This window comes from Mytilus galloprovincialis, chromosome 5, assembly GCF_965363235.1.
Source record: "Mytilus galloprovincialis chromosome 5, xbMytGall1.hap1.1, whole genome shotgun sequence".
In the NCBI taxonomy this organism is placed as follows: Eukaryota; Metazoa; Mollusca; class Bivalvia; order Mytilida; family Mytilidae; genus Mytilus; species Mytilus galloprovincialis.
The window spans coordinates 91932988-92064368 of NC_134842.1; the positions used below are offsets into that span (position 1 = coordinate 91932988).

General features: G+C 32.4%; 2 protein-coding genes across 2 annotated transcripts; one reads left to right on the forward strand and one right to left on the reverse strand.

The window, feature by feature from the left end:
- Positions 1–10028: 10028 nt before the first annotated feature.
- LOC143074200 (uncharacterized) lies at positions 10029–82724 on the reverse strand. Its single transcript, XM_076249750.1, has 7 exons — positions 82397–82724; positions 81501–81736; positions 79935–80613; positions 77845–77871; positions 75707–75936; positions 58397–58466; positions 10029–10132 (listed from the first exon to the last, which is right to left on the reverse strand). The coding sequence occupies exons 1-7, from the start codon at positions 82596–82598 to the stop codon at positions 10029–10031; spliced, it is 1548 nt and encodes a 515-aa protein (XP_076105865.1). The 5' UTR covers positions 82599–82724.
- A 29886-nt stretch (positions 82725–112610) lies between these two features.
- On the forward strand, positions 112611–122892 carry LOC143074835 (uncharacterized). The gene is made up of 9 exons (XM_076250084.1): positions 112611–112726; positions 113261–113313; positions 117000–117033; positions 118054–118350; positions 118825–118839; positions 119608–119652; positions 120105–120124; positions 121287–121307; positions 122574–122892. Exons 1-8 carry the CDS (start codon positions 112672–112674, stop codon positions 121296–121298), a joined length of 531 nt encoding a protein of 176 aa, XP_076106199.1. The 5' UTR covers positions 112611–112671; the 3' UTR covers positions 121299–121307; positions 122574–122892.
- The last annotated feature ends 8489 nt before the right edge of the window (positions 122893–131381 follow it).

The following is a 131381-nucleotide window of genomic DNA, read 5'->3' on the forward strand; positions in this document are numbered from 1 at the left end:
AGTAATAAGCTTGCATGTATTACGAGATCTATAAATTGGTCTAAATAAATAAAAAAATTGCTGGCAAGAGTCACTGAAACCTGCTTACCTAGTGTACCTTAGAAACATTGTGTAAAGAAAAGCAGATGAGTTACCCTTAGAAATCAAGACTTCGGAACTTTGCCTATATTGGTCTGTTACTTTTTTCAATGCACAAAATTAAATGAGACTCGTGTACTTTTACATCACAAAAACTCAACGAACTGACCTCATCATATCTAAGAAATCAGGAAAAACTCAAAATCAACATTACCAAATCCCTTGTAACAAGTAAATATAAAGAATGTTTAAACATATCACAAAGTTCGATTAAAGTTTCAGGAGTAATCGGATCTTTCTTTTCTGTTTTTTTTTGGTGCTACTCTTTTAGATGCTTCAAGAATCGATGTTACGAAAGTGTTTGATGTAGGATCGTTCAGACCATATTTGATTTATCTCATGTGCCCATTTTATACCATACACTGCGTTCGAAACTGGTTGACAAGTTGAATTATTGTTCAATATATGAGTTAAGTACAGTGCAACATGAACTGGTTGAGCTGGCAAAGATTTGTGTCCTTGTAAAGTAATGAAACGTTCCCATCGTTTATAATAATTAAAATATGATTTAACGGTATTGTCACTTTTAGAGTTTATCAACAGTTCACACATCTTCGGATAAAGCTCGTACATATAATTGCCAACTTCTATACCACTGTCCTGGACAGTCTCCTTCACTGTGTTATCTAATTTAATCCCTGCTAAAATAAATAACGTCATAAGTATATTGAAAACTAAAACTCTATTCTTAAAGCAATCAATCTAAATTTGAAACACTGTTGTCCAAAACTCCGCACTGCCCTCTGCCTCTTTTAGTAAGATTTCGCCCTTGAAAAAACTTTCTTTAAACTATGAAATCCTTAAAATTTCCAAATCGATCCACCAATATAGGCTAAAATGGTGCCGATGTCCATTCCGGGATGACCAAAGTGCCATTGCATTTTTCTATTCTAATCTTATAAATAACCGGTATGGGCTTTGCTCATTGTTGAAGGCCGTACGGTGACTATTATAGTTGTTAATGTTTGTGTCATTTTGGTCTTTTGTGGATAGTTGTCTCATTGGCAATCATACCACATCCTTCTTTTTTATATTTGGAATCAAACTTGGTGATGGAGCTATCCAATTATTATGTCCACCTCATACTACTGTAAACAGGTCTATCCCAGGAGTCCCGGGGCACAAAAACTTTGAATTAAAATGCTTGCACTTGGAATTGTAATCATGCGCGAACCTATCTATGTCATGTGGACCCCAAAAGTGATTCAGATACAGAAAAATCTCACCTTGTTTTTCACAGTCATCACAATCTGTTACCCTACTTAAAGTGTCTGCATACTGGTTTGATTCTCTTGGTAATCAAATCAAGCTCAACTTAATTGCATTCTCTCTGCGAAATTCACCAACGCACAAATCGTTCTTGTGCAAAACCATCTTCCTACTACCAATGTTAAGTAAATGTGTGATATTCTGAACACTCTGATAGTCTTACCAGAAAGGATATTGACACAATTTATCAATAATCTTTCGACTAGCTTTACTTCCAGGCCTGTTCCGCCAAAGACGAACTACCAAACATTTCCAAAGGTTCGTTCTCTGAACCAGTGATAGCAAAACCATTGAAACCTGTACTAGATGCATCACTGAACACATACTAATCTTGTGGTACATTATAAGTCAACTGACTTAACAGAGATCCTGTCTCGTTAAAGATTTCAATTTTATGTTCCCAAAAATTGCATTCCGCGAGTGTGTCCATACTAACTAGTACTTTGGCGTTCCAACTTGCCCTTTGCAATATACATTGATACAAATACCTTGTTCTTAAACGTGCTGATCTCCTAATACAGACTGCATTGATATGTTCTGTCCTACAATAATTGCAATGAATTTCACCCGAAAAAGCCTAATTCCTTTGTAAAATTGTATCCTGAAAACTTCTATTCTTTTTTCTGTAACTCTTATTACCCCTTCTATAATATCAAAATAAAACCCCAACCACCCTAGACCTTGAATAGGAACCCAATTGCACTTCTCTGATGCAAGAACAAAACCAAATTTCCCCAAATCGGAATGGATTTTTTTCGGTCTCTAACATAGCCTCTTTCATGTTTTTGCCTACGCCGAGGCCATCGTCTAGATACATGACAATTTTTAGACCTGTATACTTCTCCAATATTTGATAACTTCCCTGACTACCTTTGTCAAAACATTTCCGCTACCCAAAAGGCAAAACATTATACACAGAATATTCATGCTTCGTTTTAAAACCTAAATATGTAGTATCTGCTTCAAAAATGCTTATATGATGATATGCGCTTTTTAAATCGTAAGAAAAATCAAATTCTTCTTCATCATATAAGTGTTTAGCAGTTTTTGCATCTTCATATTTGTGTTTAAATTTGTATATGTGGATTGATATTTCTTGCATGTAATACTAATATGAGTTTTGAACCTCTATTATGAAGTTAGAGGATTAACTGCATATGGCTTACCAGACACTTGAGTAATTCATCCTTTTTCTAGCAATTTTTTAATCTCGCTCTTAACAATATCGGGATTTTCTCTTGCTGATTTGTTATTTTGTAATTCAACCATGCATGGCATGGCGCTGAAAGGAATTGTATACCCGTTTGTTTTAATATCTAATACAAAACCCTTGGCACCTTTTATCTTCCATTCGCTCAAGCTCTCTTTTAAATGAACTACATCTGTATCGTTATATTTTATTTTAGTAGTAGTATGTGTATTGCTCATTGAATGGACATCACGTGATGTCTGTGTTATTGACTTAACATTAAAAAGAGTTCACCCGATGCTAGATCTGTCTTTGGGTGAGTATACATTTCTACTTTATCAATTTTACATATAGTAGTATCAATACGTATCTTATGTCTTTGCTCAGCAGCAGACTTCCTTATCCAGTGCCCGTACTCATTACAATAAAAACATCTACCGGGTCGTACATCAGACCTGGATCCACCACAGGGATCGAATTTGCTGTTTTCACTGGGGCCTGTGGTGTGTATGACACGCTCTTGCGGTCTGGGCGTCTTTTTAACTTTTCCTTTTTCAGATTGCTTTCTGCTCTACTCTGCGCTTTATATTTCTTCTTCTAGTCCTCAGAATTTTCAGCGAGTGGGTTGGTTACGTATTCATCTACCATGCGCCAACCCGCGTCTGATGAATCGGCAGATTAGATAAGCTTGTGACGAATTTTTATCAAGTCCATACCTTCTGAAAATTTTCTCTTGGCACTATTTATATTGGACTTCGACAAGCTGTCGGTCTCGAATTCTGCATGTGCTTCTCTGATTTTGGCGTACATTTTCTGGTTGTGCTTGTGTTCTTTGTCCCCCCTCTTTCGAAGCTTATAACTGTCGGTCAGTGAGTCGTCCATCCTTGCTATCTGAGTGTCTGACAGCACTTTCTGGTTGTCCTGTATCCTTTTTCGGAACCCTTCTAAACGTGAATCTAATAACGTCGTAATACTGTTCAACATCTGGTCCTGTGTGGATTGAACGGCATTCTGTACTTCTGTCTGGATAACTTGCTGCAATTCGGCGTCCATTGGTTTACACGGCCAATACGACGGCTAGAAGTGAAACTACCACAGAAAAAAACACCTTATATATGACCACAACTCAGTCCTCTGATTGGATAGAGTTTTCTTCGGCCTATCGAAAATTGACGTTTCCCATATCGAGAATACAACATTTCCCCGCTATACTGATCGAAACGCGGGAAAACATTATTATTAAAATTACATACACCGGTATGTAAACGTTACCTCGTGTATTTGTTTATTACTATACACGTTTTGAAAGTATAATTATTATAGGTTAAATGTTTTTCATTGGTCGAGTTTGAACTGACTGTAATATTTGAATAAAGTTAATTTTAAATATTTCGTGCTATACTTTTGGCGGTTGTTCGAATAATTTAAGATATTGTCATTCGAGGCTACTTCGCTTTTGGTGCAGTAAGTTTTCGTACCCTCCCACTTGACTTGATGTATTTGGTATGTGTTATTTTAGTTTATTGTGACTTCAGGGCCGTAACTACATTGAGGCAAATGAGGCAAATGCCTCATGTTAGGAATTAAAAAAAAAAAAAAAAAATGAAACAAAAGATTGTCTTAATATGAAATTGTTTTCACGGAAAGTGTCTAACAAGAAGCAAGTTCTCTTCACTCTCTAATGTCGCCCCTGCATGTTTTTTGTGATCCATTTTTCTTTTTTACTTTTAGTTTTCAGAGTTGATGGTCTATTGTTTGAACAGTTCAACTTCTGTGTCCCGGGTTTGTCTTTTGCTCATTTATTGTCCTACTTTATGACAATAGTCTGAGTGTTGAATTTCATTTGTAAACGTGTGGTTTTGCAATGTTGCATGCCCACCGATGTCAAGATATTGTGCGAGAAAATATTTTAAGAATATACGATACTACAAGATACAGAAAAAATGGTCGTTTCTGCACGGAGAATTGAATTTAATATCAAAGAATTCACAACTGGCTTCTTTTGGTTGATAAAACTAGATAGCTGACATGGTTTAAATTAAAGTAAGGTCACCTATTTTCCGGTATCAAATAATTTGAAAAAAGCAATAATGTATTGCCATATGACCATTTTGATTGATGGGTTAAACTTGCATTATATTAAGTCATGTTCAGAACCTTTTACAGAAAATAAAGGAATATGAAGTAAATGAGAACGAAACCTAATCGCACACAAAGTCAATGCATACAAAAAATACTAATGATCATTCATTTGGTCAAAGTTGCTGGAGGGTCTTCAACAATAAAAGAATCATTAATACCGTAAAACAGGGTCAAGATGGTCCCTGGTGTCGACTTAAGCAGTACTAGTATTTAAAGCATAATACTGCACTGTCACTATATTTCAATCTAGTCATAAAAATATCACCAAAGTCTTAGCACAATGCAAGACTGAAACAGACAGACAGATCCGGTACTAATGATCATGCAAATTACGAATTTTGCTTTGTCCTACATATCGGTCTTTTAATGATGTCCATAAAACCTTAAAGTCTTAAATTACAATGAATCTATGTTTTTGCTTTTAAACCAGAATATTGTCGAAAAAAATCTTAAAAATAATTGCGTTCCAATGTCAGAAAGAGTCCGGGAAACGCTCAGAATGCACGATTTTGCGTTATTTTTCTCAGAGCTTCTGGGGGCCTTGAGCGGCCCTCAGTCCCCTCGCCAAAATTTTTTCGCCTCGCTCCGCTCGGCAATATCTTTTGCCTCACTATTTGAAGAGGCTAGTCACGGCCCTGGACTTATGTGTGTAAAAATAGAATCTTTAAAATTGATTCATAATATGAATACATAATGAAAATTGCTTTGATTTTTGTAGATTGGTTTTTGTGTTCGTTACCTGCAGCGGCCTTAAGGCAGACAGTAAGAAATGAACATTTCGTATTTTGCATTTGTCTTTAATAAAATTAAAGCTTTGCTGCACACTGTCGGGCGGTTTGATTCCATACAAAGGTGTCGAGTTTATTTTTGTAAATAATTTATGTTCGCTTAAAGTTAGAAATTAAAACATAATTACAAGTAATTGTTTACATTCTTTGGTCTTAGATGTATCATTGGCAAATTGCCAATCATACTGCTTCTCTATTTTTGTGGTGTCTTTTTTTTTTGTAGATGTGTTGGGATTTTACTCTCAAATTAGTTTACCTCACATCATTTGGAAATATTTCCAATAGCAAATACAAACAAAAAATACGTAAGACTGAAAACTGTTTTTTTTTTAACTGAAACAGAATTTCTTTGATTAAGATATATTAAAGGGTTTATTACATCCCGAGTTTTATAATGACAACAAACTTCATTCCTTCTCATTTAAACAGAAGAGTTTAATACAAAAATCACCAACTTTGTATGAATAAATATTGTTGTCAGTTTTACAAAAAACTGTCATTACATTTGGTCTAATCATATAAAAAGCATATTCTTTATGATGATAGTCTGATCAGATCTGACCATAATTTATGTCAACATAAATACATAATAAAAATAAATGATAGTTTATTGAAATATTTACATAAACAAAGACAATTTTATATAAAATCATATCATTATATTGATGTAAAAGCAAAGTATTGAATTCTTATCAAGACAAAACATACAATATTCAAATTAAAAAAAAAAATCATACTATACAAGTATACAAAATATTCAGATATTTTTGAGGGGGATACATCTTCTTTTGCAAATTTGAAAATAAAAGCACACTACTGAGACTGTTATAAAATATAACAAACAAATATATAAACCTATAATTTATTTTGTACATAATAAAAAAAAAAAGATAGAAAATAATCACAAATTTGTATTACAAAATTCAAGTTTATGTTGTCAGCTAGACTATTTTATAGTACATACATACTAAATCCTCTAACAATAATTTTATTTATGACATTTTCATTGATGGTGAATATAAACGTAAATGTTTCCTTATCAAACATTTTGTCCAACGATGGGGATTTACTCGCTACTTTCTTTTCTTTACCTACGTTTTTTTCTTTTTATCTTTTTTTTTATCAATTTTTCATTTTAAAGCAAAATAAAATTAACATATTTATTTTATAAGGGAGACATAATGAAAACACACGAAACATATTTTTGTTTTATTTAACAATATTAAAATCTATAAAATAAAAGATAGCAAACTGCCACAGCAGATAACATATTTGTCATAAAAACAAGAAGCAGTTTAATCTCTTGAGTACATACTAGAAAAACAGTGAACATGTGACAAAAAGTCATTATGATAAACAAAATTATTGACTTTTGATATCAGGTCATACAATGATTTTTATCAGCCTCACCAAAGTCAATTGTACGATTTTCAAAATTTTCAATCATATTCAGTTAGAAGGAAAACACGAATATATTTTGAAAATATTTAAAATACGACATATAATGCTTGCAGTATTTCTAACATACACAACTAAGATCAGCATCACTCCAGCATATTGCCAATTACCATGTGAATAGGTTCATAGTGAATATTTCAGAAATGGGAAAGGGTTAGAACAATTTAATGAAGGCAGAATGTACATTTTTTAATTTCCGAAATGTCGGAACTTTAAGCACTTTAAACTATTTTGTGAATCGATAAAGTCAAATTTAAAAACTTTTGAGATTTTAAAAACTATATTTTGTAATTACAATTTATGCCCAATTCCGGAACCCGTCAGATTTTCTATTTCTCTTTTAGTTTTTAAGATGTAAGACAACTAATGCATATTTGCCTGATATGTTCTATTTTTAGTCCTGTCATAATGTTAGTTCACTGACAAAAACACCACGTTTGATTAGCCTCGACCATACCTTACCGGATAGCTCGAACGGACGCCTAACGGATAACTTTTTTTTCAATCCATTCATGTCCGTTAGACGTCCGTTATTATCCGTTGGTAGACGTCCGTCCATATCCGTTGCATGCTCCTTAAGCGTACGTTTTATCCGTCGACGTCCGTTCTGTCCGGATGAAAATTATGAGCATGTTCAAAACTTTGAACGGGCGTCCGTTTTAAGCGGTACTCATCCGTTTCGTTTCCGTTTTGTATCCGTTACGTGTCCGTTATACATCCGTTGGATGTCTGGAAGATGAATTCACAAACGGACTTCTACCGGGCGTTCAAAGGATGAAACGGATGAGAAACGGACTTCTACCGGACGTATAACGGATAAAACGGATGCTGAACGAATCTGAGACGGATAAATGCCAATTGAAAATTTCGCGTAAGAAATGACAATTATTGGTATGTCAGATTTCTTAAGATTCATGAATTCTTATTCATAATCGATCTTAAAGTATAGGCTCGTCTTCACAATCAAGCAGTTCTTATTCAGGCCAGATATTGCTCTTTGGCGGAATTTTAAAGAACAAACCAAAACCAGTTACACAGAAACATTTTGAATGTTTATGCGATTTACATGTATCATTTTTGTCGCCTTTGATTTTTTTTCCATATATCTTGTACGCTTCCGTTAAGTGTCCGTTTTATGCGTAACTCGTCCGTTGGATGAACGTTCGACATCCATTCTGTCCGGTACGTGTCCGTTTCTCGTACGTTGCATATCTGGTGTGTGTCCGTTATGCATTCGTTACATGTCCGTTTTATTCGGTCAGTACATCAACGGACTCCCAACGGATAACAATTTTGTCAACGGAAAACTTTTATTTCCATCTGTTAGGCGTCCGTTCGTGCTATCCGGTAAGGTGTGACCGAGGCTTTAGGAACTGGTTAGATCGATATTGGACAAACATATTAAAATTTCTTAATATGTGTTTGTTCTTCAAATTAGTAAATAAATCTCGATTTACAGACTCCAACTACTTAAATATTATCAAATAATTTTGGTCATATTACATGTTTGTATAGCTTGTATTGCTGACTATTTTTGCTTTAATAGTTTTTACCTTTCTAAAATAATTTGAACATGAAATCACATGAAAATTAGCAAGATAAATGATCATTTTAAGACGACCCCCCTATAAGAGTCATCTCATAACTTTGGTGTGAACAGGCCATGATGAATAAGGATAACAAAAACACACACTGTATACTTGACCCTATTAAGATAATTCACCCAAATTTTGGTTGAAATTAGTCTTGCAGTTTCAGAGAAAATCTTTAAAAAGTAAACGACATCGGACCACGACGCCGGATCTAAAGCTATAATGGAAATATCAAGGCCTCAGAGACTCTTTTCACCAAAAAAAAAAACTGGTGATTGAAATAAACCACTTCTACTTAAATGTCCTTGACAATTACTTGTAAGATTTTATGTGATAAGAACCGCAGGGGAGCTAAATAAAAACCATCAGATTAAATTTATAAAATAAGAGCGGAAATGTGTCAAAGAGACAACAACCCAACCAAAGAGCCAACAAATTCCGTAAACCACCAATGGGTCTTCAACACAGCGAGAAAATCCCGCACGCGAAGACGTGCTTCAGCTGGACCCGTAAATAAAAAAAAAGTGAACAAGTTTAGTAATAATGGAGGCCATACTATACTCTAAAACATATAAATGAACTAGAATTAAAAATCATACAAGACTAATCATATGCTGATTTCTGCTTAAAATACACTAACGTCCATCAACGATTCTAATACTTTTCTTTTTTCGTTGACAACATACTAGAAGGGATTTGGCAAAATGGTTTTAGATGCAGTTGAATCCCTTATTGTTACCTGAAGTTTTGATTCAGGAATATTATATATGTTTCGTATGTGTTTACATATAATCTTCATCTGCGGAATATTTTATTGTAGGACAAAGTGATTTTTTAAGTAGTCTAAGGTGTTGACTAAAACCTGATCTCAACAATATCATTAGACAATATAAGCATATATACTTTCACACTAAAATTTCTAAACAATTGATTATTACTACTATAAAACGAAGATATTTACGGCAGAGACCAAGCTGGTTGTATTTGTAACAGACGTTATGACATAAGACTCTGCGGTGGCTGGTCTGAAAGGCTATCTGCTGGTAGTTGTTTTGTTTTATATTATGTTTTTGAGTGGGAACTGATGTGGTAGAGTATTCAATGCAGTAGCTGTAGCGATTATATTAGCAAGAGGTTTTTCTCCCCCGTTGAGATCTTGATTGCATAATCTGACTCTCGCGGTTCATCACGGTCTGACACTTTTAAAAATGCTTACGATTGCATGTAGTTCTCTGCACGATTCTTTTTTAATATTGCTTACTATTTTTGCAGTGCATTCATTTTATATTTACTTTTGCGCTTTAATTTTGAAATCATATATACTGAAATGTTTTTAATAATATTTTAATTTAAAACTTTTAAAGTTTTAATCGAATTATGGTCGATTGAAATTTGCACCTTAAGGTTAATTTTTTTTTTTTTTTTTTACAATAACTCATTTTATTTATATTGCTATCCGTTTTGTATTTCCTGTGATGATAAGAAGCGTAACAATTCATCCATGTCATTAGATATATCAGTCATGTCTGAATCATCCGACATATCAGACATGTCTTCTGAAAAGTCAATTGTATTTAGTGATACACGGTTCATGTCATCAAAAATATCAGACATGTCTGGTGACGTATCCGTTGTGCTCTTTAATTCATTTTCCATGCGAAAATATTTTGAATCCTGTAAAAAGTGCCGCATAAACGTTACACATTGATATCGCAATTCATTATTACTACATTTAGATGTCTCAAGACATGCAGATTCAATATCCAGTTCTTTATGTTCAATATTTTCTAAAATCCACTGTACCAACTTTACATGTCCGTGTCTACATGCTTCATTCAGAAGATTTTTCATATCAATGTTCCTGCAATATCCTTTTACAAGAAAGTAGAGTTTCACATCATAGCTTTTTGTCTTTTCAAATAGTTCTTCTAAGACTAATGATATATCAGATGGTATTACTTTTTCAAACAGAAAATCTACAACACCGATAGATTTCTGTAAACCTCCTATCCATAAATCAGCATGGTAAAGTCCATAAGATCCCCGTGGATGAAAACAGGCTTTACGAAAAGCTGCTAGTAGGTCAGGATACTCAATATTTACTTCACGAAAAATATACCTAACAAGACTTGAATTATCCTTTTGAGAACACGAAATTAAGATTTTATTGATTGATGTTTTATCATATGGAAGATTGAGAAGAATCCATTTCAAAATATTTGCTATTGGTCCTTTTTTACATACTGTACTCACTATTTTTCTCATGTCTAATGATTCATGGTCAATGTTTGTCCACAACTGATCTAAATAATCAACTCTTTGATAATCTTCAATTCCGGTCTTTGCATTAATCATTAATCGAATCATGGCATGATTCATATTCAAAGAAGAAAAAGACTTATTTAACACCATAATTGTTTCAATGTCAGCATTTTTACAGACTCTGTTCAAAATTTTTTGCTCGTTAAATGAATAAAAGCTCATAGTTTTTAGAATCCAAATTACAAGATCATAAAACCCCCCTTCAAGAGATTTGTTCATGATTTCTTCCATATCTTCTGTGTTTAGAGAATTAAAACATCCTTTTATTAAAGAAACAATCAGATTAAAAAAATCCTCGTATTTTTCAAAAGGAAAAATATCCATTTTACCGCTTAACAATTTAAACACCTCTGCTTTCAGAAAATCTGGTTTTATCTGAAAATTGTTCAGAACCCAATTTATCATGCTAATCGTTTCGGTCTGATATATAAAATCCGACATTCCAGCACATGTTAATAGGAATAACTCCCCTTCATCAATATCCAATGTTTTTTTTTCAAAGTTCTGAAGTACCCACTTCGCTTCATCAATCCTGCCCTTTTTGCAAGCTAACATGAGAAGTTTTCTACCGTCAATAGATATATATGAATTACAGTTTTCATAAATCCACACCAATAACTCGATACAATCATTTTCATACGCCAAGTCTACTATTTCCTGAATATTTATTGTTTCCTTATCATCGGTCCTGTCCCATATGATGCTAACTAGTTGCAATAGTTTAGTAGAACATCCGCTTTTGCAGTGTTTTGTTAAATATTTTAAGTTTTTTTCCAGAATTGCTAATTCAGTCTTATTCGTAAGGTATTCAAGAATATTCGAGTCTTCCTCAACTAAAGCTGAACTCAGTACTTTATAAAACGAATCCAAAAGAGTGACATCAACATTTTGAACAAACCATTCTATAATTTTGAAATTTTTTGAACAGTATGCCTCTTGGCACATTGCTTTCAAATCAAACTGTGTATACCCATATTTTCCAACAATGTATTTTACTATTTCTAATTTTTCATCCTTATGATGTAGTTCAAACCAGTGCCGATAGATTTTCCTTTTGTCCTTGCATGCTGAAATTAAAGCTGACTGAATGCTCACATTACGACTTTTTTCCATTATAAGTTTTGAAATATATAAATGACCCTCTTTGCAGGCAGCATCCAATATTTCTCCATTATCTATACATACTGGAAGTAAGGTTTCACACATATAATCAGGAACGCAAGGTTTTTGTAAAATTGATATAATAATAGATTTCATTTCTGGAGAGGTAATGTCAATTTTCGAAAAGAAAAGTTTAAAAAAGTCTTGGTGAACTACTTTATCAGATTCGTTCAGACATATTTTAAGACACGAAATGGCATTAAATGTATTACCTCTGGATACGAGATACTGAACTGTATCAAACAACTGGTACCTAGAAGCAGTTCTAAAGATGACGTCAGTATCAACTAATTCCTGGTCTTTAAATAGTTCTATCATCCATTTTAGTGATCTAAAGGTTAAAGATGGTGATCTTTCAACCCAATCGCTACTATAAACCAGCTTTAAAAATGAATTTAAATCGAATGAAGTTCCATTGTATAGTGAGAGTAAGTATTTCAACACAGATACATTATATGCTTCATATGCCTTCCAAATGCAAAACTGCAGAAAAATGCAATTTGAACCAATAAAACTATAACCATATCTTTCGAGTAGATCAGAAGTGAATCCTATTTTGATGAGATCAATACTTTGATCCAGTAAGATCGGCATTTTGATATTTTTTACTAAATTTAGTGTCGCTTTGACACATGTTGCGTCTTTAGTGGAACATATTCCATAAACAGATGACATTATTGCAGCTTGAAAGTAATCCGTTGTGACATAGTCGTTGCTGGTTTTGATTAATTTATCGTTTACGTTTTGCAATACGATGTTATACATCTCAAGCTGGTTTTGGTTTTTTGCTACTGACATAAGCAAGTTTGCAAGGAAAAAGTTTCCACCTTTAATGCTAACTTCAAAACTATTAAAATCATCGACTTTGTATTTCATATCTATATCCTCGTTATCTCTGCTTTCAAGAACCTCTAGTAAATAGGTCAGGAGGAGGGAAGTGTGCTGTTTAAATAAATCAGTATAACTTATATTAGATACAAAAACATATGCATTCTTTATATCCTTTCTCATTTCTTCCATATATATATCTACTAATTTCTCAGTCAATAGTTTATAACTGGTGGTTTGAATTCTCAATACAACTTCTCCCTCTTTTTCTATGTAGGTTTCAGGTTTAACCATTTTCTGAATAAATGACCAGCTAAGTAGAGGTATGATATCTTTAAAATGTTCTTCGTCAGTCTGAGCAAAGGATAAGATGACACTCTCATGTAGGGTTGGGTGGTGAAATCTGTATGACCTTTGATTTGGAATTGAAATTAAATAACTTCCTGTAAGTTCATCAACAGTATCTTTTATGTGGCATTTGTTTAACTTAATGGTTTCTCCATATATGGCATCAGTTATTTTTGAAACTCCCATCACTATTGATCTATCTTGAAGGTTAATACAGTTTCCATTCACTGCTGTATAAACCATAACCGCATAATGCATCATGAACTTTCTGTGGTCTCTACCTTTTCGTCTAATTTCATTAAATTCTTCTAGCATGGACTCTGTTGGCCTATCAAAAAATTTACTTCCGAGCTGAAAATATTTAGCATTATGGACAAACTGATAAACTGCTAAAGGAAATCCTTTGACTGGATTTTCCTCTGTTATTTTCCAGACTTCAATTGTATTTAAAATGGTTACACCATTTTTATCGACAAATTCTCCATCATCTGTATAGTCTAATTCATGAACAGATTTCATGTATTTTCTTAAAATATTTCTTTTTTCTTTCAAGCTTAGTCCATACCTGTCTGAACTTAAATCAATAAAGTCAAACTTGAATAACCTGTTACTATCAAACACTTCTTGACATTGACGTTTGACTGAATCTCTAATTGTAATTATGACTTTAATATTACCTTTACATACATATGCATGGATCTTGTCTAAAATTTTGTCTTTCTCTTTATTATATGTACAATTTGTTTCACCAAATATATCGTCCAATAACACCACCATATTATCTTGTTGACTTTTAATATCTTCCCACTCATCCAATGTGTCAAGTTTAATACATTTATATAATGTATCGCCAGTGCAGTACATATGAAGAACATTGCGACTAATCCGACTTTTTCCTGTTCCTGGACAGCCAGTTATCAACAAGACTCCATTCTGTTTAAGCAGTAATAAGCCAACTGTCACTGCCTCAGTGGTCACAAATGTACCCTCTTCGATATCGCCATTAATAAGGGCTTTAGTGTCATCTAAAAAATATGTAACACTTGAAAATATGTACTTGAACATTTTAAATGAGTTTTAAGTGTTATATACTAGTGAAATACTATCAATAAATGAGACCGTGTTCACATTGACCCAAACTCGTTGTTGTGTTAGTGTAACTCACACATAAACTAATCATAATTGCGTTCCCATATATAAAACTCAATTGTTACATGTAGTTGATAGTCGATGTAGGCCTTGTGTAGGTAAGTGTACACAAAACTAGGCATTCAGAACTTTATTTAACTGTTAATTTTCCCATGTATATTTAAAAAAAGAAACACTTTGTATATAAAATTGATACATATATCACTAGTTCCTTACAGAAATATTTGTCTGAACTTAATATATGTATTTGTTAAGAAACACTTTACGTAGCCTTATTAATCCCTTATCAAGATTCATCTATCATCATTGCCGAACACATATGAAAAGGTCTTCCTGAATTGATTAGACGTACACACTGACAGAAATATTTGCCACTGGTCTTTATACTCAAACAACGATTTACTTATAAATGCATTACTGAAAAAAGGAGGATGTTTATTGCTTGTTTGTGTAGTTTCTGATACCCGTTAAAATACAATTACAAATACAAAAAAATTACCCCCTCCCTTTGCCAAATACTCCTTGGAGAAAAAAAATAGCATTTGAAACAAACAGAAGATATAGAAATGTAGTCATCCTTAATATCGTTATTTTTTTTCCGTCTGTAAGCACGCTAGTAGCGATCCTACGTTTTTAATGCGTAATCATCCAAATTGACTTTCTTAAAGGAGCAACCAATTTACTTAAAAAAAGGGGTTCTGAGTCAGAATTTTTTCTCGCGCGAAAGTTTATAATTTTTTTTTTTCGATGGTACCAATTCAATATTTAACACTATACTGTATGGGGAAACTTTGGATTCAGAAAATTTGTTCATTCTATAATCATCTGAATGGCTCGAATTTTTTAAAAATTAAATTGTGGAAAAATCCACCTCCACCTTTTTTTAAAGTCAAATGGTCGTTTCCTAACTGCTAGAAAAGTTGTTGGAAAATTTGAGTTCGGTTCTACGTAATGAACATTTAAATGACATATAGTTTACTTGTGTGAACAAATCTTATGTACAGGTAACGAAACAAGGTGTATAGATGTGAACAAATTTAATGTGAAACTAGTGTACATTACATTTAACCAAATGTAAACATGTTAACTGTACACGGCGTTTGGTGTGAACGCGGCCTAACACTAATATATTTAATATATATCCAATGCATGTCTGTTTTTCTAATAACTTTTAAATATCCATGTTGCGACATGTGTACTATTATGTCTGTATGTTTTTTTTTCTTCATTTTAGCCATTGCGTTTTCAGTTTATTTTCGATTTATGAGTTTGACTGTCCCTTTGGCATCTTTTGTCCCTCTTTTTTTTTTTTTTTAAAATTACGACAATTTAAGAATAATAATAGCTTCTCATTAATTCAAGTTTTGGTTCGACATCGATGTAGAGATCATGATGATAGATACTGAAGAAACATGTCTTACAAACAATCTATTTCTATACATTGCTATAGGAAGCATCTGTTTACTACATTTTAGTATGTATTCATCTTCTTATAAACGTTTTACTTTATTCATATGAAGTTAACTTTACATAGAAATTACTAAGGAACAATGAAAATATCTGGCGTTATGATTTAACTTCACGATTCTCAATAATTTGTTTGGAATGAAAAACATTGAAGATAGATATAGGAAGATGTGGTGTGAGTGCCAATGAGACAACTCTCCATCCAAATAACAATTTAAAAAGTAAACCATTATAGGTTAAAGTACGGCCTTCAACACGGAGCCTTGGCTCACACCGAACAACAAGACTTTGTTAATGTCGACATCCACTTGAAAATTAGACAAGGGATAACAAATATCTTAACAATATACATCTAGAAAAGCAAACAAATATGGCTGAGAAAAAACAAAAACATTACGAAAAAAAGTGGATTTCAGCTTTCCAATAGGGAAGTTCCATTTATATTCAGTTACATTCCTGCAGCGCATCGGCCTGCGTATAAAGCATATTATTATATACAAATTGATGCAATATGAAAGATCCTTATGAAAAAGGAGATTGTCAATGAGACAACTCTTCACAAGAGAGCAAATGACACAGAAATTAACAACTATAGATCACTGTACGGCCTTCAACAATGAGCAAAGCCCATATCGTTTACTCAGCGATAAAAGGTCCGGAAATTACAAATGTTAAACAATTCAAACAAGAAAAATAACGGCCTAATAAATGTACAATATTGAACGAAAAACAGATATGTAAGACATCAATAAACGTCAACCACTGAATTACAGGCTCCTGACTTTGGACAGTCACATACATATAGAATGTGGCGGGGATAAACATGTTCGGGTTGTTTTCGCTTTGACACTTTCTCCATTTTCTTTCCCAATTTTGTTATGCGGGATCAACCACAACCCGTCCCCCCAACCTATGACAGTGGTGTATAGTACAACATACGAACGAACTATGAAAATCAGTTGAAAAAGACTTAACTCATTAGATGGTAACAAATACAAATAATACACAGAATGGGCTTATCTCCCTTATCATTTTTCTTGACAGAGAGTAGATTCCTTGTAAACAGCTATTGTGTCAATTGGAACAGTTGAAATCATTCTACTATATAGTTTACGGGCGCCATCTTGATTTTATTGCATATAACATATATTACTTACTGAAGTGGATTGGCTAACTCTTCCGTAGCGCTGTGTTTACATATCAAACATTATACCAAATGTACACATTATATTTATTTAATCTGTGTGTTTCTGGTCAAAACATTGTTTGTAGTAAATACTTGTTTTCCACTTGAGTGATCAATTATCAAACACAATACGCAAAACTTAAAAATGTTAAAGACATTATTTTGTGTTAAGGATATTAACTTACAAATAACTAATATGTCTTAATCTAAAACAGATAGTTACCCTCAAGTCTTTTTTGTTTACTCCCACCTGAAAAATATTTAAAAGTTTGATGATTCAGGTTATAGGTTTACTGCATTATTGTAAAATTATCTATATTATAGTTGTCACTTCAAGATAAACTACAATTAAAAAAAGACAACGTGTATATTTTAAACAGGACAGAAGGATGTATATGCTTAAAAATTAAAATTAAATTTGCACATTTTTTATTCGTAATGTGTAAGTCATGCATGCTAACAAAATTGACCTGATTATTTTAGTTTAAGCATATTTTATTTGCAAATGTATCAAAATGCATTGGACACAAGTTATAACAACATTATTATTTGATGTCCTTTCATTAATATAGATATCTTATAATTGATCATGATTAAAACGTTTTTTAAATTGACTTGTATTGTTATGCGTTTACCTTTCTGCATTGGCTAGATGTATAGGGGGAGGATTGAGATATAACAACCATGTTTAACCCCGCCGCATTTTTGCGCCTGTCCCAAGTCAGGAAACTCTGGCCTTTGTTAGTCTTGTATTATTTTAACTTTCAGTTTCTTGTGTACAATTTTGAGTTTAGTATGGCGTTTATCATCACTGAACTAGTATATAGTATATAGGGGCCAGCTGAAGGACGCCTCCGGGTGCGGGAATTTCTCGCTACATTGAAGACCTTTTGTTCGGGTTGTTGTCTCTTTAGCACATTCTTTATTTTCTTTCTCAATTTTATTGTATTGCTGATCAATTTCTGTATACAACTTTGCTCTATCTACTATAGTTCCAGTATCTCAAAATTACAGATTTTATTAAAAACAAAAAGCATTTAAGGCACTAGCTAATTGCTGCTATCAAAATTACTTTGTTTAGCTGACGTTTTGTAAGATATTGTCTTGGCAATTTACTCTTTTTCTAATTTATCTCTAGTATGCAGAGCAATAACTCATATTACAACTTGGAACGGTGAGCTATAGTTGATAATTTCTCTGTCTTCAGGTTTCTGGAGAAGTGTCTCATTAGCAGAAAAGTCCACTAGGGATTTCGATGATCAAGATAGATCCATATTATTTGTGAAAAGTTTCATTCGCCTTATCAAAGTTATTTTTTAAGATAAAAGGAAAACAGGATAACATAGGTGAACATTGAAATTTGAAGTCGTGTGACAATTTTTACAATTCACAGTTTGTAGATTTTTTAACTATACTTTACATTTTTGTCCTTGCCATATTTTCTTTATTTGTGATGGTTTTCAAAATATAAAGAACAAGAATATGTCCCTAGTGTACGGATGTTCCACTCACACGATCATTTTCTATGTTTAATAGACCGTGAAATTGGGGTATTGGCATTGAAATTAGAAAAATCATATCATAGGTAACATGTGTACTAAGTTTTAAGTTGATTGGACTTCAACTTCATCAAAAACTACCTTCACCAAAAACTTTAACTTGAAGCGGTACAGACGGACGAACGAACGGACGAGCGGATTAACGAACGAACGATCGCACAGATCATGCAGAAAACATAATGCCACTCTTCTATCTAGGGTGGGGCATTAAAACTAGCATTTTAACTCTCGATCTATTTTTAGCTTTGTTTATCATGTTGGCTTTTAGGCGTGATCAATGTCCAATTTTCTACCAGCAGAATGATTGCTGGTCATTTCTATAAATTTCCTGTTTACAAAACTTTTTGGGATCCTCAAAGCTCTTCAACTTTGTACTTGTTTGGCTTTATAAATATTTTGATATGAACGTCACTGATAAGTCATATATCGAATAAAACACGCGTCTGGCTTACTAAAATATAATCCTGGTACCATTGATAACTATTAAGGATGTTCGCTGCTCAGTTTCTAAATAAATAACTTTTCATTAAACTAGTATATATTGATAGGGAATAAAGTGAGGAATCAAAAAAGCAATAAAAATATAGGGGTCAATGTGCTTGTTTTCCAGATATTAGCCATTGGAAATTTGGCGGGAAAATGTTCTCTCTTGATTTTTCCTAGCTTTGTCATTGACCAGTTAAAGTTCTCAAATACTATTAAAAAATAAATAAATTTTATAAGTCTTTTACAAATGACTTATAATTATACATGTAAAAGATTTATAAAAAGAAAAATGGGGGTTTTTGGGGAATTTTTTTAAGGCATTCAAAAGGATAAAACCAGAGGATTCCGAAAATCTGACAAAAACTCCAAAACATGACAAGCAGACATCCTTAAGTCTTGTTTCAATTGACCAGGTAGTGTATGAGGATGAAAAATGTGTTGTAGTAAACGGACGACGTACGGCAAGTGATGAAAATACTTATTTGTTCTTTTTGGAAAGGCGAGCTAAATTGTTTGATTTATAGAAATTGACTGACCTTGTAAGTTATGAGTGTCATGTTTATTCTTCTTAATATCACCAATCTCTTTCATACAAGTTGCAATATGTGTTGTTAATCCTTCGTTTAAAGTTGTTAATTGTTCATCATGTTTCATTAAATGTTCATTAATTACTTTAAACTGTATGTCATTTTTCGACACCAATTCACGTATCAAATCATAAAACCGTTTCTCTTCATGGATGACTTTTTCTTGTATCCCTTTATTCATAAGTTCCGTTTTCGTTATTTCTGTCTTACATAATTCAACCTCTTCTAAACATTCGTTTATGATTCGTTTGCAATTAGAAAGATTGGCATTTATTTTTTTTGTGTCAGTTTCTCCTTTTTGAACAGAATCATTGAGTCGCTGAATTTTGTTTTCTTGCTCCTTTGTAACAGAACTTTGTTTGTCAATCACCGAGTGAAGGTAACTGATCTTACTGATGTGCTCCTCTTGTGACATCTGATAGTTGTGAAATTCTCTTTCACAGTTGTGTAGACTGTTAAGAATATCACTGAGAGATTTATCTAAGACAATGTGTTGTACAGACTGCGCTTCTTTCCACATTGATGTGCCACCAAGACGTCCAATGGCCTTTTAAAAATGCAATTAAAACTTATATCTACATGTGAGTCTATTCATGAAACTTCAAAATGTTGTACTTGGTATATAATACAAGGCATACATGACTTTATTTGACTTGTATATTTCATAACAGCAAACTATTAAAATGCAAAGGATTAATCATAATAGGACACTTATATGAAAACTATGTGGCTTTATATGTTTTATATGTGAAAAATGGCACACAAAATAACATTTCCTAAAGGTTTGTTTAACGATTTGTCAAAACTCCGAATCGATGTTTTCTAGGGATATCAAGTCGGTGAATATTTACTAATCGAGTACTCGTTGGATTTACCGAGAGATACATTGTACTCGAGTACACGGTTGGTAAAACATTTACAAAATGGCAGCACAAACATTATACCCATTTTATGTATTGTTGGTCGTTGCCTTTTGAACGTAAAAAAACTCAACATTATTACCTACGACTTAATAACGGTCTAAGGAATTTTATATCATAAATAATAGCCCATTTACTCAATGTACTAATTATGTACAATAATCTCATCAAGTAATTCATTAATATTTGTAGAAAAATTATTACTCAAACACGATTATTTGGGAACCGTAAAAAACACATTTGACAATAACTAAAGGGGTGATGATCAGAACGTACTGATGCCTTCAATCAAATTCTGAACGCCGACACAGGATGCAACGAATTTGTTCTTATTTTAAAAAAACATAAGCTTGTCAATATTTTCTAGGACAAGGGAATTTTTCAACTTTTTTAGGGACTAACATTTCTGCTATTTTACAAAATGTAAATATATGCCCTGCGATAGAAAGTTGGTTAATGACTGAGATTGGCAACACGTGTTAGCCTTGAAAAAGTGTTCTTGTTTATGTAGGCTACCTCTTTTAGTGCTATTTCGAATGACAGTTAAAAGCAAACATTCGAATCGTGTTTTAATTTTTATTATATTTGATTAATATATAATTTCACAGGAGACGCTCTCAATATTAATTATGTTTTGTTTAAGCTTTAGAAAGCAACACCATTCTAGCACGAACCCGATTAGTCGAGTATCATTTTGGTAACCGATACTCGATATTACCGAGCGATACTGGAGTTCTCGAGTAATCGTTGATATCCCTAAATTGTTTTCACAAAAATAACTTGTTTTTAAATCCACATGAGAAATTGCTATCGTAAAACACAAAATACACCACGGCGAACCAGCTTAATAGTACACCACTGCAAAAGAACAGCAAAGAAACCCTAAAATAGGTATAAGAGCAAAATATTTATTGATTCTGAACTAGTGAATCATAATTTTGCAGAGTTTGTTTGTATCAATATTCGTCTCTAAATAAAGGCAACAGTAGTATACCGCTGTTCAAAACTCATAAATCCATGGACAAAAAACAAAATCGGGGTAACAAACTAAAACCGAGGGAAACGCATTAAATATAGGGGGAGAACAACGACATACCACCGAAACGTAACACACACAGAAACGGACCAAGCATCAGACATTAGTGTATGCAATGACCCTAGCAAATTATAACAGTATATTGCAATATTGAAGCAAATTTTGTGATATATTAGTATATAATACTTTATCGTAGATATAGGGAAAATAATCATGTCTGAACTTTTTCTGTATTTTTTAAGGGTCTTACTATTTATATTTTATTTTAAGTATATGTCTGATATGTTGTGAACAAACTATATGATACTGTTTGTGTGAGTGAGTGTGGGTATTTTGGCTTAAATCATACAATAAGATTTACATTTGTCAAAATTTCTATGCGGTATATGTTTGCAGATTATTGATGTCCATGTCATAACCTATTGATTTTTACTTTTACGTCATATGCGCTCTGGTAAAAAATTGTCGTTTTCAATCAAACCACACTTTCTTAGTTATACAAATTGTTTGTATTATGCACAGACAAAGATTGAAAGATGGACACACCAACAGACAGAGACGACGGACAGAGAGAGAGGTTTTATGTATCTTATAAACTATTTTTTTTTTGTGGTTATGAGTAATCGTGACGTATATACTTACACATTCTAAATCTCCCCAGTACTGACTGTAATCTGCAAGAGACAATTTCCCATCCCTATCATGAGCCAACTTGTTTCTGTACCATTTAATTCGGGCAAGGTCTGCGCCTGTACTGGTGTCAGCTGGATGTGGTAAAATATCCCAGCCCGTTGTTACAGGGGCAGTTTCACATGGTTTTATGTTCCGTAAAAGGCATACTATAAGTGTTGTATCAAAGTCAGATGATGTTACATTGGATGCTGTAAAAAAGATTAAACATATTTAAAAAAAAACGTGAGGGTTAAAATACTTTAACTATAGTATAATTGGTATATTCATGTTCTACTGTCTTTATGATTAGCAGGGCCTGTATAGTTACACCCATTTGAGTTATGTGACAAAGTAAAGTGTACAACAAAATCTAGTCACCTTTTTTATTTTCTTAAGTGTACCATGAATTTGTATTTTATTTATCATTTAGAACCCTCCTGCTTTTATTAGAATGTTAAGCTTGAGAAACAGTATTGTGCCAACACAACTGTTCATAAATTGCAATACAAGTTAAAACTGAGTAATTGCTCTGTTTGTTGAACATAATGTAGCTTTCATCCTATATCAATAAAATTTTATTACGTTCGTTGCCTTTGTCTTATGCAAAGTCATTTATAGGGACGTCGTTTTGCATTGTCCAGGAAGATAAAAAATAGTTCCTACTTACCAGGACTTGGGAATAAAATCTGCAGTTGTGGTTTTGTTATAAAAGTGCGTCTTTTCAAAGTTCCAGAAATAAAGGCAAGTTCATTGGCAAGTCCAGCTGGTGGATGTACATAATCAAAATAAAGTCTAGCAGCCTTTGAAGCAACCTTCAAATTTAGGTAGTAAAATCTAAGGAAGTTGGACTCTTCTACTGATAGACTCATGATCGTTCATTTACATTTGATATTTGTTCTGTTAAAATTAATCCTTTTCACCGGCTACAGAGCTGCAATCTAACAGCAATGTATCCACACTAATGTCAAGGCTTCATTTAGTTAACCAAATTGAATCTGAAAAAAGAAGATATAAATAAAATTGAGAATGGAAATGGGGAGTGTGTCCAAGAGACAACAACCCAGCTTTAAAAAAAAAACAACAGCAGAATGTCACCAAAAGGTCTTCAATTTAGCGAGAAATTCCAGCACCGGGAGGCATCCTTCAGCTAGCCCCTAAACAAATATATATACTAGTGCAGTGATAATGAACGCCATACTAGTTTTCAAATTGTGCACAAGAAACTAAAATTAAAATAATACAAGATTAACAAAGGCCAGAGGCTCCTGATATGGGACAGGCGCAATAATGCGGCGGGGTGAAACCTGTTTATGAGATATCATCCCTCCCCTTTACCTCTAGCCAATGTAGAAAAGTAAACGCATAACAATACTCAAATTTAAAATTCAGTTAAAGATAAGTCCGAGTCTGATGTCAGAAGATGTAAAGCACATAGATCGCAACCCTCCCCCTATACCGCTAGCAAATATAGAAAAGTAAACGCATACCAATACGCACATTTCAAAATTCAGTTCAAGAGAAATCCGAGTCAGATGTCAAAACATGTAAAGCACATTCCTTTTTTTTTTATTATTGTGAAGAGTAGCAAAATATACCAAAGGTACATTCAGACCAATAGGTCAAGAACTAAATTGTCAGCGCGTCATCCCTACAATGGCATCCATTATTACGATTGTAAAAATGAACTGGCGCAATAGGGAGATAATTTTGACGAAGTAGAATCCTGACTGAAAAAAGTCCTTACATTCTGTCTTTTATTTTTCGTTCACCGTTATCGGATGCTAACAATTCTATACAAAAACTATGACAAATGTGACTTTGAATGGTACATATAGGACATAAAGGCATGATGATCAATTTATTGTGGATAGAGGAGAAGCGACACACAAAATGAGGTCTTCTCGTTTAATAGTATTGATTTTTTTCCACAAGTTATATGTTCTCTCTTATTATTCTCTTCTTGAATGGCTGGTTGCTATAAGCGGAAGTACTTTTACTAAGGAAGCCTGTGTGACTTCCTGCTGCCTTTTTTGCGTCTGTTCTTCACAGATATGAAACTCCGTTATTATCGGTGCACTCTCAATCGTTAAAACCGTTCCAATAGAAATTTATAAAAAATAATGTTTCTATGTGTTTTAAATACTTCCGTCTGTACAGACGTACCTAATATCTAATATCTCTAAGTGTTTAAATACTTGAATTATATATAGCACAAACTATTTCCGTCTACAGATTAGATTGGTTGTCATACATGTCATATATTTTGATAGTAGTACTAGTACTCACTAAATATAAATCATCAAAATATTTGTGGTAGTGAATACTTGAATGATATATAGCTCACAATATGTTCGCTTACAGATTAAATTGTTTGTTTTATAAGATAGAAGGAATCACTTAATATAAATTATTAAAATATTTCATTGTCACGTATCAATGTATCTTCTATGTGCAATGACTGTAATCGTTAACTATTAAAAGAGGGACGAAAGATACCAGAAGGTCGTCAAAGTCATAAATCGAGAATGAACTGACAACGCCATGGCTAAAAATGAAAAAGACAAACAGACAAACAATAGTACACATTACACTACATAGAAAACTAAAGACTAAGCAACACCAACCCCATTAAAAACTAGGGGTGATTGCATGTGCTCCGGAAGGGTAAGCAGATCCTGCATCACCTGTGGCACCCGTCGTGTTGCTAATGTGATAACAAATCTGGGTAAATAGTCTCATTCTGTAGATCATATTCATGAAAGGGAAGGGGATTGTAGTTACGATGTTAGGAACATATAAGATATCATTTCTGAAAAGGTTATTTGTTAACGGTCAACGAACTCGTGATGGCGTCCGTAAAATTTACGAAGGGATGATTTCAACTTAACCATTCGGAACTCTAATAAATAACGAGTTTGTATATGCGTGAGAAGACAATATAGCAATCCCTTCAGAGATGGCTTTAGACCACTGCGAAGATAGTTGGCTAAAGGTATGATACCACTTATTCAGGCCCGGTTGGATAGAACATAGGTCCATACTTTAAACCAAATAGTTCCTACGCATTGCTATATCTTTGTCTATAGCGGGAACATTGGAGTACTTTTGGAATCAAATATTAGCTAGGAAACTTGGAAACACTGTAGAACCCTTCTTGAAAGTTTCTATTGATTTATAAAGAAGTTTATAAAACTATTATAGGAGGGCACATTTACCTTGTTGGTCAGACCAAAAGTACCTGTTTTTTTTTTAACTAAAAACGTCCGGAAACCGATACGCTCTAATCTGCAATCAAAGGCATGTTGGATTTTCAGAACAAGTCAGGATGAGGTATTTATTAGACATGAAATGACTGACATCTTATTGGAACATATTGCAAATATGGTACTGTAGCCTTCTTTTTGTCATTTAAATGTACGCATTTTCTAAGACTTACGGTGGTTTGTTTGTCATCCTCCATCTTGGATTGTAAAAAACAGAGAACCTAAGGTTCAGATTTTCTATCAAGTAAGCAAAATTTGATGCAGGAATGCAGATATTTAATGTGAATTTTTATTTCAATGAACCAATTTATAAGAATATAACTTATAAATATCAATATATTTGCAAATGTTGATTATTTTTGGTTGTTTTTTTTATAAAAAAAAAAAAATGTTAAGGGGAGGTAACTCCAAGAAAGATTCTACATGGAATTTTACTATTTTGTATATTAGCCGGGAAAAAAACGTACAGTGACCCTTTCTTTTTTTTTATATTCTCAAAGCATTGTTTGTCAGCTATATTTTCCTTAAGTATTTAACGATTCTATCATTTTTTTTAGTTTCTAATAAGAAAATGGTGTTTTTTCCTGTATAATTTATACAAAATATGTCATTTTGTCACGTCCTGTAGCTTGAGAAAATGAACGGTGACCTATCATTTTAATTATATTTTTCAACATATGTCAATAGATACTACGTTTTGGCAAAGTATGAACAAATTCTATCATTTTTATTTTAGACTTCCATACCACCTTAAATCAATGAAACATGTATATTATGACGGGTTTATAGTATAAATATAGCTTTTAGTCATATTATCTAGTGAGTGTTAATTTTTTTGGGGTTACTTAGTGTAACATTTATTTCAAAGAAACTGATGAACACTTATATGGAAATTCCACAATTTCAAATGAAATGCATTTTTTAACAAATTTGCCAAGTTGTCTAGCTGGGAGATACATGCATTACTCTTGTGTATCTCTCATCTAGATATCCATGTTTAAACATAAAGGAATGGTTTTAACCAAATCCCTCTCCTTTTTCAACATGTAAAAAATAGGGGGCACAATTATCAACAACACATTTCATGTTTAGACAACTAATTATAGGTTTTCAAGGATGAAGCGCGAAAATATGAGACATATATGTAAGAACATTGATATCTAAGAAGATATCAAGACACTGACAAAACATAGTCTTCTGTATGTTACTAATAGTATCCATTTGTAAATTTCTTTGTTTAACGCATGTGATATGTTACTACAATTCCAATTTCAGCATAAATTCAGTGAAATAGTTTGTGTTTTTCAATGCTAGAAAAAGTTCATAGAAGGCAATTATCTGGGACAACATCCCTAATGCGCCTTGAAATGAGGAACTCAAAAGTCACGTGTAAAGAAAAAATCTTTGTGTAGTGATATTGGACATGTTTCTATTTTTAGCAAATGACTGAACTTACTTATTTGTGGTGATTAGGAAAGTAGAGGAACATAGAATAAATGTGTAAAAACTATGGAGCTATTGAATGTGTTCAAAGTATTAAATTTTCAAAGAACTTATTGTGTTAAAAAGGGGATATTTTACCACAAGGAGCCGCATCACAACAGGATGTTCGGGGTTTGCTAATTTACGGATAAAGTAATCTCACTTCGTACCCCGAAAATTTAACCACATATGTGAAAATGTCACAGCTTCGAAACAAGCTATCATACATATCCAAGTTAACGATATGGACTGAGCTACAGGAAAAAACGTTACCATTACCGACTATGTAAAAACAATTAAAGATTTTGACCCATCTAATGCAGAAGTCAATATAATAAGTTTGATACTGTTATAGGTAGAGAACCACAAATTCAGAGCCAGATGGAAAGAACATTCAAGAAAGTGAAACATATTCTAAACAAAATAGTTCCTACGCATAGCTGTACATCTTTATCACAATGTGAAATATTTAGGCGTTTTGGTATCAAATAAAAGCGTGGGGACTAGAAATTACTGTAGAACCCACAGAAGTACACATGCTTATAAAATTAAAATAGGTAGGCACATTTACCCTGTTGTGCAGACCAAAAGTACCTGGTTTTGTACTATCAAAGTCCTGGAAACCAGTACGCTCTATTATGCAATTAAAGGTATGTTGCATTTTTCAGCACAAGTCAGGTTAAAGTTTATTTGGCACAACTTTTTTGGGAATTTTGGGTCATCAATTTTCTTCAACCTTGTACTTGTTTTAGCATTCTAACTATTTTAATCTGTGCGTCACTGATGAGTCATATGTAGATGAAATGTGCGTCTATCGTAACAAATTATAAGCCTGGTACCTTTGATAACTATTTGACATGAAATGACTGCCACCTTATTTTAATTATAGACAGAGCAGCAGTTATTGCTGGCAATTGCGGATAGAGAAAGCAGTAGGGTTATGTATTAAGCATAAAGAAAATATGAAAGAATAAAAAGGTGGTTGATCATACAGTTTGGATGCATTCACATAATATATTGTAGTAACAGCATAAAGTAAAGCATAAAGCACACAATAAAGTTTAGTAATGACATATCATAATATTTTTTTGACTAAACAAAAAACTGATTTGCCATAACACAAAGTGCAGTGTCAGTATATACAGGCACATGCACAAAATATAAATAAGATATGACAGGACGTAAAGGCAAAGCGAGACAAAACACGTTAAACATTTACACTATAAGACAGTTCCGGCGTTCCATAATATGCATTTGTGGTACTATACCTTAAATCTACGCACTAAATGATTGATGTCAAACTTCCTCATTGGAAGAAATAAAACTGATTCAATAATAGTTAAGTCCGTTGATTTGTTGGGAGAATTTGAAACATAGTAAATATCTTTTAAAGCCAATCAGTGTCGGATTTGAACTCTTCATTTTAGTAATTAAAGTGTGCATGGTTATCAATAACGCATGACTGTACACAGCTTAGTAGATGCAAACACTTACCATATACGGCCAAAAATTCAATATGTGTTTACGTGCAGGAAATTTTTAATCGTGTTATCGAAACATAAGTTCTATACAAACTTTCCGGCACAAGATGCGCACTTGGCAATTAATGTTTCCGTGAATAGATAATGCTCAAGATCTTGTTATTTAAAATTACAGAGTAGGATATAAACCTTGGTGAGCTGATTGAATCAAAAAGGATTTGAAATAAGACAAACCCGAGAAGGGAATTAGAGCTTTGCATGAGTGATATATTCATTGATATAAAAAAAAATTACAAACTACAAAAAAATAAAAGATAAATGCATTATTTGACCGCCGAATTTTTTTAGCTATTATCATTGATATATGGGTATGCTGATACACGTACGCGTATAACATGTATATTTTAGTTTAGATAGTCCAATTGTGGCAGCCTTATGACGTCAAAAACTTGTCTGTATGGACATTATCGTTTCAAACATAGTTTTTGACCAAAATGATTAGTAGGGAACAGTTTTACCCCAAATTTTATTCAACACACATTTACATCGTGGTTTTATATATTTTGTAGGAATATGTAGATATAGGGAGACGTGGTATGAGTGTCAATGAGAAAACTCTCCATCCAAGTTACAATTGATAAAAGTTAACCATCATATATGTTAAGGTACGGCCTTCAACACGGAGCTTTGGCTCACGTCGAACAGAAAGCTATAAAGGGGCCCAAAAATTACTAGTGTAAAACCATCCAAGCATTCATATCTATTTAGATAAAGCTCTTGGGCATATTTACATAAACATATTCATTACTCGATTCGAAAACAGGCGATTTTTTATAGTTTTGCTGTTCTGCGCTTAAGGTACGAATGCCATTATGTAAAACAACGTTTAAAATTATAAACACTGAAACATGACAGAGTCATGTCTTGTGTTATTTCGCTTTATTAAAATACATCTTTTATCTTCGAATTCAATAAGCAAAAATGCCTGACCTTATTACACCAGCTCCATTCAATTACACAGATGATTTACTACTGTGAATAAATACGTTCGAAATTTTGTTTCAATAGTTTATTTGATAATTGCAGACTTTTTTTTCTATAATTGCATACTTCTTAACATGCACAAGCTGTGTACCTTTGCAAATTTAAGATGGGTTTGAGTATGACAAGGTGAGCTGATATCTCGGCTAATCGTAATAATTTGAAAGTGATACATTCATGTAAGCATATAAACGAATTTAAAATGCAAATAACTATCATTATCAAGCTTTGTTGTCCTTAAAATTAGGTTTAAAATTAGATAAAGGTCCGAAGAAATTAGTGATAACCAACAATTCATTAAACTATTTATTGACACAATTATGTTGTATCCTTTTTCACCAATTTCTTTCCTATTCCTGTTATAAGTGACAAGGAATCATTAATCATGTCCTTCTTTCGTATTTACATCTGTTAACTCTTTGGGTAGGAGATTTTTTAAAAATATTTTAATCTCTCTCTCTCTCTCTCTCTCTCTCTCTCTCTCTCTCTCTCTCTCAAATGATATAAATTATATCAAACTGCAGAGAGGGGTTATGATAATGAATTCGACATGTAACTTGTAACTAGCTTCACTATGTACGCGCTTTTAAACAACAATGAACGAAAGGATTTTGTAAATTGAAAATAAAGCTTTAACTTTCTGTGGTCAGTCAGCACCTCTGTGTTGACATGCATATCAGTTATTTGGACTGTTTTTAATAAATGTACTGCTTTCAAAAGTATAAATTATTCTTAATACTAAGCATGTTCTTAGCCCAGGCATAGATAACCTTAGCCGTATTTGGCACAACTTTTGGGGATTTTGTATTATCAATGGTCTTCAAATTTGTACTTGTTTAACTTTCTAATTAGCTTGATCTGAGCGAAGACGAAACGCATGTCTGGCGTATTGAATTATAAGCTTGGTACCTTTGATAATTATGAGAATGTCCAAATGTAATATAGTATTGTTTATTTGTGTATTTCTCAGTCCTGCATGTGTCTTGCATGTGTTTGGACTGTAGTCCTGTCATGTAACGTTGTCCTTTTATTGCTATATTGAACATTGTTAACAACACCATGTCCAACCCACTATCTTTTTTTTTAAATGTCCTTTACCATGTCAAGATAATGGGAGTTGTTATCATATAGTTCGTTTCTGTGTATGTTACGTTGTCGTTTGTTTTTTGTTGCATTTCAGGGTTGATGTTGTTTCATTGTTTTCCTCGTATAGGTGATGTCTTTCCCTCGGTTTAAGTTGTAACCCAAATTTGTTTTCTGTCAATCTATTAATGACTTTCGAACAGCAGTATCCTACTGTTGCCTTTACTTAGTATTTCGAATTCTAAGTAATTTATCTTTTGGCAAACAGCTAATTTATCAAAAATTACCATAAAACATTTATACGATATTGCTTTCTTGGATTCATTCTCCAAGAGGCGACATTTTTCGAAGGTGACAAACGCAAATTATTTTGAAGACGCCATATGCATAAGTCTGTAACAGATTGTTACCCTCTTGGCGCTATAAATCCTAAGAGCGATCTTCATAGGTTTGTAACACTGGTATCTAATTTTGTTTAACATAGTTTCACTGTACGTAAAACAAACTCGATCCGTTAATGATTAAAATTAATTTATCGATATTGAGTTTGTTGGTGGAAAGTTCAACTTTACAAGCCAATAAAATGAAGTTCAATAATTCGTTCTTGATGTCTATAAATTTGGCAAATACACCTTTGTCGATCCTTGTCACCAACACATGGTGTAATACACTATATATAAATGAAAATATATATCGAGTATATATATTTTTGACTTTTGTAGTGTGACACTATTTCAATGATGATTAATACATACAAGTAATAGCTTTTCTAAAAAGCTTGCCGTATTTTAGCTGATTATATTGAGATCAGTGGTTTGTGAGTAGTTTATTTTTATTGGAATATTGCACTTCAAGCAATATGAAAACATAGCGCTTTTTTACTAATATGTCATTTTTGTTGTATTATTGGTGGACCCGTGTTATAATGGAAGGAGACTTTATAAAATTGAGAATGGAAATGGGGAATGATATTATAATAAATGTATTCTGTGTCTATAATCAACTTGATGAAAATAGCATATAAAGTAAATATACTTTTGAGGATTACTACTTGACAAAATGGACAACAACAGAAGGCAGTGGCGGATCCAGAGTGGGACGTAGAGGGCGTACGCCCCATCCCCCCTTTTGCTTGTTTTTTTTTTTAAATGATTAATCATACTAGACTATGTGAACTTCGCCATTTCCTGTGTACATTTTTATGCGACAATTCTTTACTTAAGAAGATATTTTTCGCCATAATTTACTGATTGTCAAAGTCATGTGATTTGCTATGGTGGAGTTGACCAGTGCTTCGAAAAACGTCGCTCAGTCATTTTGAAGTTAAAATTACAGTAACACATTGCTTAAGCTGAAGATGACAATCATGACACCTTCAAAGCGACATAGGATTGAGCAAGACCATATTGACTTCTTTTTCACTATTCCACCAAACAGGAAGTAATACTCTAAAGACTTTAACACTCTAATGAAAAAAGTTCCATGGCAATATTATTTACCTACGAAAACATGTTTAACCCCAAACGCCATTGTCATGATTGATATGGACTATATAAAATTGCTGTTTGGTGTGAACCAAGCTTTGCGTTGAAAACCAAACTACAACCTTTAATAGTTTACTTTTATAAATTGTGACTTGGATAGACAGTTGTCTTTGGTACTTACATGTATATGAGATCCAGTAATATCTATCTACAAGATTGAGAAAACATTTTTTTGTAATAAATTTAAAACATAATATTTAATTCTGTAATATCTGATAATATGTATCAGTTATTTGTGATTTTTCATTTGATGTGTACCGGTACTCTCTGGTAATGTCAGTATCAGCATGATAAGTTGATTGGTTGTGATAAAAAAAAATTGGGCAGTTGTCATGTGCAGGTATATCACATGTAGATCTTCTTTCCCCTCTCATTTATAAAATTGTGCATGATATTTATCACAGAAAGCACCAGTATTTTGGTGAATGAAACACTTGTCATATTAAATTAAAGTCAGAGGTTGAGTTAGAGGGTTTTTCTGGGGGCCTTGGCCACCCCTTTTGTAGGAAAACTTTTGTTGTTTTTATAGGGAATCACTGAAGCATGACTGGAGTTGGCCCCTTCTTAGGCAGTCAGTGGGTTCCGATTATGAAAATTTCTGGATCCACCACTGAAAGTTTGAGTAAAGTTAGATAACAATTTAATTTATGACAAATAATGTTGAAATTTGCACAGATAATGAATGAAAAATCTAGTAAATTAAAAAATAGGCACTATTATTAAAAGCTTTCCTTGCTTATTCACAAGGACATATAATATCCTTCATGCTATTCTGATCTGAGTTTTTATTCATACATACATGTAGTCTGGTGCTGTTCCAAGTAGTCTTCTTTTTTCTGTTTCTTGAGAAGTATTTGTTTTACCTGTTCAGTCACTGTAAAGTGTTACAATTCATATTTAAACGCAACACATAAATAGTGACCAAAAAGGTACGGCTGTCACATGAGAAGCTAGAAAGAAGTAAAATGTATACTTTTTAAACATTTTTGTGGGAGTAGGGACCATAAAAATGTGGTATATAGATAGATATGCATAGATAGACCATAGAACAAATAAGCAAACAAATTCAAAGGAGATGTACATTGTACATGTAAGATGAATTATGAAAAAAAGAGCCATGGCCAGGGGCCCTAAGCTTGACAGCATTTGGTGTTGAACAGGTAAAATGTTTGCATTGACAATAAATATAGCCTTTATTAGAGGTGACCCAGGTGGCCTGTCTCTAAATCAGCTATACATGTATTAACATATTTCTGGGCCGGGTTGAAAAATAAATGAAAATGACTTTGAAAAAATGCTAATAGAAATACACCAAATTTGGGAGACATCTATTAAAATGTTTGAAATAATAAGAAAGTTGACAAGAACTAAGCTTTTTCAGATAATATACAGACTATTGCAGTCAGCCTATAAAAGACTCTTTGCCTTCTGAAATGTTTGCTTATACACTGTGCTTTCCTATAATGATTTAAAATTAGTGTGATAGTTTTCATGAAGAACACTGAGCGTACATGTATCTACCCAAATAAGTAAAAAAAAATCTTGACTTCTAAAACCAGTGATTGATCTCCTGATTTACATTTCATCACTCTATGCAGATGCTGTGTGAAAAAAATAATTGACATACCAGTATGCTTCTATCCATTGAGTTGATTTATTATTAATTATTTTGCTTTGAATACACCTTATTGCTACAATATGTATTTATATGTATATATCCGCAATTACAAACTACATGTACATCACAAATATTCCATGTAAAAATTTGATGTTTTAATACAAAATATATGATGCCACAATGGAAAAGTATTAAAGTGTTGTATGACGTTAATGGTTATAGAGGAACAGATTCTCAGGTCAGCTGGGACAATAAGTGTGGGTGGGGGAGGTGGGCGACTTCTCCAGTCATGCTTCAGTGATTCTCTACATAATCAACCAAATAGTAATGATCATCATGAAAATATACTTAAGTGTAAGATCTGATGATGTGAATAAATTGAAATCAGACATATCAAATGAAATTTTCAGTGCTTTTGATATATCAATGGGCAATCTGATAAGTTAAGTCTTTTTTGACTGATTTTTATTGTTCGTTCTTATGATGTACTGTTATACATGTACCACTGTCCAAGATTAGGGGGAGGATCGGAATCCCGCTTACATGTTTTACCCCGCCACATTATTCATATATGTGTCTGTCCAAAGTCAGGAGCCTATAATTCAGTGAGTGTCGTTTGTTAATGTGTTACATATTTGTTTTTCGTTCAATTATTTATATAAATACAATGTAAGGCTGTTGATTTTCTGGTTTGAATTGTTTTACATGTCATATCAGGGCCTTTTATAGCTGACTATTTTGTATAGGCTTTGATGATTGTTGAAGGCCGTACGGTGACCTATAGTTGTTAATGTCTGTGTCATTTTGGTCTCTTGTAGACAGTTGTTTCCTTGGCAATCATACCACATCTTCTTTTTTATAATGACTGCTGATCACCACTGTGTCCATACTGGGACTATTATGGTCCAACAACCAGTTGCGGATCCAGAAATTTTCATAAGTGCAGGCCCACAAAATTTCCCAGAAAAGGATAGCATGCCCCCTGGCCCCCTTCTAAATCAGCCTCCTGACAACTCCAAAGAATAAATCATCATGTACGAGTACATCAAAGATCATCAAACTGTCTACCCCAACATGCAAACATCTTTTTGGGAATTCGCTGTGTTGCAAGTTTTTTGGGTTCGAAGGATCGTATAAATGATTGCCTTGGGGGTCATTGTCAAATATAGAGCTGTGCATTGTAAAACGCTAAATTATATAATTTGCAACAGCTGACACTATAGTATTCTATAATGCACTTAAACCCTTGCCAGTAACAATACCTTGATGCTTGGTATAGGCTTCTTTGCACATATTGCTCACCTTGTAATTTTTGTATTCTTCTAATCAGTATCGTCGGGTTTGTTTATTTACACCAGAAATGAATGAAGCGATGAAAGTGCTTGAAACGAAATTACATCTTCGGTAAATTCCGTGATATTAAATATTTCCTAATCAATATGTCCAAGCAATGAAAAATAAATGGTTATTTGTTTTATAAATAGAGCATACGTTTCGTGTATTTACTATTTAAAATTTAAGCTTTATACGAAGAAATCTAACACAAAAGTATCTCAATCATTTAACCGTTTTAATACGCAGTGTAAAATGTAAATTATACACATTACTGTTCTATGTTTAGAGAATAGCAATAATACATAAATGTACAGTTTCTTACCAAACTAGCAACAGAATTTCAAGATTAAATACTTACATTGTCACATGATTATATAATCTGCACCAAATTGACAGTTTGTCGTGAGTTATCATCATAACTAATCACTATAGCAAATGAACACTTTATCATAATATGTACCTATAACCTAGTATCATGATTTCAATCCGACCCCACTTACGGACGCGTGGAACATATAATACATGCCACTCATTTATAGCCAATCAGACGTTAAAATGACCTTCATTTCCCCCAGAATCATTCCGGAAACAGCCATGAAGCAGCCATTAGATAGTATTTATAACCAATGAAATAACAGAAATACCGTAAACAGATTTACCCGAACCTGACGTTTAGCCTCTGACTAATCAGACCGTATCACCATGGTGATACGGTAATTAGTTCAAACAAGTATCTTAATGAAAATATTTTTCTATTTTATATGTGCACTTCTGAGATACTGTAGTGTACTTGCTCTTTGCCTGGATATCCAAAGTATTCTAAATGAGTTGGCTATACTTACACAATTTTATTTGTTAGCAAAGATTTGTCTATTTACTAAATTATTATTAATTTTAAGCAAATTTCTAATAAAAAATAACGGTTTTATTTTCATGTTAATATTTCGCCTATACTCATACGCATTTGTTGTCATCGTAAATATTGGTAAGGAATGTAAATTTATCTCAATTTCCAAGATATTCTATTTACATGTAATTGTTGGTCAAAGTTTTGCACTTAACATTTACATCGATATGCGTAGTATTGAGTATTAAATACGGTTGTTTATCTTACCATAGTTTGTTTAAGGATAAAAGAAGATAACCGAATATAACATAAATATTTCTATTGACACAGATATATATATTCTCATTATTTAGTTTTTATAGTATATGTCAAAATCGAGCCTCTGACCAATAGATCAAACTACATTTATGTCAAAGTTTTGCACTTAACATTTACATCGATATGCGCAGTATTGAGTATTTATAAGTACAGTGGTTTATCTTTCAATAGTTTGTTTAAGGATAAAAGAAGATAACTAAATATGACAAGGCAAGGTGACTTTGAAGTGAATTTTAGAAATAAATAATGGGACACACACGCTCAGTTTCAAATTACATTTTCAGTATCATTTTTAAACGTATCTCTTGGTGCGACATGCTGTTGATTTGATCCTCTGTCGAGTCAACCTGTATCGATTGACCAATAGATCAAACTATGTCGACGGATCAATAGATTAAACTACATAGAAAGACCAATATAGCAAAATAGGTCGGTCGATCAAACTCTATCGATGGACCAATAGATCAAACTATGTCGATCGATTAATATATCAATCTCTATCGATGGATCAAGAGATTGAACTATATAGATAGACCAATAGAGCAAACACTGTTGATGGATCAATTTATTAAACTATGTTGATGGACCACTTGACCAAACTGTATCGATGGACCACTAGTTCAAACTATATCGATGGATCAATATATATATAAACTATATCGATAGACCAATAGAGCAAACAATGTCGATCAACCACTAGATCAAAATATATCGATGGATAAATATATCAAACTATATCGATAGACCAATAAAGCAAACAATGTCGATTGACCGCAAGATCAAACTATATCGATGGGTCAGTTTATCAAACTATATCGATAGACATATAAAGCAGACAATGTCGATGGACCTTTAAACTATATGAAGAAATGAAATTTAATAAAATAACACCTTTTTTGTTAAAACAAGAATTTAGGAACTTTCATAACAATCCTAGATAACCTTTTAAAAAGGAAATGTGTTCAAAAGGAACAGTAAAAGACACTTTAACCTAACTAAAATAAATGTCAAATTTAAAGACATGACATGAAAGAAGGACTTTAATATGTAAGACACTATTTCAATGATGATTTATACATATTAGTTCAAACAAGTATCTTAATGAAAATATTTTTCTGTATTATATGTGCACTTCTGCGATACTGTAATGTACTTTTTCTTTGCCTGCGTATCCAAATTATTCTTAATGTGTTGGCTATACTCATATAATTTTATTTGTTAGCAAAGATTTGTCTATTTACTAAATTATTATCAATTTCAAACAAATTTCTAATAAAAAATAACGGTTTTATTTTCATGTTAATATTTCGCCTATACTCATACGCATCTGTTGTCATCGTAAATATTGGTAAGGAATGTAAATTTCTCTCAATTTTCAAGATATTCTATTTACATGTAATTGTTGGTCAAAGTTTTGCACTTAATATTAACATCGATATGCGCAGTATTGAGTATTAAATACGGTTGTTTATCTTACCATAGTTTGTTTAAGGATAAAAGAAGATAACCGAATATAACATAAATATTTCTATAGACACAGATATATATATTCTCATTATTTAATTTTTATAGTATATGTCAAAATCGAGCCTCTGACCAATAGATCAAGCTACGATTTTTCGTTAGAGTAATATTTAACGTTCTTCAAAAGTCCATTTTGCAGATATCAAGGCGATCAGAAAAAAGCACAGAAACAAACGTACAGAAAATGACACTGTACGCAGACAAATACCCCCAAAATCGGTCTAAAATGCAGTTTGATCTTATCAAAATAGAAGTAAGGTGTGTTTACTATTAATGTTCTGAATCACAAATCGGACAAGCTTTCATTTAAACCATAACAACTGAAATTTCCATTAGAAAAAAAAAAATTAGCATGGGTGTACTGAAAATTCGACATTTTTTGAAAATGACCCATATCTGTGTCATTGGAAAAATTTGTAATATTTAGTTATGTTCTTTTATCCTTAAACAACCTATGGAAAGACAAAACATCATGGTCTCTCAATACTGCGCATGTCGATGTAAATGTTAAGTGCAAAACTTTGACCAACAATTACAAGTAAACAGAAGATCTGATAATAGAGATAATTTTACATTCCTTTACCATGTTTACGATGACAACAAATGTGTATGAGTATAGGTTAAACATTTTTCTTAAATAGTCCTGTCGTTTTTTCAATTCATTATTTCGATGAAATTAATAATATTTTAGTAAAAAGACAATATTTGCAAACAAATGAAATTGTGTAAACACATTTAGAACAATTCGGATATCTAGGCAAAGAAAAAGTACACTACAGTATCTCAGAAGTGCACATATAAAACAGACAAATATTTTCACACAGATACTTGAACTGCTATGCATTCATCATTGAAACATTGTGAATATAAGGTAAAAATGACATATACATGCACACATATTTATTTAGTTAGAAAGAAGTAAATATATGTACTAAAACAATTCAAAATCGATGGATAATGTACAGAAAGCTTTTAGTCGTATCGAACATGTAGAAAACAGTTTATTTTCCGGATATTTTAAGAAAAATACTTTGAAATTATTGAATTCCAATTTATTTGGGAGTTTTGTTCATTTCTGTGAAATTAAATTTGATAGATAGGTGACAGAAATGATTAAATTCAGAAAGGCATCTTTAATTATTTTTATTACTTTTTTGAAATCAACTTGAATTTTCATCAAACTATGATGCTATCTTGATAATATATTGATGTTAGTGAATCCCTGGTCAAAATGTAGTTTGATGTATTGCTGTCAAATTTAAGAATTAAATTAATCTAGGTAAAACAAGCTAGGAATTTGCAGTTCAGTTTGTCCACTTTTTTTTCAAATCAACTAGGATTTGCATCAAACTATGCAGCTATCTAAGTAATATATTGATCTTACTGAATCACAAGTCGTTATGTTGTTTGGTGCATTGCTGTCAAATTCAAAGATGTAATTATTGTAAGTCATAAAAACTAGAATTTACAGTTCGGACTTAATTCAGAAATATCTTTAACCCAAAAGGCCACACCTACACTGAGGGTACTTAAATCTTATTGATGTGCCTCTTGTTTAGCAGGTGTATTTTTTAAACTTATTTTCCTAAATTTCTTATAAAAACGGAAAAAACTACATAGGTTTCATGGTAACATACAATAGTTGTAATAATATCTTTTTAATGAGGTAACAACAGCCAACACTATCACTGTGTAATTACCCTTATATAAGAAATATATCGTTTATTATCATTTGGGATTAAGTATATATAATATAGTTTTATAATTTCTTTAATGTTTTATCCCTTTTTGATATATATTATATGAATATATCAAAAAGTGATCAAACATTAAAGAAATTATTCAAAATGTATGAGGCAATAAATCCTACTTGGGACACTCATTAAAATATCACACCTACCAGAGAGTTTAAAATTCTAAATAACATTCATTCAAAATTGCAACATCCTGTTAAACTTAAGTCGCAGGTCTTTTTGAATACACTAGATAAGTAATACACAAGTTTACAATCTTATTAAAATAAGTTCTCCTCACTTGCTCCTCGGCGACATTTATGAAATCGAGGAGCAAGTGATGAGAACTTATTTTAATAGGCTTGACATGTTTAGGAAAAGTAGGGCTTTATATACATGTCAACACACTTGTACTGAGGCAATTAAGCCATATTAGAGTCCTTCGTGTATGCCATGTCTTTAAATTTGACATTTTTTTAAATTAGATTAAAGTATTTGTTTACTGTACCTTTGAACCCATATCATTTTGCATCTATTGATCAATCGACCTAGTTTGTTATATTGGTCTATCTATATAGTTTAATCTAGTGGCTCATCGACATTGTTTGCTCTATTGGTTTATCTATATAGTTCAAACTATGGGTCCATCGACATAGTTTGATCAATTGGTCCATCGACATAGTTTGATATATTGGTCCATCGACATAGTTTGATCTATTGGTCCATCGACATAGTTTGATCTATTGGTCCATCGATAGAGTTTGATATATTGATCGATCGACCTATTTTGCTATATTGGTCTATCTATGTAGTTTAATCTATTGATCCATCGACATAGTTTGATCTATTGGTTAATCGACATAGTTTGATCTATTGGTCCATCGACATAGTTTGATCTATTGGTACATCGACATAGTTTGATCTATTGGTCCATCGACATAGTTTGATCTATTGGTTCATCGATAGTGTTTGATCTATTGGTCCATCGACATAGTTTGATCTATTGGTCCATCGATAGAGTTTGATATATTGATCGATCGACCTATTTTGCTATATTGGTCTATCTATGTAGTTTAATCTATTGATCCATCGACATAGTTTGATCTATTGGTCAATCGATGCAGGTTGACTCGACAGAGGATCAAATCAACAGCATGTCGCACCAAGAGATACGTTTAAAAATAATACTGAAAATGTAATTTGAAACTGAGCGTGTGTGTCCCATTATTTATTTCTAAAATTCACTTCAAAGTCACCTTGCCTTGTCATATTTAGTTATCTTCTTTTAACCTTAAACAAACTATTGAAAGATAGTTCAAGACATTTAGTGAAAATAATATAGTGTACTTTTTTCATGTCTATGCTGTTACCACCAATTGTGATTAATTACACCAACTGTATACTTGTTAAAAGTGAAATAACGTGTTGGAAACCAAATTCACAAAAGAAAAAAATAATCACTTCACCAAAGGGAGTAGTTATTTCACAACAGCAATCAAAAACGAAGAAATTTGTCTACCCTGTTATGTCTATCCTGTTACTGTGGTTGCTATGGTTACAGTAACAGGATAGACAATTTTGTAGACAAAAACGACGTTATTTTTTTTTTATCTTAACATATAGGTGCAAAACGAATGAAATATTTCGTTGTTTAAAGTCATCTTAGGGTTATAACGTCTTAATATTCTCAAATAAACATTCGCAGGTGCGATACTGATATCGGTAACAGGATACACAAAAAGGTAACAGGATAGACAAAAAGGTAACAGGATTGACTTTTATATAGTGATATATCAGAAACTTACGTTCCTCTTACCAAAGAAATATAGAGAAGAGTAAACTAACTTATGAGGGATTTCCTTGATGTTGGGTTTATTTGAAAAAATGCCGAACAATATAAATTGCTAGCTTAGACTTGTATTACTGGTGGTAATTTTAACAATTTTAATCAAACAAACACTGTCGATGGACCAATATATCAAACTATACAGACCAATAGATCAAACTATATCGATTGATCAAAAGATAAAACAAAATCGGTGGACCAATAGATCAAACTATATCGATAGACCAATAGATCAAACTATATCGATAGACCAATAGATTAAACTACATTTATGTCAATATACCAATAGATTACACTATATCTATGGACCAATAGATCAAACTTTATTTATGTCGATGGATTAATCGAATACACTACCAATCGATTAAACTACATGCATATCGATGGACCAATAAATTAAACTTTATCGACGGACCCATGCATACATTACAAAAACAAATACTTTTACTTTTCATCCAGATTGTATGAATCTTCGTCCTGTGGTCTCTAATATACTGTTTTGTTATTGGCAAAATTACCATACATCGATTTTTTTCATATGTAAAGACACTACCATGGTCATCTGTGAATGTTAATAAACGGACTAAGAATCTGATAAGAGTTCAATTTACATTTTCATAATTCAATACATATATGTTGTATTTTCAGGATCATCATATATAAACAAAACGTTCAAGGAATAACTAAACATACTGAAAAAAGCTTGTAAAATACACACTTAAAGTAGCACAATACAAAGATTTTTCACCCAAATCAGACCTCCAAAACCTTGTCTTAGATTGTTCCTATTGTATTTCAGTAATTTATAAACCTCCAATGAAGTTTACGACATCAATTCATAAGAGATCACTAAATTTCATTTGGTATAAAATTTGTTCTATTAATGTTTATGGAAATTTGAGACACTGATTTGGAGGTCAAAATGTGCTGTACAAGTATCATTCTATAAAATATTTTGGGAAGCTATCAATAACAAAGAGATAAATTAATTCATGTGTAGACATCACAATAAAGCAACTACCTGCATAAAAATTAAATATGTAACATATATGCCATAATGACACAATTTGAAAGATTATTTTTTTTCTTTCTTTTAGTACCTCATTTATAGAATTTAAGGAACGATAAAATGAGTTAAATCAGTTTTAAGTTGTCTGATTGGGAGCAAAAACTCTTTGTATTGTGCTACCTTAATTATAAAATCTCAAAAACGATAAATCAACTCAATATTTCTAGAAAAAAAACCCATTTCCTTTCAATTCTAATAACTTCATTTTAAAACAACTTTGGTGTTCTCTATGTGGGGAATATATATGTAGCAAGAGACTTTAAAAATAACCGTAACACTATTATAAGCGGCATTTTTATCTCAAAGGCATGTTTGATAATAAGAATGAATAACATCACATATATACGTCGTAACTAGAACTTGATCCATGTTAATCTCTAAATCGGTTTTTGAGCTTCCCTTTACCTAAAAAAAAAAGACATAAAAAAGGGGGGAGGGCAAATGGGCCCGATTTAAAAATATAAAAAAATGGTTTGGATAAATAACAAATATGTGACGGACGGAAAAGACAGAACGGACAATCCGCAGCGAATAGTTGCATCCAATACATCCAATTGAATGTCTCTTTTAATGTTTCGCATTAGTTGTGGTGTTGGGAACGAATTTTATGAGTAATGCGTTTATGCCTTTGTCAAAAATAAAATAACAAAAATACCGAGCTCTGAGGAAAAGTCCAAACGGAACAAAAGCTTATTGATAAAAGTTATTTCAAATATTCTGATCATACCAATGAACGACATATTCATATTATATAATCCTATATGTACTAATGTGCTCCTGGTTTATTGAAAAAAAAAGATTGTCATCTTTCGTAGCGCGTAAAAGACATGGCCATGCTTGTCAGACGAAAAACAAATTTGTATATAAAAAAAAAATAAAAGGTAGAAAACTTGACACACTATACCTTGTTAACAGGTGGATTATCTTCATACGTTGTTGTCTAGCTGTCATATAACCGTATTGTCAAAGTTCAGCTTGATAAAACTGAAGTTCAGCTTGATAAAACAGTATGCTTTTAATCACGTGGACATCTCATTTAATAATATAAAAAGTTAACTATAACTTCGTTATATGGATTCATTCCTGGTATTTTTGTGCCAGATATGGATCTATTTATTGATTGTGTGTGTTAATCTACTGATCTTGATAATTCAAGGGGAATCTTGTGATAAAAAAAGAAAGAAGTTTTATCCTATCACAGTATCAATAAAAGGAGAAACGATACAAAATATATGTTTTATTGTTAAGTCTCGGGACTGAACGGGAAAATGAAACTCCCTGATTGGGCAATCTATATTCAAAACTTAAGAAAAAAATATCATTATTAGTTTACAAAATAAGGAGATGTAAAAGTTGCCAATGAGATAACTGTGGATGTACGCAATACGAGGCAACCACCGTATGGCCTTCATTTATTGAAATAACTTCGACAATAAAAGGCCCCCAATTGAGAAAACTTACAGCCTAATTTAAATCATAACAATTTATGAAAAACAAATATGACAGACATTAACAATTTGGCCTCGGTGATTATCATATATCTGAGGTTGATAAATCATTGTATCAACCTCATCAAAAGTCAATGATTGTGTTCTATTGTTTCCAAAAATATACATTATAAAAATGAAGCGATATTGTATTATTTCCCATTATACATCTATCCAGCCAGTGGTTGGTCCAAAGGAGGGGGTTGGGATGGAGAGGGGGTGTTACGCATATCGTAGCTCGCCCCAAAAATATAATAGTTCATATCTCACAATTAAAATGAATTATTTTGGCATAAATTCGCAAAGAAAATCATTTTCGTTCCGCTTTCAGCATACGGTTTTGTGCATAAACGCCACTTTTTTTTAAATTCTGGAGATGCCTCTATCATTCAAATTTCAACAATCACTCTTTCCGATGCTGTGTTGTGCCATATGACGGATTTGGTTTTCATATTGAAGAACTACAATACTATCCAAGTGTTGTAACTTTAACAATTGAAATGTGATGGGTTCTCTATCAAAGTGGAAAGCAATTAAAACAAGTTGTTTCCAATTCCACTATAAATAAATATGTTTAAACTAATTTATCAGGATTGGAATATACCAGACCATTGATTATGAAAAAGGAGGGACACATTAACATTTTTTTTAAGGGGAAGGGGGTATTACATACCTTTATTTATTTTTTAAAATATGAGCATAATATCAAATACTAGAAGTTTTATATAAGAATTGAATGCTTCTTTTTGTAAATTTATTGGGGTGTAAAAGCGTTGACTGAAGTACATTTTATATGAAGCGCGGAAGCGCTTCATTCTAAAAATGTACGCACGGTCAACGCTTGAAACCCTATAAAGTTACAAAAAGAAGCATTCAATACTTATAATTACATTTTTAGCTACTAGGATCATTTAAACACGATTTCTATCAAGTTTTTTGTTTAATTCACCTGTGCACTTTATTGCGGAACCTCGTGTCATCATGAATGATAAGTTTTATTGAGTGATGCAATTGCTTACGGAAAAAACATGTGATGTGAAGTTAGCCAATCAGAATAACGTATTATAATGATACATGCATCTAATGTAATTATGTTTTATTAACAAAATAAGAGTCACACCCACAATTAGTTAATATTAACATGGGAAAGTAAAAAAAACCTTCGTACTCCAACGTTAATTCCCAAGCTACATGTATATATCCCATATGACTCGACGCAACGATATCATGTCGTGTGTATTACTATAAATATAAAACGGAAACGTCAAAATATACGTGCACACACCAGAGTGTCATCTCTGTGAGCAGTACATACAAATGTTATATTTATATTGATTGCGCGTAGTACTATCGAGATTATCGGATGTAGGAGGAGAGAGCTGACTATGGGGATATACATGCAGTACAGTACATACACACTATTGTGTGTTATTGTTTTTGTAGCCTTCCTCTTACCGAAAAATAAGCCCTGCGGCAAACATTTGCCGCAAGTTTGCAGCAAACATTGCCGCAAGCTTGCAGCAAACGTTTGCTGCAAACTTGCCGCAACCATTTTACCATGCAAATGAAGTTTGCTGCAAGCTTGCGGCAAACATATTTATGCAAATTAGATTTGCCGCAAGCTTGCGGCAATTGTTTGCTGCAAGCTTGCGGCAATTGTTTGTGGCAAACTTGCGGCAAACTTGCAGGAACTACACATATATACCAATGTCGTGTGTGTAGACACATTCAGTTTATCTCTTTCAAATTACACAGCAACATTTTTAAAAAGTCAATTTCTGTCTTTATACAAACAGTCATTGAAAGAATTCTTGCAAACTCGTGAGATTGAAGGGAATACATACATGTACATGCATATGAGTTTTGAAAAGTGGCAGGAGTCATTCTCAAATGACATTAATATACCTGTATTAAAAAATGAAAAAGGTAAAATCTTAAACGTGTATTGAGTATAAAGCTAGGTAATAATTGCATTAATTTACAGAATTTAACTTAATCTTAATAAACATGATCATGATGGTGCAGTACATCAGTTACAAATTCAAACTTATAATCGCTTAAGTTTTTCAATAACACATACATGTATATATAGTTGCTTACTTAATTATGTATGATGATAACATTAATTATTTTATTAAAACATGCAGTTCTATGAATCATTTGTACTTACACAATTGCATACTGATTATCCCATATATTACTGAACCAAAATGCCTTTTTAATCTCTCATATGTGAAATGCATTTCCAACCCCAACCAACATGACCTAGCCACAATTTCAAATTGTTAGCATCCAGGAAGTGCCAACTAGGCATGCCCAGTCAATATTGTATAATTCCTGCAATGTTCTGGCAAACATATAGCATGGTCAAAGTTTTCTGCAATCTTGCGGCAAACATATTGAATGGTCAAAGTTTTCTGTAATCTTGCGGCAAACATTCTTTATTATTTTAAACTTTCTGGCAATCTTATGGCAAACATTGATGTTTCTGCAATGTTGTCGCAAGCTTGCAGCAATGTTTGCCAGAAGTTTGCAGCTAGCGGCAAACATCAACAAACACTGTGTTATGTGTTCCTGCAAACTTTTTGTTTGCCGCAAGCTTGCAGCAAGTTTGCTGCAAGTTTGCGGCAAACAATTCAGTTTCATAAGGGTCATATATTTCAATTCTTTTTATATTTTATTATTTACTTTTGTTGAGACAAGAACTTTTCATATCGGTAGATTCATTTTTTACCTGAAAATTGGTTAAAATGTAAAAATATCACTTCCATTCATTTGATATGATTGAGCGTATGATTTTGTCATTTGATATAGAACTTACCTTGCAATGGAGTTTGTTATTTGATACAGAACTTACCGTCTAAAATTTTCCTTGTGCAATGAAGTTTGTTATTTTTGTTATTTACATTTTTTAATTAATAAATATATATACAAATAACCAAGTTCACACAATATCCTACAAACAATATGCAATATAACATAAATACCGATTGTAAATAATTGAAAATGATAACGATAACACATGAGGGGAGATAGGCAGTACAAAGAGGGGTAACTCCATTTTGTTTATCATAACTTTTTCTATGTCTTATTTTGAAAATTTTATTTAGATACAGACTAAAAAAATGTTTTTCAATCTAAATTTTAATTTGCCATTAAGATAAAACCTGGGACAGTGGTGTAACATTACAACATAAGAACGAACTATAAAAATCAGTTAATTTTTACTTGCAAGAATACAATAAAGATTCGGTCGAAAACGAAATTAAAAAAATATTATCATTCAAGGCCTAGGGTACCTCATAAAGGGTAAATTACTTTATTTATTGAAAACAAAATACCAATTATTTGAGGTTCTGCGCGCGATATTCTGTACGTAATGGAACTAGATGAAAATTGTTCTGAAATAGTAGGAATATTTGGTGCATAAATATACAGCTAGCCTACATGAGTCAAACTTAATATTTGATGCATTGTTTTATGAGAGCGTTTATCTTTCTGCAAAGCAAATTTTATCACTTGCTAAACAATCCAGCTTCAATTGTTCTTCGTCCCGATCCAATAGTTCAGAGTACTACAAATAGATGACAAATTGAATAACTATCAAACTGAATATGTATATGTGAAATACCTGCCACTGGACATTAAGCAAAAACAAATCAATTAGTCACACATGGCTGCATAGATATAAGTCTATAGATGAATTAGCGTTTCTGTGCATGTTTAAAGCTCCTGACAGTGTGTGAAAGATTTGTTGATTTCATCCACCATCACATGCACGTATTTATCCACATACATGTAATTTAATAAGATTGTAAGTCCATATTTTTAATTAAATGTACGAAATAGTGGCTGTACATTTGTGATTATATATATACAGGTGTGTTTTCTTTTTCTGTAAGTACAAATTATGCAGAGTCGATTATCTTCACCCTGGTAACCCCAATGTCACGTGTGGTCTTTATTCCACTGTCGGTCAAGCCTTTACCACAGTGGGGCGTTTGTTTGGCTGTGTGAGATGTACCGGTTATCAGGTTATCTGCATGTTGATATCGTGAAATATCAGCTGCGAGACATAATATGAAGCTTTTTGTCGAGTGAGTGTAGCGAACGAGATCAAAAAGCCTTCATATAATGTCAAGCAGCTAATATTTTACAATATCAATATGCAGATAATCTGATACTGTAAACCAACTTATTTTCGCGAGAGATTTATTTTCGCGACTTTCGCGAGCATAAAAATTACGCGAATATAAATCGTCGCGAATATGTCAATCTTTGATCTTTCCTTAATAAACTTCATCAAGTAAAATCAGATAATCGCGAAATTAAATAGCCGCGAAGTGGTCAAGAAAGAATAAAAAGCGAAATAAAGTATCCGCGAAAATAAGTTGGTTTACAGTAATCGATTTATCGGGATTTGCGTGTTTCAGAAGTGTTTTCTTTGTTTCACCAGCACACAAAAGATGACTTGATAAGTTCGGGTCAAAGTTATTAACGTCGGTTCAAACATTATGACGTCACTGCTATGTCCGGGTCAAAGTTATTAAGGGCGGTCAACGTATTTGACGTCACAAAGACATGATACGGAATAATATTAAGAGCTGAACAGAGTGATATAGACAGTGGGACGACCGATAACTATAAATATGCAACCACGTCTAGGCAAAATAATGACTTTAAGGATGTTTACTACTCTGTTTCAAAGTCACAAGCTTTTTCAAAGACTGTTATAAATTGATAGTATATAAATAACTCTAACATGACGTCCTTCAAACGCTTTGAGTACACACCCGTGGTAAAATATGAATATATTGCCAGTGCTGTTCCGATTGTACTCCCACGTCATATGCTTTTTTATGAATGAGAGACCCGACGTCATAGAACAATGACGTTAGAATGTAAGCAATTTACGGGAAAATACACGCTTGTGAATCCGAAAATCATCACAAGGAAACATACACAAATGATGCTAAAATGTGGCAAAAGCCCTTTATTGTATATCATATAAGACATATAAATAAATTATCATTCAAATTCATCCAAAACTGTCTAAATACATTATTTTAAATATTTTAAGCATGTCACTAATGCAGTTTGCTCCGTTCTTTTACGCTAGTTTATTAGTGCGTTTATTTATGGGAACGGCAAATATTTGCCTACACCTAGAGCGCTTCGATCCAAAAGAATTGCCGTATGTGTCCTATCAGAATCGAAATAATTCATGGGGGCTTGAATATATCTAGATTTTACCACGGGTTGTCCCTTTATGCCGATATTTTACCCCTCGCTATCGCTCAGGGGTAAAATATTTGTCATAAAGGGCCAACCCGTGGTAAAATCACGATATATTCAAGCCCCCATGAATTATTTCTTAAGTTTAAAACGTATTTTAAAAAGTAGATTTTTTTTGGGTCTGTGTGCTTGTTTTTGAGATAAACAAGGATAAAGACATTGATAATTTGGCGGGAAATGATTCTTTCTACATTTTTCCTACTATTAACATTGGCAGCATTTTTTTTCTTCAAAGACTGTGAAATAATAACAAGGATTTTTTTAGATTTACAAAAATGACGTTTATATCTTTTGTCTATCTAATGAGTCAATCCTTTTTCAGCTGATTTTTTATAGTTCGTTCTTATGTTGTACTGTTTTACCACTGTCCCATGTTAGGGGGATGGTTGGGAACCCGCTAACATGTTTAACCCCGACACATTATTTAAGTATGTGCCTGTCCCAAGTCAGGAGCCTGCAATTCAGTGGTTGTCGTTTGTTTATGTGTTACATATTTGTTTTTCGTTAATTTTTTTTACATAAATAAGGCCGTTAGTTTTCTCGTTTGAATTGTTTTACATTGTCTTATCGGGGCCTTTTATAGCTGACTATGCGGTATGGGCTTTGCTCATTGTTGAAGTCCGTAAGTTTACCTATAGTTGTTAATGTTTGTGTCATTTTGATCTTTTGTGGATAGTTGTCTCATTGGGAATCATACCACATCTTCTTTTTTTATATTTTAAAACTATATGTAATAAAATCATGAAAAGAAAATATGGACACTAGATGGATAAAACTAGAGGATTTCGAATATCTAACTAATATTCAAAAACAAGAAGAGCGAAATATGATCGTGTGGAGAGCAATTCATTGCACGTTAAGAACCTTTACAATAACCTTTTAGATGTCCTGTGGCAGGTGGAAATTTCAGTCTCTATCAAATATATTCACTCTTCCCGATGACTCATCAACTTTTCCTCCTTTATCTAGATCGATATCTATTAAAGAAACTACCTATTGCATCTATTTATAGTTTGTTCTTGTACTGCCCATGCATGAAAAAGAGATGTACACAGTAACAAGCTGTATTTTATCACGTGAAGTTTTATAACTCTTTGATTTTTCTGTAATGTGTAAAGTGATTAAGATCATTCTCGTTACATTTAGGAAAAATAATTAGTACTATTCAAATTATATATCTTATCAATACTATTTTGATAGAAAAAAAAAATACAGCAGCTCTTAAGCTTTGAAACAAAAGAATCACAGTTTTGCTTTTAATCATTGATGCCTGAGATCAAGAAATCTGCAGAGGGTTTCACATGAGACGGTGAGTAGGTTCAGTAAGACCCCTTTTTTTGCCCCAAAATATAGCAGTTTTAGAAAATTGTAATAATGCAATCTTTAAGCAATATTTTGGAAAGTAAAATGCTTCTGCTACATAAATATGAGCTGTTTTTGACATTACAATGCACAAATATTGCGAGATAGCATCATTAAGTCATGCTAATTTACTGAAATCTTTAAATTTTTAACATTTTGGTTAATTTCTAGACGGTTTCCGTCTAAAATGAAAGTGGACACATTCATGTCCAGTCATAATATTGAAATGTAAATTGTATTTGATGATTATACAAAACATATATAAAGGTTGAGGATGAACACGGATGCGGCCACTTTCAGTTTTGACAAAAACCATCTGAAAAGGGACATGTTTTGGCATTTTTGATAGATTTTTCATATTTAAACTTGAATCAGAGCGCTTTTAATTATGATTAAATCAGTTTAAATCTTTCACATAAACTAATCGAATCAATTGAAATAGACACTTAAGTGTTTTTAAAAAAAGTGTCCAAAAACTTTCGTTAGATGAACCTGAATTTTGAGGTCAAAATCGGCCCTTACTGGACCTACTCTTTTTATAGTAATCTCATAACTACACTGTAGTTCCCCTTAAATAATAACAACACTTATAAATTTATGTTTATAAATGTCTGACTTTTAAACTTATCAATTAATACTTTTTCCATTTGATGGCGTTGGAATTTGACTCCTCTTTGGTCTGATTGACACATTCTCCATTTGTATTCTCAATTCTATTGTAATTTTATTTTCAAAAATTTAAGAATAACGACAACATAAAAAATAAATAGTTGATACTTCATAAGTGTGAATAATACAAATATTAAACAATAAAAGTTCGAATATCCCCCGCGTTGCACTTATAAATATATATTTCCAAGGGGCATACATAGTTATCAAAGGTACCAGGATTATAATTTAGTACGCCAGACGCGCGTTTCGTCTACATAAGACTTATCAGTGACGCTCATATCAAAATAGTTATAAACCAAACAAACATAACTCTTTAAAAAAGTCAATCTCCTACTACATGTATATAAGCGCTAAAGAATCAATTTTCCATAAATTTAATATTTCCAAGGGGCATTACTATTTAAAAAATGTCAATCAGTCACCACTTTAAAACCTGTCCAAGATGTTGCTTATATAAACCTTATATTATATTGTCCTTGGAGTCTGATACATTTTTTGTTAGTACATTCACAAAATGTACACATAAATGTATAGGACTTTTCATAATTAAAAGTTTTTTTTTATGTCATCTGCATTTCTCACTTATTTTGATCTAAAGGGTAACCATATTTGGTATATGCATTGGGTTCAATAACTTGCAATGTCTACTTGTCCATCAGTGATCAAGGTTTGATTTACGTAATGAGGGGCGGATAACTGATTGTAAAATGTAGAATAGAATCTGTCGCCAAGCGGAGCAAGTCTGCAAAAGTTTAAGGACCTCGTTTTGGTTTTAATACATAAAACAAGTGTAAAATGCACTAATGTAAACTCCAAAGGACAATTCAAAACACAACGTCTCTTAACAATTGGCAAAATCAAAAGTTGAAATACATCAAACAAATATAAAATTTCCAAATAACAAATTTAATGTTCAAGCCAAATTATAGAAATGTAACTTAGGCGAGGAGCGTAAAGGGGAGGTATCTGCACGGAAGAACGCGAAATAAAATTGCCATTTCACGACGACGAATAATTAAAAATTTCTTGCACTTTTTAACAAAAATGTAAAAATATCCGACTTGTCACAATTAAAAGAAGTTTTGTTTAGATGTCATTTGCATTTCTTTTTACGAAACATGGAGAACAACTAACCTTTTCATGGCAAAACACGTTGCACGAAAATAACCCTTTACCACCCTCTTGGGTTGATAAAATAAAATTACACAATTTCAGTGAAAGTTCCTGAATGTTCACATTTGATTGGGATATAATGGGCATTTCTTCGCGGAGTAGTTTTAAAATTGTTAATTTTTCGGCATCTTGGCGGGAATGTCTAATCCACAATAAGACTTACAACTATTTTCATTGAGAAGATTAGCTATCAAAATGAAAACTATAAAATATCACCCTTAGATCTTTTAAAGTAATTGTAAATGGTTATTCCCCAATACCACTAAAGGCACTACCTTTAAAATCTGGCACGAATTGTACACGTGAGATCGAGCCCCCCCCCCCCCCCCCACAAAAAAAGGACAGGGACAGGACGTTTTTCCATATTAGACATTGAACAAGATATTGATACTATTAATCAGTTTTCTGGCAAAAATTGTACCTGTTAGAGCGTTTACAAGACTTTACAGACGAACGGAGGGACGGACAGAAACCTTGACGGACGCCTGGTAATTTATGTCCCTGCGACGCCATACGCGGGGTAAGATAAAAGTCTTCCTATTTACGAAGGTAATTCATTTAACAATGACATGTTAATCTTATAAGAAACCTCCAAAAACTATTTAACAAATTGAAAGGGAAAACAAACAAAACATACCAACAAACTTATAAAAAAATACAGTATTATAAAGCACATTATTTATTATTCATTCAATAAAAGAAGAAAAAAAATATATTAGATTCAGGTATCTTTATTCTATACAGTTAAAATAGTCTAACCATTTGATCATGTATTGATACATGAAAAGGTCCTGATGTTGTCGCCCTACATTTGTAAGACATAATTATACAGATACAATACCAGCAGTAAAATGTATTAGATAAAAAATCAGGTGCTTGACCACTCATACATTTAAACACTAAGACAGTTTTAAAATATTGTATCGTAAATATGGTCATTCATTCAAGCTTTTTAAAGTTGAGGGAAAAAAGAAACAGATAAAATGTATAAAAGTCTTACATGCTGTGTGCTTAGCAAAGAACCAGCAAAACTAGTTCTCAAGTATTTTCTTTGAGCATACCGGAAATAGAACAAACGACCTCCCGTACATCATGTACAAGTGTAATTTTTTCTAAAAAAAACCAAACAATTACGAATTCGAAAGAAAATTCACTGCATCTAACATTGTGTTTTAATCTTATGCACTATAAACAAAAACAAATATCCCAACAATGAAAAACAAAATGATACATAGTCTAAAAACGAGACCACTAAGGCTAAATTTATTTGCAGCAGGTGAGCAGTGTACATTAATTTCTTTTTTTTAACTATAGTTTAGATATATACCCTGGTGATAATGAAAAAAAAATACCATCAGAAACATGAATCTGAACATAATTTAACAATATCCAAAAATATAAAATCTAAAAAAACCTTAAGTAATTACTGATGTGCTCCTCTTCGCTAGGCAAGGATGACGATCCAGTCCCCATGGAGATAAAATGAGTGGGTCGTTACCCTTGGCAAGTGAAGAGTAAAATTACAAAAATACTGAACTCAGAGGAAAATCTAATCGAAAAGTCCACAATCACATGGCAAAATCTAATGACAAAACACATCAAAAACTAATGGACAAGAACTGTCATATTCCTGACTTGGTACAGGCATTATCAAGGGTAGAAAATGGTGGATTAAACCTTGTTTTATAGCGCTAAACCTCTCATTTAAAGATGTGATTTACTTTACAACATACACTCGTTATAATAGACAAATGTCTGAAAATTAAATAATATACATTATTTTTATTCATCAACAGGTGTTCATATAAATTAAGTATTACAAGGTATCAACACCAAAACGTAACCACTAAGGCATGTAAGTCTTTCGTCATCATTTAACATTATATTAAAATAAAAATGACCTCAAACATATCGAAATTGAAAAGGAATGTAAGTAAAGACAATAAGGTTTTTTCTTTATATTATGTTCATGTCTGGATACAGTTACTTTGAAAGAGACATAAAGTGTTACATATGTCTGTCTGACTGCCGTTCAGTGAATACTTCAAAAAATAAAAAAAAACATTTGTACAAAGACTTAAAAGTTTAACCTGATGATTTGTGGTTGTTGATATATAAATGGATAGTGATGACTGCAAGTAAAAGTTTTCGATCTGTTCTGCCGGTTGACTTTTTTTAAATATACTTCTCTGCCAAGTTGTGCAATCCTTTTAAGTCGGAAGCGGTATTTCAGTGCACTACAAATGCTGATTTTCAGATTATTTAGATTTCGTACATGTTAACGACACTTCACCATAAGGCTGTAGGGAAGGTATTTATGTTGTATAACCGAAATTTCTTATTCAATTAAAAAACAGCTGAAATATGTTTCCTCCTGTTTTTCTAAACGTTATGTTCGCAATTATGCTGAAAACTATATTACTGTATATTCCAGTCACAATGATAAATTTTTACCATGACCTCTTCCTTAAAATTTACAACTTCACTTCAGAATCAGGCATCATTCTCTGATGGATATTCTTAATGTATAGTAACCACTTCCTCAGGTCATCCTGCACATCTATATCCAACATGTATTGTGGTGGCCCAGTCATGGATTTTAATACAGTGTCTACGTCGAACATGTTTATATCCTGTATATAGTGCCACATTAAAGCTACACACTTCAATTGCAGTTTAGTTACCATATCCGTAGGAATACACGCCTCAAGAAATGCCGATTTAATGTCAAGTTCTTTATGGTCAACATTATCGAATATCCACTGTAATAGTTTCACGTGTCCATTTTTGCATACTTCAATTAAAAGATTGCGCATGTCAACGTTCCTGCAATATCCTTGCTCAAGAAAGTATAGTATTACATCATATCTTTTTTTGTCCAATAATCCATTTAGAACGTCGGATGAACTATATGATTTTTCTTGTAACTTTTGAAACAGAAAATCTATAACGCAGAGGCTTTGTTCAGAATTCTGTATATATTCGTGTGGATGTAAACATGCATCAACGAAAGCTGTCAATATGTCCAGCTGTTCATTGGGTACTATAAGAAATATATACTTCAAAAGGTTAAATTTTCCTTGTCGACAACAAGAAATTAAAACTTTATTAATGGCATTTTGGTTATGCGAAAATTTCAGAAGAACCCATTTCATAGCATTGTCACTGACATAATTCTCACATACTGAATTGACTATTCTTCTTATGTTTACAGCAGCATCATTAGTTTCTTCCAACAGGTAATCACAAACATATGACGTTTCAAGATTATTCACAGTGCATGCATTAATTACTGCTTCATTGATGTCCAATGAATGGAAATATTCGTTTAGCATGTAAATAGTTTCAAGTTGAGAATCTCTACATGCTTCATTCAAAATGTGTTGCTTATCAAGTAAATAGCATTTCTCATTTTCCAGAAACCAATTCACAACATAATAATGTTTGTGTTTAAGGCATTTGTTAACCATTTCATTTTTATCGTCTATACTTAGAAAATCTAAACATTTTTTCAGTATAGAAATAACCAATTCAAAAAAATCATCACTTACTTCCCAAATTTGATATTCCGCATGACCTAATAACTTTGATAGACCTAATTTTAAGTTAAAAGGTTTAACTTGAAAATTTTCAATTACCCACTTCACCATGCTTATCTTTCTGATATCATATCTATAAGTTGACATGGCATCACATGCTAGCATGAATAATTTACCTTCATTAAAATCCAATGATGTTTTTACATAAGCATTAAGTATCCACTTTGATACATCAGTTCTGCCATCTTTACATGCTAACATTAATACTTTAATTGCATCAATGGAAACATATGAATTGCAGTTTTCACGAATCCATATAATTAACTCAAAGCATCTTTTGTCGTATGCCGTAACTACAATTTCCTCCATTTTCAATTTTTCCTTATCTTCTGTACAGTTCCAGATAATGCTAACTATTTGCAATATTTCAGTAGAGCATACAACAGAGAAGTGTTCAGTTACGGATTTTAAAACTTCATTTGTATCTAAATTAGCTATTTTAGTATTATTAATTATGCATTCTAATATGCTAGTGTTTTTATCCTCTAAGGCTGAATTCAAAATGCAATGCACATCCAACAGATTTATATCAATGTTCAAAACAAGCCATTCTATTATTTTGAACTGTTTAGACCAAAATGCCTGTCGACATACCACTTTTAAATCAAATTGTTCATATCCATATTTTCCAACTATAAATTTTACTATTTCCAAATTTTTAACTTCATTATATGAATCAAGACAGCTCCAAAAATTTGTCGTTTGTCCAATACATGCTGACATAAGAGCCGACTGAATGTTAGCGTTGTCGCTTGCTTTCAAAATTAGTTTTGTGATGTAAAAATGTGCCTCTCTGCATGCCAAAGTCAACATCGCTTCATTATTTATACAAAATGGTAGTATAGCTTTACACACATAATCAGGAACATCTGGTTTCTGTAAGATTGCAAAAACAATACAATGTATTTCAGGGGAGGTGATATCAATTTTTGGAAGAAGAAATTTAAAACAATCTTCATTAAAATTAAAATTTGAAGAAAATTCTGGGTCATTTTCTTCACCAGTTTCATACAGACAATGTTCAAGACATGAAATGGCATCAAATGTTGCACATCTGGATGCAAGATACTGAACGGTATCAAACATTTGACACTGGCAAGCTGTTTTTAATATGAAATCAGTATTTACTAATTCCTTGTCTTCAAATCTTTCTATCAACCATTTTAATGGCTTATGAGATAAAGATGTCAATCCTTTCACCCAATCCGTACTATAAAATGTCTTTAAAAGCAAACTAACGTCGAATGGAATTTTATTGTACATTGAAAGTAAGTACTCCAACACAGGTTCATTAAATGCTTCATATGCTTTCCATATACAAAACATAAGAAAAACACAATGATCATCATTGTAACTATAACCAGATGTAAAGCTATATGAAGGTATTAATCCCAGAGTGGTTAGATTTATACCTTGATCAAGTAAAACAGTTATCTTGTTACCGTCTATTGAATGTAACGTTGCTCTTACACAACTTACATCTTTTGTTGAACATATTTCATATAGAGATGTGATCAACGCAGCTTTCATGTAATCGATTGCGGCATAGTTATTTTCTGCTTCAATTATTTGATTACACTTTTGTAATATTAAGTTATATACCTTAAACTGTCTCGTTGTTTGGGCAATCGAAATAAGCAAATTAGCAAGGAAAACGGGTTTCCTCTTCAAATTTTCATCACAACTATCAACTTCATACACCATTGATTTAAATAAATATTCAAAAGCTGTCATGAATTTTTTTAAATGGCCACCTCTTTTATCTTCAAACGCTTGCAGTAAATAAGTCAGAAGAATGGTCGTTTTTTGTTGAAATACTTCTGTATCTATTACTTCAGCTAGAAAACAATTGCCATATCTATCACAAAAAGAATTTTCAATTTTTGCAAAATACATATCCACTAATCGATAGGCCAATAGTTTATAACTGCTAGGTGGAATTTTCAATACAACTTCTCCCTCTTTTTCTATGTATTCATCTGATTTGACCATTTTCAGGAAAAATGACCAGCTTAGTAAAGGTATGATATTTTTCATATTTTCTTCATCGATCTGTGCAAAAGATAAAATAACACTCTCCTGAAGTGTTGGATGATGGAATCGGTATGACCTTTCATTTGGCTTAGTCACTAAATAGCTTCCCTTCAGTTCAGTAACTGCGTCTGGTATGTCGCATTTTTTAAGTTTGATGGTCTTCCCATATATTGCATCAATTATTTTTTCAACTTGCCCTCTATCCCAGCCCTCATCAGAGTAAATGCAGTTTTCATTTATTGCTGTGTACACCATAACTGCATACTGAATCATATACTTCCAATGATCTTTACCCTTGCATCTTATTTCATTCATTTCTTCTAGCATAGCCTCTGTTGGTCTGTCAAAAAATTTACTTCCAAGCTGAAAATATATTTCATTATTTACAAACTGATAAATTGCTAATGGATACCCTTTGATGGGACTTTCATTTGTTATTTTCCAAACTTCATCTTTCTTTAAAATTGTAACACCATTGCAGTCGACAAAGCCTGCATTCACTACAAAGTCAGATTGACGAACAATGTTCATGTATTTTTCGAGAACACAGGCTTTCTCATTCCAGTTAAGTTTATATCTGTCAGAACTTAAATCAATACAGTCAAATTTAAATAACCTATGGCTATCAAAAACCTCCTGACACCGACCTTTTACTGTATCTCTAATTGTTATAATGACTTTAATATTTCCTTTGCATACATGCGCGTAAACCTTGTCAATAATTGGTGCATCCTTTTCTCTGCTATAAATACAATTTGTTTCACCAAAAATATCGTCCAGTAAAACCACCACATTATCATCTCTGCTGACCATATCTTCCCACTCGTCCAATGTATTCAGTTTAATGCAATTATATAATATGCCGTTAGTACAAAACATATGTAGAATATGGCGACTGATCCGACTTTTTCCTGTACCTGCATATCCAGTTATCAACAAGACTCCATTTTGTTTCAGCAGAGATACGCCATCTGCTACAGCTTTGGTGATAACAAATGTATCCTCTCTTAAATCCTCCGCAATAAGAGCTTTCGTGTCATCTAAAACAAAGTAAAAATATTCAACTATCAACGTGAAAACTGTATGTTGATTAAACATCAATTAAATAACCTTAGTGAGCGCGCTGACATACTCCACGCCCCTACATTGTCACTGGACAAATAAAATAACTGTAAGAAAAAAGATTCAATCATAATTTCCTGTCGATAGTCGATATGCACATCTACAGAGTAAACATTTATATACTGTATTAAGTCATACATGTCACAAATTTTTGTTCCTTCTTTCACAACATCTTTGTAGCTTTTAACAATTTCATTTGTATTGATAGAAATATTTAGTGAGGAAAGATTTGTGTTGTCAAACAATTCAATCAGGCCTTTTGAAGAATTTGAAATATATCTTCAACATGATGAAGCAATTATACTATGAAACGTTTTCGTAGTTTTTATAGTTGACAATGTTCATCTGTGTACGAGGAAAGGCCACAAAATGTGTTTAATACATAACTATCGAAACAAATTGTTGATGAGACTCGCGAATTTGAAGATAAGCATTATAGTGTATGGGCATGCATAGCCCTTCTTAAATGGTTGTCCTAAAGAAAAACAATATGCAAAAAGTAAAATCACAACAGTACTTCGAGGATAATTAAAAAAGAAAAGTCACCGATCGAATGTCAAAATCGAAAGCTAAAAGACACCAAACAAATACATAACTGTCATATTCCTGACTTGTAGAAAATTGTGGATTTGACCTGGGTTTATAACTAACTAAGCCTATTTACAGTCGCATCAAATTCCATTATATAGATAACGAGATGTGAACAAAACAAACAGACATAATTGGTAAAAATGTAAAAATTAGTGGCACAGCAGTCAATATTATGTTCTAATCCTAATCACTTTAAAACACACAAATATGTAACAAAGAAGCACAAAACGGCATTTAGACAGACACACTAGCAAAGACAAGAATACAAAAAAAAAAAAATCAATACAATTAGCAGATTATTGCCATCAGCTCTTTAGAAGCATGTTTGCACGGTCTTAATTCTTTAGATCTATACCAGTATATAGTCGCCTGATTAATCAGTTTATCAATTGTGACATTTTTACTGTGAAAGAATTCGTATTCAACACACTGGGTCTCGCCACTCTTGGAATTTGTGCAATTCGCTCGACTATAGTTTGTTTCCCTTTGTCTTCTTTTCTAAATCAATTTAAGCGATTGTAAAAAGTTAAACTACCATCGCATGTATTCCGCAAATTTTCCTCTTTATAACACAACGTCTATCAGAAAGATTTCTATTGATGAACGCATGTTTCATATTTATAGGTGCAAAGGTTTGCGCCAATCTAACTAGATATAAGAAGATGCAGTATGAGTGTCATTGAGACAACTATCCCACCAATCAAATTTATAAAAGTAAACCATTATTGGTCAAAATAAGGCCTTCAACACGGAGTCTTGGCTCATGAACATGTGCTTAATTTAAATGTTATATTTTTTTTGTGACATCGATACATGTCTTGTCCAAATACGTTTTTGAAGGAACCAGTTGGCAGAAAATAATGGTGTCATTCTCATAGAATTGTTTAATATTAGGCAGATAACGTCAAAGTCAGTTTTAAATGTTGTACAAATTGATAAACAAACAAATGACTGTCAGATTTAAATCAAAATAATTGATAATGTTTAAAAGAAAATAGTTACCCTCAAGTCTTTTACGTTTTCTTCCTTCTGAAAATATTCAAGAGTTTTGTAATTAATAACGTGTTTACTACATGTATCTATTGATTTGAGTATAGACAATTAAAATGAGATTTACACACTAATTAAGAAGATTCGAATATTTTTTTGTCTTTTGATACAAATTGATAACTGATCCGAAAAAATATAATGTGTACAGTACAACAGGTAAAATGTATTTATTTGTGACACATTATATGTATTATTATATGATTTATTGTGTACAGTACAAATAACAGATGTGTTGGTCCTTGACACATCTGATAATTGTTCTTAACAGAATGTCGGGTACAGGCTATAGAAAATAGAATGTTTATCCTTGTCACATCATGATAAGTGTTTGTGTAAATATATGCAACAATAAAACTTCACCACCTCTATTATTATTACGCAGTAAAAATTTCCAGTGTTTGAAATGAGTCAACATTTTGACATAACCTTTCTGAATTAATAAGTTTTGTAAAAATAAGTATTTTCAAATCATAAAGGAAATGTTGCAAAAAATTATTTGATTTTCAGTTCTTAATCAAATATTGTGTTATGACAAACTTGAAATTGACTTTCTCATGGTTTTCATATTTTAACATTCTTTGTTGAATTCTCCACTATCGCCGACAAATTCCAATAAATTGAAAAAAAATCACTCAACTCATTTCAAGATTATGATAAACATACATTTGTATATCATAATTTCACAAACTTGTTGCAAACCCAAGATATATATTTATGTTAAGATTGTGTACGTATCGTACAACATGATGTGTTTATCTTTGAAGAAGGAAGGCAACTGTTGGTAATAATAGAAGGTTACTGTTTATTTAAAGGGGTGTGTTTATACAAGCTTGATATACAAGAAATGGTATTTTATTTACAGATTCATTGGAACACAACAGAGAGCAGGATATGTTTATTTATTATTTAGTATGAAATTGTTCCTCACATTTTATTCCTTCCAGCTCCAAGAGCAAGTAGTGTTTATCCTTGACACATCATCATAATTGCTGTAACCAATATATACTTTTTTAGCCCTAGGGACAGAATTTGTTTACCCTTGACACATATAGAAGTTATAGTAGTAATAGTAGTTTACAAACTATATCATGGGTACATAATATAGAGCAAAATGTTATTATCATTGCCACAGCATGGCAACTTTTTTAACACTACAGTGGAGAATGTGCATCTATGATCAATCATTATTACTACTCCCAACAGTATGATGTCTACATCGTCGAGATTAAAATGTTTATCAATGACACAACGCGACGATCGTTCTGTCCAATATAGTTGTTCGAGAAAAGAGTCTTACCTGATGAATGATCAGTAACAGATTGTGTTATCTTTATATCATCAATGTCTTTCAAACATGTTGCCATCATTTCACCTTGCCCGGCAATTGTTTCACGTTGCTTTACCATCTGTTCATCCTGCTTTGTCACCTGTTCATCTAGCTTTGTCATATGTGCACCTTGTTCAGCCAACTGTCCATCCTGTTCTCTCAACCGTACATCAATTTCATTAAACTTGATGTCATATTTACATTCTATTCTTGATAACTTCAGTGTAAAATTATCCAAGAGTTTCTCATTTTTCGTAACCTTTTTTTGAATTGTTTCTATTTCTTTCCTACATTCTTCAATCTTTTCTATACAAACCTCTTTTGTTCTGTGAATATCAGAAATTTCAGTTGCAATTCGTTGTGCATTTACTTCCCCTTGCTGAAGAGAATCGTTAAGCTGTTGATTCTTAATATCCTGCTCTACATGTATAGTCGTTTGGATGTTAATTGCTGATTGGAGATTATTTAACATGCTAGTGTGCTCCACTTGTGACATCTGAAGGTTGTGAAGCGAGTTTAAAATATTTATTAGTGATTTGTCCAAGACAATGTGTCGTGCAGATTGTGCTTCCCTCAAAAGTGATGGTCCGCCAAGACGTCCAATGGTCTATAAATAAGAATACTAAATTATTATAACATAGTAAAAGTACGTTAACAAGTCAATAAACCATTCGAAAGTTATTGATGTTTAAATCTAAACCTGAAATGTAGTTCTAGTAAATTCCATAAAAACGAATACTGTTGATTCTTCATATTTTTGGTAGAATTTGGCATGTTTGTGGATAGATATGACGAAAGTTTAATGAGGTCACTTACGATTCCTAAAGGTTTTTACGCAGAGTTTACGTATTATTGTTGAGTAAAGCTTTCTAAAATTGCAATAATTAATCTCGAAGTTTTGTTTATTGTTCAACAATAGCAATAATAAATTTTTGCCATATATGGGCATTTTTTGGGGGTAAATACGCCGGACGCGCGTTTCGTCTACAAAAGACTCATCAGTGACGCTCGAATTCCAAAAAATTAAAAAGGCCAAATAAAGTACGAAGTGGAAGTGCACTGAGGACAAAAATTCCTAAAAAAGCTAAGGTTATCTATTCCTGAAGTAGAAAAGCCCTAGTATTTCAAAAATTCTAAAGTTTTGTAAACAGTTAATTTATAAATATGACCATATCAATGATAATTCATGTCAGCACAGAAATACTGACTACTGGGCTGATGATACTCTCGGGGAATTAAAACACAAATTGATTCTAAATCAAAAATATATTGTACACTGTATACACTTCTACAATATTAGTCATTAATTATTGCATTTGTATGTAATGTACAAGTCTCATTAACAGGTGGACAGCCAGCCAAGAACGGTTGATTCGTATGCCACTTCCCGTCAAATTAACTTTGTTTGCCGTCTATGTAGCTATTATTTATCAAGACTTTAATACTTACACATTCTAGTTCTCCCCAGCCTATACTGAAATCTGTCTGAGTTAATTTTCCATCGTCGTGATGAGCTAACATGTTCCTGTACCACTTAACTCTGGCAAGGTCTGCTTCTGTACTGGTATCACCTGGATGTGGTAAGTTATCCCAACCTGTTATAGGGGCATTCTCACGTGGTGCCAGGTTTCGTAAAAGGCAAACTATTAGTGTTGTATCAAAGTCGTCTGATCTAACATTACTTGCTGTAACATATTATTAGATATGTTTAATGTTAAGGAAGTTCGCTTTTCATGTTTTGGAATTTTTGTCAGATTTTCGGAATTCTCTGGTTTTATTCATTTTAATGCCTTTAAAAAATTTCGCCATTGACACCTATTTTTTTTTTAGAAATCTTTTACATGTATGATGATTATCCAGCTGTAAATGTTTTATAAATTTTTAATTATTTTTTTTATAGTTTTTGAGAACTTAAACTTGTCAATAATAAAGCTAAGAAAAGTCAAGAAAGAATACTTTCCCGTCAAATTTTCAATGGCTAATATCGCAATAACAAGCACATTGACCTATATATGTATATAATTTTGCTCTTTTGATTCCTTCAATGATCCCCTATCAATATAAACTAGTCTTTGAAAGTTGATTATTTTGAAAATGAGAGGAGAACTCCCTTAATATACAGTATATGTGGTAAACTAAATGTTCTTGTATATGTGTATGTGTAATTTTGTAACCATGAACCGGTCTTGTATTTTTCTATGCTCTTCTTAGAATTATTCAGTGATATATGCCAGGTTTACTATATTAGTTTATCAAAACCTTTTACAAAAATCCGTATAGATCAGGCCATTATTTGTGTAATTCAAACTTTGGCTGATGTACTAGTCTTTGTTTGCCTATCATCCAGTCGCAAATATTTCATGTATTACCGTAAGTCCACACATAACTGCCAATGTACGTGTACTTTGTTTGTCTTTCTAACAGAATTTTACCAAATATAATGGTATTTTTGACGACTATAGGTTACCCCCAACATATTTTTCTTGGTGGGTTATCACCAAAGATAACCAACGAAATGTCAACTTACCAGGACTTGGATATAATGTCTGCATTTGAGGTGTTGTTATGAACCGAAGTCCTTTCAAAGATGCAGAGCTATTTGCAAGTTCATTGGCAAGTCCAGCTGGTGGATGGACCGAATTGAAATATACTCTGACAGCCTTTGTAGCAACATTCAAATTCAGGTAGTAAAATCTTAGGAAGAATGACTCTTCTTCTGATAGACTCATGTTGATTCCTCAAGTAGTGGTATTGCCTTAATTTTGTATCTTTGTTCTCTTTATACTAAAATAACTGGCTACACAGCTGTCCTCTAAACGCACTTTAGCCACACCGATGTCAAATATCAAGTTACATCCTGTCTACCGCCTAAAGATCTGCAATAAAAATAACTACAATTAAAATTTTAGGTCACATATTTGATTTCATTTCATATGAGGAGCATTCAAAATTTGATAAATCCGTGAAAAGCCTACACATGTTTTTGTTATATATTTTTCAAGATTAAACGCGATGCTGAACTTACAATATAACATAAAATTTAGTCCTTACAAAGTGAAAAATGAAATAACGGAATCCGACGAAATATCAGAACAGAAAGTCCGTAGTCAATGGCAAAATCAAAATATTAAACATACCAAACAAATGGAATTAACTGTCATATTCCTGATTCTATAGAATACATTATTAAACTCATACTTAGAGTGATTACTCCAATTATATCATATAAAATCAATTGAAAAATGACGAATATCGGACCTGATAAGGCAAACACTGTAAACATGCTATTGACATAGTGTAACGGATTGTCATAATAAGGCAATGGACACCTTAGGAATCTGAGAACTTGGCAATGCTGTTAATTTGTAGACAATTTCTTTTACTTTTTAAATTTCTCTCTCTGTCAGGTTACTTTTGAGAAAAACTGGATGATGAGGGGGAAAAAAGAAAAAAAGGAATTGGTGGACAATTTCTATCATGTTGACCTATGTTTAGACATTTTTTTGATAAAAAAAAACAATTAAAATAAGGTGTACACAAAAGTCATGATTAACGAAATTGTATATTTTGATAAAATATTATTTGAAGAAGGTCTACACATAGGTCATCATTAACAAAAACTATATATATAGTTGCCCTATCTTATATGATTTCTGCAAACCCGCTAAAATCGGTACAAACATTGCAAGGTCTTTAGTTTATTTATATTGATTACTTTTGGCGTATAGTTCTGTATTTATACATCCCAACATCGTGATATTCTGCTGAGGTCATATGTGTATGCTTGTTCATTTTTGACTAATGTTACCTAATTTTTGCCATCTTTACCTAGTGTGTATGTTTGCTTTTTACTTTTCATTTTGAATTTACCTTTGAGGTCTGTATTTTTGTTATTTTTAAAGGGTTATAACTCGACCTCGACTATAGGATATAAAGAATAAGCTGTCCTTTTTTGTAGAATGCATTTTACAAAACAGTTTTGCTATATAATGTTGCCATTCATCTTTGCTAGTTCTACAAAATAAACACAATATATTACTTAAATGTCTTAAATGCAAAACATAATTTAAGTTCTAACTTAGAAATCCAACCCACCCTGATCTCGGGACATACTGTATGTAAATACAATTCAAAAATTCAAAATTTACTAAAAAAAAGAGCTAAAAAAATGATAATTTAAACCTCAAAAGTTTACCTGTTACCAAAAAGCAAACTAATGTTGCAGAATGTGATGTGACATGTTAGAGTTTTTTTTAATTGGTTACCTTTCAAATTAGGTTCAATCCAATATTTTCTACATAATAATATGCATGTACCATATCAGGAATATGACAATTATCATCCACTCGTTTATTGTTTACAACGTTTGATTTTGACATTTGATTACTGACTCTCCGTTTTGAATTTTCCGCAGATAAGAGGAGGGTATATATATATGACAGTCTGGTTTAGGCGTACATAATACAGAATAAAAGGCATAAAATAAAGAATAGACGAAATTAGGCTTAAATTAATTTAATTACTTAAACAAACTTCGAAACTAATATATATGGTATGGTAAGTTAAAAATACAATGTCGTCACTAGACAGGAAGTCAGGAAACATAACTACATGTTTATTCATTGTTGTTCATTAAAGCAGATTGCATTTAGTGTTAAGGTAGTATATTTAGTAAGCTTGCTTGTTAGCTGAGCCGGGAATCACTTTTAAGTAAATATATACTACCTTCCTCAGTAACCTAGTTCTTCAGACAGATAGATTGGTTATCTGTCGGACTAGCCTACTCTTAAAAGGAGTGTAGTTTAATTAACACTAACCCTGACTTCAATGGGCTGTCCTTTTATATGCAGGACATTTTCCACACGTTTATTTTATGATGCCTGGTGTTCAAATAAATGTGTTATTTACCTTTAAAACAGTACGAAATAACTCGTTTTTTTAAAACACAATAGTTTGCCTTTCCTCTTTTACTTTGGTATGCCTCTTAAATGTTTATACCTGTTTATGTTCAATGCAGTTGCTTCGGTAATCTCTACTTTCGTTTTTTGCATATGTTCAGTTAAGGTTATTACCTCCGTTATTACCGTTTAACATTCACTATATTAGTGAGGGTCTTGATCGGGATTCTCCATTTCTTTATCTTATTTTTTAATTTTTTTCAGGTTATTTTGTTTTCTATTGTTCCATGTTTGCTTTTTTGTCGGGATTTTTTATTTCATTTGTCTCTTTTCTTTATTTTTAAGAAATTTTTCAGCAGTATAGACCATTGAGCTACTATTCTTTGAACTCCATTCAGACCCTCAATAACAAATTTAAATTATCAGCTTATACGTAATGATGCACTCCATTGAGCGTTTAAATAGTTTTATCATAAGGACAATACAAATCAATTTAAAAAAATCAAATCAATTCGTTGCGTTTTAAAATCCAAATATTTGGTTGTCAATAAGACATGTATACAAAAGACATACGAATATACAAAGTGCAAGGCTGGGCAATTTTTAACAAAGACACAATCAATTACACAATTACAACAGTACAACTATATTGAGTGTTGTATTTTTGAATTGAATATTGAAGGAGGTGATATTCTTCATTATCATATACTTAGACTAAATAACATATGATTTTTACTGTATGATAATATCAGATTATTACATGGCATTTTTCATATCGCATGTATTATCAGCCCGAGGTTCAATATCAGCCCAAGAGCCGCATGGCTGGAAAGTATATTTTGTAAAATAATTAAAAAAAAAAAAAATTAAAAAAAATCAAATTATTAAATAAATGCGTTTTTTAAAAGTTTCAAACATAATTAAGAAAGTTACGTTAAAAAGTTCACTTTTTCAAACAGTGTTCATTATGTATATTTTGGAATAATTTCTTTTGTCGTTTCGTCCATATTAAAATGTTTTTTTTTCTGTTGAGGCATCTGATAGAAAGATTTCATATCGAATGTACTAAATTTGGAGTCCGACGTCCGTGAACTTTTCACTCTTTGAACTTCTATTTGGGAACCACGTAAAATGATCAATATATGAATCTGTGATTTTTCTCCATTGAGGAGGCATATGATAAAAAGATCATAACATGTCATTTTTCATATCGCATGTATTATCAGTCCTCGGTCTATATAAGCGCTCGAGCCATGCGGCTCTTGGGCTGATATTGAACCTAGGGCTGATAATACATGCGATATGAAAAATGCCATGTAATAATCTGATATTCTTTTGCACAGTTGTAACAATACAATATTCTTATTTGAAATTAATAATAACGTAAATTAGTTTATAGAGCAATACAACCTACAACCTAAATTATGCAAAGCGAACTAAATAGACAATGTTCTAAATACGGATCAAAGGGGGGGGGGGATCTGGCGGGGCCCGGGTCCCCTTTTGCTTGGAAAAATTTGGTTGTATACATAGAAAATCACTAAAGCGTGACCGGAGCCCCCCTTTTTACAAAAAGTTTTGGATCCGTCACTGTGTTCAGTATGACATGAACATATAAATAATTGATCAATTGATCTACATGGTGTTTATACCTGGTCCACTGTGACCCCTCAAAATGAGTAACAAAAGTGAAGATGCAATCAAGGTTTATATGTCAAACTGTTAGATATAGAGGTTTTCGGAAGTAAAAATGATTACCACAATCAGTAACAACAGCGCGACGCAATGAAGGCAATAAAAAAAGTAACTAAAGCCAGGAACAATCAAAGGCTATATCTTGTACTGAAGATAAAGACACTTTCTTAAATAAAAAGATCAACATCACCCCCTCCAAATTGGTATCTGTAGAGAGTCTAATCAAATGCAGTTTGTTCCCTTTAAATGTGACTTTTCTAACATTATAATGGTCCATCATGGATCTAAGACAATGAAGCGAAGATACAAACAAAATAATATCTTCCTGCAGAGAAATACTCAACCATGGGCTTCTCAAAAGTAGCATCACGAAATTACAGGCAATTTATATCAATGTAAGTTATAGACCTTTTTAAAATAAAATGTGTCAATCATTTACCACTCACAAACTGTAAAATATTGAAAACAACACGTTATTAATTTCTTGCGTCCGAAGCGCTTTTCTAGATTAACTTTCATCAGGAACGCTCAAAGCCAAACATTTGAAATCCGAAGATCTATAAGTACCGAAACCATTGAAGAGATACATGTATATGTCAAAAATACTGTAAATGTAGCAAGACTTAATCAAATTCAATATCTCAGTAGAGATTTAAAAAGAAATATTCCACCATTAATCTTTCAAGGTCAGGAGCTGTAGCAAGATGCAATCAAACTCAATGACTCTCACTGTGAGGTATAGATGTTTTTCTTGAAAAATATTTGGTCAGTAATCAGTAATGGAGCCCTCGCGTTACGTAACTGAAGCGCAGTGTAATGAAGGCAATATCCGTTATTGTAAACTATAGACGTATTTATAAATCACAAAAGTCAACAATGCCCCCTCTCGCTCTGAGTAACTGTAGTAGGACGCAGTTAAAGGCAATATAGCATACTGTAAGGACTACATGTCTTTAAATGAACTTTCACAATGATAACCTTATATCTTGTCGTACTAATATTTTCGCAATTTACACTTTCAACATTTAATTTTTTACGATAACAACCAATTACGGCAAAAAATAAAGAAAACACTGGATACTTGAGGGATTAATATAACTCAAAAAGACTCGTCCGATTTTCTCCAAATGTCAGGGTGGATGTTATTTGTTGTGCTGACCATTTTTAAATTCTCAGAGATTTTTCGATTAGGTAAAACAGCAATTATTATGTTTAATGTTTAGACACTGCGACCATGTCGGTTGATTAAGAGAGACGAAAGATACACAAGGGACTTTCTAACTCATCAAATAAAGCTTTACGCAAACACAAACAATATCTCTAAGGTATAGATAATTCTGAAAATAAACTGACAAATCCATTGCAAAAGCAGAGAAAATGATAAGAATACAAATAAAAGTGTATAAAAAACATAACACAGAAAAAAAAGACGGAGCAAAACAAACCACATCAAAAATTAAACAAGGGTTTATCTCAGGTATTCCAGAAGGGTCTGTCGAACCTGCTCAACATGTGGCAGGCGTCGTGCTAACATTACTAATGTAAAAACAAATCCGGCAATACGTCTGTATACTATTTGTAACATTCAGCATGTTCAGGGGAAGAGGACGATATTGATAAAACGTGGTCAAAAATCAAAAACCGTCTTATGGATGAAGCAGACAAAATTTGGTTAAAATCCATTGAGCAGTTTCAGGGAGGATTTAAAAAAAAAGATTTACGAACAACGGATGCAACGAGATGGAAGAAGATACTTTTCTTTCCAGCAAAATGAACTTAAAATGATTATAAAAAAAAGGTTTCAGATTTGATTTATTTCCTTGCATACAAAAATTGAGTCATTCGTATACATGTACATGGTATAGAATATAATAGAATAGATTACTCGGTGGCGTACAATGATTACAATAATTGTTGTTATAACAATGAAATAATAATAAACAACACAATAACACACTGAATAATTATTACATGCACAAGTAAGAAAGAGTTCATATTGGAGACAATCAATAAATATATAAGGATTATTTTCCTTTAATCAGTATCTAATAATCTTTGATATTGTGTTCAGAGCTGGATAAAAAGAAGCCCCACCTGATTGAATATAAGGGTAGTGTTCTCCCATTTACACGCAGCAACCAATTATATAGATATTTATGATTAATATTCAAATGGCAAGAATTGGATAAGCACATAAAAATTTGACTGCAGTTTATTGATACATATATTAGGAATTGACATATATATATAGATGAAATATGCATACACATAGATAGAGTAATATATATTTTATTAAAACATATATGAAATGAGTGAAGAATTGTTTTTGAAGTTAAAATAAATATGAAATACATAGTTATGATCATTCATTGATAGAATTTCTCATTTTTGGTCTGTCTTAATACCAGTTTATTCCAATCTCGATTTCTAAATGTTTGTGCCGAATGCTACTTTGAAATTCATAAATCAAATGTGTAGCACAAAACACATATTAGTTCTAAATACACGAATCAAAACATTTTCAAAATACTATTCAAACAAATGTAATGAAAAATAAAAGTCTCAAACGATTGCATATATAGAAAAGATTATTCATTTTAATCTGCACTTCGACCCAAAAACAGGAAAGTGATATATTTTCCCTTGAATAACATTTTTTACCATAGTAATGAATCTTGTATTTATGCAATTAAACGGGTCTGGTGGTTTATGTTATTTCTGCAAATCTAGGGAGTTTGCAGATTTATTTTACCTCTAACCCAACGGATTTTCCCGATTAGGCCACAGACAAAGAAATTGAATGTAAATTGCGCCGACATCTTGTTTCCTTTCAAAAAGAGATGTTAACTACTGCTATCATATTTTGTTTGTCTTTTCAGCAACATTTACATTACTCAATGCCAAATGGATTCACTAACAAGAAAACATTTACAAGGACACTTTTCTGACTTTTTTTGGATATTATCTTCATATAAATTCAAAACAGCATTCTAGATTCAAATATCGTTCCCTCTCAAACGTTTTATGTACAGCAGCCAGTTATTTAAGTCATCGACAAATTGATGAGGGAAGTCTGATGGTGTTTCATTTATGCATTTTAATACTGTATCCACCTCAATCACGTATATATCCTGTATATAGTGCTTCAATAAAAACACACATTGTAATTTCAATACCGAATACCAAAAAACATCCTTAGTAGTACATGCGTTATAAAATGCAGATTTTTTATCCAGTTCTGTATGGTCAACATTTTCTAAAATCCAGTGTACTAGTTTAAAATGTCCATATCTACAAACTTCATTAAGAAAATATTTCATGTCTATTTTGAACTTCCTGCGATATCCTTTCTTTAGAAAGTAAAGTAATACATCAAGATCCTCATTCTCCAATAATCCATTTAGAACAATCGATATACTAGGTAATTGATCTGGTAATTTTTTAAATAGAAAATCTATAACACAGAGGTTTTCGGTCTGATCCCGTTCATAATTGTATGGATTCAAACACGCATCAACGAAAGCTGATTCAATGTCAAGTTGTTCGCTGGCATATTTTTGAAATATATATTTCACAAAATAAAATTTCCCTTTTTGGCAGGAAGAAATGAAAATTTCATTTACTATAATTGGATCATGCGCAAGATTATTCAAAATCCATGTCATGATAGTATCAGTAACATTCTCATCACGTACTAAACTCACAATTGTACCTGTGTCTAATGAATCGCGACCCATTTGTTCAAATAGACTCTGACAATTATGTGATTTATCATGAATGCAAGCTTGAATGAAAGCTTGATTGATGTCTAAAATATGGCAACTTTTAGTAAGTATCATAATTGTTGCAAGCGCATCATGAAAACCACAGGCTTTGTTCAGAATATTTTGTTTATCAAATGTGCAAGAGGTCTTATATTCAAGAAACCAATTCACAATATTAAAATATTTTTTTTCAAGAGCTTCATTCATTATTTCTTCCATATCCTCCGAACTAAAGAGAGAACCATATTTTTCAATTAAAGAAATAATCAAATCAAAGAACGCATCTTTAGTATTCCACTGAACAAAATGGTTAATACTTATCAATTTTATCACAAATTCTTTTAGGTGAAAAGGTTGTATTTCAAATGTTTCAAGCACCCAGTGTATCCTATCTATCGTTTCAAATTTAATAAAGTGATTGTACATTGGGCAACTGGTAAAATTTGGTAACATCAATAATTTCTCTGCATTGATGTTCAATGGTATTTGTTCAAAAGTTTCAAGTACCCATTCAGCTATGTCAATCCTCTCACTTACACATGCTGTTATAAATAATTTTTCAGCATCAATAGCTACGTGTGGATAACAGTTTGTATGAATCCATATCAATAACTCCAGACATTTCCCTTGATATGCGGTTTCTATTATTTCATCCATATTAATGTCGGTCTTATTCTCTGTACTATCCCAGACACTACTTACTATTTCTAGTATTTTAGAAGAATTTCTGGCAGTACAATGTTCAGTTAATGATTTAAAAACTTTTGTTTTGTCTAAACTAGCTATTTCAATATTTTGCAACATAATGCATTCTACCAAATCTGATTCTTCGCTTTCTAGTGCTAAATTTATAATACAATTCTCATCCAAAAGATTTATATCAATATTCTGAACAAACCATTCTATTATGTTGAACTTTCTGCAATGATATGCCTGTTCACATACAGCTTTTAAATCAAACTGTTCACACCCATATTTGTCAATAATGTATTTCACTATTTCCAACTTTCCAACATCATTTCTTAAAGCAAAGTCATGTTTGTTCATACATGCTGAAATAAGAGCTGACTGAATGCTAACATTTTGACTTTTTTCCAATATAAGTTTTGTGATATAGAAAAGCCCTTCTGCGCAAGCGATGTTTAACAGCTCTCCATTATTAGTACAAACCGGAAGTAGTGTTTCACAGACATAATCTGGGACATCAGGTTTCTGTAAAACTGAAATAACAATGGAATGAATTTCTGGATGGGCTTTGTCAATTTTTGAAAAAAGAAAGAAAAACAGGTTTGAATCAAAATCAAAATAATCATTTTGTTCTACAGCATCATTGTCATCAGAATAATGCAAAAATATCTTCAAGCATGAAACGGCATCAAATGCCTTACATCTCGATGCAAGATACTCAACTGTATCAAACAAATGGTACTGGCAAGCCATTCTTAATATATTGTCAAGTTTCACTAATTTCTGGTCTTCAAATCTTTCAATCATCCATTTCAGCGGCTTATGAGACAGAAATGAACATGTTTCCATTAAATCCGTCCCATAAATGAATTTAAAAAATAAATTTAAATCGAATCGAGTCTCATTGTACAAGGCCAGTAAATACTCCAATACAGGTACATTAAGTACTTCGTATGACTTCCATATGCAAAACGTCAGAAAAGCACAATTAGTATAATTTGAACAAAGAAAATGCGATTGGTAATTTATAACTTTAAGACTGATAGCTTGATCTAGAAACACAGGTATTTTGTTTTCTTTCAAAACATTCAAAGTGGCTTTAACACATCTGACATCTTTAGTTGAGCATATTTCATATAAAGATGTAACAAAAGTTCCTTTTATGTAGTCAATAGTGCGAAAGTCATTGCTCTTTTTGAATATTTGGTTTAACATTTGCAATATAGAGTAATATTTCTCAAACTGCCCTTCCGTCTTTGCTACTGACATAAGTAGGTTACAGAGAAAAACTGGTGTGCTCTTCATATGTTCAACACTTTCAATAGTACTGATTTCACTCGATATACATTCATATAGATATTTGTTATCTTCATATTTATTGTCTTCCTCTTCCACAGCTTTTAATAAATAACGAAATATGAGATCAAATTCTTGTTGGAATATTTCTGTGTTTATTATTCCATCTAGAACAGTATCTTGTGAAATATCTATTTGATCACTGAAAGCTGCTTTATATATATCCACTAATTTAAATGCCAATATTTCATAACTGGTAGTGGGAATTTTCAAAACAACTTCCCCTTCTCTTTCTTTGTAGGTATCTGGTTTTACCATTTTCTGAATAAATGACCAGTTAAGTACAGGTACGATATCTTTTATATGTTCGTCATCAATCTGGGCAAAAGATAAGATGACACTCTCCAATAGGGTTTGATGGTGGAATCTGTATGACTTTTCATAGGGCGGCGTGTTTACTAAATAACTTCCTTTTAGATCATCAACTGCATCTGATATGTGACATTTGTTTATTTTTAAAGATTCTCCATATATTGCCTCAACTAGTTTTTTAACTTCTCTAACTATTGATCTATCTTGAGGGTTAATCAAGTTTTCATTTATTGCTGTATAGACCATAACGGCATACTGCATCTTATATTTCCTAGTATCGTTCCCCTTGCGTCTTATTTCATTCAAATCTTCTAGCATAGCATCTGTTGGCCTGTCAAAAAATTTGCTTCCAAGCTTAAAATATTTGGCGTTATTTACAAATTGATATACAGCTAATGGAAACCCTTTGACGGGACTTCCATTAGTTATTTTCCAGATCGTATCCGTCTTTAACATTGTAACATCATTACTGTTGACAAATCCTTCATTCCCTACAAAGTGCGATTGACGAACAATGTTCATGTATTTTTCGAGAACAGTGAATTTCTCTTCCCAGCTAAGATTATATTTTTTTGAACTTAAATCAATACATCCAAACTGAAATAACCTATGACTATCAAAAACCTCCTGACAACGACGTTTGACTGTATCTCTAATTGTTATAATAATTTTAATGTTTCCTTTCCATACATATGCATGAACCTTGTCTAGAATTGGTATATCTTTTTCTCTATTATAAACACAATTTGTTTCACCAAAAATATCGTCCAGTAAAACCACCACATTATCTTCTCTACTGACCATATCTTCCCACTCATCCAATGTATTCAGTTTGATACATCTATATGATGTACCTCCAGTATTATACATATATAAAACATGGCGAGCTATCCGACTTTTTCCTGTACCTGCACAGCCAGTAATCAACAAGACTCCATTTTGGTTTAGCAGTGATATGCAATCTGTCGATGCTTTAGTAGACACAAATGTACCCTCTCTTAAATCTCCCTCAATAAGTGCTTTAGTGTCATCTGAAAAGAACAGATCATATGTTTATTTACTAAATTTATCAATGAGGACAATGTATGTTAGGTAAATATTATACAAAAAAAAGGTAGTAGTAGTAAACCGCTGTTCAATAGTCATAAATCGGTTTAACTGAAACAATTGCGGGTCACAAACCAAAACTGAAGAAATATATCAGGTTTAAGAGGGAAAAAACAAAAAAACAAAACCCAGTAACACTGAACTGCTATAAAAACAAACGCCAACCTACATAGAAACGAACAATTTGATAACAACTACCATATTCCTGAGATGGTACAGGATATATTAAGAAAAACAATGCGAGTTGAACCTGGTTGTATTGTTATCCAAACTCCTAGCTTATATGACAATGTGAAAAACACCGCTTGAATTATAACATTACGTGAAAGAATACAGTTCAAATAAATCAGGAACGCTCAGTACAGAGATAAACTTAATAAGTCTGGATGTTTTAAACATAAGTTAAACAAACAATATATATATAAATAAAGGTCACATTTCAGACTAAAGCAACACGCCATTATCATTAACATGATTTAACAAATTACGATTTTGAATATGTGATCTGCAGAATTTTTAAGAATCATAACATATAAAAAAATCGCAATGGAAAAAACTACATTAATTGGATCAGAATTAACAAATATATCTTTTAGAAAGTGGTCTTTAATATTTGATGCGAATAAAAACTCCGATGCATAAATGAAAGGTTTGATACTATTAGTTACATAGTGTGCTAGTGACCTAATACGATTGTATGTGGTCAGTATATTCCATATGGGGTGAAAGCGAAGCTCGAATCCCCATATGGAATATACTGACACCATATATACCGTATTACGTCACTAGCATACTATGTAACGAATTTATCTTACCAACTATCTTAACGTGTAAAATTTAGACCACTGATCTAAGTCTTCAATACAGTTAGCATTAACACGATTAAGAAATAACTCCATTGATCCTACAAAAACAGATGTCAACAATGACAAGTTGTTAGATTTAAATGTGTTTTATGAATTTATTTCAATCTTAATCATCAATTTCTTCGTCTATTGAAACCTTTAAGATTTTTTCTCAGTACTGTTTTGTTTATCTAAAGGGACGTAACACCACTACTAACCGTGTATGAAATAAGCCCCGCCTCCCTACTACCTTATATGGAATATAAAGGCACGTAACTCCACTACTAACCGTGTATGAAATAAGCCCCGCCTCCCTACTAACCTAATATCAAATATACACGGTTTTCAGGAGGTCGCTTTTAACCAATCACATTCCTAGAAATGTATAGGAGGTAAGATAAAAACATATACTAATTATCTCGGATATTGCCCTTCAAAACTCCTCAGATCGATTTCCTTATGTAAGAATGCCGCAAGTTTGCGGCAATCTTTGCAGTTCGCTGGAAGTTATTCACAAGTGTTCGCCCTAGCAACAACCTTTCGCCAAACAAATGTTAAGCTTGCTGCAAGCTTCCAGCTTTCGGTAAATTCAAGAACTTTGTAAACAGACTTAACTTCAGGCCAAAAAAATCTAACTTTTCTTGAACGTCGCCGCAAACTTTTACATTATATGAAGCTTATCTCAAACACTGAACATGCTCCATTCACTAAAACAAACTTCCTGCTTCTTTAAATTTTATAAATCAAATTAAATCAAATAAAAATTCCTTCGAGTTATGCTTGTTCCATAGATGTAACATGTAGTACGACGCTAGAAATTATGTTTGTTTGCAGCAAGCAAACTAAAGTATATGCAATGTGGTTCCAGGCAATCTTTGTTTGATTAGGAAACATCATGATTTCAACCTCTCCGGATTGATTTATTTCTTGGTAATTAAAAAGGAATTCCAATCATAATATTTGATAGTTTTTGAAATAAATATTTACCCTCAAGTCTTTTACGTTTTCGTCCTTCTGAAAAAAAATCAAAAGTTTAATGATTAGATACGTTTTTACTTGATAGTTTAATAAATTTAATAAATTTAAAATAACATGTATCTATGGCATCAGAATCTGACAAATAAAATGAGATATACAAACCAATAAAACGTTTCAAATATAAATAAATTTTTATTTATAAATAGCAAGCATGGTTTTCCTGATACAATATGATAACACTTTCGAACAATACAATGTGAACAGTACAGAGAACAGGATTTTCCTTTTTTCGACGTAGCAAAATAATTGTTTAAGAGATACATTGTGTACAGGACACAAATGAGGAAGTATTTTTATATTACCTCCTATACATTTCTAGGAATATGATTGGTTAAAAGCGTCCGCGTGAAGACCGTGTATATTTGATATTAGGTTTATAGGGAGGCGAGGCTTATTTCATACACGGTTAGTAGTGGAGTTACATCCCTTTATATTCCATATTGGGGAGTAGAAAGGCGGGACTTATTTCATACACGGTTAGTAGTGGTGTTACGTCCCTTTATAAAAACAAAACGGAACTGAGAAAATCTTAAAGGTTTCAACAGACGAAGAAATTGATGATTAAGATTGAAATAAATTCATTAAACACATTTAAACATAATAAGTTGTTATCGTTGGCCGTTCTTGTGGGATCAATGGAAGTAGTTTTTTAATGCTAACAGTATTAAAGACTGTCTTGCTCATTTTGATAAATCACAAGTCTAATTTTACACGTTAAGATAGTCGATAAGATAAATTCGTTACATATTGTGCTAGTGACGTAGTACGGTATATATGGGGTCAGTAAATTCCATATGGGGATTCGAGCTTCGCTTTCAACCCATTTCGAATTTACTGACCCCTTATATACCGTGTTAGGTCACTAGCGCACACTATGTAACTAATAATCCTTCACACAATATGACCATTGTTTTTATTACATTGGTTGTAATAAATAACATTGATTTCCCATTAAAATAAAAACCGATTATTTCACAGGTGAATTAAACGTTGTCGATAACGTCGGATCAAAACAAATTGTGATGCGTAGAAAAAAGAAATAGTTTCTTACTTTTTCTACTTCTGTTTCACAAAAAAAGGCATTTGTGTATTTTATGAAAAAAATAACTAGTCAAATAATTCAAATATCGAAATATATTCAGTTCGTGACCGAACAACACTGATAATAAACTCATGAGTTTCGCGCAGTCGTGAACTTATGTGTTGTTTGGTCACTCGTTGGATATTTTTCTCAATTTAAATTTTCCGATTAGTTATTTTATAATAACCATCTTGTACTGATTTATATAACCTAGCTGTTTCTTGCTTAGACGACTATAAATTAAAAATCCCCCAACCTCAATTGCAATATACCAACCCCACCTGCATATGGGATACATGTTTCCCAACTTAAGATTTTTCAGCTACTTCTCAAACTCCGACATAAAACTTCACCAGTGTCTGAGTAGAAAGTTAATGTTCCAGTGGTTTGTCAAAAAGCGTATCGTCCTTTTTCTAAAAAAATAAAAGTTCATCGGAGGGTACCAAGACCTTGTTGTAAAAATGTCTAGTCCTACTTCACAAATAGTACATGATGGTCTTGATGTATAGTGTTTGGATATTGTTGCTGTTTTTCATCTTAATAACTTGTCACAATATTCTTTAATTTGTCTTTATAAATAATATTTTTACTGTTCAGTTTGTTTTAATTGATATCCATTTGATGTGGCTCTGTACAAGTACATCACGTCATTGTGTTATTGTTTTAAAGGTATAAAAAAAACCTTTCAGAATATTTGCTTCTCAATGCCTATGTGAACATAAGAGATAATGTTATCCTGAAACACTTAATTAATTATGTTTATTTGTGAAATCAGTGTAAGAAACACAAAATTGTTTTTGCTTTTCTATTCTGATTCTCTAGACCATGGTGACTAGAAATTCGGAATTCTCAATATTTAAACAGATTGTTTATGTTCCTTTGGGTTTTTTTTGTAAAAAAAGAGTAATAAAAAATGAGAGCATAAAACAACTTAATCACTTCCCCAATCTTATATTACCTGATGAATTATCAGTACAGGGTTGTGTTTTCCTGATATCATTGATGTTTTGTAGACATGTTGCCATGATCTCATCTTGTTTGGTCATCTGTTCACCTTGATTTTCTATCTGTTCATCTTGCTTTGTTATGTGTTCATCCTGCTTTGCCATTTGCTCGTCTTGCTTTGCGATGTGTTTATCTTGCTTTTTCAACTGTGCATCTTGTTTAGCTAACTGTCCATCAAATTTTGTTAACCGTTTATCAACTGCCTTAAACTTTATGTCATTTGTGCATTCTATTCTTAATAACTGCTGTGTTAAAACATCCACCTGTTCTTGTACGTCCATAGCCTTTTCTTGAATAATTTCTATTTCTTTCCTACAAGCTTCAATCTTCTGTGTACCAATCTCTATTGATCTCTTAGTTTCAGAAAACTCAGTTGCAAGTTTATGAACATCAACTTCAATTCTCTGATTAGATTCGTCAAGTTGCTGAATTTCAATTTCATGCTTTTCCCTTATAGTTGTTTGATTGTGAATTGTTGATTGTAGATCATTGATTATACTAGTGAGCTGTTCTTGTGACATCTGAAGGTTGTGAAGCGAGTTCAAAATATCTTTAAGTGATTTGTCCAAGACAATGTGTTGCACAGACTGTGCTTCCCTCAACAGTGATTGTCTACTTAGACGTCCAATGGCCTATAAATTGATATGGAGTATTTTAGGTCAGTTTGAAATCGACAAAAATAATAAATCAATTCTAGTTTTGATTTATAAATTGCATAGAAGACAACTAATATGAATTTCTCAATATGGTTCTTAAACTGGTGGATTTTTTCATGATTGTATCTATTTACGTATACAAGATATTAGTGTCAATTGTGACAAAACATCAAATTTCCTACGACAGACAAGCAGACATGTAGACATACAGACAAGACAGAGTGATTCATAAAGTCTTCTCAACTAAACAACTTTATTTACTGTCTATATATATACTCCTAAATTAAATGTTTACGCTTTCTGAGAGTATTGAATGGCAATACATAGTCTACAATCGGTTAAATAATCATTTTACTGGAACAAAATGCTAACTTGATGCATGACAGATTTTCATGGTGTAAACTATTTAACACATATCCAGTCAAAATCTTAAAGCACGAAGGGAAAAAGAAAGGAAAATTTATTATTTGACAAATGTCAAGGACCAAGGGCCTTTACTCTGCACAAAATTTAAACGCTATCTTTAACATGTCATCATAAAACTGTATACCAATTATTATATCACTATACTCCAGCATTACGAAAAAAAAGAAGAAGACTGATTATTTGAGTGAATAAGAACGAAGGGTCATAACTCTGCACAAAATAATCATACCTGAAAAAAATTCTGACATGATTTGTTACTTGTATTGATGAAACAAAATATCAAATCAATATCTTCAAGCACGTAAAAAAGAGTGAAAACTGATTAGCCGAATTGACGAAAGGACACATAGACAGACAGGCAGACGAAGTGCAAACATAAAGTCCCCTTTGACTACCCCGGTAAGGGACTTATTATGATCTGTTCAATATATACTTACACATTCTAAATCTCCCCAATACCGACTGAAATATGAAGTGGACAATCTCCCATCTCCAAGATGAACCATCTTGTTTCTGTACCATTTAATCCTGGCGAGGTCTGCTTCTATACTGGTATCACCTGGATGTGGTAACTCATTCCAGCCCCTCACAGGGGTGCTTTCACGTGGTGTCATAATTCGTAAAAGACACACTATCAGTGTTGTATCAAAGTCTTCTGATCTAACATTACTAGCTGTAACAAATATATGATATATATTGTGTAAACACATTTTCTAAATTAATATAGTTATGTTATTATATGTTTGACCCGTCCGTCCGTCAGTTCATGAACAATTCAAACGATAGTGTTACAAATATATAATACTTTGTCAAACAAACTCTTTACAGAACTAACTTTTGTCGGTACATGATTTATCTTAAAGGTCAATGCATCACTAAAGGTTTTGAAAGAGTCCAAGTTCAATCTGTTTTGGTACTCAAATTAATAGAATCAAATTTGTATATCTTAAAATTAACTTTCAAGTTATATTCTAACCATAATCCAATTCATTACATCGAATGTTTACCTTTTCATATCATTTTTATTATTCTACCTTTGACTGATGTATTATTCTTTGTTTGCATAAGATCAGGGGAAAATATTGCATTGCATTTCAAGGCGCTGTGTCCATGTATCCTTGCCACTTTTGTGCTTTGTTTGTCTTTGTCTCAAGAACCTTCACACATAGACACATATTGATGTCTTCTTAATGTCTTTTAATATAAATGTTATTGTTGAGGAGCTGTCTCATTGATATTTACCCCAAATCTCCTTCTATTCATATAAATAGTTGAGAGTACAACTGTTTTTATTTTTACCAATAGAAAATAAGCAAACAATATACCAACTTACCAGGACTCGGATATAGCGTCTTCAGTTGTATTTTTGATATAAATCGATGCTTTTTCAAAGTTGCAGAATTTTTTGCAAGTTCATTGGCAAGTCCAGCTGGTTGATGAACCGAATCAAAATATACTCTGGCAGCCTTTGATGCAACCTTAACGTTCAGGAAGTAAAACCTTAGAAAGTTTGACTCCTCTTCTGATAGACTCATGGTTATTCCTCAAGTAGACATTTTTCCTAAACTTTTATCTTTGTTCTATGTTCACTGGTATCTGTAACTAGCTACAGACCTGTCATTTAGAACCACGGTATCTACACTGATGTCAAATGTCAAGCTACATCCTATTTACCGAAAATGGATCTGCAATAATAGAGAATTTTATAGCTTTTTAGTAACAGTCCATATTAAAATTATGGAAATTTGTTTCATTGGTGGAAGGCATACAAATGAAGTATAATATCTTATTCAGAATATTCAGAATGTTGAAATTCTAATATATTTTTTTCATATGGAAACCTTACCAGATGACTTATTAATTCTATATATTATACAATTCATAATGAGGGGAAAAGGTTTAACGAAAAAACGAACTCCACAGCAAATTTAAAAAAATAGCAAAGGCAATAAAAAATATAAATTCAAATGCTATCAATTAAAAGAATAAATGAAGCACATCTGTCATATTCTGACTCGTTATCCTGAGTTGAAACTTGTTTTATAGCTACCCTATATTTCCATTTGTTTGACAATTGTTTATACTTCCGTTATATTAACAATATTTCATTCCTCAGTAAAGGACCTAAATATCGTTCCCCGTCGATTATTAATTAGAATGAGTGTCGTAATATCATCCACGACTCACTTCATTCTTACTGTATGAAATGGATAAAACGGGAAAAAGCTGACAAAACATCTTTGGACTCTTTTTTTAATTCAGTAATGAAGATAGTTATTATACGTATTCAACATTTTAAAGAACATTTTACTATTAACAATAACAACAAAAAACCTATTTCTCGTATCAAACATAAACTAAAAGAACTAGCCAAGAAATTTGTTTTTGTTCCGGCCGATAAAGCTGCAAATAATATTATTATTGTTTGACGTAAATTTTACGTTGAGGTTCTGAAAAAAGAAATCACCAATTCACCAACATTCCAACTGACTCCATTTTCGGAAAATGACATCTGTAACAAGCATAAACTTTTAGCTACCGCTTTACAAGCAGAGCCAAATACAATGAAAGTCCCAACTATGTACTGGCTTCCGAAGCTACACAAAACACCTTACAAATATAGATTTATTTCGTCTTCAAGCCATGTTCCACTACTAAATTGTCTATTCTTCTTACCAGCACACTTGGTACAATTAAAAACCTGATAATAAATTGTTCAAATAAGGCCTTCGAAAATAGTGGAATTAATAACTTTTGGAGTGTCAAGAACTCGTTGGAAGTACTTGATAAATTGCATGCTTATATTGGTGATTTTGAATCTGTTCAAAGTTTTGATTTTTCTACCCTGTATACCACATTGCCTCACATTCTCACACCTAATTAAATGGGCATTTAAAAAGTCAGAATGTGAATATATATGTGCAAACTCTTTTAGGTATTTTTTTAGTAGCAATAAACAAAAAAACTATGTCAATTGGACATGCTTTGATACTATATATGCCCTTGAATTTTTACTAGATAACATTTTTGTTCGCTTTGGGGATTCCGTATATCGTCAGATTATCGGAATTGCAATGGGGACTAACTGTGCACCACTTTTAGATATTTGGATGATATTTTGGCTCTCAATAATGACGACTTCATTATGTATATTAAAGACATTTATCCTGTTGAACTTACTTTAAATAAAGCTAATACTAACAATGACCACTGCCCTTTCCTCGATCTTGATATCTATATCACTAACGGAAAGCTGAATACCAAAATTTATGATAAAAGAGATGATTTTTCATTTCCTATCGTTTATTATCCATTTTTATAGATGGTGACGTTCCCTTGTCACCATCTTACGGTGTTTATATATCTCAACTTGTACGATTCGCTCGTGTATGTAACAATGTTTTAGATTTTAACGAAAGAAATTTATGTATTACTGAAAAATTATTACACCAGGGTTTTCGATATCACAAACTAGTCAAAACGTTTACTAAATTTTATCATCGGTATAAGGATATCATTCGTAAATATAGCTCAACATGCAGACTTCTTATACGTTCAGGTATTTCACATCCAATTTTTTATGGAAATATTCTTTATAAAGCACAAAGGTGTCAGTATTCACCTCAAAAACTAACAAAACCTTTGAATAGACTTATTAAGAAGGGATATAGTTACGATACTGTTGTCAGGTCATTAAAGATTGCATATTTTGGCGTTAATATTGGCTCACTTATAGGGTCTTTGTATCGGAACTACACACATTTATTCAAAAACCAGTTGTTGGCATGACACGGGTTATGTTCTTATATATGTTATGATGGTATGATACTAAACCCCTAACGGGAAGGATTGTGCCTGATGTTCATATGATGAAATCATAATCTTTCAGTCAGTTTAATTGAAGTCTGGAGCTGGCATGTCAGTTAACTGCTAGTAGTCTGTTGTTATTTATGTATAATTGTCATTTTGTTTATTTTCTTTGGTTACATTGGTTACATCTTCTGACATCAGACTCGGACTTCTCGTGAACTGAATTTTCATGTGCGTATTGTTATGCGTTTACTTTTCTACATTGACTAGAGGTATAGGGGGAGGGTTGAGATCTCACAAACATGTTTAACCCCGTCGCATGTTTGCGCCTGTCCCAAGTCAGGAGCCTCTGACCTTTGTTAGTCTTGTATTATTTTAATTTTAGTTTCTTGTGTACAATTTGGAAATTAGTATGGCGTTCATTACCACTGAACTAGTATATATTTGTTTAGGGGCCAGCTGAAGGACACCTCCGAGTCCGGGAATTTCTCGATGCATTAAAGACCTGTTGGTGACCCTCTGCTGATGTTTTTTTCTATGGTCGGGTTGTTGTCTCTTTGGCACATTCCCCATTTCCATTCTCAATTTTATTTGGTTAGAAAACCTGACAGACATAATAGAATCTCAGGGGCAGATCCAGCCAACATGGCAAACTAAAGACGTAGCAACCCGAACCCCACAAAAAACCTGGGGTAATCATAGCAGCTCCGGAAAGAAAAGTAGATCCTGTTCCACGTGTGGTACCAGTCGTTTTGCTCAGGTAGCAATACACAGTTAGAAGTTTAGTTTTGCATTATGGTCATGGTGGATTTTTTAAATATGAATAAAATTGATATTTAGATAATATAGCCTATTTCCGTTATCATCTCTGAAACAGATATATCAAGTGGTCAACAAACTCTGAGTGCAGTGCGTAAAACTTACGATTGTATAATTTTAACTTAACCACTTAAACTCTTGGTTTTATTATTTTCCTTGTGATCAGCAACCCTCTATCAAGGAAATCAAGATAGGAAATTCAAGCTCTGGAATAGCCTATCAACCGTGAGATTTATACTTCGTATTCAAACGTACGCTACTGAATGTTATTACAAAGAAATAGAAAATTCACAATTGTGAAGCTAAAATCATCTCTTTTGTCGTAAATTATGGTTAACATGCATCATAGACATACAGCAAAAACTTAAAATTCATTTATTAATTCACATCTTAATCTTAATTTTGATACAATTTTTCAAGATTAATTGGCAATTTGCCCTTAATTAATTATGTGTTTTCACTTTTCCTTGCAAAAGAATGATGGGGAAGAATATTATTAAATAAAATATATGATTTTATTTATATTAGATATTTTTTGACAATTCTTTATAGAAAAGGTGGCACAAATAAGACGATTTGAAAAAAAGCCTGATATTAAAATTATTAATCTCCCATTTTTGTCATTGTTCATCAATTCCAATAATAAATGTATGCAAAATCTGATGTTAGAGTATTTTAATGCAAGCTTAGGTGTCATTTTATGAGTTTTTATAATTGTTATTGAATGTTACTTTACATTCTAATGTGACGTGCTTCTTTAGCTTTATAAACAACACTGTGATAAAATTCTCGATAAAATAAACTTAGCGCAGACTCAGAGATATACATAATAATGGCTATTACAATATACTTCCCACGTAAATCTACATGTATTGGAACCTATTTGCGGACCCTTTGCCGATTTTATTGTTTTAAAAAGTGCAATTAAAAAAAGACAAAATAACTTTCATTTTTATTCATATGCATAATAAAAAATTATAACAGGGAGTAAAAAAGAACAGCCACACACACAGCATACCCACCCTTGCTTCAGTTTTTTAATGACCGTATTTGTCCTATTAGAATCGAAATAATTCATGGAAGCCATAGATTGTTAGAAATTTGCACATGGCCTGGTTTAACAGTTTAAAGGGAAAAAGTGTGATATGACCACGAAAAACAAAATCTATCATACATGGTACACATACAGTCCTAGATGATCAAACAACTTGCATCTCAAACATAAACAAATTGTGTAAACCTGTTCTTAAAGGGCAATAACTCCGTAAGGGGTCAATTGACAATTTTGGTCATGTTTACTGTTTTGTAGATCTTACTTCGCTGAACATATTGCTGTTTGCAGTTTATCTTTATTTTCAATAAACATCGATCGATTCAATATATTAACCAAAAGCAGCACAATTCTAAAGTTATTTATTTAGTGGATGCAAACCAACCAATTGTTGTTCGGATTGTCTTAAAATTATAGGGCTGATAGAACTTAAACTATAAACAATTTTACCCCATGTCATATTTGATCTAAATACTTTAAGTTTTTGAGATATAAGCCAACAACTGCATGTCCGTTATGGTTTATCTAAAGCCATGGCGGCCATGTTTGTTGTATTTCTGATTACAACTTGTTGACTAGATACCCTTTGGAACATTCAGTAGCGGTTTGAAGGTATTGGGCTTAGTAGTTTTGGGGAAGATTCTTGAAATAGTTTACGCCAACGACGACAGACGACAGACGCTAAGTGATAGCATAAACTCACATGGGACCCATCGGGCCCGGTGAGCAAAAAGGAATAAAGTGTTTTGAAACACCCAAGGTACCTGTTTATTACTCGTAAAAATAATCAAATGTTCCCTTTTAGACAAGCTAGAAGTTCGAACCTTATCAATTCAATCAAGTGACTTTAAATTAAACAAAAGAGATATACTTGTCTCTTGATAACAACAGACTGTAATCATTCCTGCTTTAAGATGTGACTAATCCCATTAAAAAAAATCGTGAACTAAATTTGAATTTCAATCCTTAAATACCCCCAATTTAATCTTGAATCTAATCAAATGTTACCATTAAAAACCCATTTTCTATTAAAATTACATTACATTTCTATTTGTATAAGTATTTTTTTCAAAACCATTTCTCATCTGTCCATTTATTTTCATATACCATTTATTGTAAAATAGTATTTCAATTGTAGAATATATACATGTATATGTTCCGGACCAAATGAGTATTTAGACCGTACGCGTATGGTCATGACCATATGGGTATATACTCATATGGTCCGACCGTAAGCGTATGCTCGGGGTAATTAACTCTGTTACAGTTTACTTTCAATACTTCTAAACACTTCATATGGTATGACCGTTCATTTAAAAGACGCTATCATATAGGTCATTTTATTATTGTATTATAATAAAAAGATTAGCTAAATAAAAATTAGAACTTTTACATAGTTTATTTTACTTACTTGTCAAAAAGTTCTATGATAGCACATTTTATATCGATGGTCATTATCGATTTGTTATTACAAGTGAATGGCAATATGTCGACTTTAAGCAATAAATTCTAAAAATTTCTTAATAAACTGTTACACAAGAAGTCATGGAAAGTAACACAGTTTAATTAAGTTGTCTTGTGAATATGGTGTACTGCAGTCATGTTACGATAATTCAGATCTAGAGCTTCTTACTTCTTAGAGCAGTACACATATCGAAATGGCTCAAGACCTCGGTATCACTGTAAGCAGCTGCAAAAAGGCTAACTTTTCACTCGCAAACAAAAGTTGTAAATGAAAAGGACCGTGCACAACCTTTGCAAGACTTGCAAATGCAAAAAAGCTATGATACTGTATGGAAGTAAAGGTCACCCCAAGCCTACATGCAATAAAATTGAAAATGGAAATGGGGAATGTGTCAAAGAGACAACAACCCGACCAAATAAAAAACAACAGCAGAAGGTCACCAACAGGTCTTCAATGTAGCGAGAAATTCCCGCACCCGGAGGCGTCCTTCAGCTGGCCCCTAAACAAATATATACTAGTCCAGTGATAATGAACGCCATACTAATTTCCAAATGTACACAAGAAACTAAAATTAAAATAATACAAGAATGTAATAAGGGATGAAAACTAATTATGGCGTTAATATTTGATTTTTACGTGGTATTTGAATTATAAAAATAATACATTGTCATGTAACCATCATTGTTATTTTAGATATCTTTTTTTTTGTATTATTGACACTTTTATAATGTAACTTAAAAAAAATAACCTGTATGGTCTAAATACTCAAATGGTCCGGTCCGTTAATAACCAAACGAGTATTATACTCATATGGTCCGACCATACACCTATGGTAGGACCATATGACTTTACGCATATGGTCATGACCATACGCGTATGGTTCAAATACTCATATGGTACGGAACATATATCGAGCCATTGAAAAACCTTGCTTTTAAATGGGTTACCGTAAATAAAACTGCAAACACATTCAATCATTTTTTTTCAATGTTTGTTGTTTGTATAATTCAGACATAAAGCAAATAATTGTATAGGCAGGCATGAAGCAAATCTGTTACGCTTGTATGCTAAAGGGTATAAAAGGGAGCAGAAAAGTATAATTTTTGTACTTTTATTTTATTTCGGGAAAAAAGGGGGTGCTTAGATTGTATATATTCATCACAATACAGAAGTATTTGCTTATTTCATGATTACAGATAATCAAATTTGAGAAAGAATTAAAAACGTATGCATGTGTTAGTAATATATCAAAGTGTAGCATGTGTAGGTATGAAAATTAAAAGTAAACATGACCAATTTTTATTTTTTTTAATTTGGAGGTAAGGGCTTTGTTTGATAATGTGCACACGTTTGCTCAACATGTCTAATGGAAATCGTAAATTACCTTTCAAACGAATCTTCTGTCTTCCAAAACAATGTATTCTTCTTTATTCTACAGTACTAATATTTATCGGGTTGATAAATAGCTGATTGTTGACAAGTTGCCTTGGAAATTTCTACTTTCGTTTTTGAATCGTTCTGTTCTAGTTTTTACCTCCGTTGATATCGGGGCACTCCCGTTTGGGGTAAGACATAGATAAATCTTTAACAGGTCGAGAACTCTAGATTTCTTTACGTCAGAATATTTTTGCATAGTAATTTCCCAAACACAAGGCCAATACGGCCTTGAAAAACTGACCAATCGACTCAATGAGCTACAATGCATTGTGGGCTACTACGAGTTTACTACAACCGAAAAACACGTGGAATTAGTGGAAGAACTGTCAACTAATATGGTGTCTGGGATTCTCAAAATGTATGTTTTTGTTCTGCGAATGTGATTATTGTAAAATATATAACATAATCTTTAATTTGCATGCTCGAATAAAAAAGTATTGTTTACGGGCTTCACTATTCGAATTTTTTTTTTCGCCTTGTTAAAGTTGTTGAACAGGTTTTGTCCATTGTTATTCATTGTACATTTGTACCTGTTCAATAATTTTACGACCTGAAACAGTGAAATTTCAGATGAAATGACCACTGTCCACTATGAAATTTTTTGAGCTCTTTTAAACCTGTATAATGTCATTCCAACATCATTTCTGCCTAGAAAAACACGAAAACTTTCATTGAAACACTTCTTTCTGTACTGGATGTGTAAAATTTATCAGGACCTGAACTGAAAGTAAGAACATCATAATATGCATTATGCTAAAAATAAGTGTTATGAAAGCGGCAGGGCGGATCCAGCCATTTCAAAAAGGGGGATCCTAACCCAGGACAAAAAAGGGTGGGGGTTCCAAATACATGTTCCCATTCAAATGCATTGATCGTTAAAAAAAAATGGTCCAACCTCCGGACCCCCCCCCCCCCCTTTTGGATCCGCCACTGAGCGGGTACGGTATATAGCTTAATACATTTTATATAGCTTCATCCATCGATAAAGTCCGATAGTTACTAATTTTATCACAAAATAATTTACCGTTCGGCTGCTGTCATGTTGACGTATGTGAAATATTTCCAATATTTAAAGCCTCTGGATCACATTTGGTGCCATATTACCTATTATTTTTATTCAAAAACGTGCTTTGTATATAAAAGGTGTCATACCACCAATTACTCCCTCAAATTTAGAACGTATTAGAAAGTAGGCCTACTCAGACAAAAATAGTGCATTTTTGTCATTGTTCACCTAAACTAACCAACAAATTTGCAGAAATGAAACTTTTGTTGAAAGAGAAATATATAAGACCATTTTAAGCCAAATTTTACCTGTCTAGGAGTTTGCATTTAAAATTGAGGATTAATGCGCTCCATGGTATACTAATTTAAAATTTCCAGAAAAAAACCAGGGGTTATTTTTAGTGGTACCTCCTTTCGGGAGCTCTCTTCTTTCTTATATGATTTTGAATGTATGTTGAAAATTGGCATGCAGAAAGGTGACACCTGTACAATTCAGGATATACCTAGTTTCTATGAAGTTAAACTTAAGGTAAAATATTAAGAAAGCTGTGAAAATTGCAAAATTTGGTTGAACAGATAGGGACTTTTAATTGGTGGTATGACACCTAAAATGAGAAGATGAGGTATGAGTGCCAAATGAGACATCTTTTATGGCTGACTATGCGATATTGGCTTTGCTTATTGTTGAAGGCCGTACGGTGAACTATAAATGTTAATTTCTGTGTCATTTTGGTCTCTTGTGGACAGTTGTCCCATTGGCAATCATATCACATCTTCTTTTTTATATTATATCCAACGCTGCAATTTTCACAAAACAACTCGTCGCATATACATATAAGGATAACATCATTACAGCTTATTTCCTAATGCATGTAGAGCAAAACTTTGCTTTAGCTTGCTTGCTTTGTTTGTATATTGTACAATCATATTAGGATAACAACAAATTAAATTCAAATATAAAATATACAAGTTAAACTATGCCTATATATATTGTTTAAACAACTATACACACATAGCAAGCAAGCCAACCAACCAAAGTTTTACTTTGCAAGCATTAGTAAATCACCTGTAATGATTTTATTCAATTTGGCGAATGTCCGAGCCCGTTAAAAAACGAAAACAAAATGAAACTACAGTTGCTGACTTCACTACCTTCAAAACAAAGAGAACAGTTTGGAAGTCTCTTCGCCTTTTTTACGAACACAAAATTCAAGGATCACACATTTGCCTTTAATCATCTATACGGAAATTGCTGTACTCGTGAATATTAGCACCGGCTGTTATCGACGGCTTACTTTACACTAGTAAGTTTGTCTCATGGGTAATTGTGTTTTTCTCTGTTGTTTCGCTGCTGTCTGGTGGACGAGTACATGAAATCTCCGTGCCATCATCAACATATTAATGGCTATATATCGTGTAATTCAAACCCTTTTTTCTTCGCATAGAAACAACTCTTCGTTAATCTGAGCATGGAAGGATTACTTTGTACCACAAACTATAAATGAGGATACACAAAATGAAAAACTAAGCGAAATTGTGAATCCCGAATTGCACGAAAAAATGTGTTGTTTTTCAATAAATAACACGTGTTCTCGGTTGATTGTAAACACGTAGTAGTCCATCATGCATTGTTATTCATTTAGTGGATTGGTCAAAAACCTAGGTAAAAATAAATTGCGTCACATGTAAATAAACAATTACATGTGCGATAACATAAGTATGCTAATTTATGCATTTCCATATAAGGTAGTGGTCCCGACCTGTTTAAACTTTAAAAAAAAAAACAAACACATATATAACTGTAACGTATACAAAACGGTTAGGAGAACCGAAACCTATGGGACGCCGTAACTGCCTCATGGTACTTCTTCTTTATCATGATCAGGTTTTTCTTTATCATGATGAAGTTTTTCTTTATGATGATGAGGTTTTTCTCTATCATGATGAGGTTTTTCATTATCGTGATGAGCTGTTCTCTATAATGATGAGCTATTGAACGCCATAACTGCCTTCCTTCTTTATCATGATGAGGATTTTCTCTATTATGATGAGGGTTTTCATTAGTATGATGAGTTTTTCTTTTATTATGATGAGTTTTTCTTTTATTATGATGAGGTTTTTCTCTATGATGATGAGCTATTTCTCTATTATTATAACGTATTTCTCTATTATGGTGAGTTTTTACTTTATTATGATGAGTTTTTTTTATCATGATGATGTTTTCCTCTATTATGATGAGGTTTTTCTCAATGAATGTCTGAAAGTATCTAACAACCACGATTGCCTTTTCTCAAGGAACCAACACATCGTAATTTTGTAGTACAAAATAGGACAAACTCTACAGTATTCCGTGGTTCATATGAAAGGTGGGTGCTTCTTCAGGGGTCTTGACCCAATTCTTCATGTTGTACTAAGTTTTGACTACCGAGCTAATCATTATGTTTTTTAAGTTCCGATGTCTACTATATGACACCATTGGGGTTTTTTGAAATAGCTCCCTACATTTCGCATTGCAAAGTAGTTTTTATAGCTTCCCCTTTCTGAGTTATGCTACTTAAGACGTCCTATATGAATATTGAATGTATTGGGAGGTTTGATGTAGCTCTCTATGTCAATGATACCGGTGTTTCTGAACCTCTTTTCCTTATGTACATGATGTATGACTATCGAGAAAAAAATATTTCTTCGTTTGAAATTTCATTAGTAAACTTTAATGAAGGGTGATAATAATTTCCTATTTTAAAGAACTCCTCAACCTCTTCTCTTGATGAATGAGCTATTATAAACGCATCATCTCTATACCTTCCGTAAAATAAGATCTTATGTTTATACTTATATAATTTCATTGATAACTTCGAATGCTCTAATATCACAAATTGCTGGGCTGCATTTAATTCCTATACTAGTGCCTATTTTCTGTACAAAATATCGGTCATTAAATTCTAAATCATTGTTTTTCAACACTGTGTTTACTAACGATTCAATTGTTTCACAGCTCGGTAATTTTATCGGATAATCTTTAACTGCACTGCCGTCCAACAGATTAAATGAGTTCATTAAACTCCATGTTGGTATAATGTACATGCTGGTGCAGTCAAAAGAGAGTAAAAGGCAATAAGGATCAGCTAGGTCTTAAATTTTCTATTTTGTTTATGAAACCCCCACTATATCTTATGTAACTGATCTGTCTCTTAACTATAGGTATCAACATGTTATCAATAAATTTGCTAACCCTTTCGGTTAGAGAGTTGCATTGAGAAATAAATGGTCTGCATGGGGGCAATTCATTCACTGCCATCTTTAGTTAGTTTTTTTATCTTTGATATAAAGAGCTACATCCAATCTACTTATACACTTCTATATTCAGATATGCATAACCCAACAGTCTTCTCTGGATTTATAAAAGGGAAGCCATTCGCCAAAACCGAAACAACAGCAAAACACATAATTTAAAAGATACAGTTTGTAAATTCAAGGGCCATCTTAAGCAAAGGGCATATAAGGAGTATGAAATACATCATAACTGTGAACCGGCTTACTATATCGAACGACCAGAGTTACTCCGCTTTAAACACGAATTTTACAAGCACATACCACTAGTATTTGTAACTAAATATCCCTTTTCGTTAGGAAATATAAATAAAGTTTTACGCAAACATCATAAAAACTACTTTGCAATGCGAAATTTAGGGACCTATTTCCAAAACCCCCAATGGTGGCGTACAGTAGACATCGGAACTTAAAAAAAATACTAACTAGCTCGATAGTCAAAGCTATTAGTACAACATGAAGGATTGGGTCATGACTCCTGAAGAAGTATTGTAGACTTTGTCCTATTATGTACTGCAGAAACACGATGTGTTGAGTTTGGAAAAGGCGAACGTGGCTTTTAGGTACTTTCAGACATTCAAAATCATAAAAAAACTCATCATAATAGAGAAAAAACCTCCTCATAATATATAGAGAAAAAGTCATCATAATATATAAAGAAAAACTCATCATAATAAAGAAAACCCTCAATATAATAAAGAAAGAACTCATCATAATAGAGAAAACCCTTATCATGTAGCGTAGTCGAAATGTTTTTGTGAATGTGTAGTATAGGCAAAATGATTATGTAAACGTGTAATGTGGGCGAAATGTTTTTGTGAAGATGTAGTGTAGGTAAGATGAGTATGTGAACTTGTAATTTGGGCGATATTTTCGTGTGATCGTATAGTATAGCCGAAATGTTTGTGTGAACGAGAAGTATAAGTGTAGTTAAAATGTTTTGATGAAAAAGAAGTGCAGTCGAAATGTTTGTATGAAAGTAAATTAAATAAATACTTACTAAATGTAAGCTACGGAATTTAAATTACATCCCAGCTCCTTTGTTTTAACAGGGGTGATCTGAGTCGGATCACCCCTACCAGATCACCCCAGTTTGAGTTTCTTTGTTATGCATGCTTTCCTTTGTTCTGTAACATTTTGGCGGGAATGTCAAATCCACTATAAAACTTATAATTAATTATACGGAAAAGATTATCTATCAAAATTCACGTAGAAAAAATCCAGTGTATATGCAGGGATTCGAACTCAAGACCTTTAGCATATCAAGCAACGACACATACCACTACACCAGGACGACTGGCTGCGAACTAATAGTAATTTGACATACTTCAAGGAAGCAAGATCTTTTAATAAGTGGGGCGAGTTGGCAGACCTTTATTCAGTGGGATTTAAACCTTTTTCGTTATTAAGTGAGTTGTCAGACTAGTTGTTCAATTTGATTTTACACTTTTTCAAAAGTGGAAAGAGTCGGTAAACAAGAGTGGGGCGATTTGTTTTATAAAGTGGCGATATAGTGGACCGATTGGCAAGTGGGGCGAGTTGACATTGTTTGATATCTACTCATCGTGTTCGCGGGTCATAAAGGGTATACATCATATAGTAATATATAAAGTATATTATAATGGTTGTGTGGCGTTCTAAACTCGATTTTATGAATTGTACGGTTTCTCGTTGAATCTAAAACAGCTGGGATGTAAAATGGTTATCCCATTCGGACTTGAAGTGTCAGTGTTAGATCACCCTCTGGCCTCCGGCAATTGGGGTGATCTTACACTGACACACTGCGTCCTTGTGGGATAACATTAAGGACTTTTTACAGAAATTTAAGGTTATATATCGATTATAAGTAATTGACTTTTGATATGTCTTTGATTTGTTGTCACAATAACGTCATCATATCGTATTGTTTTGATGCAAATATCAGACTATTTATACTGCCCTTAGTGGATTCTTGAGTCTTAAAATACATGTAATTCAGCATCTTGAAGGCTATGATGTATATAAACCTTATCAAGCTAATTATACTTTTGAAAAAACTGGAATTAAAAAGAAGAATATCATTTATGTGCGGTATTTGATGGTCTGGGTTTTAATCAAATATCGTGAAGTGCTATTGGTTATATGAGATGTAACACAGAACGCTGTTTTAGCAAAAACAACACTAGGGCAAGAGTCTGTCCCAAATCATGATGTTGTGCATAAATCGTCGGTTAAATTGTTTACATTTGCAAAAAATATAATTTCCGTTCAGCTGATTAAAAATCTAGTATTACATCATCCGAAGCCAAACACATTTGTTAAAAGAAAACATTTCTGTTTTCTGGTGCTCATAATATGAAATAGACAAACGAAATAAAGATGAGTTATACACTTGTCTTTTAAAACAAAATGTAACAAATTTTTCAAAAATTGTGCAAATTTTAATATGCTTTTTTCATTTAAACATCTTAGTTAAATTGCATATGTTCTAGACCATATGAGTATTTGGACCGTACGCGTACTTTTTCAAAATACCCATACGGTCGGACTGTACGCGTACGGTCTGACAGATTATAAAACGTTGGTCAAGTTTATTAGATACGTTAACTATGTAGATTACAGATCAACATAACTGAAATCTAGAATTAACATAAAAATTTTAATCGTACTTGGAATAAAAACTTAATGTTTTAACTACTTAAAAATGTATCTCCTACATATAATAACAGAATACGGAAGACACTGGACATAACTTATAAAAAAAAATCTGTTCAAAATACAATGAGAAAATATAATAAAAAATTGTCGAAAAATAATGTAATTTTAAAGATTGAAAAATAGTAGCTTTGTTACTGTGAGAAAAGTATCAGAGGATGTAGGGTTGATGATATTATTGGTAAGGATGTAAGCTTGTACACACTATATATCATGAAAATTTGGTGTATTGAACTCTTGGTATGTTATGGAAAGACATTTTGACACGCACAATTGGAACTGCACATTGGAAAACAGATGAAATTTCATTGCATGCGGCCTCAAAAGAAGCACGCTTGTCTCTTGCAAGCAAAGGATGCAAATTCAAAGTAGCATGCATGCATGAACAAAACATTTAAATGTGATAAATCTTATGTTTCTTGTGGCAGTAAGTGTTACCAGTATAGCGAGAGTATCAAACTAGAATTTAGATAGACAATTAATCACAGAATTATTTAATTTCAATTTATTTGATGTTTACTGAATATTCACTTTATTCATCAAATTGTAACAATATGAATTTGTAATACTTAATAAAAGTTTTTTGATAAATGTTTCTCTAAAATAAACCCATATGGTCCAAATACAGGTATGGTCCAGCTTGTACTATACCGTACGCGTATGGTCGGACCGTACGAGTATACGCATAAACGTTGTGCACGATGTTCCTACAACACGACGTTACACTAAAAATGCGGCGTCAAAAAGGGTTTTTGACTTCGATTAATTTTCGATAAAGTTTTGTTCGTTTTTTACATGTTGTTGGTTGATTCTGGTTCTGTTCTTTTTGTGATGTCATTTTATCATAAATTACCTCAAGTTGTGGAAATTGATTTAATAATGTGCACCCTTTAAGTTATTCTACCTAAAATGCAGTACTGTCGCAAGTAATGTAGGACGGGAAAATGGGACTGAAGTACATGTATACGGTTTTCCATAAAAAAAAAAAATTGTTAGATGTACAAAACTTTTATCATAGGATGTTTAACTTTCATGGTGCATATCATCAGTCATTGTAAAGTTTCTATATCTTAATTCCACCCCAATACAAATATATCTGACACTCTGCAGTAAATCGAAACATTTTTACCCTTAGTTAATTTGAATAGAATTGTATTTTCCCTGGCACATAATTTGTCGAAATACATCCCATCAATTACTTGAACCTTGGCTTGAGAATTATTTCCCAAGTCATCTAATAAGTTGCTTGCTTAAATTGTTTAACTTCTGATATAAATTTTAAAATATAGTAATCTACTCCTGGATCGTCCGTAAAAACGGCTAATATAATCCCGGGTTTTATTAATTCAATGAAACGGTTTGTGTCGCTGTTTGGGATTATTCTTTCAACTATCTCCATTTCATGCACAAGTTTATATTGACAAAAAGTCCCGGCCTCGCTAGTACAGGAATGACTTTCATCACGACAGTTATAACATGATTAGCAGGACAAATCGCCAAGTAAAACATTCCGTGGACTTGTATTAAGTCTTCTAATATTGGTGAATGCACCTTACTGAAGTGGCGACTTTAAATGATCTATTTCGGAGTACTTCCGCAACATAAATTAAAATTCGCATTTTACATTTAGAGGACTGTCTTGGTTTCTCCAATTTGTCTTTCAAAAGTTGAACGAAGTTCATGTAATGAGATTTTTTTCTCATTTCACCATTCTTTTGAATAAATCGTTAAAAGCTATAAACGATTAATAAAAATTACAAAATTTAACCTGTGTCGAATCTATGTCGCCGGCCAGAGTCTATAGCAACATACACTATTCTTTTATTTTCGGCAGCCATTAACATCTTTTTCCAAATTTCACCACACGTTTGTTTTTATTTTCATGAACATTTAATTGAAACTTTAGCACATGTAACGTCGGAAATTAGCGGTTTTTTTTCCGGATTTTTCGACGTTTTAAGACGTTTGGACAAATTGGCTACCGTTTTTTTTTTATGTGTGGAAGCATTTTATTCCTTTAAGACCCAAATATGAAGTTAATAAGAAAAGAATCTTTGCATTTTGTACTCTTCGTGTATCTAACTTTTGTTTTGATCAATTATAAATAACTTATTGAAATATGAGTTAAAAAATACGCGTTAACTACTTTTCAAAATTAAATATCAACTTGGACAAAATGGCTACCGCTTGAAACACGACTGTGTAGAGAAGATTTTATAGAATCTGCAGGTATATTTGAACTCACGAACAATGAGGCAAATATTTGTTCTTTTGGTAGATGTTATTATTGTCTAACTCTTTTTATTAATTTCCCGCTATATCTACTTATAAAATTCACTTTCAGTCGTCGAGTTAACGAAAAACGTCGTTGGACATTTTTCTTATTCCAGCTTAATATGCAGCTACCGAATCAAATGAAATTTGACAAAATAACGACTTGAACACCACAAAGAACCGACACACTTCGTTGTTCTTGCCAAGTTTCAGGAAGATCAGAGAATAAGAAATAGGATCACTATACATAAGAGTTAAAACAGTTTTTCATCAATGTAACGTTGGACATCCGTTTTTTCACATAACTTTGTTCTTTTAATCCTCAAATATACTAGATATTACTTAGTATATGATCAAGAGCTATATAAACATAATTTAAAACATATATTGAATTTGTTTTAATATTGGTTCGTATTTGCTAACATTTTTATTTTGTTTTGCGGAGGAAATTTCGAAGATTCTGTTCTAAATCCTCGGTGTTGTAGGAACAGCGTGCGTAACGTTATACGGTCCGGACCGTACGCGTAAGGTCCAAATACTCATATGGGCTGGAACATATGTATATATTACTCTAATATTATATATCTTTATATGTTATAATAATGTCGAGGACCCTCAGGAAGTTTAGTTATAACTAATTGGATTATCCTTTTGAAATACAGATTATTCATTTGTCTATCCTAAGCACATTTAGAGTTCAGAATGCGTTATGGTTTTGCTTATATGCAGAGGGCCGTACGATGACCTATAGTTACATGTATTACGTCAATTGGTCTCCAGTGAAAAATTGTCTAATTGGCAATCTTATTACATCTTCATGTTTTTATATTATGTCACAAAGGATTATTGATTTGAGTTGAGAAATCCCTATTTGTTGTAGGGTGAGATTTGATCCCGTATATGCGTGTGCGTCAATTGTTTTGAGAAACTAATAATGTGTTCTTGCGTAGAAAAAAATAGTCCCTTAGCGAGGATACTGAAGTACTCAACATTTATCTCTCAAAACCAAAAATGAACATGACTCACATCACATCTTTCTATATCTATATATGGAGATATGAATAAATCCTAACTAGTCAGAAAAAATAATGAATCAATAACTTTGTACAAAAAATTGAAAACCAGACCATGAAAGGTAATATTTGTGATTGGTTTCTGAACGACTGTACAGGTAAATATTATATTAGAAATTAACATCCATTTGCCATTACTCGTCGATATGAAAAAGTATATGTTGTGCAATTAGAGTAATTGTGTATCGCGATTGCTTTTCAAGTAAGTAGAAATGTTATTTTACAATTTTAAAAAATTAAAAATAACTAGCTAATGAAAATGAAATCTATTTTGGATAGTTTATTTAATGGCAGTATGTTACATTTCTTTGTTTATCTAGTGAAAAAAAAACACGCGATATGCAATGTTTTCAATAGCGCTATTTCTTAAAAAATAAGTTAACAGACGCTAGCATCATGTACAATGTTCGAAAACGTCAATCGCATTAAAAGAGTGATTTATTTCATTTAATTTCTCTCTTCAATAACATTTTTAAATTACAAAAAGTTTAGAATAAGATTACACAGCTAAACAAATATGTTTGCATCGTTACCTAAATATTAAACGCTCTCATTTCTATTTCAAGTTTGCGCTTATAAAAGATTGGGGAAAAATAGCGCCACTTTAAAGAATTTCCTTTCAAAAACAATTGAAGGGAATAACCCATAATCAAATTAAACAATCAAAATTAATCTGCGTAAATGCATAACGGTGTAACTATCCTCATTCTTTTGATTGATTGATTGATTCACGTCCAGTGGCAAATAGCTCGATGATGCATCTTCAAGACGACAAATTAACAATAATAACAGGTAGATCCTGTAATAGAGGTCATCCGAGATGAGGGTCGAAGAAATTTGGACTGCCATAGGACAATAAGGGTATAGTGGAGAGGAAAAGAAATTTTGCAGTTCAACAGGCCACCTAAATGTACGAGTACGGACCATTTAAAAGTGGTGGAAAAAAGGTTCTCAATGTCCCCGTTCTAATCGGACTTGGTGGAGTATCTTGTCCATTCTGCACAGCCAGATGGACGTCCGATTATGGCAAGTGCTTTACTTTTCGCGTCGGAAAAGGCCCCAGGGGGTGGGGGCGTAGCTAGAATGAAGAGATGTGCAAGCAACTACCGCGAAAAAATTTTGGGACCCTTTTACGCAGAATTTTTTTTTTTCGGTTTTCGGTCATATGGACGGTAAAAAGAGGAGCTACATTGCATATAATTATGTAGATAGGACTTTTTTTTATGAATTTATGAATGTAAATAAATCTTCTGAATAGAGTAAATACATAAAGAACACATATTTGTGATACAGAATTTACTCAAAATTGTACGAAATCTGCTCTTCGGGTCTAGGCAGAAAGAAACTTCTCTATTTAATATATATATTGCTCAACATGGAAATGGGTTAACAGGATACTTTATTAGTACAAGTATAGCATAGGTACAAATAAAGCAAACATTTACTTGTATCCCTGTTATTAATACAATAGATGGGTAGTTGCAGGATAAAATAATTATAATTGAGAGATATAGTACTCTGCATTAATGAACTGTTATTAACAGAGTTATTTTGTAGTGAAAAACAACATCAGTCAGTACTAAAATAGATATAGGAAGATGTGGTGTGAGTGCCAATGAGACAACTCTCCATACAAATAACAATTTAAAAAGTAAACCATTATAGGTTAAAGTACGGCCTTCAACACGGAGCTTTGGCTCACACCGAACAACAAGCTATAAAGGGCCCCAAAATTACTAGTGTAAAACCATTCAAACGGGAAAACCAACGGTCTAATGTTTATTACATATGATGGTCATAGAAAAAGTAATTCGGAGATTCTTAGAGTACGCTGATATTAACACATTGACGATCATGTGTGATCCAAAAAATTAATCACTGTTAGAGACTTGTAAACCATCGCCTCAAAGTTTAGTGGTTTTTTTTCTTGAATTTTGTTTCTCAATCTTTTTTTTGTTTTGATTTTGAGGTTAGAAACAGGGCATCTTTGATCCGATTGTAATACTACCATACATGGATACTGGAGTTGTGGAATTAATTTACAGAATCGTACTGCATTGGTGAAATATACACATAACTTAGGGACGATATAAAAAAATCAATGGTGGATAAACAAACTGAATTCAAATAGTTTGGGGAGGGGGGGGCTCAAAATTGCTGCAATGTTTTATCAATTGAGTTAAGAAAGGGCTGGGTAGGGGAGGGGTAAGTGAAAAACACTTTATGGGATATGTTTTTTTATCCTACATTGAACTTTTGATGTCGTTCCTTAAATGATTAAGGTAGTAAGATAGAGTGTCTTTTACCATCTTAAATTTTAAAATAGCAGAAAATAAAACAATCGGTCTAAATCTTAAATAAAATATAACAATTTTAGACAAGAAATACAATTCCTATCTAAGACTTTTCATATATAACGATTTTGATTTAGACACCCAATCTACCTTGATATATCATAACACGACATAATTCATTTCAGCTCCTGACCTTGACATCCCTTGATTAATATCGGGCACTTGGGCTTAATATGCTCTCGGTTCGATGTTGGGGTCTTGAATGATGGCACCAGCACCCTTTGGAAAATGCAATGTAATAGATTGACTTTAAACATTACATTGTTATTTTATACCTTTCAGTCAATGTTTTAAAGATTAGTAAGAAAAGTGAAGATTCTGAAGTTAAAAAAAAAACCAACTATGACAAGTATTCCGGTGAACCGAACAGGATATTTTCCGGTAGCTGAAATGGATAAACACCCTACAGTACGAATGGCACAATATTTCCTATTTTTGTTCGTTTTACTGTATACAGTTTTCTTCAACACTCGCATAATATATGTAATTATGAAGAATGAAAAACTACGCATCCCTGCCAACTGGATTATTTGTTGTATTTTGATCTGTGATATCATAATTGTTTTCAATTTTGAAATAACAGGAACTTCCATCTCCTTTTTTGAAGAAGTGTGGTTATCGGAATTGACGGCAGGAGTAGTTGTATTTTCAAATTTATTTTATTCAGGAACGCAGCGTTGGTATTTAGCGCTAGCGTCACTTGAAAAGTGTTTCTACATTTTGTTAGTATATAAACACCATAGAGTATTCGACGAAAGAAAAACCTTCTGTTATATTGCTGTCCTAACTGTGTTATCTTTTATAGTATCATGTATGACTGCCTCTACCAATGGCGCAGGATACAAACCGGAAACGATGACCTGCTTTGTTGCGTACGAATCATATACAAAAACATACATATCGGGAAAGTTTACAATGGTAGTCAGATTGGTTGTAGAAGTTTTTGTGCTCGTTTTTGCTTTTCTACTACAGGTGATTACTTTCATTTTTTCCTACAATGTAGCAAAATCTGATGTTACTTTGAATAGACATGGAATAGTATGGAAAAGAATGATCGGTACCTTTATATCCTTATTTTCTGTGACATTTGTCATAGGTCTAGGAGCTGCTGTCATGAAAATTTCATCCGAGTTGGATTATCCGATTTTTGTAAGAACAAGCACATTGATATACATGTTTGGACCACCTGTAATGAATCCACTTATTGTATTATTTGGGAATCCACCGGTAAGAGATTCGTTTCTTAAGAAAAAGAAAGTATTTTTGACAAACTGCACCCTGAAGAACGACGAACGGATTTGCAATTGGTGACCATCTTTTACTTTAGTTATTGATAAATTCGCCGTTTCAGAATCTAATGCATCATGGGTAATATTTTCAAAAGGGTACACCAAAGCGTTTTGATTGGTTTAAAACGTTATAAACAATGGAAATTCAACCAATGACGTGACGTTATTTTCATTTTGGGGTACGAACAATGAAATTACCCATGATTCTTTAGATTCTGAAACGGCCAATCATGGAACCCGATATTCATGTGGCGAATTGTGATGTTTAATTATTGAATCATGTTGTTAAATTTTTATCCTGCGTAAGAAAAACAATCATGTGCAAAGCAACAAGGCTTGTTTTGACACGAGTCATTATACAAATAGCCGGTTAAAGGTTCGTTCATACAATACGTCAAATTAGCCCACTACTTAGCACATGTATTTAATTTTTTCCGCTGAATATTGATTAACTCTTTTGAAACCACAATCTGGTTATAGCAATGAATATATCATAAAGTTGAATCATGAAAGTCTAAAGAGCTTGTTTGTCTATTAAAGTAGCATGGCATCATTAAAGAATGTTTGTCTATTAATGAAGCATGGTTTCTTCAAGCTTGTGTAACAGCTAGTGCTGCAGGGCGCCCTTAAAGTTTGTTTGTCTATACGTTAAGCAGGTGTCTTTTTAATGTGTGTTTCAGTCACTCTTTTTAACTCTTCATAACTCTTTTTAATGTTGCTTTATTATAAATTGATCTTCTAATATTATATGTTTAATATTAAAATGGTGATACTCTCATAAAGTCTTTGTTGTTGTTGTCGTCGTCATTAATTTTTGTAAAAGATAACAAAAATTTACAAAAAAAATGTAAAAAATTGACTATAAAGGGCAGAAACTCCTTAAGGGGTCAAATGACCATTTTTGTCATGCTGACTTATTTGTAGATCTAAGTTTGTTGAACGTTATTGCTGTTTACAGTTTATCTCAATCAATAATAATATTCCAGATAATAACCAAAAACGGCAAAATTTCCTTAAAATTACAAATGCAAGGGCAACAACGTAACAACGGGTTATCCGATTCATCTGAAAATTTCAGGGCAGATATATCTTGACCTGATAAACAAATTTTGACCCTGTCAGATTTGCTTTAAATGCTTTGGTTTCAGAGATATTATCCATAATCTACATTTTACCCCTTTGTTCTTTTTTTTAGCCATGACGGCTATATTTATATGTGTATTTGAACACTTCAAATGCTTTATATGTGTATTTGAACATTTCAAATGGTTTCTATGTGTTTTTGTACATTTCAAATGATTTTGTACAGTAGGTGTATACAAACAAATTAAATTGTCGATTAGTGCAAACCGATAAAAATATTCCATAAACGTCACTCAAGTGATGCGATGACTTCAACACCAACACCACTATAACTCTTGGTTTAAGGGGGTAGACCTTGGTTCAGGGAGATAACTCTTTAAATCAGTTAAGCGTTTGTAAAAGTCAAGTTCATCCATGTATTTTAAGCATTTACCTGAAACAGATTGAAAATAATCTATGTAACCTAGAAGCTTAGAATATATTCTTACAAAATGGTTGACATAAACGTACTGATGATTTTAAGAGTTATTTCCCTTAACCTAGGTCTACCTCCTTAATATGATAACTAATAAGATATATGATTGGCAATCAGACAACTATCAACCAAAGTTTAAATGGAGTGGATATAATCAATTGTAGGCAACCGTACAGCCTTTAACGATGAGAGAAAAACAAATACTGTATAGTCGGCTATATATGAAGCAGTTCAATTGAAAAATAGGTGTATTCTGTACTTATTATACTATGACATAAGATTATTTGAGAAAAACTAACGGCTAAAGGGAGATTTTGAAAATTGGTGTTAGATGTTCAGACTCCTTGGTTTTTTTTTCCATCAAGCCAGTGTAAAATGTTTTGCCCCATAACACCCATTTTTCTTTGCATAATATACTTCAATAGCTCATAAAAGGTCATTTTCCAATATTTAAGCAGATTCTTAATTTTTGTTCTTTTAATTCGAGACCAAAACAATACCAATGCAAATGTAAGGTAATAATCTGAGTCAGCCATTTCCTGCGAATTTTAAAAACTCAAATAACTCGAGAAGGAGCTCCATGACCTATCCATATTTTTAGCTTATTTTGTTCCATAACTGGTGCTCTTCCGACATGCAGTGTCAATTTTAATTTTTTGATTTTAAATTTTCAGCTAAGTACATCCTTAATTCATAACAAAACAAAAAACAAAATATGGTTGGAATATACCAACGAAAAACTGCTACACACACATGACACAGTTGTTTCCTATTGGAAAATTGATAGTTTGTTTCAAAATCACGTCTTCCAAACGTCACAAATATAGGATAATGTAATATGCATGTACTAGTGTATTTTCTGATAATTTGTTTGACATTAGTATTTATTTAAGTTATTTTATTTGTTTTTTTTTACTCGAAATAAGGAGTTCTAATCATTGTGATAAACGTTTTGACAACTAAAAAGGCCTGTGAAAACCTGACATAGATTTATCTGACTGTTTCTCTTTGTATTTGTCTTGTGTCAAGTAATCTCTTTTCACAACCAATAAGCCTACATAAAAGAAAACCATATACAAATATACACACATCCTGACCCATAACATTAAAAGCACGATCAACTATGCTGATAGCTTTGCACTGAGATCACAGCGTTCAGATTTTTTATCTACATTTTATCTGTCAAACTTCCAGTCAGCATTATATGTTTCATTTTGAAGCGAACAATTGCGTAAGATATTCATTAATTCATTCATGCAAAGACCCTTGGCTATTACAATTTTACAATATTTTAACAGAAATCATTAAATCTCCAATTAAAAAAAATATAGATGTTTTCTTTGAAAATGATATGAAGTTGCTACCAATGATACTAATTAGAAGTATTATGATGAGTTATGAATTTCAGCATAAAAACAGGATACATAAATAGTACATTTTAACAATAGTCTGTTAATTATTCGATTCTTTTGTATGCTTTTTACAGCGTGGGTACACTATACAAGGGTGTATAGCCAGTCAAGGTCGATCAACAATCCCGTAGTTCTACAATGGCTTTGACAAGATCATCTGTATTAACTTAGATTTTTATTGTCATTTTATTTTTTATTAAAGGTGTAGTGTCTTCTATGAAATGCCACCTTACTTAACAGACATGTTATGGACAAACACAAAAGATCTCACAGACAGCTTTATTTTCAATTGTTATATATCACGCAACAAGTGTATGAACTTCTTTTGTCAGTAACACATACAATGTAGATGTGTGATATATAAGACTAAAGATACAAGCGTTAATTAACAGACAGAGCGGCTGAGAATTTTTGAATAATTATATATAGACAATTCAACATCGTTCTTTTTCGGTGAATAACAATCCCCATGCTATTGCACATCATAATTTAAAAATCAAAAGAATCTTTATGAATATAAGAACATCATGAACAAAAAAGGTCAGAATAAGGGAACAATGTAGTATAAATGTATGCACTAGTTTCTATAGATCTGAACAAATAAATTCTTGCAGGCTCTGTCAATGGTGTGTTCAGATCCTTTGGCATAATTTAGTTTAATAAACGTACTTAGAAAATAACCTTTTTAATAAAGTTTATAAAACCATGAAAAAACTTTACTTCCATGATAAAACTATATAGTCATATGGGCATACAATTTATTTAAGGAATGATTAGTATTTTTTCTGTCTATGAAGAAATAACATCAAAAATGTGGTGCACACTGAATAACGAGGTAGCAAAATCAGAAGCGCGTTACAACCAAAATAAAATTATTAGCAAAGATGCCAAATAAACCAACTACAGTACATGATGGATAACCAAAATTATATAACACTGCCCCTTACCAGCTTGAACAAGCAACAAAACCAAGACAACCTGAATGCTGCCAATATTATATTAAAATAAACGACAGATTTTCTTATACTCTTTTTCAATCTGATTATAATACTAATCCTGTTAAACATATATGACAACGATAAATGTTTTAAACTTTTCGGAATTCTCTGGTTTTCTGGTAATGACAACTACCCTTTAAAATTAAAGGCAGAAAATTAAATTTCTGCACTGGCTAGTGTAGTACGTACGACAACAAAAAGTAGAATGGATTGTTGTCATATTCTGGTTAAAAGTAAAAACACAAAAATACCGAACTCCAAAGACAATTCAGAAAAGAAAATTCTTAAATGCCAAAATCAAAAGCTCAAACACATCAAACGAATGTATAACAACTGTCATATTCTTGACGTGGTACTTGTATAGAAAATGGTGGATTAAACCTATTTGTATAGCTTGATTAACCTCTCACTTGTATGACAGTCGCATACAATTCCCTGATTTTGACAACAATTTTTGAACAAATCAGACAGACAAGATCGGTAAAAATGTCAATAATAAGGGAACATCAATCAACATTGTGTTTTTATTTTAATCACTCTTTAAAAAAGCAATGCTATTAATATATATGTAAGCGATACAGTAACATGGATTATGTATTTAAACTAGATTGACCATATTTCTTTCTTTAACCCTCATTTGTTTTCTTCCAAATGTGTTGCCTTTATGCTGAATAACCAGATATTGCAATACAATATATACAACTATAACAACAAGATTCCGTTGATTTGTAGGGTTGTGTAACTTATTGGTGGGTATCTGAATATTTCTATAATGTACATGTGTATAAAAAAAATTTGTTTTCCAGTATAGTGTTACAAAAACACTGTGTTCTGACACTGTGTAACATTGGGAAAATGTTGGAAAGTTACAACTGACATAATTTCTGTAGTATCAAGGTATTTAATGATAAAAATATTAGTTCGTCACAAAAAGAACCATAGGGGGATTATTCAAAAATAGATAATTTATAATTATGTTCATACTGTGAAAATAAAACTGAAAAGCATAGCTAGCTATAAAACCAGGTTCAATCCACCATTTTTTACATTTGAAAATGCCTGTACCAAGTCAGGAATATGACAGTTCTTGTCTATTCGTTTTTTGATGCGTTTTATTATTTGATTTTTCCATGTGATTATGGACTTTCCGAATTGATTTTCCTCTAAGTTCAGTATTTTTGTGATTTTACTTTGAATACTGTAGAAATGAAATTGTTGAGTATAATATACAGTTGACACAAGCAAGTTAACCTCTATAACATTCAATGACAAACATGAATAAGTTCAACATAAAAAGAAACTGATGCAAAAATGTCCAATCTGTACACAATCAAAGGTGCACATATTCAATCTTTGTGTTAGCACTATGGAATAGTATTGAAGGAAACCTATTGCTTCGCAGTTTAGGCAAACTGGTTACATTCTATGTATTTCTGGAAGAGAAGAGAGTGTTCACTAGATTCAACTGTTTTAGGCTACGCAAGTACAAATGAAACCACTAAAAGTACAAAAATCACTACACACAAAATTATACATTGCGTCAAATATATTATATAAATAGCGCTCAAAATTTGTATGTATACGCATACACACGGAACAGGACATCTATCATGTTCGGTACATGTATATTACAAGTTCAATAAAAGGCGACACATCACAGAACAATTACCAATTTACCTCCAGTAACAACAACATAAAGCCATGAGAGGAAAACAGCCCAAGGTCACCAATGGGTATTAAATACAGCAAAAATAAATCCCGCATCCGGAGTCAGGCCCCTAAAACATATGTACGAGTCCAGTGCAAGTGGACATCACACTAATTTCAGACATATATAATTGAAATAAAATTAAATTAACATACAAGACTAACAAATGACAGAGGCTCCTGAATTTGGACAAGTCCAAAAATGCGGCGGGGATAAACATGTTTGTGAGATTAAAACCCTCTAGCCAAAGTAAAATAAACAAACACACAGTAATACACACATGTTAATGTATTGGTTGTACTTTTGTAAAATGGATATAGTTAAATGCACCATGTCACAATGATTAAGGTCTGTTAACTGTTGCATACATGAATCATTAAATAATAATTCTTTATTCGCAAAACACAGTACATGAATATTCCAAAGAGAAATCCTACTATTATTTAGGTTCATATGGTAAATAAACATAGAACGACTTTGAACAAAAGTGAGTACCAAAACATAAAAATAACTTTTGTCTAACCCCTTTCATCTATGACATAAAATTTGTACTTTACGACACATACTGATTAGATAAACATTGCATCTTGGGTATTTTTTATTTGTGATTTATATTACAAGTAACATTGATTCACGCACTTTAAAACAAACCTGATCAAAGTTACTAGGCTAATAATTTTCATATTTGATTTCTTACATATTCTCTTGACCTAGCTGTATTTTTATTTTGCAATTATGTATAACAATGATTCTGTAGTTAAGGATGATGCTTAAAAACATATATAAGAAAAACAAACATATAATTTGAGGTGTTACGCCGTGCAAGGTATTAAATGTTAATTTACTAGGATCGAGACCACAATTATTTCGTAGTGCATTTCTTTTAGAACATAAATGAAAATTAAAAAAATCTCACCTGCCCTTTCTCAATGAAATTTTTACAGTGTGTTGTACTACTTTTGGGACAAATTATATCAAAATTATAGAAAACTTCATTTGCTCTAACTCAAAATATCGACAATTTTATGTTGAGGGCGTCTTGAAATCATTTGACAGCTTCCGAAGTGCTAATTTTTAACCTTTTTCAGCTGGACCAGATCACTTTTTTCCTTTACAATTTTGGACCCAAATTTTTTTACAGTGTAATTTCACCCCTTACTTGTAATTTGAGGCATTAAACATGGAGAAATAGATTTGTAAGGGGTATAAAAATCAATGGCAAGTAACCTACTGTCAACACTAGGGACTATATTTGTGGACAACGAAAATCAAGGGACGACAAGTGTGGTCTCGGGCTTTCCGAATAAATTTCGAATGGAGAAATAATTAGACAGAGCCATGACGTTATGACTAGACAAGAAAAAATAATGTCTAAAAACCAGCAGAAGTTTATTGTAAGGTATTACTCCAGTGTAGTATGAGAGACTATGCTCAAGAATAATGTGGATTTTTATTCCAGTGTAGTATGAGATTTTGCCCAAATGAAGTGGTATAAAATTGTGTTGAAGGGTGGTATGATATTTTGCCCAATGTTGTGGTATCAAATTTTGTTCAAATATGGTATGACATTTCGCTTCAGTTGTGGTATCAAATTTTATTTCAATGTGGTATGATAGTTTGCTCCGGTGTGGTATACTATGCTGTTCCAGTGTGCTATAAGATTTTGTTCCCGTTTTATATGAGATTTTGTTTCAGTGTGACATGATATTTTGGTGTGAGAGTTTGCTCTACTTTGCTTCTTTACATGTATGCAATTTAGCCCAAATGTGGCATTACATTTTGTTCCAGTGTGGTATAAAATTTTGTACCAGTGAAGTATGAAACTTGCCCTAGTGTTGTACATATATGAAATTTTGTTCCAATGTGGTATGAGATTTTGTTTAAGTGTGGTTTAAGATTTTGCCCAAGTGTGGTACATATATGAAATTTTGTTCCATTGTGACATGATGTTATCGTCCAGTGTGGATATAACCTGCCCTAGCGTGGTAGGAAATTTTGATCCTGTATGTTTTCAGATTTTGACCCAGTATGGTGTGAGACTTAATTTCATATTCGTTAATATTCTTACTGTAGTTTGATAATGCCAAGCTTGATTTTGCTAGTTTGTATGGACTCAATTTTTTAAATTAATAGAGACCAGCCTTCTTTTATTGCAAAATTAAACATGGATAGCATTGCAAAACATCGTCGTGCTTGCACTTTGATTGACTCAGAGTATTAGGAATCAATTACGACTATTTCATAAACTGGCATTGGGTCACCTGTGAAACCCTTAACATATCTTATAACATATAAGCTTTGCATAAAGAAATGCAAAGATTACTAACACATCAATTTTATTGTTTAAGCCATGGAACGATAAGGTGGGTAGCATCGTTGATTCGTGCGAGCGGTTGTTACACTCTGGCAACATATTTATTATAATTCCTTATAAATTTTAATGATTTCAAGACAAAAGATATGGTACGATTGAACTTTTCTACTTGCAACTCTGGATTTTCAATACTTATGGCATCCTTATATGTTTGATAAAACCTTTTGTTATTCATTTTTTTTCTTCAACAGTTGTTATTTAGTTTATTTCTGTGGTATAGATTTGTTAATAAACAAAGATACCCACGTTATGTACATCTTTGACCATACATTTTTATAGCATTATTATTATTATGATAAACAACTGTTACAATTGTTTTGATCCAGCGTTAAGACTTGGAAAATGCCCCTTGTGAGAAGAATTAAATGTACTTTCTGGAAAAATTGATCCTATCACCTTTTCAATGCAGAGTTTTACAGTCATAAAAGTTCGTTTTATACGAGGAAATTTTATGTCATCTTTATATCCGGTTTTAATTGTTGCAAATTATTTTGTACTGCATTTAATTTTATATTATCATAAAGCGACTTTTGTTGATGTCATATGCGACTCAAATAGTACTTATCACTTAAAAAACCTGCATCACAGTCTCGTTTTGAAAATAAAACCATCTGCTGGAGTGATGTCAATAAGCTAATAAATGAAAAATAGCAATTAATTATTTTAATGGTATTGAATATAATACTTCCAAAATGCTTTTAGGTCAAAAATATATTAATAGATAATATAAACAAGAGTTTTATTTCAGTGTTAATATAACTTCCATTTGAATCAAACAAACAATTGATACTGAAATTTTACGACATAATTTACGACATGTGAGATGCAAAATAAATCTATGATCAGAAAACAATTACACGTCGTGATATAAATACATCAGTCCAGCGTATTGCACTCACACGGATCTGAGATATATTTGAAATCCATTTTTCATAATTGCAAGCGAAAATTGTTATCATGCATTCCTTTTTAATTTGCATAACTGGTTTCTTAGTTTGCTATGTAGTTGCAGGTAGGCATTTATTTTTTCTTATATTATTCAAATAATGTATAAGTGCATCGTTACTATCAATAATAATTGTTATTTCTTGTATACTAAACTCTAATGTTCTTATCTGAATAATCCAAATTATGCAAACAATACTTTCATATAAATTTAAACTGTAGTTTATCTGATTCTGAATGTTTTCTTCTTTAAAACAGTTTATTTTCCGTTATTTTTTTCATGTATGTTTTTGTAAGCATCATTGTATAATGATATATAATCATGATGATTATGATTCAAATAATTACAATTCATAAAACTGTTATTATTGTTATTAAATAATTTATTTTCTTTTTCTACCTAACAGACACACAACTATAAACCTGTATATTCATAAATGACAAAAATGTTGTTTTTTTTACGATTATACACGATGTTTCCAACTTATTTCATTTTGGTTAAATAGTTTACAAACTATTATTTAAGATTTTCCAAATTGTCCTCTCAATTTTCCCTGTGCATATATGTTAATTTTCATTTGAATATATCTTATTCATACAGGCGAAAACAATGATTTGACGGGTGACACAGCTAAACTTGACGAAAACGTAGAGGTATGTTTCATGTGTTAGTCGTTGAATCTTAAGGTATTAGACGCTGATAGTGTTGATACATGTATAATCCTGATCTAGTTAATTATTGCTTAACCCAGAATGGTCTAAAAGCATAATATATATTAGACTTTGAATACCCGCAGCTCTTTACAGCTCTTTTCATAATGCTATCAGAACAAATGTATTTCTGCCTTGCTTGCTTTGTTTTTATCAATCTTTGCTCTAGCATTGTAATTAAGATTGACATACGAAAACAATATATAGAGGCGGATTTACACATTATAATAAAATTTGATTACCATTTAATTCGTAAAGTTTAAAAATTTGGTATATAAGAAAACACAGGAACATTATTGACTTTGTTACACTTTGTGTTTATCATTCAGACAATTGGCCTCTCAAAAGACGGTTGAAATAATTCAGAAACGTTCTCAAGGAAAATGAGTAATATGATACTAGGCAAAAAAAGAAACGTTACATGCATATAACAAAAACATGATTACAATAAGTAAGTGCAATAGTTAGCTAACATAATTTTGAAGAGAACAATAACAAGTTTTCTCTATTGAAAATAATATTGCACATGTTCGGACAATTTTAACAGGACGAGTACAGAATTCAGGTCAACATGTCAATACCTTGTATGACCACCTCTTACATTTATGCCTGCTGACACCTTCGTCGCATAAAATCAATAAGGCGTCGAATATAGTTTTAAGGGGTGTTGTTCCATTCCCTGAAAAGTGCTGTGCGGAGTTGGGCGAGCGTTTTCGGTGGATCTTGGCTATTTCCTATTTAACCTTGTCCAAGTTCGTCCCAAAGATGTTCAATTGGCGATAAATCTGGACATTGCTGGCCAAGGCAACACACGAATATGGTTATTCTCTAAAAAGGTCATCGAAATGTGTGAAACGTGACAACGGGCGTTGTCCTTCTGACAAACGTGGTATAAAAGATGTCTTCGGAGAAATAGGAGAACAACTTGAGCAAGAATTTCGTCCCTGTACCTTGTTGCATTTACGTTGCCAACGATGATTTTGAGCTTCTTGCGTTCCTGGTATGTTATTCCGCCCCATACAATGATTCCGCTACCACCAAACCGATATGTTTCCTGCACGCACGCATCAGCAAATCGTTAATTGCGCCTCCAGTATACCATGGCTCTGCCGTCGCTAAATTTAATGTTGAATTTAGATTCATCGGTAAAAAGAACCTGTCTCTATGTTTGCCTATTCATCGAATCCGTAGCCGAGTCCATTGAACTTGACGAAATCGGTTACGAACTGTTTGAGCAGATATTCTATTGTTATGTCTTCCGTGGGTTTGTTGTGCAGTTTGTGACGCGTTTACAAATCGATTCAGGAGATGAATGATGCTGATGTGCCTGTCTTGACGTAACGTCGTTTCACGTTGCCTGCCACTACGGGGGCGATCATTTGTTGTGCCAGTATCTCTAAGACGAGTCTTAAGCCTTGCAATAGTCATTTTAGAGACATTAAAATGATTTGCAACCTGCACTTGATTCATTCCTGCAGACAACAAACCAATAGTTCGTTCTCTCTCATTTTGACGTAGACGGGGCATTGACTTTCGTGTTACTTTTTCAATTTTTTAATGCGACCTTTCGTTGACAATCGTGTTCGACATAATTAATGACCAAAAGGACAGCTCGAGTCCATCTCTATACAGGTATATTTTTAAAAAAATGGTTATTTGATTAAAATCAGAAAATGACGTCACGTCATTTCCGAGTTTTTTTGTAAATGAGTAAATATTATAGATTAATCATTCAGGTTACTAGTTTTAATCGTGAAAATATTTGAAATCAATATATGTGATATTTTCAAATTAAAAACCAATTTTTTTGTCTTGTATATATCTGCTCGAAGTTTTAAAGTTGAGTTGGAACCGTGATATCGATTTCGGATTAAAACATTCAAATTGGTAAACAAATTGAAAATATCATATCGCTTTTTCAATACCATACTCGTATCAACCTCAGACGCAAATACATTATACAAATGCTGTGATCTGATAATAATGGATGTAAATTACTACTGGAAAGAATATAAAAAGTTTAATCACAGAAGTATACCGCTGTTCAAATGTCATAAATCGATTGAGAGAAAACAAATCCGGGTTCCAAATTAAAACTGAGGAAAACACATCAGCTATGAGAGTGAAAGAACGAAGCAACAGAACACTGAAGTGCAAGAAATAACAAACAACAATGTATCATACATAGAAAATAACAATTATATAACAACAGCAATATTCCTGACTTGGTATTAGATATCATGATGGGTTGAACCTGGTTTTGTGGCTAGCCAAACTTCCGCGCTGTATGGCAATGTTAAATATACCGCTAAAATGACAACATTACATGACGGGAAAACAGTAAAAATAAATGCAAGTTCAATATCAGGTAAGTCGCCTCCCAAAACATCAATATAATAATTGGTTCATTTCATATATTTCGCAGATTTTTAAATTTAAGTATAAATTGTATGAAAAAATGTTATCATATGTTGGAGAATTTGTCGAGTCAGATATTTCAAATAAAAAATTGCTAAGTTTTTTTTTAATTATTCTTAGAATGTTGATATGACTGTCTGATCTCGGTAATAATCATAGATTTTACAAAGACGGAGATCTTTCATTTCACGGATGTTTACCCAAATCCTCTTGTGTTTCACACTCACGCTAATTATTATATATAAATAACATTCAGCTATAAAAGTATAATTATAAGGAAACTTGACCTTCAAATTACCTCATTATTTTAGTATAAAGAAAAAAACAGAAATTGCATAAGAATATCATCTTTTATCAAATTCAAATTGAAAATATATATAATTGGAACAAAATGATGACTAATTGATATAGTTGACGTGTTTCTCTCAGTTTTAGTTTGTAACTCGGATTTGTTTGCAGAATGGAATAATAAATTACTTTTACATATGTCTGGCGCTTTTGTACTTTTAATTATATTAATGGTCGCTCTTCTGAACTGAATCTTTCATACTCATTAACTAAATACATAGTTATGGAGAACGGAACATATATAGATAAATTAACTAACTACATACATGTGTGAAATACAACATGTAAGTTACATAGTTTAACAAGGAGGACATACTTTACAATAAGGAATTTTTTTTTTAAATTTACACAGTTTTTTCAATGTAAAGTATTTGTGAATTGAATTAAGGAATGACTGTAATATTTTTTCTGTCTATGAAGAAATAACATAAAAAATTTGGTGCACACTGAATAACGCGCGTAGTGGGTTATTTAACAGTGTGCACCACATTTTTTATGTTATTTCGAATAGACAGAAAAAATATTACAGTCATCTCTTATAATTTAATTCTAAATTCCATTTTAAACCGTAGAAAACCATGAAAAAACGTTGATGACGTCACTGTCACATGACTAAATTATGTCTATGGGCTCATAACAAAATAACGTCAGCCAATCAGAAGACGCGTTACATCCAAAATTAAATTATTAAAAATTAAAAAAAGAATGTTTGAGTTTGGATATTCCCAAAAGTGATTGGATAACAATTTTGTTTATCTATCTTAAGGGATTCGCAATTCATAATGTAGTGGTATTCGTCACAAATTTTCTCCACCCCTTTGCGTTTAATGCATAATATGGTATCTAAATTATTTTTTTTGCAGGAAGACGTACTGATTCGTAATAAGAGACAAGTCCGTATGTTTATTATATATTTCATAAGTGTTTATTACATGTAAAGTCTTTGATATCAATCAAATCAAATTAAACTAAGCATTTGCTACTAGAAGACTTATTTATACTTTTTTGTGCGAAACTTTTTTTTATGAATTTCTACTATTTATTCTGTGAAAATATTTGTTAAGGTTGACTTCAACATTTTTCAAAGACTTATTTACTGTACTTCGAAAAGTGAAACAAACCTTTTTTCGAGGCCATGATAAGCAAATGACTTTTGCGTTATACAGAAAAGGTTTAGAATAATAATGCCTTATAAATTTTAAATACAAATCTTAAGAAATTGTCATGGTATGAATTTGTCATAACCAAGATTTTCAGACGCAGACCCTGGATTTAATCTTAGTGGGCTTAGGAATTAACAAAGTCATCTTATTTTGACTCAAAACTAACTGCAAGTTTACAATTATTATATATTTATTTTGGTAAAGGGAGAACGCGCCGTTTGACCTCTTCCTGAATTCGCACCTGGTTTTTATAATTTTTTATGAGTCAGACTGTAAAACCGGGAGTGATTTATGGTGCTCCAAAAGGTTAAGCAAATCCTTTTCAACAAGTGGTACCCATACAAACGGTACAATTTTTAAACACTGTTTGAAGCTATGCTTCGTCCATTAATATTACCAATAAAAAAGTAGGAAATTGTTCCTGAAGTTCATGTGCATGTACCACGATTATAATCACAAGTATAAACGGTAGACAAGAGATATCCGTGTGACCATACACAATAATGACGAATAAAAAGAAATGAGCCACGCGAAGACAAAAACCTGAGTGTAAAAAGTAGAATGAAAAAAATACTGAACTCCGAAGAAAATTAAAAATGGAAAGTCTCTAATGAAATGGCAAAATCAAAAGCTCAAAAACGAACATATCAATCGAATGGATAAATAACTCTGACATTCCTGTCTAGGTATGGATTGAACCTGGTTTTATAGTTAGCTAACCTTTCACTTGTATCAGTATCTTTGTAAATTTCAGCTATACAATATAGACATCAACGTTTCTGTGATGGAAGCCTGGCTCGCCTGTCTTGTCCTCTCCATCAAGTAATTGTAATGAAGCAAGGTTGGTACGGTGGTTTAAGTTGTGCACATCCTGGTCAATATTTCTATGTGGCCACGGCAACATGTGGTGAGAGTGTAAGAGAAAAGCTGTCAGATCTATGCGCTTTTGAGAATACATGTAGTTTTATTGTTAGTCAAGCTGTGATTGGTGGAGGACTAACAGATTGTTCCGAGGGTCATGACAGAGATATATTTGTTCAGTATGATTGTGGTGAGTTTCAAGATTAATTCATATATATCGTTTCAACCGAGGGACAATGTTTTTTGTAAAAGACTGAAACTGAAAGTCAAAACTAAAATAGAAATGTTTCTTAGATGCATCAATGATATATAAATATAATTATAAAGATTGAACTTACTCGGCGATTAGCTTATACATTTGCAACCTTTGGGGGAAGATAATGACAATTTAAACTGTACGCTAGTTACTTGCGTTTGAACCGTAAAAGCCATAACAGATCAGTCCTAAAAAAAAAATAAACAGTCCTTATAGATGGACGTCACAAAGTATAATGCTAAACTAGTTATTCGAATAAACGTTCTTTTTGTTTTCATCGTGCGCTGCTTTCAAATACGATTATACGTGAAAATATGTGATAGAGAGGTTCCCCTGTAACAAAATACCTTCCACTTAAACAATGTCTTTGCATTATATATAAATATAATACTCTCAAATTGTTTTCAGGAGAAGTTGTGATAGGTGAGTAAATCGTAACATAAATTCGATTATTTGGTCATATATCATGTATATTATCCTTATCATGTAGTTGTTCAAATGTAGAAATTAGTATAAGGTTGAATCTCTTAGTTGAATAATCAGATCGCTTATCCAAATTAACATAAAAAAGACGACCATCCGCCTTCTTTCTCAATATTGAAAGCTAGTTGGCTGAGTTAAAATTGGTTTAATGGTTATTTCACAAAATGAATGACAAGATAAACATCAGATCAAAGTTAACTACTGGTAATTATAGAATGTCGTTGATAATCTGTTTATCGCTATTTTACCTATGATGACGTTGTTAATTTCATTGACAACGGACACGTGCGAACTTAATTTCTAGCGATAATTTTTTATATCACTCTACTGGGCTGAGAAAGGAAATTACCAGTCAGTAAGATTAAAGGAAATTTTCGTAAAACAGTGATAATGAGTTGTACTGGTTTTTAATTGAGTTAGGTCAGAGTAATCAATAATCGCTACAGCCAAGTAATCAACGTCAATATATAATGACATCAGTTTCATCTTAAAACTTCAAATTTGTTCGGGAAAAAAAATCAATTACCAGTCAATAAAAAAGTAGATGCCAATGAGACAACTATTCATTCAAGTCAAAAATAAACAATTATAAGCTAAGTTTGGCCTTAACCACGGAGCCTATGCTCATACCAATCAGTGAGCTGTAAAGGACCCCAAACATACTAGTGTAAAACAGTTCTAATGTTTTTTTGATTTTGACATTTCTAGCACCAGCAGGACCAAAGGGAGAACGTGGACTACCTGGTCCAAAAGGTATGTTACGTAACATTTTTATACGGACCTTGCAGTTAATCTTAAAAAGTAATTTCACATTAGCCTTAAATATGAGTATCCTACAATGATACGTTAGATACCTAATTGTTTATTTACTAGGTGTATTTGATGATGATCGCGTTATGTTTAAATCCAAAAATTTAATCACCGCTTGGCACAATATGCAAAGTAAATGCAGGTATTGGTTCAACAAAAGTATGTTTTCATAAACATTTTTTTGAAAGGTAGGATTTTATATAGAAGAATTTATTTTTTGAATTGAAAGTATGTATTATTTTGTTCTGTTCCAAAACTTGTAAAACTTAAATATACAAAATCTTAGTATCATTCCCATAATCTACATTCTCAATACTTACCAATAAACACTTACTTTTATGATCTTATATATAAAATTACATACGGAGACTGAACATGTATGCATCTTTTTTTAGGTGAAAGAGGTGCCGCAGTGGTGAGTGAATGATAAAAATATTTTTATTTATACTTTCATTTTACGACATTGATACGATGTTTTGTTACTCGGTAAAGAAAGAGCAAACACAAGAAGGCAAATCAAGTTAACAAATTCTGTACTTTGCATAGAAAAAAAATCAGTGTTTTCTGGTTATTTTATCACAATTATTTCCCTCCGATTATAAGTTTGATATTTCTTATCTTGGTTGTTCTTACTTCACCGGTAACCAGAATGTCCAACCTAATAACAGGCAACTTGTCGACCTTATGTACCCAGTGATCAAAAGCCGGGAATATGGATGTAGCCTGTTGGGGTCAGTGCTTATAGAAGTTTACTATTTCTTCCAAGGCATAGTTGTGTCAACACCAAGTTTATAACAGTTCTGGGAAAGAACTATCATAGTCTTTTTAATAGGCTGGAGCTATAGAAAACAAGTTAAAGACTTTTCTCAGAGTGTTTATGTTAAGCTCAATCTATAAGGAATACATTATTAGAATACATATCACGAAATAGTATACAGTAGATATTGAGTATGATAGAATTCAACTATGAGGAACTATGACAAAAACTTAATCATATAATACAGACAAATACCACTGTAATACAGGTTCCTAACTAAGGTCAACCTCATACAAAATGTGACGGGGTTTAACTAGTTTGCTATCACCAAACCCTCCCTTACTATGAGACAGTGGTAAACATAACAACCTATGAACAAACTATGAAAATAAATTAAAAACGGTTTGATTAATTTCGCTGCCTCATTGACGGCTACTGGTAATATATTATTTTTAACTCTAAGAGTGGGACTACAATTCATTGCAATAACCAAGTGCCCTTTTTTACAAATATTTTGCACTTTTCTCATTTATGAATGAAATTAATGCCTGTTCAGCAGCTTGATAGTGATGATATGTGACGTGTATGCACTTTGATCTAGTACTGCTTAACCCGTCTGACCATATATCGATTTGGCTATTATATTTAGACCCTTTAAGGTCATTAAGCGATAGATATGTTGTTCTCACCCACAATATGTACAGAATATTTGACACGGGTTGTTAAGTATGCACATATCTCTCAATTTAGAACAACTGAACATAATGACTTTATGTATAGTCTTTTAGTTGTACGACAATGCATGCTTCTTCTTTTTCAGCCGACACCATAAAGTGAAAACGTAAGTAGTTTGTTCTTTACTTTGAAAGGGAATAAAAGCAAAACAACTGAAGTTGTTGGTATTTTTTCATTATTCTTAGCTACTTGTACAAAGTTATTCGATTAATAATAACCTGCTATTAACTGAAACAAATAAAGAAAACCATTCGAACATTGATTGATATATTAATAAAATCAATATGGCAATTATATTTTGGTTAAATAGAAAAAGAGAAAAAAAGACAAAATTACTTATAATTGATAGACACTTCGTGTTTTTTTTTTTTTTATTTTTTATTAGTTTGTATTCAGGCAAATTCAACTCAGTGTGGTATATTCTTTTCCTGAGTTTAAAAACATCATATGCATAAGTGCTTTTTACGTATTATGTTGCTGCCTCTCAGTCTTTATGCGACTGTCATACAAGTGAGAGGTTTAGCAAGCTAATAAGCCAGATTTAATCCACCATTTCATACCTAAGGAAATGCCAATACCAAATCAGGAATATTACAGTTGTTTTCCATTAGTTTAATGTGTTTCAGCTTTTGACTTCTCATTTTGCCGTTTGTTAAGGACATTTCCTTGGAGTGCGGTATTTTTGTTATATCATATTTTTCAATATGCTTTGGCAATAGCATGGTATGAAATATACTTTGTTACTTGATAGTTAATGAAATAATTTGGAAACGCATGTTTATACTGCTCATGCAAAGAAGACCTATATTGGATATAGATTATTTTGTAGTTAATATCACTACTGTAGTCTTTTAGTGTTTATACATCATCTGCTTTCCAAAAAGGGGGTTAGTGCGATCCTGGTGAAGCTAAATTTAGAAAACGCTCTTGATGAACCAAATGTATATTTTTTTAATTTTTCATTGAAAAAGATGAAAACTATTAACTCTTTTCTCTTGTTTCTAGTTTTTTTTTTTTACCCCAAACCTTATCGGTTTTGAGGCTGGGGATTATTCCTTTAATGTGAAAGATTGTCATCATGCCATGATCTACGTTGTATTTCTATTTTTGCAATTCATTTTTAAATAGATACATATACATGGATATGAAGGTATACATTTTTGAATTCAAGTGCTGTTTACGAAAGTTTACTATTTGTTTGGCTGTTTTGTTAAGTCTTTTGATTCTTTTTCAAATACGACCTATAATTACCTATTGTTACATATTTATTTATAAAGAAAAATAGATTCCATAGGTTTTTTTCAACATAATCCTTATGTTTCTTCATTGAAATACGTTTTCCTTATACATCATAGTATGTTTTTCTTTTCAGATAGAAAAATGTACATAGGAGGGATGTCAAACACTGTGTAAAGTGAATTATAGATTTAGACTAGCAAGCAGTTCAGCAGCTGGAACTCAGTTTTCATTTTCTATGAATTTTTTTTTATCATTCCTTTATTAAACGCCTGTAACTGAAATTTCAAAATCTAAAAAAAGTACTAAATTCAATCGTATCTTTTTGCTAAAAAACATTTTTCAAAATTCTGTAGATAAGAATTTCTTTTTCAATGTAGTGGATCTTTAGTAAAGCCAAGACATTTTATTCTCCACTACAATTGTACACTCAGAAAAATAAATAATTAGAAGTGTTGTTGTCTTTATAGCATGATAGAACTAAAAGTAGTACACGCAGACACTATGTATAAGACGATTATCTAGAAAGTAGGAATTTCGTCATTGCATCTTTTAAAAGTTTTCATTATAAATAGGAAACTTTACTGTAATATTCAAACACAATTCCTGTTCGGGCTATCAGTATTTCCTTTATTAAGTGTTGCTACTTACAAGAACTAATGACTCTTCATGTAAATGTTGAATTTATCTCATTTAATATTGAACGCTCGATACTTTATAAGTTAGACGACTTTTATGATATGACAATGCATTTAACAGTGCAAATACTCCTACTCTACATGCACATGTCGACAGTTAATTTCTGTACAGTGAAGAGGCCAAACTAAATGAAATTCTAAAACCTACTACAAACTCTGAAGCGCTAATACGACAAGGAGACCAAAAGTCAAGCCAAAACTGTAAACGGATATAGAGCTTCACTTGGGTTACAACGGCTGTGTTCAATTTCTTGTGCTTCGGTTTTTATTCCTTTAAGGCGAAAGATACCAAACGGACATTCAAACTTAAAAGTGTAAAATAATTTGACAACGCTTTGGCACAAACGTAAAAGGACAAACAACATTATACAAAACACAGCATTTAAAAGCAAACAATTCAACACGAACCCAAGCAGAAACGGAAATGATCTCAATTGCTTCGAAAAGGTAAGCATATAAGGCTGCACATGTGCCACCCGTCGTGTTGATCATGTTAGAACAAACCCAGATTATTTCGAATAATTCTAACGCGATATGTCACATTCATCAAAATTATTTCAACGAATATCATTAAAAACCATAATAATAGCATGAATGCAACTAAAGTAGCTGAGTTCGTTTTTTATCATGCGGAGAACTTTAGAACATGTTGTTTTGTGTGTTGTCTATCTCACTCTTGGTTTCTTTGTGAAGTTGTTTCCGAATTATATAACGTCTATAGTGTCAAAGTGACACAATAACATATTAGACAAATTTATTGAATATTTACATGTATATCCCTTTTGGTGAATGTACATGGAACGAGAAACATATTTTATGGTTGAATATTCGATGAAGGTAATTCGATGAATAATTTGGAATAAATTTCATACGATGTTTCTTTTACCTACTTTTTTTTTAAGTATTTATACCATGTTGATAAATGAACATGCTATGATTAACATAAGCTGTGTGCAAGTGTGCAAATATGCATACTACTCAGAAACCGGCGGAAAACATCAGATGGAACAGCATCGTCACTTTTACAAGCTTAACTTTGGGAACGATTGTCTTCTATCGACTTTTTACTTTTTATTTAGAAACAGATAAATAAATACGTACATCAATACACTACATTAATAGGGAGACAAGTGAAAAGTCACTTATACAAACTCCTCTTCTTTTACCTTATAAATCACAAAGACATCTATTAAATAACTCTGATATCACCTTTGGAAATTTTAAATGTTTTCCTGTTCAAATGATTCTAAAATGACTTCCCAATCAAATTAAAATCATACGTAACAGTTGGTTCTGGATTAAATGCAGTTATCTTCCTTTCAAAAAAACTTTTTAAATGGTTGTTGACATCTTCCTTTACATTTTGCTAATTAATAATTAAAAGATGTGTGTCCATCTTTGTTTGCAAAATAAAATGTGCGGTTGAAACGATCGTTACGTCGCCTTTAAGATGACCACTTGTTTTCAAGTGAGCGTTTACGGTTTACAGATTTCGTTAATGATTTTTGTCGTTACGGCTTCATTTGTTTATATTTAGACTTAAGAAGTGGTATGAGTGCCAATGATACAACTCTCCATTCAAGTTACAATTTATTAAAGTAAATCGTTGTAGGTCAAAGTACAGTCTTCAACACAGAGCCTCGACTCACAACGAGCAGAAAGATATATAAGGCATAAAACAATTACTAGTGTAAAATCCTCCAAATGGGAAAACCAACGGTCTAATCTACATTAAAAAAAACCAGAAACGAGAAAACTTATGAACCACATAAACAAACGAAACCCAATGGACATTCGATTCCTGACTTAGGACAAGTGCAAACAATTGCAGCAGGATTAAATTGTTTAATGGTACCAAACCTTCTTTCTTATCTGAATCAATAGTGTTGCATCACAATATACAAAGACACATGTCTATGTTGACTTTTTCGAATTATCAGTTTTAGGTAATACATATTGTTTCACTGTATTTAAGTAAACTATTACAGGTCAAAGTACGGTCTTCAACACAGAGCCTCGACTCACAAGAGCAGAAAGATATAAAGGGGATAAAACAATTACTAGTGTAAAATCCTTCAAATGGGAAAACCAACGGTCTAATCTACATTAAAAAAAAACGAGAAACGAGAAACACTTATGAACCACATAAACAAACGAAACCCAATGGACATTCGATTCCTGACTTAGGACAGGTGCAAACAATTGCAGCAGGATTAAATTGTTTAATGGTACCAAACCTTCTTTCTTATCTGAGTCAATAGTGTTGTATCACAATATACAAAGACACATGTCTATGTTGACCTTTTCGAATTATCAGTTTTAGGTAATACATATTGTTTCACTGTATTTAAGTAAACTATTACACGTCAAAGTACGGTCTTCAACACAGAGCCTCGGCTCACAACGAGCAGCAAGATATATAGGGCATAAAACAATTACTAGTGTAAAATCCTTCAAATGGGAAAACCAACGGTCTAATCTACATAAAAAACGAGAAACGAGAAACACTTATGAACCACATTAACAAACGACAACTGATGAACATTCGATTAGACATAGGACAGGTGCAAACAATTGCAGCGGGATTAAATGGTTTAATGGTACCAAACCTTCTTTCTTATCTGAATCAATAGTGTTACATCACAACATACAAACCACATGTCTATGTTGACTTTTTCGAATTATCATTTTTAGGTAATACATACCGTTTAACTGTTTTAAAAACTTTGAATGTTTCAAAATACTGATGATGTTCTACCCCAATAAAGGTATATCAAAACTGTATTTGCCAAAACGTTTTGGTATTTGGGTTCTTTCTTCTGTTCAATTTCGTATTTTATCAGGCTTTTTTAATGTTTTGAATCGAGAGTATTTTGTAGACGAAACGCACGTCTGGTTTGGTGCACATCAATTTTAATTCTGGTATCTACGACTTTTATCGTTATCATATAAATTACAATTACTTATATTACGAGAAATACTAAACATGCTAAACATGCTAACAGTTATCAAAGGTACCAGGATTATAATTTAGTACGCCAGACGCGCGTTTCGTCTACATAAGACTCATCAGTGACGCTCATATCAAAATATTTATAAAGCCAAACAAGTACGAAGTTGAAGAGCATTGAGGATCAAAAAAAAAGTTGTGCCAAATACGGCTAAGGTAGTTCATGCCTGAGATAAGAAAATCCTTAGTTTTTCGAAAAATTCAAAGTTTTGTAAACAGGAAATTCATAAAAATGACCACATTATTGATATTCATGTCAACACCGAAGTGTTTACTACTGGGCTATTGATACCCTCGGGGACGAAACGTCCACCAGCAGTGGCATCGACCCAGTGGTGTAAACAGTTATCAAAGGTACCAAGATTATAATTTAGTACGCCAGACGCGCGTGAGTCCATAAATAAATTTTATGTTTCAAAGGGAAATCGTTATGTGTGTTAATATAAGTACTTTGTAGTCAAAAAGTATAAAAACCAACTGTTACAGTTTAAAGATATTTGTTTGTTTATATTATATAACCTCCAATGTCAAAATATATGAATAACAAATAAACAAGTAGTACTATACATACAAAAGATACAGCCCGTAACAGAGAAGTAATCGAATTGATGTTTCTTTACCGTCAAAATTAGCTACGTTATCGACAAACTTAATTGAGTAGTGACCGAACTGTTGGTACTTTAACGTTAAAAAGATTGACAATGCTGACAAACTTTCATGTGTCGGTAATCAAGTTTAATACCGATAATATTGAAAATAATTCTAATAATATGAAACAAAATATGTCCATGCACCATTTCGATTGGGCGAAAAGTAGTTATTTCTTCAAAGTCAGAACAGAAAAAAAAAAGATTTATGGAAGGACGTCTTGATAGTATTATTTCCTTTACAATTTGACCCAAAACTAAAAGAAATATACTGGTAAACAATTAAAAAGGTGTTTGATAGGAATGAAGTCCTTTATTTTTTCGGACTACAATGTGTACCGTATGTGTGATGGATTTGAATTCAATCAATGACTTTGAAATGTTTTCTCATATGTATACATAAAAGGGAGGACTGATATTTGTACTTCTGTGAGAATATGTCTTCGTCCGTTTCACATGCCAAACTTTTTTCTAGTACAGTTTAAACGGGAAAATTTTGTTTAGAATTTTTTTTAATATGACAAAATAACGAGCAAAACTATTTCTTCACACAGAGAATATTTTTGTTTAGTAAAAAGCAGTAAAAAAAATTTTCTCCCAAATATACCATGGCCAGGACCTGACAGTTTTTAGCGGTGTACAAATGAAAATCGTCCGGAAAACTGCGCTTGACAGGGTCGGATCCAGGATTTTGGAAAGGGGGACGAAGTTTTTTAATTTGCCGAGCGGAGCGAGGCGATATTATTTTTGGACCTTTTTTGGGCTAAAAAACATGAAATAAGTGTAATATGCACTTTTAAAACGATTCCTGGCGTGGTGCATGTATATTTTGTAGTTCCTGAAAGGTGTAAGGGTTGGACATTTTAAATGCTGCATTCTCCCTATTAATTGTCTATCATTAAATGATAGTACGGATTTCCGATAAATTTGATGTGGGACTTTTCAGTTATCATTTTTTACCTGGGAGAGGGGCTGGTCAAAATGCAGGGGGGGATCAAGTTTTTTTCTGTAAGTGGAAAAGGGGGGCTCAATTTTTTTTTATAAATTCAAAGAGGGGGGATCATTTTTTTTTGCACATGGAAGTAAGTAGTTTGCATTCGTCAAGGAGCAAAATGTTAAGAAGAACATTACAACAATCAAATAATAATATATTTTTACCATCATTGATCAAATTTATTTCATTACCATATATTATAATAATTTGTGTCCTGTATGTTCCCGTATACATGGTATATGTAACTGATTAAATTAGTTCACTGATCACACATCAATATAACCCTCAGTACCTAAAAGCTTAAAAGTTATAAAGTCAAACACGTCAGACTCATCTCCTGTACCTTTCATTTCAAGAGCTTCATAAGAGTCTGATTCGGCTTGATTTTGATTTTCATCTGACTTTTCAAGCGCATAAGAGTTTGGCATGATTTTTTATTGTATACATTCTTCCCCACCTAAACTGCTTCCGTTGTAAACGAAAATCTAAAGTAGCGAGGTTTTTTTAAAGCTTCCAATTCTTTCTTGGTCGAATTGATTCAAGCCCATTTGATTATATATTTGACTCGTTATTTCAAGTAAAACTGCCATGTTGTATCATACTCACTAACTAAGCTTATTAGTTTAAGAGAAAATAAGTATGAATTAAAACAAAATCTACGATTTGTGTATAATTTCTTCCAAAGAAATCCAAATTACACTGCATCATGAAAGAATATAGTTTTGACTAATAAATTCACCAATAAATGATCATATATTTATCTAAGCTGCATATACAAACAGTTGAATTTGATACAAAGTTGATTGACACTACTAATGTACCTTTTTGTTTCCATTACAAGATCCTTTTGGGTCCAATTATACTTCCCATTCCCTCAAAAGTTGTACTTTTTAGGCCAAAAAAATAAAATTTTGGGGTTACTTACACTAGACATGCTAGACGAAATGTGAGATATGTGACAATAAATGAGTGAATGATTCGTTCAAGCTGAATGAACTATCCATATATAAGTCTACCAATTCCATTGAGCTTTCAATATAAGGCCATAAGTAAACTTAAGTTTACGAAGCGTTTAAGAAAGGGGTATATATATAATAGATCCCTTTTACTAAATAAAGTGTTGTTACTGTTTTTAAAAACATATACTTTTTACTGTATTTATTTTCTCCAAAACTGATGAACAAGTGTTCTTTTTTAGCCCAATATGGAAATTAGTGAAAAAACGTAAGAAAAAGCATCACAAAGCAAGGCTATGGCTTACGCTACCTACACATATTTCTTGGAAGAGCCCTATTTCAAGGCAATTTTCGCTCGAATATATTTTTGAGACTCATTCCAATGAAAATTTTTCATGTTTGCAATATTTCCGTGAAATAACATGACAAGTGTTTTCTATTTTAAAATGTTTAGTTAATCACAGAACAGTATATGATATCTAATATATATGTTCCTGGTTTAATAGAGGGGGATCACATTTTTTTTCAAATGTTTGTAAGGGGGGATCAAATAAAAAAAGTTAAATATTAGGGGGGATCAAGAAAATTTTATATGTTTGATTTCCAAATGACCAGCCCCCCTCCCAGGTAAATAATGATAAGTCCCTTTTTTAAAAAAAAAAGACCTGGAAAATTCTCGCTGGTTTGCTGTAAGTTAAGTTATCATAACCTCACAAATTTCTTGTTGTAAACAAGATATACGTCGGGCTATTCGATAAAATTTACAATACTACGGACACGAGCTAAAAAAGACAAACAAGCAATATTTATCCAAATATTTGGCTGATATGTTTCACCCAACAAAATTAAGGGATGTGAGGGATTCCAAATCAACCAAAAGCTACGAATGAGTCTGAAATCATCGGACAACGAATATATAAATGACGGTCGAAAAATGTAGACATTACGTCTGTTTAGTTAAGGTTGTAGTCTGGTCTTGAAAAAAGTATTCAATATATCAGTTCGGCGAAACAGACATTCCGGTCAGACATGCAAACCCCGGCTAAAAAAATACGCCTGTGTTTATCTATCATGTTTATTTAATGCTTAATAATTCTGTTGGATATTTGTTTCTAATAGCAAAAGAATGGACAAGATTATTGTTTTCAATCCAGATACGGCCAGAATTTTAGTTTAATGCAAAAATTAGAGTCATTTTTTTATCTCTCAAATATCTCAGACTGCCTCCTCAAATTAAATAGTTCGTACCTTAGAATTTAAATCTATCTAGAGATTATACTGACTGGGAATCTTTATTCAGCTGTTATCATAAAATAGGATGCCGATCATGGGGCGTTACGAGTTGAACATGTTTTCGTAGGTAAATAATATTGCTGAGGATTTTTTTTCATGAGAGTGTACTTATATAACTAGTATTACTGTTTTGTGGACTAATGAAATAGAAGTCAATATGTTCTTGCTCAATCCTGTGTCGCCTTGAAGGCGATAAGATTGTCATGCTCAGCCTAATGCCCGCGTCACACTGTCCCGATTTTTACGCCGATGGCAACACGATTATGGAAATTTTCAAAATCGGGACTGATCGTATCCAGATCGGGCTATTCGTAGTGTCATCTTTAACCATCGTAGAACCATTGGTCACTTTTTCTAGCCTTCGGGGACAACTTCGGGAAGGGTTCTAAATTTTTTAACATGTTAAAAAATCCCCGAAGGTGCGTCCGATGTTGAGGGTTCGTATTGAGTTCGTATCACCATCCTCACCATCGTAATGTCACCTAGAATGCATCTTTGAACATCGTATTGCATTCGTGTTTCCATCGTTTCCATCGGGCAGTTTTGACATTACGATGTCTACACGAATGAATCACGTAGCTACCCGAAGGTCTAACGATGGCAACACGACTTCGTGAAGACCTCATTATCCCGTCGTGTTGCCATCGAATAAAAGTACGAAGACGACAAGATGAAACTACGACGGCAATAAATCCAGCTAAATGTAAGTTAATTTTTGCGCTAAAATACATTTACAGTGACATGCGCGATATGCACTGGTCAGTCTAATACGACAGTTAAGAAAGACGTTCACAAAACATGGAGCTCATATCATATGATTCTATGAGAACAAGAAAGGCGACAGCGTTGTTTCTATTAATTCAAATGGAACAAGAAGAGCAGCTATTACAGGCTCAGGATTTACTTTTACCAGTTAAATAATTTTTTTTTCAATTTTTCATATCAAGTTACATAATGAAAATCATAAACGCGCCTCGTACACCAACACTGCAGGTACACGTATATAGGGAAACCAAATTTTTCTTCATTATTCTGATTTTTTATGTATCGTCTGAGTTGTTGTCACACGAATGTTTACTCCATAACCATTTTGTTTTCTATATGTCATATTTTGCCGCATTTGTTGCTTTCCCCACATCCTTCCTTTTGTCTATATTATTATGATATTCTCCTGGAAAGAGCTCTTTTTGAATAAAAGGAATCAACGAACCCATTACCTTACCTTTAAGATAGTCCAGTAAACATGGGTATAATTATGGGTGATTATTCAGACTAGTGCACACATTTTACAGTTTAAACAAGGCAATGCCGAGCGTGGCATCCCCTCGTATGTAACATATTGGGGA

What these genes read in the sequence shown, in the direction of transcription:
- LOC143074200 (XM_076249750.1), bottom strand. Translation starts at nt 82,598, where the DNA reads ATGAGTCTATCAGAAGAGGAGTCAAACTTTCTAAGGTTTTACTTCCTG. An exon ending in TGGATGAGTGGGAAGATATG is followed by an intron (nt 58,467 to 75,706) that starts GTCAGTAGAGAA and finishes ATATATTTTCAG; the next exon opens with CTTGGAAGTAAATTTTTTGA. An exon ending in GAATGAAATAAGATGCAAGG is followed by an intron (nt 10,133 to 58,396) that starts GTAAAGATCATT and finishes TTGACTTTTCAG; the next exon opens with AAGACATGTCTGATATGTCG.
- LOC143074835 (XM_076250084.1), top strand. Translation starts at nt 112,672, where the DNA reads ATGCATTCCTTTTTAATTTGCATAACTGGTTTCTTAGTTTGCTATGTA. An exon ending in TCGTAATAAGAGACAAGTCC is followed by an intron (nt 117,034 to 118,053) that starts GTATGTTTATTA and finishes TGTAAATTTCAG; the next exon opens with CTATACAATATAGACATCAA. An exon ending in TGGACTACCTGGTCCAAAAG is followed by an intron (nt 119,653 to 120,104) that starts GTATGTTACGTA and finishes ATCTTTTTTTAG; the next exon opens with GTGAAAGAGGTGCCGCAGTG.